The 121896-nt window shown below is 37.7% G+C and overlaps 5 protein-coding genes, 2 long non-coding RNA genes and 9 other non-coding genes across 16 annotated transcripts; 12 read left to right on the top strand and 4 right to left on the bottom strand.

Moving 5' to 3' along the window:
- Positions 1-9581: 9581 nt before the first annotated feature.
- LOC114540624 (ATP-dependent DNA helicase Q1-like) lies at positions 9582-17432 on the bottom strand. Its single transcript, XM_028560749.1, has 9 exons — positions 17129-17432; positions 16311-16622; positions 15671-15912; positions 15060-15141; positions 13868-14016; positions 12719-12907; positions 11875-12043; positions 10780-11132; positions 9582-10385 (listed from the first exon to the last, which is right to left on the bottom strand). The coding sequence occupies exons 1-9, from the start codon at positions 17418-17420 to the stop codon at positions 10167-10169; spliced, it is 2007 nt and encodes a 668-aa protein (XP_028416550.1). The 5' UTR covers positions 17421-17432; the 3' UTR covers positions 9582-10166.
- Positions 17433-22759: 5327 nt separating this feature from the next.
- On the bottom strand, positions 22760-35922 carry LOC114540613 (ATP-dependent DNA helicase Q1-like). The gene is made up of 9 exons (XM_028560739.1): positions 35622-35922; positions 32378-32689; positions 31424-31665; positions 30760-30841; positions 28618-28766; positions 26009-26197; positions 25662-25830; positions 23825-24177; positions 22760-23365 (listed from the first exon to the last, which is right to left on the bottom strand). Exons 1-9 carry the CDS (start codon positions 35911-35913, stop codon positions 23141-23143), a joined length of 2013 nt encoding a protein of 670 aa, XP_028416540.1. The 5' UTR covers positions 35914-35922; the 3' UTR covers positions 22760-23140.
- Positions 35923-37029: 1107 nt separating this feature from the next.
- On the bottom strand, positions 37030-39047 carry LOC114540635 (synaptic vesicle 2-related protein-like). The gene has a single exon (XM_028560759.1). The coding sequence runs from the start codon at positions 38989-38991 to the stop codon at positions 37483-37485; it is 1509 nt and encodes a 502-aa protein (XP_028416560.1). The 5' UTR covers positions 38992-39047; the 3' UTR covers positions 37030-37482.
- Positions 39048-50056: 11009 nt separating this feature from the next.
- LOC114542499 lies at positions 50057-55394 on the top strand. The gene is made up of 4 exons (XR_003689663.1): positions 50057-50522; positions 54189-54285; positions 54374-54475; positions 55128-55394. It is a non-coding gene; the product is annotated as an uncharacterized LOC114542499 (long non-coding RNA).
- Positions 55395-70994: 15600 nt separating this feature from the next.
- On the top strand, positions 70995-81639 carry LOC114540265. Its single transcript, XM_028560543.1, has 2 exons — positions 70995-71152; positions 78383-81639. Exon 2 carries the CDS (start codon positions 78391-78393, stop codon positions 81637-81639), a length of 3249 nt encoding a protein of 1082 aa, XP_028416344.1. The 5' UTR covers positions 70995-71152; positions 78383-78390.
- Positions 81640-82244: 605 nt separating this feature from the next.
- LOC114540277 (tigger transposable element-derived protein 4-like) lies at positions 82245-84045 on the bottom strand. The gene is made up of 2 exons (XM_028560550.1): positions 83343-84045; positions 82245-83245 (listed from the first exon to the last, which is right to left on the bottom strand). Exons 1-2 carry the CDS (start codon positions 84043-84045, stop codon positions 82245-82247), a joined length of 1704 nt encoding a protein of 567 aa, XP_028416351.1.
- A 10312-nt stretch (positions 84046-94357) lies between these two features.
- On the top strand, positions 94358-94439 carry Trnal-aag. Its single transcript has one exon. It is a non-coding gene; the product is annotated as a tRNA-Leu (tRNA).
- Positions 94440-94775: 336 nt separating this feature from the next.
- Trnal-uaa lies at positions 94776-94872 on the top strand. The gene is given in 2 exon segments: positions 94776-94813; positions 94827-94872. It is a non-coding gene; the product is annotated as a tRNA-Leu (tRNA).
- Positions 94873-95214: 342 nt separating this feature from the next.
- On the top strand, positions 95215-95296 carry Trnal-aag. Its single transcript has one exon. It is a non-coding gene; the product is annotated as a tRNA-Leu (tRNA).
- Positions 95297-95405: 109 nt separating this feature from the next.
- On the top strand, positions 95406-95501 carry Trnal-uaa. Its single transcript is given in 2 exon segments — positions 95406-95443; positions 95456-95501. It is a non-coding gene; the product is annotated as a tRNA-Leu (tRNA).
- Positions 95502-95842: 341 nt separating this feature from the next.
- Trnal-aag lies at positions 95843-95924 on the top strand. The gene has a single exon. It is a non-coding gene; the product is annotated as a tRNA-Leu (tRNA).
- A 109-nt stretch (positions 95925-96033) lies between these two features.
- Positions 96034-96131, top strand: Trnal-caa. The gene is given in 2 exon segments: positions 96034-96071; positions 96086-96131. It is a non-coding gene; the product is annotated as a tRNA-Leu (tRNA).
- A 123-nt stretch (positions 96132-96254) lies between these two features.
- On the top strand, positions 96255-96350 carry Trnal-uaa. Its single transcript is given in 2 exon segments — positions 96255-96292; positions 96305-96350. It is a non-coding gene; the product is annotated as a tRNA-Leu (tRNA).
- Positions 96351-96695: 345 nt separating this feature from the next.
- Trnal-aag lies at positions 96696-96777 on the top strand. The gene has a single exon. It is a non-coding gene; the product is annotated as a tRNA-Leu (tRNA).
- A 109-nt stretch (positions 96778-96886) lies between these two features.
- Positions 96887-96984, top strand: Trnal-caa. Its single transcript is given in 2 exon segments — positions 96887-96924; positions 96939-96984. It is a non-coding gene; the product is annotated as a tRNA-Leu (tRNA).
- Positions 96985-98590: 1606 nt separating this feature from the next.
- Positions 98591-99429, top strand: LOC114538673. Its single transcript, XR_003688824.1, has 3 exons — positions 98591-98630; positions 98781-98841; positions 99399-99429. It is a non-coding gene; the product is annotated as an uncharacterized LOC114538673 (long non-coding RNA).
- The last annotated feature ends 22467 nt before the right edge of the window (positions 99430-121896 follow it).

Raw genomic sequence — 121896 nt, forward strand, 5'->3', positions numbered from 1 at the left:
ATGCAACCAAATTCTGAAAAAAAATATTACCGTTAAATGAGAACTTCTTCAGCGATTGCTCCAGGTCATCCATATGGCCACAAGCCACCACAAACGCAAGAATGCACGAGCAAAACGCCGAAAAGCTCGATTTGTCAGAAATCATATTTCAGGAAAAAAATATTTGCATTTTCTGCCAGGCGCTCCATTTCTCCGTCGCGTCCTTCCGAAAATTCCTTGCGCGCTCGCTCTAACAGAGCCACTGGTCTATGTAGTAGCCTGTAGTGTTCCTATATTTATCTTATTAAAAGCGCCTGGGAACGACGCTGCACAAGCCTCTACAGCAGATTTAATAGGTATGTGGCATAGCACTGATATCATCTGTCTCTTCTTTCTAGTGTTATCCGTGAAAGAAAAGAGAAACTTGATAAAAGATGTAAAAAACATTTTGTTTTTCTTATAATTCGTACTCTCAATGATCTCCTCTCTCCTTGATAATCATTTAGTACTTCCCATGTCTTTACTGGAAGCAACCCCCCCCCCTGATAACACCTGCCAATACAAATATGCGAAGGTTCTAATCCAATCATGTTCCAGTAGAAATCTTGCCAGAAATAATTATCCTTTTAAAATATATCCAAAGAGCTTCACCAAAACTTACCAAATGACGTGCAGGAAGCATCGATCGTTTCATTCAAAACTTTTTCCAACGTGTCTAATTTTACTTCAAACACACGCTCTGGTGCTGGCCGTATAAAGCCTGAGAAGTTGAACTGTCCTGAAATTCTGCCTGTTAAACCAACAATTGCGACATTCTTCTTCACATTTATACATTCATTTAGGAGCCTTTCTTGATCTTTTAAAATATCGTGTGTTCCGTTGCTTAGCAATAGCAAGAAAATAACGTCGTCAACATCAGGACGGAAATTCTTAGGACTTGTGTCGTTTAACACCTTTAAAAAACATAGCAACAACTTAGAATTACGTATTATCGGACTCTGAAATCAAAAATTTCTACAGCCTATTTGATTTTCTCCCGCCTTTTCCTAATCGAAGACGCAAAATGTCCTATACCAACACTCCTATACCAATAACATGACCTAAAGACTTTGTGAACAAAAAGTTACTTAATCTGTTGCCAGCTAGTTATTAGGAAAGGTCTCTTAATCGCTTAATTGATCCGTGATTATTAAACTGGTTAGAAACCAATGGTGATTTTCACCTTTTTTAATTAATTAGGGCGTGCATGTGGGAGCCAACAACATTTTGTTACACTTACACTGTTCATAAGATCACAAACACTTTTTCTGGTCGCGTTGCTATAGCTATTTGAATCATTGTAAACATGAATAGTATCCAGCCACTTTAACAACTGTGTTTTATTTCTAATTTCTCCAACTTTCAATAATTCTCTTGCTCTGTTATTTGAGAAGCTGATGAAACCCAGATGGGTGCCTTCTTCCTCCACTCCCAGTTTTTCATTTTTAATAAACTTCCGCAGGATTTTAACGTGGGGATTGAGGCCAACGAAATTGGAATTGTCCCAGAGAAGGAGAATATCTTTTTTGCAACCTTAAAGTAAATACAATGTACTCGTTTTCCTTGACAAGTTTTCTTGACCAGTTCATTTGCTTGTGTGTATTACGAACAAGTTTTCCTTAACAAGTTTTCTTTGACAAGTTTTACGATAACAATTATATACGTTGAGTATATAGATTATACGAAAATGTGATAAAATGAGTATACGATCGAATCTCAAGACAAACAGAAATGATAAAACTTCGAAAAACCGCTCAATTGGCTCGAAGATATTGTTGCGCAATTTTCTCATGTCTAGCTTTTGAACAAGGCTTCTTGCCAAGGAAAATTTTTTTGCGTACACCTGAGCAAATAAAACTTGGCTTGCCTGTCTGCACTGGGCTTAAAACGCTTTTTTTTTTCAGAAACTATTATGGCCACAAATGCAGGGCATTAAGCGATGAGGTGGTGTGTGGGATCGTGTTGTTCAGGTTTCAGTTCATTATTCAGATCATTGCCGCTCAATTCGAAATTATATTGCGATTGTTTTTATTTTATCAACCAACTGTACAATCTATATACAGAACAACCCGATTATAAACAATCACGATTATATACAAATTAATACAGTGCATAGAAATATACAAAATGATCCACTTAGACAATATACTCTACTTAAGTACTAATGTAGTTGGTATACTGTTTGAAATTCACAAATTATTTAATCACACAACAGTGTTGTATGAAACGTCTAGAAGATTGAGTGATGCAATATCTTTCCTTTCCTAAAAAATATTGACAAAAGTGGTTGTAACTGAAACCCACCTCTTTTTCTGTTATATTCCTTGACAGCTGTTTTTTCCGTTTCTGTGTAAAAGTTGTAAAACATGTAAATAAAAAAAATAATAGAAATTCAAATCGAAAAATTCATAGTGAAAATGTGTTTCCATATTCCTCAGTTCGAAACAAACAATATGGTTGTACAGGAACATGTTTGCGAAAAGCCCAGAAAAGAAAGTGTGATAGACATGAATTAAGACTTGAAGGTAGTAGGAAAGAGTTCTTGAAAGCTCTTCATAAACATAATACTTGCCTTCGCCTTTGCCCTTACAGGAGCGAACATAAACAATAATAACACAGAATTTCTCCCGCCCTCCATACAGTTGAAATATATTCTTGATTTTATTAAAACCAACAGGAAAACTGTGCGGTGATCTTACGTCTGGTTCCACTTTTAGCCGACGGAGTTGAAACTTGCGTCGACATGAAATACTTGGCTTCGTCCAAGATACTGGATCTGACAAGTCACTGTAAGTGAAACGGTCTATTCCTTGCTCTTGAAAATGACATGTGCATTTTCCCTCTAACAAAAGAGAATGCCAAATTTATTTCGTTTTTTAAAGACTTAAATGGCTGTCACTTAAAAGAATCGCGTGGGGATATAACTTGCTTAAAAATGTGTGGAGTGTGCTCATAAATCATATATGTGTAAAGAGATTGCGGCGGCCTTCATATCAGCAGGCTCAAAGTGAACTATAGTTAGCGTTAACAACATTAGTTTAATCCTCAGATGTAAACTAGCTACATGGCTAAACTGCGTTGACCAAAACGAAGCCAGTCCGATGAAAACATGATTGTTTCAACGAACATGATTAGGCATTTAAAAGAGCTGAAATGTTTTTTCAGCTGGGTTCTAACTGTAAGAGAGCGCCCTGATTATTTTTGAAGTGCATTTGTAATTGCTTTACAACATTGACTTTAAAATAAAATTTTATTTACAAAACTATGCGATAAATTATTCGTCAAAAACGTTTTTACAAGGCATAGCCAGAAATACAAGACCACCTGGCAGATTGCGCAGTTACTTAATTTTTATCGAAATACAAATCATCTCCTAAAAATAATATAAACTAAAGCAAATTTTGTAAAGAAAAGCTACCGAGTACTCACGATCATTAAAACTTACCCACAATGGGACACAACTTTATGTAGTCATTAAATCTATCATCAAGATAGTGAAATGTCTCGTTACAACACTGTGATATTTTGATATCAATGTCATTTAAACATTCTCTTTCCCATTGCTTTCTGTCTTGAACAAATTCAGACCATCCTCTTTTACAAAATTCAGACTCTTCTTCTTCCCCGAAAACGAGGTTTGCAGCAAAATAAATCATTATAACCGTCTGTAAAACTTCTTTACAGTTGCCAAATATGATTGGTTTACGTTGGCTTCGTTTAGTCCTCATTCTGAAGTAAAGTTATGTCAAAAATGTGCAGTCAGTCTACAAAAATAATAAAGTCTAATATAGTTCCGATGGTATTTGCGAACGTTCCTTTCTCTATATATTTCTAAGCTTAAGTTCCAACCAATATATTGAAGCCTAAATTAATCTCATTGTTTTATACAAGCACGCTAATGCCACAACACGGTATTTGAGGTTATTTACTTAGTAGAACTTTATACTTTAATTATGCATAACTATGCATTTCATGCAGGTTTACTTAATTATCACTAGAATGCAAATCGAAGTTTTATATTTGGATTTCAAATCAAATTTCAATGGCCCACCATCCATGACAGGCAGAACTGTTGTGGCATTGTTCCGTAATAATCGGTCTGGGTGCCACTCCAGATCATCGGTGGAATCAGTCCCCGCGTACAACCTCCTGCATCGTTAAACGAAATATTTGAACATTCAATAAAAATGAAAAAAATTGATTAGAAATAAAATGATTTTTTATATTAATTTGTTACTTGAGAAAGCGTCCTTAATTCTAAATTTTCTAAACTTGAACCAATTCTCAAGATGCAAGGTATACATTTCAGTTCCTCTTTTTAGCTAACCCATTTCGACCATTGTAGTCTTGTTTGAGATAGCTCTTAGCCAATATTTGATAGGAAAGTTACTAAGAATCCAGAACAGGCTGCAAGGGTCATAACGGGCAAATCGTGTGAAATAAAATCAAGCGATATACTGAATGAATTAGACAGGCAACCAATAATTATTGGGGATGAAAACAAAAAAAGCAACCCTTATGTACAGAGTAAGAAATAACTGCATAAATAAAGCAATAGCTCATATGTTTGAAGTACGGGACAACCAGTTCCATAATGATTTGAGAAGTATAACAGCATTAATTTTCTAATTTCGAAGCCTAAAACTAATTTCATGAAAAACAGCACAAGTTATTCTGGAGCGATGCTGTGGAATAATTTGCCAAATGTTGCAAAAAATTGAAGCACTTACAATTGGTCAGTCAAATGTATTGATTATTCATCAGCGTTTTTATTTACGATCTGTGATTGTCTTTTTTTCCTAACTTAAATTAATGTAACTATGATGTATATACAGTTCATATAGGTAAACTTTACGTCAATTATTTTCATACTTGGCATGCAACGGCCCCTTGAAAAAAATTTTGATGAAGGACTACCGTTTTTAAATATCTTTAAATAATAATAATAATAATAATAAATAGTAATGATTTTATATCCATGCTCGCCTCAAAAATAACAGCTTTTAGATACAGTATGCCTAACACTGCGGTTGCGGTTAGGTTGCGATTCGGTCGCTGTTCGGTTGAGGTCGACTGATGGAAATCGCAGACGAGCGCAAGGGAAAAATACTTTCGCAGTGGCCGTTCGCCTCCGAACGAAATGTTATGAACAGCTAGCGCTGAGAAGGACAACACAGTAAACAAATCGAAAAAATCTTAAGAAATGTCTGCCAGACCGAGGTTTAACATCCGTCTCACGGCAGCTCGACCTCCGTCTGACCTCGTTTCCACCGCGATCAGACCGAGGTTTAACCTAGGTTAACAGCGGTTTCTGGTAGATTATTTCTGAACAGTATTGTAGTTATAATTTATTCATAGCTATATTAATTATATGTTGTCAGCTGCTCTGGAGATATTTTTATCTTCTTTATAAAATGTTCGAAATATAATTTCTTTTACATGACTGTCTTACATACATTATGGTGTCAGTGGCGTAGCCAGCCTGACGATTTTATCCCGCTGTGTAAATTTCGAGTTATTATATAATTATATATATATATATACTGAATAATTATGAATAATAGACCTGAATAATTATATATATATATATATATATATAATTATATATATATAATTATTCAGGTCTTTATAAATTTATTGTTTTCATGCACAGTAAAATTAATGAACACCAAAATATTAGCATAGCGGGAAAAATTGTGAGGCTGGCTACGCTACAGTATGCTGTGGAATAAAAAATATGTAACTGAGGATTAGAAAAAAAAATGCTCAGGTAGCGTTAACCAAACCATCGATAAGAACATTTCATTTTGCAAGGCGGGATGCCAGCGTAAACTTGCGAACAAGAACAGTTCCTGTGACATATTTTTTTTTTCAACAAAAATACTATATATATTTTACACTACATTTAAACCTTTCCTGCTCGGCTTTTAACTACAGAGATATATCAGAGATGTTTTGGTCTTGCGATCCGTAAAAATATAGTTAATCATGGCCCCTTCACGTTGGTTGCATATACACGAAGCGTATATATACGAAGCATTGCGTATATAATTTATACACATTTGAACAGAATCAGTTGGCCGAATGTTGAACTGTACCAATATTACGAAACGGCTGTTTTATTGATTCACAGGTCGGCACACAGAGGGCAAAATCCAGGACAATTTCAAGTCATGAACTTTTAAAACATGAATTAAAGCCGTTATGTTAAAAGTAAATTGCATATTAGCGTACATGCAACTCATCATGTCGCAACAAATTTTAGGTAACGTTAGAAATGAACAAAAAGCCGGCTTCTTCGGTAACATTAATTCGCCTCGTGAAACGTGAAATATCACTTTCTAGATCTGATAAGAGATATGAGAACAGTAATTTTTGTGGGCGAAAAAAGTTTTTAAGAACTGTCGCCAATGAGTATTCTCATGACAGATGGTTTTTTGCCAAGGGCTTAAATTTTCAGCTCTTTAAGATTGCTATTCAGATGTCGAAACATCGATGAATTCGTGATTAAAGATTACAGTTACTTTGGAATTTAATCCTTATTAGAGCATGATTGTGAAAAGTTTTCTTCCGTATTAAACATGGAAATTTATAATATAAAACTATATTAATTATCATAGTCCGCGCATGATAATGATTTTCCGCCTAACGGCTTTAAATTTTAAAGCATAAACAAAATAATCAATACAATAGTAGCTATACTTTGCTATAAAAATAGCCAATGACCCTTTATTAGACATTTGGACTCATTTTAATCACAAAGCACGAAATATAAAACATAGTTCTTTTTTAATTCATTGTTCATTGTTCATCGTTCGTTGTGAATAATGTTATGAGAATTATATTTTTAATAAAATTATAAAATTAATTATAAATGAAAACAAAATTTGTATAAAACCTTTTGGTTGAGTTATAGAAGCACTTGAGTTGTGTGATTGAAACACTGGGTGGAAAGCGTAATTTAAAAGTGGAAAGCGTAATTTAAAAATAAAAAATTGAGAATGAAAGCCCATGCAGCAAGAAGCTCAAACAAGATGTACTGTATGTAACATAGTTTACCTTTAGACAGGCGGATCTTTTAGGACTTGCTTTCTTGGATTCAACTGATACGACCTCCGCTTTGGACTGAATATCCCAGCTGATGTCTCGTTCTTTTTCTCTCAGTACTTTGAACCGAGTGATGATGGACATATGAAAATTACTTTTTCATAAACAACTGCGTGGTTCCATTTAAAACCAATTATTTTTACAGTAGCAAATTGAATATATGAATATGTGCCCCCTAATTATTTATGATAGCTGCGCCACTGGAAATTTTATTTCTAAGATGATTTTCACTATTCTTTATGGCATGAAAAATGTGGTAAAACTTATTGGGTGGACCTTATACCCTATGGAACTGTAAGGTTATCCCCACAAGTCTCAAAATTAAGTGATACTGTTGGTCTTAAAAATTTTTCCAATTTTTTTGAGTCAAATAAATTAAATTCTAGAACGAAATTTTGAGAGCTATGGACCCCTGGCTACCAAAATGTGCTGTCCGTGGGTATTTATCAAGACTGATATCGTAACATATTCAAACGTGGTTGCTTTTGAAAACTGTAAAATTAGTGAAAATCGTGATCGCATTTGCGGTTCGCGTGCATGATCCTTAAGTGTCTAACAATATTACTCTAAGTATTGGCCTTATTGTAAAGTACTAAAGTACTGGACAATGTGACTTGGGAGAGGTGCATATTCATATACTTCATCGGTGCACTATTCATACACTAGAGCTTTAAAGTTTTCATGATCCATGCACGCAAAATTTAAACAGCTGTTAACCAAGATTGCCAGAGAAAGAACTTGCTTACTTTAGAGAGTCAGTAAAGTCTGACTAGGCACTTCATAAAAGCCCGTTTACATGAACTTTCAATTTTCGCTGTAATTTTATTTGCGATTTCCTTCACTAATCTTAGACAAGATCGAGTTAAGCCCCGGGGCTTAACTCGAATAATAAAAGTCGTTTTTCGACTTTCGTACTTCGAGTTAAACCCCGGGGCTAAACTCGAATAATGAAATCGTGCTTCGTACATCGAGTTAAGCCCTTCGCAAAAAAAGGCGTGTCTTGGGCGTGGTCGGGGCTTAACTTGAAAAGGGCTTAACTCGGGGGGCTTAACTCGAAGGGCTTAACTCGAACTTTACCGACCTCGAGACAAATCACAAATGCCTATTCGATAAGATAAGGAACAATCCAGGTCACACCTTATACGAATTGCTTCCAGCCAAGAAGCAGCGAATATTACGAGAGCGAGAACATGAATTTATATTGCGAAATATAAGGACAGAACGGTTTAAACGGACGGCTCTAAATAGATGTCTTTTTTACTATTTTAACTAGTAAATCAATAATTCTGAACTTTTTTAACGTTTGTAGTCGTATTAAGATGTCGAATATTGTAAATAGTTAAAAAATAATTTACAACTTAATTTTGTAAAGTTACACGTCTGATGTAACTATTTTTATTATGACTTAATAATAATAATAATAATTTTGACCGCGCGCTGCATTACGTATGTCACTCGGGTCACGTATATAATATATGATTACCTAGGTAATTACCTAGGTAAAACTGACCTTCATTATTGTACCTCAGTTATTTCTCTTGCAACAATTGAGTTATATGTTTCTTCTGGGCTTAGAGTAAAATCTGAAAATGATGCTATACCGTCCGAAGTTTTTGCGCTGCGTGGCTCGTTAAATCTGTTCATGTGTATTCCGTATACATGTGTTCCTTTCAACTTTGGTTCCTTCAACGATGTCAGCACTGTCTAGTAAATCGTTCTCTTTTTTCATCCAAGATTTCAGCCCGAATTTCAGTTTTTCCTTTTGGGCTTCAAAAAACGAATATCGAACAATGTCCATGTTCCAAAGTTTCGAAACACGACTTACCGAAAAAAATTATCGAAGTGTTGTGATAATGTGGCCCGTTATCTGACCATACGACGAGTGATTTAACGTCACAATGCCCTTCAGAAAAATTCTTGAATGTGGCCTCAAAAGCGCTTGCTGAGAAATACCAATAATTGTGTGTGCTATCTCCGTTTAAAAATAAGTCGTGTATTTCTACCATTATGTCCCGCCCTGATTCTTTATAAGCACTTGAGAAAAATATGCTTCCGTGGACTCCTTTCTTACCATACCAATCTCTTTGCGGTTCCCTGAACTTTTAGGAGCTTTATCATGTAGTCGTAAACCACTATTGCATGCCCAGATATATTTCAATTTCTTTCATGACTGAGTTTTTTTACGTTTTTATACAACCGGCCCCAGTATTCTGGGGCTTACCTTTGTACCTCAATGCCTTTGAGTCAAACTACCGGTTGCAGTTGAAAATGTAGATAGCTGAACTTTTCCCTGACAAGTTTTCTTGACCAGTTCTGCTTTGCTGGTGTGTAGGACGAACAAGATTTCGTTGACAAGTTTCTTTGGCAAGTTATATTATCGTAAAACTTGTGAAGAAAAATTTGTCAAATTTTTCGCGTACACACCAGCAAGTGAACTGGCCAAGAAAACTTGTCAAGGAAAACTTTTTAGTCTGTGCAGGGCTTTAACGTTCTGTTAAAAAGCAAACACCTCTCGGACATTTTCCGAATTCTACTTTGGTCATTTATGTCAGTAACGTTTGAATTTTCAAGACGGCCATTGAAGTTACGCCCAGGAAACGTGTCACTGTTTGTCTAGAAATGTCATCGCGCAATTGTTAAAATTAACGCAAAAACTATTTACATGCATTTAACAGTCAAGCTGAATCCGCAGTGATGAGCTAAAGTCTTACTTAGGGGCTGTTCGTACGAGCCCGGTTACCGAGATTTAACGAAGCGTAAAATGGACTTTTACACAGTTTATCATATAGAATTTTAAAAGCCATTTTTCTAAGAAAGATGAAGTCCTTTCCCAGAAATGTAAAAAAAGGGAACAATGTTAGAGTTATGAGAACCATGCATTGGGTGATTCTCTGGTCACACACGTGGCAATGCTATTTTATTTTTTTACATCCAAAATCTGAAGACTGAAGAAATTATTTTGAGAACAGACTTCATACACGAAACACTCTGATCTCACACTGATCTGGAGACATTCAAAGAAACAAATACTCGTAATCCAGTTAATCAATATTAATCACAACAGGGTTATTAGATCTTGAAGAAGGCAAGTGAGTATTCAATTTCTTATTCGGTTGTGACGATGATGGCTTCAAGCTATCACTGTCAGTAATGTCCACTTCAACTTTAGCTTTCTTGGCTTCTATTTTAGTGCCACAGTTTATATCATCTTTGCCTGACTTGGCTCTGTCTCGTTTCTTCGACGCTTTTTTTTGAAGTTTCTTTGTGGAAAAAAATACATTTAACTATTTTACGCCTGTTATCCTACATTATAATTATAACGAGACCGCTTATGAAGGAAATATTCAAATATCTGAACGACTATTTTTCTAATCTTAAGGCCCTGTTACACGGTGCAATTTTTCTTGCAACTTGCAATGCAATTCAACTTTTGCGTTTATTACACTTCATGTAATTTTCTTCTGCAAGACTATTCACTAATTTACAAGTCTTAGAAGTAGAATTGCATTGCAAGTTGCAAGAGCGTGTAACAGGGCCTTTATGCTCGGAAACAAAGAAATTTTCAACCTCACCAAATGTGGAGCAGGAGACTGCTCCAGTAAGTTGACGGAACGCCGTTCACTTAATTACAAGAGAGCAAAGCTATAACGGTACCTGGATTGACGTTTGACTCGATAGCAACATTGATACTGATACATTTCCCGCCGAAAGTTCCCTCGCGCGCAGTCCAGGCACAAGATGCGGTATCTTTGAGAAGGGGGTAAAATGGAAATCTTCACGTAGAATACACTCAAGTATTAGGTGAATGAGGAACCGCAGACAATCCACAGCGGTTAGAGAAGGTATAGATACATCTTTCAATCGCAATTTCTTATTTCCTTTGCCATTCCAGGCTTGGAATAACTTATTCATCGTAACTCGTTCATCAATTTCTAGGCCGCGTTTTACGATCTTTAAAACATTTTGCGCCTCTTTCGTCAAATCCTTTCTTAAAGCGATACTGTTATCTACAAGAGAATATACGAAGAAAATAGGCTGGGGTAAAAGCATATGAACCGGACCAACCTCGGATGGACCTCAGACCTTAGAGAAATTCTGAAGCGGGTTAACTGAGATCGATCTCAAATTTTCATGACTTCAAACTTGTTGTACGTTACATCGATCTCAGATCGAACTAAACCATGCATCCGTGTGAAAATAGCCTATGATTGTCAGAGACACGTGGAAGTTGAAGTAGGTGACTACATATTGATAGTGAGGTTGGCAAGGGCCTGCTTTAATGTTGTAAACAAAACAAAACAGCCCCAAATGACGATTGTACACAAAACAATTATACCAGCCTCTTACTGCAACTTTGAAATTATTTTTTAAATTGCGTCGAATCCCACAAAGCCTGAACTGGAACGCAAATTTCAAATTCTCCTGAAATTTGTGAGATGCCCACACCCCAGCACCCTGAACCGATATCACAGCATCAACCGACCAAGCATGCAGGAAGATAAATAAAGGCGTATTTAGACTAGACTACATTGTATGTAATTATCATTCTGACGAATGAAAAAGAGGGCCTATGCCACAATAATCATTCAATTCTGTTTTGGGTTGAATTTAAACTGCCACGTTTGTAAGTGTATTCATACGTTCACATATGCCAGGGTACGAATCGCATACGACAAATCGTATGGTGTAAATGGGCCTTAATAGTGAGAGATTGAGTTTTCAAGTGTCAATGACTCTCACGAGACTCACCTTCCCCTTTTTCCCGTCTCTGGCAGTTATCACACATTCCTTTACACTCTTCATTTTTCCATTCCTCGCCAAAATGTTGACCAATCAACGAACGACGACATGATTGCAAGTCTTGACTATATGATAACATCTTGTAAAGATTCGGTAACCCCGTTTGCTCCGTAAAAACCTAGATATTGGGTAAAAACTCAATGTAATTGTATAGACAAATTAAAATATATAAAGTAATACATCGTCCTCAACCGCCCTAACATTCCCTAAGATCGTTCCTATGGCCAATTTCCGTGTTTAGGGGTGGCAGGAAATTTGCCCTGGGGACGAGGTTGAAATCCTTTCAGGTATAACTTAACACATATAAAGCCGGTAAATCAATTATGATTTTTGGTACTTTACTCGATGTATGTAAATTCTAGAGGTTGAAAGGGTCTTAAATTCGAGTGGAATTATACACACTTCAATTATACACACTCACTGTTCCTGGCTTAAAATTGAAGTTTGTATAATTCCACTCGAAATTAATACGTATAATGGCCCATGTTTCATCTTGTCAGGCGCTTATGAAGAACATATAAAAGATCTGGACGAGTTATTTGAGTAACAAAGTAATGTTCCACCCCCACTAAACACGCAACAGGAGACTGTGAGTTTTAACATAAAAACAAAGCCATGCGCTATAGATCAAAATTTCTCATTCTTTTGAATAAATTTGACCGTAGAAGATTTTCTTGACCAGTCATAATTGAAAATAATATAATATAATCAGGCGAGATGCTTCGTTGTTATTTACGCAAGCAATACGCTTCGGTTTCATAATATAGAACACAGAAAAAAAACATTTTCTTACCATGCAACTCAGCCGACTGGAATCAGTTGGATTATAATATAATATACACTGAGCTCTTTTCCCATCTCTGCCAGCGCGACCACTTTCTTGATAGTAATTCTCCAGAGATTGACTCATAGTATGATGGATGACGTAGCGTACATTCGCCTTATTTATCCCCATGCCAAATGCAGTAGTGGCCACGATCACCTTAAATACATTATATGGACAGCGGTGTCTTAGCGGTGAAAACTAAAACTAAAACTAAAATACTACACTGACGTTCGTGAAACTTGGATATTGCGAGTCGTCGTAGGTTTTTAGGGTGACTGATTTATTCATTAACCCTATAATTTATTTTACTTTTAAACATGTCTGGCCACTGGGATATGTTACGCCTTTCATGAATACAAGGTTTTTCTCATCTATGAAAACATGACGGGAAATTCACAATGAAATAAAAAAGAAGCTCATTATAGTAATTATCAGTATTATCAGTACCAAAAATTATCAGTACCAAAAATATTGTATATTTACGAGTTTTCTGGTTCTCCAGCCAGACGGCAGCCTTCAACGGGCGAATACAGTGTAAGTTATTGATTTAGAGTATTAAATATGGTTCTGGTAATGGCTTGAAATACACTGTGTAAATCACTTAATTTCACCCGTCTTAGGCTGCAGTCTGACAGCCGAAAGCTCTTAAATACAAAATATTTTTGGACAGAGAGCGTTTTATTGTTATCCATTTTGTTTAATCCTGGCCTTTCATTTTATTAGAAAAAAAAACAAAGAATACGCAAAGCATGTTGGGAGTGAGCCGAAGGGACAGGCTACACACACCCAGAACTTGAGTTAAGGTTGTCAGAGCAACGAAAATGAGGAAGCAACGAGGAAGAGGGGAGGAACAAAAAAGTGTTTTTTGTGATATTTTCTGTAATATATTAAATTTTCAATAGTTAAATTTGTTTAAATATATCGATTGTGTGTGTATAATATTCGACAGCACAGGAGAATGAAGTGGGAATTATATAAACAATTGGTCTTTTTTAGCCTCCTCCGCAGGCATCTCTTATGTATTTATTTTAGATATATTAGGCATGGGTTAGTTGTAGGTCTTTTTAACCGGAACGACTTTTAAAATCATTCAGAAAAAAATATTAAACAGAGCACCTTTAAATTTCCTTTTGTCCAGGAATTGTGCACTTTCGTGCGAGCTTCAGGTGTTAAATCTGCATGATAACATTTCGCGCTAACTTCGCGTTTGCGGAGTCCCAAAGCGACGTCAAAGGAATCTTTCCTTGAGAGACAATAAACTATCCCTATATGGTAATAAAAATTTAAACAAAAAAGTTTTTCCAAAAAAGAGTAAAAGCCGAACGGGTGAATGAGTCACAGATCTTAAAATAGGAGCTCTTATACATCAAAGTATCAGAGCGTTCGTACTAATTACTCGTTCACATCTATCAAAAGAAGAAAATCGCACCTAAATTTGCAAGTGTAAACTGGCCTTAAGACTACTAAAGGCATATTATCTTGAATAGCACGGTCAAACGAGAATGAAAACAGATGCTTTTGGCCAATGCAATGCAATTGTGGAAAAGATACGACTTTGACCACAACCTCTGGATCCCGGTGTGACACAAAAAAATTCACAGCAAATATTTAAAAAATTATTTTCCCTTTTACTTGCTGTGTTAAAACTTTTTCGTCGGAGTTGAAGAAAATCATCATGGTTTTTTTACTTTTACCAACTGAAGGTTTACTTGTTGATATGAGTTTTACTTGCTTATATGGATATAATTTTTACATTTATGTACTTACTTACACGGTTAATCAGCCTCTAGCGGAAGTTGCCAAGCATTGTTCATTTAGGTTGGTAAACATTCACAGGTATTCTATCAAATCTTACGCGCTTTTACAATTTTTACGGAATTATAATTTTGAAAGATGTTAATTTGAAAAGGCTGTTTAAAACGTTAGCGCATCGCACGAAATGTTGTATTTGACAACTTTAGATGCCTCAGGAGTAGAATCGCATTGCAAGTTGCAAGGTCTGTTCACACGATCCAATTTTCTCGGATCCGATTCACTTCTGATGGAGGTTTTGTAGTTTTTCGAGTTGCAATGTATATGGGCAGCAAACTGCAGTACTATTTTATCAATAACAAACTACATTTCATCCATCAGAAGTGAATTGAATACGACAAAGTTAGATCGTGTGAACCTTAACACCACCTTTAAGCTTCGGCGCTGTTTAATTTGATGTGCATGGCGTGCTTTGTAAATTACCATCATACCATGCCAATTGACGAACATTCAATACAAAGTCACTTTAATGAAAAGTACTACATGCACACTATACCTGACTCTCCCAAAAACTGTGCCTTAATCACTGACGCAATTTCGTTCAATATATTCACTGGCGACGACGGCTTCATTCTAACCTTAATATATTTCATAAATTCAAACTTATTTTACTAACTCTACTTTCAAAGGCGATGATCAGTCTGTTCGCAGCGCTTTGGGGTGAAACTCTGATTGGAAGAAACCGTACCTCATGGTTATTTAATTGGTAAAAACCCGCAGGACTAGAAAGCAACAATCAGTTTGCATGCAGTGGCTTCAGGCGAAATATAGAGGAAAATATAACACCAACGATTCAAAATCGGGCGCAAAATTTCGCTTAATTTGAAAATGATGACTTTTATCATTCAGCCATTCTACGAGGCGGAATTTTGCGTGCGGAGCGGAATCTTTCTTTGTTGAAAGGGCGGGGACAATAAAAAATTTCGCTCCGCAAAAAATTCCACCTAGTGGACCGCCTCCCCTATATGTGTAGACATTACAACATAATTATCTGATAGCCATGCAAATTGTAAACAAAATAATATTAAATCAAAGCATTTGTTTATACGCTACAGACAGCACAACAAAACCATGGTTAATTAAATGTGTACATATGCGTCTTCTTACCTCGTAATAAAGATTAGGGCGATTGAAAGAAGCTTTGAGTATAACACAGTCCGATGTTAAATTTAGATTATTCTTAACATCTTCAATGACACGTGATGTTGCCGTAGCAGTAAGTCCGAGTATTGCACAATTTGGAAATTGTCTTTTTAGAATTCCGAGAATTTTATAGTCGGGTCTAAAGTCATGTCCCCATTGGCTGATGCAGTGGACCTCGTCTATCACAATACGTGACAGGCAGCCAGCTGAAATAAGAAAGATATAATATTATACGGCCACCAACATGTTAAAGAATTTCGCTAACCTGAAGTTAGTATTTCTAAATGTAACAGAAGTAGATCCAGAAAGGTATTTCAGACGTGTGCTGCAGATCTGTGACGATCACAGATGATCTTGTGACGATCTTGGAGAACCTTGGCAAGTTCCTGCAAAACCTTTGCAAGATCCTGCATGTCAAAAAAATCCACTATGTTAATAGAGGCCCTGGGTTTAAAATGGTGGCAATAACATGCACCCCTGCAAAATCTTTGTTACATTGAATACAATAGTAAAACTTAAAGCAAGATTTAATTGAATGTTATGGACCTAGATCTCTTGCATCATTACGTTAGAGCTATAAATTCTCCAATATAAAATACTACACCTGTGTAACTTTTTTCAAGTTTTGCCATAAACCGTTTACTCTTCGCAATCTTCTCAGGTGTAACATACAATATCTTTAATCCTGAATCTTTTTTTATCATGTTACTGTGCACATAATTAATATGTTCTCTGGAACTACTAGCATTCAATAAGCTAGCTTCAATATTATATTCCCGTAGTGACATGAGTTGATCTTCCATCAGGGATACCAGAGGTGATATTACCAGTGTAAACCCAGGGGATAACAAAGCTGGGAGTTGGAATGTAAGGCTTTTACCTCCACCAGTTGGCATGATCAGAATACAGTCCAAACCTAAAATTAGGATGTAAACAGATTTAACAGTATCCACATGCAGTTACCAGGCAGTGTCTGGGCCTTCAAAATAGGCTGGAATTATATCAATTACATTGCCCATGAACATTAATGCAACTTATATAAAGTGCTAATTACAAAAGTTTTAAATTTTCTGGAGAAGAAGGACATGTTGAAGGTCATGGTGCTAATGGTCGTAAATATATCGTAAATGGTGTAATGTATAGTCGTAAATACAAATATCCATATTTGTATTAGACTAGTAAAGTGTAAATATTGTTAATAAAGATCATTTGTGCATACAAGAAAATTTGACTGTCATCATGTATAAAAATGCTTATGTTAAACATTTACACACTTGTGGGTCCCACTTGTGAGTGCTTAGGCATTCGATCAACTCTATTATATATTCACATTGTAATGGTGATTTCAAAATTCTATATGGCTTTGGTTTTTTGGGGGACAGCCTGTATACCAAACTTCAAATTTGAAATGTTGTATATTACCTGACATGGTAACATTCATACATTCAATCTGCAATGGCCGAAATTCGTCAATATGAAAAACTTTCTCCCTCAAATCCTCAAGTTGCTCAGACCATTCAAAATTCCTTAGCGACCAGTCCTTCCTTTTGGATTCCAAAAATACCTCGTTCTCATTTAGTTGCATCTCTAAGTGTTCCTTTCTGCTATTCAATTCTTCTTGTATTTTTAATAACACTTCAATTTGGAGCTCTATTTGTTCAAGTTCATTGTCAATTTTTGAGATTTCTGAACAAACTCCTGATGCTCCCTCCATATTTATAGTTTTGTTTGGGACGGTACTTCACGTAAGAAAAATATAGATTGAATACTAGGTTACCTGCAAGGTAGGGATTGCTGCGAGCATTTTAGGGTCCAAGTGAATTGTTATATGAAATGTTAGTAACTGAATCCGTTTTAACTAATAGCAATAGGAGGTTTAAAACACGTAAAGTGAACCTCTATATAGCGTCAACTCGGGCTGTACATGAATTAATACCTGTTAGGGAGAACACTTTCAATGACGTCAATATGTAGGTCAATATATGCTATATCAAGTTCTAACATTTATCTCGAAATTGTTTTGAAATAGGCTGGTTTATATTATGATTTCGGGAGTAAATTTGCTATTAAGAAAAAATATTTATAAATGTTCAATTGCCCAAAGGATTTGTAGATTGCACTCGACAAAATCGTCTGAAAATAGCCATTTTACAGTGTCATGAATACCAATTTCCCTGGTGTTGGATACACCCGGACCAGGGAGTGTTTTTCCCGCTGTCGAAGCCCGAAGGGTAAGGAGAGAACGCTGTCTTGCGAGTTGCAGCTCGTTGAAATCAAAGTCTTTAGAAGCAGCTAGTTTTAAAAAATTCTATTTTAACATACGAATCACAACAGGAGTATTAACAATAATAGTAATATTAGGCAGAATTTTACGCGCGTAGCAACATTTTTCCCGCAACAAAGTTGAAAGTATTGTACTTTTCAGTTTCCGCGCGGAAAATATTGTTTGAGCGCAAAATTCCGCCTAGCGAAAATACAGGCCCTGAGCAATAGCACATGTTTAACAAAATAGAACGCGAACGCGTTCTAAAATTTCAATTTAGCCAACTCAGTCTTAAACTCACGCATGCGCATAACTTACAAAAACGCCCAACGTCCATGACATAATGGCGGACAACTTTCATTTCGCATTTGCATTCCTGGGCGTAATCAAAATCTCCGGGCGGAATTAATACCCTCGCCCAGTGCTTCGAACCGGCTCGGCGACAAGAACAGTTTACAAGCATCAAAAAAGATTTGGGTGTTGCAAAACAAAAGATTAAGGAACTCAATCTTACATGCAATGAATTGACACAAGAGGAGGCATACATCTATGATCTACAGCAGGCTAGCAATACATTCAACTGGACTAACATCTGTCTAAACATCAATCCCACTTTTATCGCAGCCTCCCGAGAAGTCTGCGTTAAAACCGTGCGCGTTTACTGAGTCAAACGCTGCCAAATTCGATTTTTTCTCGTTAATATTTGCTTGATTTCGCCTAAATGCACAGCCATGTAGACATGTGAAATAACATTTTGATATGAATATTAATCCATATCAAAAGTATCAAATTACATTCTAATAAACCAGGAAATTTTATTTCACTCCTTTCTACTTTCGCCTATACAGAGTACGATTTTATCATTTTCTTCTAAAATTAGCATACGCAAGCTTGTATACGCCGTGCAGCTTGTTGTGTCGATTTATGGCGGGCATCTCTACCGCTTTTTTCTCGCCTTCCCCGACACAGCTAGCCCAAGGTATTTATGCATTTTTTAAATACACAAGAGATGCCTGCAGAAGAGGCTAAACAAAAGAAAACCTAAGCGAATTTTCAACTCCGTCGCTGACGCCGGAGTGATTATTCGTTTGCGTAACACCAAAACGCCTGGGGAGGAGTCAGATAGTGCATTGGCTTCAGTAGACTTGTTGCTCATATATCCAAGAAAATTGGATCGTCTAAACAGACCTTTAGATTATTTATTATTAACTAAAGACATTTTCCTGTTCAAAAATTCATCCGAGTTACTTTTAATTTTGTCATTAGACTTTGAATCAACCAGTTTGTTGAGTTACTAGCAATCTACAAGTAGTAAAGACGGTTATATTCAGTCTCGTTATATTTTTATTTTTATAGTTAGTTAATTTCTTTTTTGAAATTGTTGGTGTTGGAAATGTTAGTGTATAGTCGCAACACTATTCACGAATCACAAGTTTTGTATAAGGTTTAATAAAATATAACACATGGCCAGAAAATTCGGACATAGTTAACATTCTACTTCCGCCTAAATTTGCATATGGTGTCAAAATAAAGCTTCGTGAGTTTATAGTAAACTGTAATGTGCACAGTACTAAACGCTAAAAATACACCTTTAGGTAGGTCGATTATAATTTGCCTTAATTGCTCGTTGCAGAGCAAGTTAATCTTAATATTTTTATATAGTATTTCAAAATGTTTTATCAATATTCGTTCTGCATTTTCAAAACAAAGTTTTGGTCATTTATCACGTTGAATACCATATAAAACGAAAACCGTAATAGCGTAGAAATAAAATAAAAATGCAGAGCCGACATAAACCTTTGCCAGCAAAATATTACCTCAGGATCTTCAATATGACACGAGTTACAAGAAACAACCAGGGCAAATAGCAAAGATGCAATGATTTTCTTAAATTTTGCAAAATTTAAGAATGCGCAATATAATTTATAGTTCTGCAAACGAATAATATTTGAACAGATATGCAAATTTGCTACGGCAATCTGCATATTCCATGTCCGCAATTTCTGGCCATGAATTAATCACGATCACTGCAAAGTTCACTCTGTCTCTCACAATCACTGCTCACCAATTAAATTTACCTCTCAACTTACATCTTCATATATTACGGATTATATCTCTAGCATGCAAATAATGTCTCTATTCTAATTAATGTCGTCATCTAATACTCTATAATTATCTTGGTACGAAATATCTAACATTGGGACTGATTTTCGAAAACTGTCGAAAATCGTTTGCCGTGAAGTGAAAGCCAATCTTATAATACTATATAACGCGTAACCCTAGTCCATGAAATATTTCGCCTAAATGACAGGACTTTAACGAGCCGAGCAACAGTGCGTAACCTGCATGCAGACATTTCGGCTTCTTTCTGCACTCTGAAGATCTCAGCGCAAAAATCATGCATGAAACGCTTTAGTCGGTTGCAATTGCCAAGTATATTGCACAAACTTGAAAGTCCCCTTTTATTATGTGTTTCGAACGTAAACAAAGTTTAAAGGCTTTTGAGGCTAATATTGTACTTGGGAATGATATTGTGCGAAATTTATATAGTGGCAGTAATAATTATCATAATAGCAGTGACTATTGATATGCGACTGCCGATAATGATATCAAGACTGCGAGGACCTCCCGCTTCGATTTCCTTAAAAAAGAGATATATTAACACTCATGAACATGTTATTTCTGCACACACAATAGCTAATGAGTGTCACACACAAAGTTAAGGAAAAATAACATATTTTCATAATACACATTTGAATCTTTTGGGTGATTTTCATATTTACTAGCAATGTATCATAATAAAAATTGCAGTACTTTTTATGAAACAATTAATGACTTGAATGTTCCAAATAATTTTTATTCCAAGAATATATAGATCATAAGATATATAGTGTTTCTTAAAAGCAAACAATGAATTTTGCAACTTTATACCAAAATGAAAAGACATACCATTTGTAATAAAAGGCTAACAAAATGGCAGACCTCATGCAGGTCAAAATATTAAATGGATAAGTGGAAAGTCATATTTTTTCACATTTTTCACTGTTTCAACATTTTTGTAGAAATGAAGCTAGTCTCACCATAGGAAGCCCAACAATCAGGTTTTTGATGAAACAAGACACTCTTGCCAGTCTCAATATATTTTGACCGCGCGCTGCATTACGTATCTCACTCGGGGAACGTATATAGTATATAATTACCTAGGTAAAACCTTTATTATTGTACCTTTATCAGTTAATTCCCTTGCAACAATTGAGTTATAGGTTTCTTCTGGGCTTAGAGTAAAATCTGAATGATGTTATACCGTCCGAAGTTTTTGCGCTGCGTATACATGTGTTCCTTTCAACTTTGGTTCCTTCAACGATGTCAGCACTGTCTAGTAAATCGTTTCTTTTTTTCATCCAAGATTTCAGCGCGAATTTAAATGTTGCAAAATGCGATTCAAGTGAAGTTTTTCCTTTTTGGGCTTCAAAAAACGAATATCGAACAATATCCATGTTCCATGCAAAGTTTCGAAGCACGACTTACCCAAAAAATGATCGACCATACGACGAGTGATGTAACGTCACAATGCCTTTCAGAAAAATTCTTGAATGTGGTCTCAAAAGCCCTTGCTGAGAAATACCAATTCTGTATGCTATCACCGTTTGAAAATATACGTCGTGTATTTCTACCATTATGTCCTGCCCTGATTCTTTGGCACTGATTAGAAGAAAAACATGCTTCCGTGGACTGAAATGCCTTTCTTACCATACCAATCTCTTTGCGATTCCCTGAATTTCTCTAATAGGAGCTTCATCATGTAGTCGTAAACCACTATTGCATGCCCAGAAATATTTCGATTTATTTTATGAACTGAGTTCTTTGATGCATTTCGATTTCTTTCATGAACTGAGTTCTTTGATGCTTACCCCGAACAAGATAAGCGATGTATAGTTTCACGTTTCTTTGGACATTGATAATTTGTTAACAATTCTTGCTCACAGGATTGAGAGAACTTGCATTTATAGTATGAACCTCTGAATACACTCTTCGCAAATTTCGTGATGGTTTGTGCAACATGATTTTTCGGTAGAATGTTGCTAGAAAAATTGCACCGTGTAACAGGGCCTTAAAACACTGTCAATTTTTGTAAACACGAGTCCACGTCTTGTTCAAAATCAATAACAGCGGTGAATAATTTTGAGATACTTCATGCTTTTTCTCGGATTAACAACCCCAGGCAAATTAACTACGTTAGTTGATAATCCGACTAACAGCTACGTTTTGCGCAACGCAGTTAAGTCGTGTCAGTTAACTAATTATAGTTAAGGATTTAACTACAGTGATTAGCGCTAAACATAGTTAAAGTTAACAACGTTTTTATACAACCGGCCCCACTATTCTGGGGCTTACCTTTGTACCTCAATGCCTTCGAGTCAAACTGCCGGTTGCAGTTGAAAATGGAGATGGCAAAGTTTTCCCTAACAAGTTTTATTGACCAGTTCACTTGCTGCTTTGCTGGTGTGTAGGACGAGCAAGATTTTGTTGACAAGTTTCTTTGGCAAGTTGTATTATCGTAAAACTTGTCAAGAAAAATTTGTCAAATTTTTCGCGTACACACGAGCAAATAAAACTTGTCAATGAAGACTTGTTCGTCCTACACACCAGCAAGTGAACTGGTCAAGAAAAACTTTTTCGTCTGCATGTACGGGGCTTTAACGTTGTGTTAAAAAGTAAACACCTCCTTTCGAACTTTTTCGGCAATCTACTTTAGTCATTTATGTCAGTTACGTTTGAATTTTGTCTAGAAATGTAATCGCGCAACTGTTAAAATTAAACGCAAAAACTATTTACATGCATTTAACAGTCAAGCTGAATCCGCAGTGATGAGCTAAAAGTCTTACTTAGGGGCTGTCCATATGAGCCCAGTTACCGAGATTTAACGAAGCGTAAAATGGACTTTTACACAGTTTATCATAGAGAATTTTAAAGCCATTTTTCTAAGAAAGATGAAGTCCTTTCCCAGAAATGTAAAAAAGGAACAATGTTAGAGTTATGAGAACCATGCGTTGGGTGATTCTCTGGTCACACACGTGACAATGCTATTCTATTTTTTTACATCCAAAATCTGAAGAATGAAGAAATTATTTTGAGAACAGACTTCATACACGAAGCATTCTGATCTCCAGTTACTCAATATTAATCACAACAGGGTTATTGGATGTTGAAGAAGACAAGTGAGTATTCAATTTCTTATTCGGTTGTGACGATGATGGCTTCAAACTATCACTGTCACTGTCAGTAATGTCCACTTCAACTTTAGCTTTCTTGGCTTCTATTTTAGTGCCACAGTTTATATCATCTTTGCCTGACTTGCCTCTGTCTCGTTTCTTCGACGTTTCTTTTTGAAGTTTCTTTGTGGAAAAAAAATTACATTTAACTGTTTTACGTCTGTTATCCTACATTATATAGCGAGGCCGCTTATGAAGGAAATATTCAAATATCTGGACGAATATTTTTCTAAGCTTAAGGCCCTGTTACACGGTGCAATTTTTCTTGCAACTTGCAACGCAATTCTACTTTTGAGAGATGTATAGTTGGGAACGACGAAGCTTTTGTGTTTATTACACTTCATGTACTTTTCTTTTGAAAGACTCTTCACTAATTTACATTTCTTAGAAGTAGAATTCCATTGCAAGTTGCAAGAAAAATTGCACCGTGTAACAGGGCCTTTAGGCTCAGAAACAAAGAAATTTTCAACCTCACCAAATGTGGAACAGGAGACTGCTCCACTAAGTTAACGGAACGCCGTTCATTTAATAACGACTGGGTAGAATTCAACAATTTACACGAGAGCAAAGCTATAACGGTACCTGGATTGACGTTTGATTAGATAGCAACATTGACACTGATACATTTCCCGCCAAAACCTCCCTCGCGCGCAGTCCAGGCACAAGATACGATATTGTTGAGAAGGGGGTAAAATGGAAATCTTCCCTTAGAATACAATCAAGTATTAGGTGAATGAGTAACCGCAAACAATCCACTGCGGTAAGAGAAGGTATAGATACATCTTTCACTCGCAATTTCTTATTTCCTTTCCCATTCCAGGCTTCGAATAACTTATTCATCGTAACTCGTTCTGCAATTTCTTCAGCGTTTTTTAAGATCTTTAAAACATTTTGCGCCTCTTTCGTCAAATCCTTTCTTAAAGCGATACTGTTATCTACAGGAGAATAATTCAAACACAAACGATCAAGTTTCTTATATTTCATCTAGACTTATAATATACGAAGAAAATAGTTAACTGGGCTGCATGGATTCAACGCAGCTTTCTTAGAAAGTGGACGCAGCAGAGAGCTATCGGCTGGGGTAAAAGCATCAGTTCTAGTTCTAAGCCGTTAACGGATACAAGAAAGTATGTTTGTTTGAAAATTTCGAAATTGTGGTTACAGGATTGTTCGCACAAGGCCCTGTTGCACGGTGCAATTTCCATCAACTTGCAATGCAATACTACTTTTGAGACATGTATATTTGGGACAACGAAATTTTTGTGTTTATTACACTTCATCACTGCACTTCATGCACTTTTTTTCTGCAAGACTCTTCACTAATTTACATCTCTAAGAAGTAGAATTGCATTGCAAGTTGCAAGAAAAATTGCACCATGTACATATCCTTTAGTTCGCTATGAGATCAATGGATACCCGTGTCCATTTTATCCGTGCTCGGCATTTTTTTGAACCCCATTTACACTACAGTCTGAACAATAATAAAATTGGGTACGGGTACCAATTTTAGCCGTGCCGAGCTATTAAATCGAGTGTAGTGTAAAGGGGGCTTAAAATAGCTCATTTTGAGTGTGAACAGCCACTACATCCTGACATTAATTTTGTAATCCTAGTAGTCTAGAGTAACTACCTAGCAAATCCTATTCATCTAGGGAAACCTAAACCCATGTTGCGTTCACATGGTCCGGCTCATAGGACCAACCTCGGATGGACCTCAGACCTTATAGAGAAATTCTGAAGCGGGTTAACTGAGATTGATCTCACGAATTCAAACTTGTAATACGTTAGATCGATCTCAGATAGAACTCAACTATGCTTTTTTCGAAAATGGCCTATGATTGTCAGAGACACGTGGAAGTTGCAGTAGGTGACTACATGTTGATATTGAGGTTGACAAAGGCCTGTATCAGGCCTGTTTTGGGCGTAAACAAAACAAAACAGCCGTAAACAAAACAAAACAGCCCCACATGACGATTGTACACAAAACAATAATATCAACCTCTTACTGCAACTATGAAATGACTTTTAAATTGCGTCGAATCACACAAAGCCTGAACTGGAACGCAAATTTTAAATTATCTTGAAATTTGTGAGCTGCCCACACCCCAGCACCCTGAACCGATATCACAGCATCAACCGACCAACCAACGGCAGGAAATAAAAAAAGCGTATTTAGACTACACGACAAGTTGTACGCAATTATCATTCTGACAAATGCAAAAGAGGGCCTATGGCACAGTAATCAGTCAATTATGTTTTGGGTTGAATTTAAACTGCCACATTTGTAAGTGTGTTCATACGTTCACATACGCCAGGGTACGAATCGCATACGACAAATCGCACAGTGTAAATGGGCCTTAATAGTGAGAGCCTGAGTTTTTTCAAGTGTCAATGACTGAATGACTATCACGAGACTCACCTTCCCCTTTTTCCCTTCTCTGGCAGTTATCACACATCCCCTTACACTCTTCATTTTTCCATTCCACGCCAAAATGTTGACCAATTAACGAACGACGACATGATTGCAAGTCCTGACTATATGATAACATCTTGTAAAGATTCTGTAACCCCGTTTGTTCCGTAAAGACCTAGATATTAGGTAAAAACTCAATGTACTTCTAGACAAATTAAAACATAAAGTAATACATCCTCCCCAACTTCCCTAACATCGTTCCCATGGCCACTTTCCGTGTTTGGAGGTGGGAGGAAATTTGCCCTGGGGACGAGGTTGAAGCTATGGTTGTGCAGCGCTGTGTATTTTCTTACCATACAACTCTGCCGACTGGAATCAGTTGGATTATAATATAATATACACCGAGCTCTTTTCCCGTCTCTGCCAGCGCGACCACTTTCTTGATAGTAATTCTCCATAGATTTACTCATAGTATGATGTATGACAAAGCGTACATTAGCTTTATCTATGCCCATACCAAACGCTACTGTGGCCACGATCACCTAAAATACATTATATGGACAGCGATGTCTTAGCGGTGAAAACTAAAACTAAAACTAAAATACTGATGTCCCTGCAACTGGGATATTGCGAGTAGTCGTAGGTTTTTAGGGTGACTGCTTTATTCATTAACCCTATAATTTATTTTACTTAAAGTGCCTATATCACTTGTGGGATCTTTACAGATTTGAATAGAGCTTCAAAAATTAGTTTATAAGTTACACAACCCTTTTTGATATAATTAAGTAGTCGGAAATATTTACATCTAAACATGACGATTTGCCTAAATTTCCGTCGTGCTCGGGGGCCTGGGACTCAGGAACCAAGTTCTTGTCAAACATAATGTAATCAATTGTAATTTTACTTCGATCTTCCAATAACGTAAAATATTTTGAGAAAAACTCGCCCAGTTGCTATAGCCATACACAACGCACCGTTCCCGCATTTTTTTCTTGAAAAGCGCAAACTATATCGCCAGTGAAACTCTTCGTGTTACATTATAAAAGACGGCGTGTTTTCAAATCATTCCTGAGTCCCAGTCCCTCCAATCGACGTATTTTCGAAACTATTTAATTATATCAAAAAAGGTTGTAGAACTTATAAACTAATTTTTCAAGCTCTATTCAAATCCGTAAAGATCCCACAAGTGATATAGGCACTTTAAACATGTCTGACCATTGGGATATGTTACGCCATTCATGAATACAAGGTTTTTCTCATCTATGAAAACATGACGGGAAATTCACAATAAATTAAAAAAGAAGCTCATTATAGAAATTATCAGTATTATCAGAACCAAAAATATTGTATATTTACGAGTTTTCTGGTTCTCGAGCCAGACGGTAGCCTTCAACGGGTGAATACAGTGTAAGTTATTAATTTAGAGTATTAAATATGGTTCTGGTAATGGCTTGGAATACATTGTGCACAGGGTGTCCCAAAAAAACGCAACCACTTAAATATGCAAGAATATTAATATTGTTCGGGTTTGCACCATAGTTCAGCTAGAATGACTTTTAGCATTGTAAATGAAGGATTAAGAGCCATTTTCAATTCCCAGAGGTGCTTATCTATTGCGCTTTAGAGCTGTCAGTATTAATGTTCTGCATATTTAGGTGGTTGCTTTTTTTGGGGACACCCTGTATATCACTTAATTTCACCCGTCTTATGCCTGTTTTCCACTAGCGATATTTTCGCGGGAAGCGAATTTATTCCTTTGTATTTGAGCAATTCGTTCCAGATGGTTGCAGTTGAGAGCTCTGAAACAAAATTAAAAATTATGTCGTCTCGCGCGAAAATTATCGCTAGTGGAAAACCGGCTTTAGGCTGCAGTCTGACAGCCGAAAGCTCTAAAATACAAAATATTTTTGGTGAGAGAGCGTTTTATTGTTATATCCATTTTGTTTAATCCTGGCCTTTAATTACTCCGGCGTCAGCGACGGAGTTGAAAATTCACCTCGGTTTGTTTTTTTTTTCATTCTTATTATTTTGCAAGTCTGTAATGGCGCGAAATATACTGGTATTTGAAACGTGTATGTGATTGGATTTATCTATGTCCTAATTGGCTAATTTTCCGATGCACGATTCGTTTTTGCTCGCATGATACGGCAATTCCTCCAAGAGGAACAAATAAACCGTTTTTTTGACGCTGTTCGATTAAGTTTAGATTGAATTGGGGTAAGAATATATTTAATACATGTATAGATGTAGATTCTGGTCCTATTTTAATAATATCGCTGCTATTTCGCCGTTTAACAAGATGATGTGGCCGTGTATGGGCGCGTTGACACGTCGCAGTTTGCACAGGATTGAAAATTTAATATAACTATATAAGCACGAATTCCAAAGGCAAAGTGTAAGACAAAGTGAATGTATCATGCGGTTTATTTACATTTTTGAACAATTGAACTTCTATACTTTTTAAAGTACGATGTACATCATTCTGAATTTCGCGATCGAATAACATTTAGGTTCGCAAGACATCTAAATGAATATGAATTGTATTGTTTACATTCAGAAGCTTTATATTGAAGACTGGCACGTGCGCGCAACGCCGGAGTTAACGCCAGAACAGGCTCCTTGTTTCATTTAAACAAAACAACCAAAAAATACGGATAACATGTTAGGAGTGAGCCGAAGGGGCAGGCCCGCGACACAAACCCAGAACTTGAGTTCAGGTTGTCATGTAGGGCAACGAAAGCGAGGAAGCAACGAGGACGAGGGGAGGAACGAGACAGTGTTTTTGTGATGCTTTCTGTAACATATTATATTTTCAGTATCTAAACTTGTTTAAATATATCGTTTGTGTACATGTATAATATTAGACAGCATAGGGAAATGAAGTAGGAATTATATAAAAATTGGTGTTTTTAACCGGAATGACTTTTTTAAAATCATTCAGAAAAAAGATTAAACAGAGTACCTTTAACTTTCCTTTTGTCCAGGAATTGTGCACTTTCGTGCGAGCTTCAGGTGTTAAATCTGCATGATAGCAATTCGCGCTAACTCCGCGTTTGTGGAGTCCCGAAGCGACGTCAAAGGAATCTTTCTTTGAAAAACAATAAACTATCCCTAAAGGTAATAAAAATTTACACAATAACGGTTTTCCAAACAAGAGTAAAGGCCCGTTTACACTTGCAATTTTTGCTGCGATCTTATGTGCGATTTTTTTCTTTTCATAGATGTGAACAAGTGATTGAGTCACCGATCTTCAAATAGGAGGCAAAAGTTTGAGTCCAGTCGTTGTAGAAATCCAGTATTAAATTCTGGCAGCGTATTCGAGTTAAGACATGCGTGCTAGTGTTTCAGTACTGTAAACCATATTAATTGCACACTGTTTTGGTCCTAATGATCTAAATTTTGACAAAATAAAGTTTTTATTCCTTTACACTGCCCAAGATGGTTGGAAAAAAGGGCAAAGTGATGGTACACAAGGACAAATATTTGCATTAAGTATTGAAGGATTCCTTCCTCGTAAGATCGCAGAAAAATTAAGTGAGAATTTCCAAAGGTGGTATGCAACTAACCTTGGAGAGGAGCAAACTTTTAGCTGCTTCGGTCATGCTGGGTTTGGCAATATTGAAAGATATAATAGAATCACGATTAAAGAAAAGTATCATCCAATTCTTCAAGGAGATGAAATTTCATCTGGTACAAAGATGATCACGCGTCTAACTACATGATAATCACCCTAAACACATGAGCATCTTCCATGTGCCAGAAATCTTTTAGAAGCAAACTCGTTCTGGTGATCTCGTTCTCATTTCTTTCCACTTCACATTCAGATATAAAACTTATTGAGCACTTGTAGGACGGTTTTAACCGGAAAAGGGCGAGGCACAGACCCACCAGCCAGGATGACTTGAGGCAAGTGGTCAACGAATGCTGGCAAGGTATTGAACGTGCAACATTAAAAAACCTAATATGAAATCTATGCCCGCAAGAATAAAGGCCGTTGAAGAGGAAAAAAAGACGGACACTAAGCATTGACATGTAATGCACGTTTGCACATTAACATACCTTAAATGAATATCATAACATCTCATAGTTGTTGTACAGCATGTATTTTTCAGTTTACTTACTTTTTTCTAGTTCACTTATCGGGAAGGTTTTCTGTAGAAAATTAATATATGCTGCTAAAACAATGAAATACAGTCACTGGACTCAAACTTTTGCCTCCTACTGTACATCAGAGCATTCGCACTAATTACTCGCAAGAAGAAAATCGCACATAAAATTGCACCTAAATTTGCAAGTGTAAACTGGCCTTAAGACTGCTAAAGACATATTATCTTGAATAGCACGGTCAAACGAGAATGAAAACAGATGTTTTTGGCCAATGCAATGCAATTGTGGAAAAGATACGACTTTGACCACAACCTCTGGATCCCGGTGTGACACAAAACAATTCACAGCAAATATCTAAAAAATTATTTTCCCTTTTACTTGCTGTGTTAAAACTCTAATCTTCAAATTCAAATCTTAAGGCGCTTTTGCAATTTTTACGCAATTACAATTTTGAGAGATATTAATTTAAAAAGGCTGTTTGAAACGTTTGCGGATCACACGAAATGTTCGTATTTGACAACTTTAGATGCCTCAGGAGTAGAATTGCATTGCAAGTTGCAAGGAAAGTTGCATAGTGTAAAGGTCTGTTCACACGATCCAATTTTGTCGGATCTAATTCACTTCGGATGGATGTTTTGTATTTTTTTGAGTTGCAATGTATATGGGCAGCAAATCCACCGAAGCCAATGGCTATGCACTGCTTACAGCTGCAGTACTATTTTATCAATAACAAACCAGTGAACTCTATATATAGAAGTAGTTTGTTACAGTGAACTCTATATATAGAGTTCACTGTAACAAACTACATTTTTTATCCATCAGAAGTGAATTGAATACGACAAAGTTAGATCGTGTGAACCTTAACACCGCCCTTAAGCTTCGGCGCTGTTTAATTTGATGTGCATGACCTGCTTTGTAAATTGCCATCATATCATGCCAATTCATGAACATTCAATACAAGATCACTTTAATAAAAAGTACTACATGCACACTATACCTGACTCTCCCAAAAACTGTGCCTTAATGACTGATGCAATCTCGTCCAGTATATTCTCCGGCGACGACGGCTTCATTCTGACCTGAACATATTTCATAAATTCAAACTTATGTTACTAACTCTACTTTTAAAGGCGATAACAAATCTGTTTTCAGCGCATTGGGTTGAAACTCTGATTAGAAGAAACCGTAAATGCCCGCTCGACTAGAACGCAACAATCAGTTTCCAATCAGTTTGCTTCAGCCGAAATATAAAGGAAAATATAACACCAACAATTCAAAATCGAGCGCAAAATATCGCTTGATTCGAAAAGTGACGACAAATTTTTCGATCGAACGTTATTTCTATCATCCAGCCATTCTACGAGGCGGAATTTTGCGTGTGGAACGTAATCTTTCTTCTTTTTTTTTCACATTCTGCATGAATTAAAGGGCGCGGACAATAAAACATTTCGCTCCGCGCAAAATTCCACCTAGTGGGAACCCCCCCTACCTTAGATGTGTAGACATTACGTCATATTTATTTGATAGACATTACATCATATTCATCGGATAGCCACGCAAATTGCAAACAAAATATATTAAAACGAAACATTCGTTTATACGCTACAGACAGCTCATCAAAACCATGGTTAATTCAAATGCGTACAAGTGCGTCTACTTACCTCGTAATAAAGATTGGGGCGATTGAAAGAAGCTTTGAGTATAACACAATTCGATGTTAAATTGAGAATTTTCTTAACATCGTCGACGATACGTGATGTTGCCGTAGCAGTAAGTCCGAGAATTGCACAATTTGGAAATTGCCTTTTTAGAATTCCGAGAATTTTATAGTCGGGTCTAAAGTCATGTCCCCATTGGCTGGTGCAGTGGACCTCGTCTATCACAATACGTGACAGGCAGCCAGCTGAAATAAGAAAGATATAATATTATACTCCATCAACGTGTTAAAAATTCTCACTAACCTAGAGTTTGAACTGCTAAATGTAACACAAGTAGATCCAGAAAGGTATTCCAGACGTGTGCTGCAGGGTCTTTCAAGAAGTCGCAAATGGAGTGGGAAAATTACGGAATACGGGATTTTTGCTGGGGGGATAATTAACTGGGGGTATCAGCATGGAGGGTCGCAGGTTGTCTTCCACAATCTTGCCAAGGTCCCTGCAAGATCTTGGCAAGATCTTATCATATAAGTTCTTGTCAAGATCTTATCAAAATCATGCAAGAGCCTGCAAAGATTTCGTCTTGATCTTGCAGAATTCTGCAAAGTCAGTGCTATGATCTTGCCATGAACTTGCCGCAATCTTGCCATGACCTTGTGACGATCTTGGGAAACCTTGGCAAGTTCTTTTGACACCTTGGCAAGTTCCTGGAAAACCTTTGCAATATCCTGCATGTTAAAAGATCCTCTAATGTTAATAGAGGCCCTGGGTTTAAAACGGTGGCAATAACATACACCCCAGCAATATCTTTGTTACATTGAATACAATAGTAAAACTTAAAGGAAGAATTAATTGAATGTTATTGACGTTGATCTCTTGCATGATTACGTTACATGGGAGGACTGACCCCCATAACCCAGCTACAAATTTACTTTACAAATTTAATGTAAAATACTACACCTGTGTAACTTTTTTCCAGTTTTGCCATAAATCGTTTACTCTTAGCAATCTTCTCAGGTGTGACATACAATATCTTTAATCCTGAATCTTTTTTTATCATGTTACTGTGCACATTATTAACATGTTCTCTGGAACTACTAGCATTCAATAAGCTAGCTTCAATATTATATTCCCGTAGTGACATGAGTTGATCTTCCATCAGGGATACCAGAGGTGATATTACCAGTGTAAACCCAGGGGATAACAAAGCTGGGAGTTGGAATGTAAGGCTTTTACCTCCACCAGTTGGCATGATCAGAATACAGTCCAAACCTAAAATTAGGATGTAAACAGATTTAACAGTATCCACATGCGGTTACCATGCAGTGTAGCCAGTGTCTGGGCCTTCAAAATAGCCTGGAATTATGATGGTTACCAGACACTGTGTATCAGCTGCGATTTTTCTTTGACAGTAGACAAAGATTGTATAAACAGACAATTGTTTGAACTACCTATAATGAGCCCCATCATCAATAAATGGTCAGTCTTTTCCCTATCACCAGTTTTCTACAACCATGCAGGTACACTATTGAAATGCATACCATATGATTCGATAGTACCTGCGTCGAAAAAGTTGACTTTTCTATACTTTTCAAATGGGTACCTGGCATATAAGCGAGGCATTACTATCAATGAGACACGATATATAATGGGGTCACCAGTAGATTTGTAAGCTTATTTTAACGTATTGCTTGCAAGAAAATGGCTCTGAGAAGACTCTGAAATGCTCATTTCTTATAGGATATCTAAAGCGATCAATTTTCAAAAATTTTTCTGCTCTGCAATCTGCATCAACCAAGGTTGGTGGTACCTTGTGAGCCTTACGCCTGTATTCTAAAAGCTCACTCACACTCAAACTCATTGAGTGGGAGATCTTAATCTTCTCATAACGTTTCAATGGCGGTATTTCCAGCCGAACAGGGGCTTGATTTTCAGTAATTTACCTTTTATCTTTCCATCTATTCAGAAAAAACTTTCTCATTGATCAGCATTAACGAAATTTATATGTCACACTCGATGAGTATGAGTGTGAGTGAGCTTTTTGAATACAGGCGTTAGACTCTGAATGCTGAGCATGTTCTATTCCCCTGAAATTGTGAAATGTCTATCCCAGGGCTTAGGACACCTCCCATTTTCACTATGTGCACACCTGGCTGCACCTCACAAACATAAGTAGTTGTTATCATTGAGTTACAGCAACATGTTATTCCATTAACAAGGAAGAACATGGGTGTCTTAAACCAATTTACCTAAAGGTTGTTAATGAACATGGGTATGTTACAGCTACTGGTAATTTAGTTCTCACAAAATTGCCTGATGATTTGTTCTCAAGTGTGGATAGCATTGGGCAGCTCAACATTCGTCTTGTGCTTCAGATCCGATCCGATCCGATACGATATGCCTTTATGTACACACTTATGCCTTTATTTGTGTATTTAGTTAGTACTATTAGTTAGTTAATTATTGATAGAATAATTAATTTAACTTTGAACCTAATTTTCACAGTCTATATACACACAAAATCAGTTTTTCTAAATTGTGAAGTTGAGACAAACACAATATTGAGCTGAAAGTCTTTAAAATAGGCCTTTGTTCCTATGTCGGTCAATTGCAGGTTTTCCACTCCTTGCTCATTTTGGCTAACTATATTCCATAAAACTGCATGTACCTCAGTACTAAATGTTGGCGCCACTGATCAGTCCGATCCCCGTAAAGAATATTCATCGGGACGCTTCCTGACAAGACTAGTAGACAAAGGTTGGGGAAGTCTTTGTCGGTACGCCTTATAGAACATTTTTAATATTTCTAGTTTGTAACATCAGAAAATATTATAATTATTAAGCGATGTACACTGTTTGTAGTTAAAAATGCTTTTGTTGTACATAAGTAATGAAGAAAACAGGCTGGAGAATTCTAGCCTGAACCTGTTAGCTCAGTATAATTATAACAAATCGCAGCAACTTGATAAATAACATGTTAAAGTGTGCAGCCCAACCATACAGGGCTGTAGCTAGAAGCATAATAGGCTTTTCAGTAATTACGTCACAACATGATTGTTTTAAGTTTACAACCACCTTAAATGAGATGGATTCCAAATTTTTAATCTCACAAGCTATGTGCAAAGATGCAAAACATCCTTCTATAACCCATGCATGAAAAATATTTTGTTATTTTGACTAATAAGTATCGAAGTAAGCCTTAATGCAGGAACATTATTGTGTATTTTCACATTTATTGGTCAAAATAAAAAATATATTTTTCATGCATGTGTTGAAAAAGGATGTTTTGCATCTTTGCATGTGGCTCGTGAGAGTAAAACATGAAATCCATTCCATTTAAAGTGGATCTAAATTTAAAACATTGTGATGTTAAAATGTTGTGACGTAATTACCCGAAAGGTCTATTGGGGAGGAGGAGTGTATATTAATAAATTCATCTGATCTCTGACTGATTTCTTTTGTATGCTATTGTTCCTGCAGTACATAAACATGAATATATGAATAAGCAGTCTAGCTATGGCCCTGCAAGCCCAACATTCTTTAGTGACTTCAGTCCTGTTTTTATCATTTGCTACAAAGGTATGGTTTCCACAATTCAGGAATTTCAAATCTTCAAAATTTAAAAAATTTCTTTGTCTCTTTTGTCATTGCTAACCCTCTAGCGAGGACAGTCTTATGCAAATAAGTTGTGGAAACCCTGCACATAAGAAGCATAGCTGAATTTTCAGTCAATACGACAGTGGTCGGTGGAATTATTAAAACCTTCAAAGACAGCTATACTGGGTGTCCCTAAACCACCCAAACTATTAAAATCAGCTGTTGGTAATATTTGAATGCCTATAAATAAGTTTGTGCACATTAATGCAACTTATAAAGTGCTAATTACAAACAAAGTTTAAATTTTCTGGACATGTTGAAGGTCATGGTGCTTGAGTTGTAAATATACAAATATCCATATTTATATTAGTAAAGTGTAAATATTGTTAATAAAGATCATTTGTGCGTACAAGCAAATTTGACAGTTATTATGTGTAAAAATGCCTATGTCAAACATTTATACACTTGTGGGTGCCAACAGGGTGCTTAGGCATTCAACTCTATTATATATTCACATTGTAATGGTGATTTAAAACTCTAAGGTTTTTTGTTTTTGGGGGGACAGCCTGTATACCAAACTTCAAATTTGAGATGTTGTATATCATTACCTGACATGGTAACATTCATACATTCAATCTGCAATGGCCGAAATTCGTCAATATGAAAAACTTTCTCCCTCAAATCCTCAAGTTGCTCAGACCATTCAAAATTCCTTAGCGACCAGTCCTTCCTTTCGGATTCCAAAAATACCTCATTCTCATTTAGTTGCCTCTCTAAATGTTCCTTTCTGCTATTCAATTCTTCTTGTCTTTTTAATAACACTTCAATTTGGAGCTCTATTTGTTCAAGTTCATTGTCAATTTTTGAGATTTCTGAACAAACTCCTGATGCTCCCTCCATATTTACTATTTGGTTTTGGCATGATACTTCACGTAAGAAAAATATAGATTGAAGATAATGTTAAGATTCGACAGGGCGTCCCCAAGCACCCCCGCGCGCTCGCGTTTTTTCAGCTGAACTCTATATAAGACCTGAATGCAACGTTATATATTTTAAAGCGCCTGGGTACGAGGCTGGCCGATAGCGCAGGAAATCTAGACGTCTGTCGTTCGAGAAAATACGTACAGGTAATCTAATGCTGGATTCTCGTCTTGTCTTGTTTGATATACTCACTCTACATACACTAGCACACACTGATCGTGGTAAACCTACACTAAACGGGTTTACAGACAACGATCACATGAATCATGAAAGCCTTGTATGCCATGAAAGCCTTGACCTTGTATGCTATGAAAGCCTTGTATGCAATTCTATGCCATTTTTCAATCAAACCGCACCTTCCCTTCAAGGGTAAAAACGGCCAGAACGATCCTATTGAATTTCAGTACAAACAGATTCCTAGAGTACCTGATTCCAAACTCAGCCTTATTCACGTATATTGTTAGCTACATCTGCCTAGCACCAATAATGCAGTTTTACCCCTATATTCTGTACGAAGGGCTCTATTTACTAGAAACCCTAAGAAAGAAACATTTTCTAAAGGAATAAATATATTGACAGGAAATGCGGCACAGTTGCATGCAACGATTGACGCGACGCAGTTAACGCTAGAATAGGCGTCTTGTTATTTTTATATAGTTAGGTTCGGAATGTCTTTTTTCAAATTTTGGGACTGATTTTCGAAAACTGTCGAAAACTGTTTGTCGTGAAGTGAAAGCCAATCTTATAATACTATATAACACATAACTCTAGTCCATAAAATATATCGCCTAAATGATACGACTTTAATGAGCCGATCAACAGTGCGTAACCCCGGACGTTTCCGCTTCTTTCGGCACTCTGAAGATCTCCGCGCAAACACATCATGCATGATACGCTATATAGACGGTTGCAATTACCAAGTATGTCGCACAAACCTGAAAGACCTCCTTTTATTATGTGTTTCGAACGTAAACAAAGTTTATCGGCTTTTGAACCTAATATTGTACTTAAGAATGCATGTGATATTATGCGAAACTTATATAGTGGTAGTAGTAATTATCATAATGGCAGTGACTATTGACATGCGACTGCCGACTGACCCCACAATTCGACATTAAAAACGACGAAACACAGAATGCTACTAGGTTTGTATTTCTGTGGCTCACAATTTGCCTGTTATTGCAAAGTCTCTTGAGTAAAGACCATTCAGCTTTGAAACCCTATAAGTCGAAGGCTAAAGAGGTCTGTTCACACGATCCAGCTTTGTCGGATCCTATCCACGTCTCATGGACCGACAAAGTTAGATCGTATCATCAGGTCTTAAGATGGAGCCATGGAGGTCTACACGATAATTATATGGATATCATATTGTTGAAGCAACTATATGCAGTACGTAAAAGCTGCTCAGTAAATTATGCTGTTAGTAGCACTTTACTGAGTAAAAACTTTTTAATGCATGCATGTCACTCGCCAATTTTAAGCCGGTTTTCACCGAAGTGTTGAAGTGGCGGTTTGCTCCGGCAGTAAGACAATTGCGATGAATGATAGCGATACAATCGCAATATTAAACACAGTTCCATTAAAATACTCTTTGGTAAACCATGTCTCGAAGATGAACGGTCCTGCGATTGTCCCGAGACGGCCCACAGCTGCACAAGCGCCTGTTCCCATGCTACGAATTTCCGTGGGATAAACACGTGATGCAAAGACTAGCAGGAGAGATATAGCTGATGCAAGCAGGCTTCTTGATATCATTATGACTACGAGTAATAGAATCCTCTGGTTTACGACGAACAAAGCGACGATCTGTAAAACAAGTGTACACAACGTGACTGTTAACAGTACTCTTTTAACCGTAAAAACGTAACAAACCAAAGCGGTTGCGATGATGATAACAAACTCTGGTACGTTCATCCAGACCATGATGGCATACATATGACGGGTTACTGTTTCCATGTTTTGCAAATCTTTTGTCGCAGATGTATAATTTTGACTACCGGCGACGTCAGATGCGGTGTATATCAAATCATAGTGCGATTGGTAGATGTTGAAAAACGCGATACACGCGCATATTGTAATTTTCAAATAGCCTGTTCGAAATAACTGCGTAAAATCCGCCCTCTGTGTCTCGGGACCGTGACTCCGTAGTTTTTCATCGGTGAAATCCATTTCAGGCGCCAAATCTTGGAGAATATTTAGAGCTTTTTGCTCTTCCCCGGCTGCAAGGTAAAAATGTGGCGATTCAGGAAGAAATATAATACTACCAATGAGGAAAATTGCGCTTGGAAAACACACGGTAGCCAGAGCCCAATGATAACCAATCACCGAGAGCTCCATGGAAACGACGGCCGAAAGCAGAAATCCTAAAGTCCAGAAGACGATTAATAAAACAGAAAACATAGCGCGGCATCTGGTGGGAAATAATTCCACTACCATGACAAAACATTGAACTAAAATGCTCGTTCCAAATCCGATGAAGAAAAGGCCTATCCACAGCCAGTAATAGCTCGTTGAAAACACACTCACAAAAGCGGACACAAGTATGAACGCTGCAAATGCAATAAAAGAAGGCTTTCTGCCATATTTATCCGACACCCAACCGCAAAACGTCGCTCCTATTATCTTTCCGGCAGGTGATGACATTGTTAATACCCCAGCACTAATTGCAGGAATGTTCCAGTCCGATTTTAAACGTGGTAGTATAGCAGATAGCATAGCTGTTCCTAGGCCACATGTCATAACTAGGAGGGAAAGGAATGCGAATAATTCCCAATGAAAAAACCTCAATCCTATATCATCCAGAATCTCGTCGATTAGTCGAGATTTCAAAAGATGGGCGTTCGAATCCATGACCTCTTCGTCTGCGGCTGAGTAAATGCCTTTGTCCTTTACACCTCGTCCGGCTTTTAGCTCCTTGTGATCTGATGAACTTTGCGCTGTAGAAAGGAGCGGCGCAGTTGCTAAGAATCCTTTAAATTTCGTCCAAAGCTGCTCCATTTTCAACCGTGTTGACGAGTGTACTTCAATCTGTATTGTTGACGAGTGTACTTCAATCTGTATGGAAAAGAATGATACCGGGTTCAAGTGACAAGCAAAAGTTATGACTTCCGAAATATCGCATTTCCGCATGCGTTTTGCAATCATGAACAAACAGACGTGTCATTGTTACGATAAATATCTTAATAAGCGCCGCGGTTTATTTAGCCGCGCTGGGGAAGCCCTTTTTTTAAAGCAGGGCTCCTATGATGTAGAAAACCAGCAAACCAACAGCCGTTAACACGATTGAGAACTTTATCACAGTGCATATAATTAAAAAATAATTATATATCTTTGACAACCGGGCTCTATAGCAGTTTAAATTTCTCTTCCTTAATTAATTCATCCCCGTCTAACACTTGTGCACGCATTATAAACCATGTGTAAATTTGTATGCTTTAAACTGAACGGGAACCGCCAGCCCAACTTTGCGCTTACTTTTCCTAACCCTAACTCTACCCCGAAAATTGTTCCATATAGACGTGTCTGTTGTACGTTCTCCTTTTCTTTGCTATGAAATAGGCGCCGCTGTCAGATAGACTTGGGGGGGGGGGCAAGGGGTCAACAACGTCCGCCTCTCGTACCCATTCTTTGGCCTATAACGGCGGTAACGTGGTTGCGATATTGAGCTGGTCTAAGATGATTTACAGTCGTAATGAAAACAAACGCTTCGTTTACATTTTCAAATAAATGAAGTAAATCGCATCACGCCACATTCCCAAGCACGTTCATCGAAGAAACTCATCCTCTACACATGATTGCTCTATGCATTTCAAAAAATATGTTCTATATTATATTGTCTTGGACGACATGAATATTTATAAAATAATCAAAAGTCTTATAAGTTATATAAGCAGCCATCGGGCTGCTTCAAGTAAATTTTCTCCTGCATTTTCCCTTCGGCAAGAAGACAGTTTTGAGATCCATCGATCTGGTGAATTTTTTAACTTACTTAATCGTTTCAAACGTCGAACTTATGATGTGCCGTAATTAAAATTTTTATGTTCGGCACATGAAAAGTTCGAATTTTGAAAAGGAGTAATAATTATTAATTGTACGGTGGCGTAAAGCAATCGCTGGTGCATGACTTTCCGTCCATCAGCCATTCGTGGCTCCACTTTGCTCCACTAATATTGGCTGACTTGCCAATTCACGACTTGCGTCTACACAAAGCAATCTTCACTTACGTATTTGAATAAAGAATCCAAAAATTCATAATAACATAATAATAGAATTATCCCCGAGCCGGTGCGAAGCACCGTGCGAGGGTACTAATTCCGCCCGGAGATTAGGAATTACACCCGGAACCCGGGAGAACATAGCGGAATCCAAAGTCGCCCAAATGTCATGGACGTTCAATGGTCATGGTACTTGTGCGCACGCGCAAAATTTGAACGAGTGACGACTGGTAATTAGCAACTTGCTTATTGGCTAAGACGAAACGTTCGTGTTTCAGTGAAAAACGTTAGCAATTTAACTGTCATTTTGCAAACTTTTTTTTTGAAAAAATATTTCGAAAACACAATATGAAATGTGGAATCAAATAACAGATAAAACACTGGGAAGAGTTTAAAATATTATCAGAACTTGAAGAATTAGCGGTGAAAAGGAACAACTGGTTTATAATCCTTGAAATGGTAGGAGTCTATTTTGTTTATTTCGAGGTTTCTTTCGTGTTTGCTGTACGAATACATTTTATGAGCTTGGTACAGTGTGTCGTTTTGCTCGGTTTTGCGAAGACGTGACCGACTATTTAAGGCTTTACTTCATCGTTTTAACTCAAAAAGAGTTCTTAAAAGTGTATTTTGGAGTTTTAATATAGCAAATATCACTCTAAAGGTTTATAGAGTCGACTGCAATCACTGCATGAATTTAAAAATCGAAAAACAGCATTCGACGTTCACTGCTTGGTTATTTATATTATTTGTGCTGTTTTAATGTTTTGAAGGTTTAGATATGATGGAGTATTAACTCTCACTTAAACTGTGAAAGTCTATAACTTAATGCAACGGAAAGCAGCAGGTAAACGGGTGATTTCACTTCACCTTTACGACTGTATTTGTTTCCGAAAAATTTGAAACATCAGCTATCGGCTTTACATTTAGGACATTTCATAATATTGAAGGTTAGGTCTGGCTAGCTCAGGAAATATTTTGCTTCGTTTGAAATGGCGAGGGGTTGCTGCATGCATGTATTTCTAGTATAGGCTGCCTATACCATGTCCGTGGATAGTAATTTTTTTTCCTTATAATTATATCTTTGCGACGTTTAGTCCTTGTGCTACATGTTTGATATTTTGATGGTTTAGTCAAACACTTATCATCATATTTATAATTATATAAACTGTAAAAGTCTATAAACTGCCTTGTTATATAATGCAACAGGAAAATGGGTGATTTTTACTTTACCTTAACTTAACTTAACGACTGTGTTTGTTCCCAAAAATTTGAAACATGAGCTGTATAGCTATATCAGCGTATTTGAGTCATTGCATAAAATTAGCTTTAAGCTTAACCTTCTTGTATGAAAATATTAAAAGCATCTGTCTCATCAACACCAGCGTCATTAAGCAACGTTTTCAACGAGCATTTCCTATTGGTGATTTTCATACTCATGCAGGTATAATCTTTTCCTCAAAACGCATGCGTCATTTCGCTATTGAAACCGTAACATTGCTGCTTCGGTTGCGATCTCGCAATGTTCATGCAACCACAGTCATCATATGACGATGTCAATGGACAAACGGTGAAGACTTTAATTAGGGCTGCTTTCCACTTACGGGTTTTTCATATACATATACATGCAAAAGTCTATATCCTTATATCAAAGGTAGCCCGCTAAAAGGCGCGCACGCCTTAGTAAGTATTATATATGCATGTATATTGTTTTAATAAGGTTGGTGTACTTCTCACGGACCGAACTATAATTCAGTGCAGTTGTACTGAGTCGCACGAGATATATAGGTGGTGCACTGATATTTCGAACTTGATAGAATAGAATAAGCAAGCAATGCGTACACAGACAGTTAAAATTGATTATACGATGAAGGTATATGCTAAATTATTTTTATTTTAATCAGTTTGCAGTTTCAGTATAAATTGTACAGTGAATAGCTGCTTTCTGAGGAGTGCAATTTTGTCATTTTTAAACGATGAAAATTCAAGTGAAAATCGCAATGAAAAATTGAAATATCGGTATCGATTTTGATATCGGTATCGACTAAAATATATGCCGGGTATCGGGACTCGTATCGTATCGAACAGGAAAAGCTGGTATCGGCCATCACTAGTAATAATATAATCTATATCTGTAATTCTCGATATATTTCGATATTCGAACGTTATTTAAACTTCCCTGCATTTGTAATTCGGCTTCTAAGCACATGGAAGGAAACATACGGGACAAAAGTTTGCTTGGACAGTACGCTCCACTAATCCTTAAAAATCCCCCAAATTATATATACCAAAGGCGGAGCGTTGTTCTTACCTCTTCATGAACATTGGGCATATTTTTTTATGTGCATCGGTGTGCTCGGATGTGATCAGCCATTCCTCACCATTTCTAAACGTCTCTTCAGCTTCGTCTGTAAATTATCTCAAAGATCGCACATGCATGCAATGCTTTCTATAAACATATAAATTATATGACATTCGTATTGATTCACACTGGAAAAACACTGGAATGATAACTGTGGCCGCCGATTAAGTGAAGCCACGAAATGTCATTGCAACGTCATTGCATTCGTCATCAATTCCGACATAATCATTTAAACGAAGGGTCGAGAATATCTCTCTAAAAGGAATGTTTTGTTTTCGAATGTTTTGTTTTTTTTCGTTTAATTTATAAAGAAATACTATGCAGTGGTTGATAGGACTATATCCAACTTTCGTACAACCAGCCCAAACTACTGTACTACACGATCTTCCAAATCGCCTTTGCAAACTAGCCCTGTCTGTCGGACAGATTCAACAATCAAGGTAGCCTTCAAACAGATGTGAAATTGAATTTACTCACTAATTCAGACAAAAAGTGAAACAATGCATGATTTATTGTTATTATTATTATTATTAAGTCTTTACATATCGTTGTTATATTGTATACAATTTAATAACACAAATATATATATAGATACATCTAAAGTAATAATTCACTCAGCTGTAGAAATTATTCAGTACAAATTCATGTCAAAATGTCAAATATATTGTGAGTTGACGCACTCACCAAACACTTCAATGCTTTATTTAATGAATATTTTAACTTTATTTTGATGATTAGTATTATTAAAAGTCAGTATGACTGTAACAACATTGTTCGGCCATTTCTTTAACCATCCAACAAGAGACAACCTGTTGGGATTTGACTTTTTGCTTGTAGTGGATCTAGAGTTGATGTGCATGCATGCATGTAAAATATTGTCCACTTTTTGAATGTTTAGGGTCTTTTAAATTCTGTATAATCACATATAACATACAGATGGCACGTGTCAAGCTTTAGACAGTCGTAGGCCTAAAGGGGTTCCATTTTTCATACATTTTCCTTCTTTAAATCATTTCATAAAACCTTTTGAATCTAATTTGTTATGATATTGTTTTAACAATATTTAAGTACACTACTGAAAAGGTCCAAACTCCAAATAATATACCTATAATATATATAAGAATACCAATTTAAAGCTCAAGTGAACATTTGTCAAATCCTAGCTCAGTTTTCACATAGTTGCATGGTTACAGTAATGCATGCATAGTACTTATACATTCCACTTTTTTCAACTAATTTTAAATATTAATATTGTGCAATAGTACTTGAACATTAATCTTATCACAAAGTGTTGAAAGGGAAGATATGCCTTTGCATAATTATGATAATAATTTATGTAGTTAGATAGGCTTATATAATTATTATAAAAATTTTATTACTGGTTGTTATATGGTATTAATTTTGTTACGGTATAGTGTTTTCCATAGGTGGATAATTTTAAGGTAAAGTATGAATCTCCAACACATTTTAACGACCATAGTCGATGATCGTCTTTTTCCACTAAGGGTTCGTAGGGCAAGATCCTGAGTGTGAGATCTAAGAGAATGCCTTCGTAACACATTTAGTCATCTCGCGCAGTGTTGAAAGCACAGTTCCGCCATGTCACAGGGTATGCCACTACTCCCTGAACACTACCGTGAAAGAAATCATAAATCGAAGCCAAGTTAGACGAATGATGGAGGCTGACTTTTCGTAAGCCAGTCTCGACGAACAGCCATTATCACAAGATGGCAAAAGGGTCATGCTCAAGGTAGAAAACGGAAACCGACAGGGAAACGACGGTCACTACAAAATGCCGTTGGCGGTTCGGGAAGAGCAACCCAAATTGCCAAACAACAAATCCTTAAACCGATTGGAGAAGCTTAAGACGCGGCTGAACAATGACCAACACTATCGTCAGGACTACGTGGCATTTATGAACGATCTAGTAGCAAAGAATTACGCCGAGAAAGTTCCAGATGAAGAACTTTCTGTGGAAAATGGTCATACCTGGTACATCCCTCATCATGGAGTGTATCACCCTTAAAGGCCTAACAAGATGCGTGTGGTATTTTACTGTAGCGCGAAGTACAAGGGAGAGTCGCTGAACAGCCACTTACTACAAGGTCCCGACCTCACCAACAACATTCTTGGTGTGCTCTGCCACCGATTCAGACAAAACCCAATCGCCTTCATGTGCGACGTAGAGTCCATGTTTCACCAGTTCAAAGTCGCCGCCGTCCATTGAGATTTCCAGCGTTTCTTCTGGTGGGAGAATGGAGACACAAGCAAACCCCCAATTCAATTCAGAATGACCCTCCATTTGTTTGGCGGTGGAACCTCTCCCGGATGCGTAAACGGTCTTAAGCAGATATCAAACCACTTCGAAGGCGAATACGGGCACGACGTAGCGAGCAGGGGCGTAACTAGAACGATAATTGGGGGGGGGGGTGAATACTAATATATTCAGTTCTGCCCGACGGATTTCTATTGTAACCTATTGCAATTACAAAAGAAATCCGTAGGGCAGAACTGGATATATGAATATTCATCCCCCCCAATTATCGTTCTAGTTACGCCACTGGTAGCGAGTTTTGTCCGTTACGTTTTTTACGTACGTGGATGACGGAATAAAGTCGGTAAATACCGTGGCAGACGCCGTTTCACTTAATCATATGTTCATGTTATGCAAGATTAATATCTTTTCAAATCAATTGTCAAGTCTGTGGAAACGCTGGAACTTCATTTAATACAGATAATGCATCACATCACATAATGTGTTTTTGCGCATGCTCTACAATGATGAGATATAGCCTCGTGGTTTTTACGCTTTATGTTGATCATGTTATATTATGATTTTCACAACATTATTTCTATCAAAACAAGTCATCTACTCTTCATGCACCGTTGGCGTATATATGCCCCCCCCCCTCCCAATTATCGTCTCCCGTACGCCACAGGTGCTGGGTGTTGAATCGTGATCGAATCCGATTCCTTTCAACTCCGCGTCACTCCTCAAACAAACCTCTGAAGGCGATTCTCCATTACGTCCGCTCCGCCCGCACGGGTGAAGTGCGCTTTGTTTTTTAGACCCGTCACGGTCGCATGGACAGAATTCACAACAGTTTCCAACCCATCATTACCATGAACGAGTAAACCACAAAAGGCGCGGAATGACGCTCACTGAAGTCTGAGAGAACGGATTTTGGATAATCGTAGGAAGTTCTGCCATAGGCCGCACATTGCCAGCTGCGTCGCGTGTCGCAAACTTCGTCGGACGGTGGAAGAGTAGAAACTGGCCGAGCTCCTCCCAAATAGATTAGATCTAGCGCCTCCATTTACCATGTGTAACGGCGTAGATTGTTTCGGTCCATACCAGATTAAAGAAGGTAGAAACGAACTGAAACGCTATGGCGTTTTATTTACGTGTTTAGCATCTCATGCAATTCACCTCGAGGTTTCGTTAATCAATGCATTACGTTGCTTCCTGTCTAGACGCGGCCGTTCCGATTACTGAGATGCGACGAGGGAACGAATTTTGTCGGGGCTAAACGTGAGTTAAGCGACGCCTTAAACGAAAAGAACAACGACAAAGTAAGGGCATTCTTGTTGGAAAATGAGTGCGACTTGTTTGAATTTCGAATGAATGTTCCCTTACCCAGCCACACAGGGGTGCAACCTTGTTCCCAGGGCTTTTTGGGACTTTGACACAATATCATAATCTTTTGACAGAATGTTAATTATCTTCGAATTTATGACCATGTATTCATAATGATACGATTCAATTTAAAAAATTATAAACCTTATTATGCCTAACTACAATATGGTTTATTTCCTCGAGCGTCTTGTTTGGCAGTCTTTCTCGACGGTTGGTGAAAAGTAAAGTTTTGGGCAAGTACTAATTTACACAATAACGAGCTTTAACTTTTACACTACACTCAATGTATGGCACGGCATGTCTAAAATAGTTTAAGCTTTTACGTGCGTGTACCTACGTGCAAAAAACCCAATAGTGGAAGGCAGCCCTTAGCTCCAAACAAGTGGACTGATTTTCACTAGTAATTTCTTTTTACTCATGCAGTATACAAATTTCCTAGCTTTTGTCCCGGTGTACTGCCGGTATTGTTTTCGATAGTACAATCTTATGGTCATTAAAACACCATTCATTAGCATTTTATGAGTATTTGATATATCAGCTAAATGTCTCAGGGTTCATGATTACAATTCATTTACAACACTTCCAAAAAAATTTAACGAAAGAACGTTAACTTGAAATCAAATGAAAGCGAGCGCGACAAATCTATTTGGTCGCGACACGGCTTAATACTACAATCACTGTTTTCCGCCCGTTTCCGAGTGTTTACTGTTTAGCCCGCGAACGGCATTTTAGCAGATTGATGCACAGTCCTGGGGTTGGTTAAGTTAAGTTAACTTTACCTAACGCTAACAAAGCAGTAGCAATATATCCGCGTCCGCGCAGATACAATAATACGACCATATTTCAACTCCGTCACTCACACCGGTGCATATTCATATACGCGACGTGTATTGCACGTCATGGCTTCCCAGTTCTGCCTGACATATTAATATTTCATTTGTGCGCATTTACGTTTTTAGAAGAAATCTGTCGGGCTTAATGGAATATCTGAATATACTCGCAGACCCCTTCCCAGTTATCGTACTAGTTTAGGTCTCGATCGCATGCGTCAGTTCCCTGCTAAGCTAAAATTACAACAAATTACAGCAAAATACGTCATGTGAATTCGGGCGGATTTCTACTGTCGCATTTCTTGCACGAACGCACACGTACGTAAAAGCTAAAAACCTTTGCAACTTGCTGTATAATGAATTTGATGCCGTCAGAAAAAACACACCAAATCATCAGCAGAATTAACCCTACGCATCTTCTCAATCGTTGATCTCAATCCTGCGTATACGTACGTATGTGAAGGCCTTGATAGGGCTGTCTTCCACTTCAACCGTATCGTAGCGTAACGTAACGTATTTCTTTGTTTCCGACACATTCGACCAGAACTAATGTCTTTATAACAACGAAATTCGCTACTTTTGATACGATATGGTTAAAGTGGAAAACGGCCTTTACACTATGCATTTTTTTCTCCAACTTGCTATACCATTCTACATTTGGCAGATGTAAATTTTGCATCTACGAAACTTGTGCTCATTACAATCAAAGGATGTTTTCTCGTACATATGCTTAACTAAAACGCATCTCTCAAAACTGGAGTCGCATTGCGAGTTGCATGAAAAATTTGCATCGTAAAGGCCCTGTGACACGGTGCAATTTTTTTGGCAGCTTTCGAAGCAATTCTACTTTTGAAAGATGTATTTTTGGGGACAACGAAACTTTTTATTTATTACACTTCATGCACTTTTCTTCTGCAGGACTCTTCACTAATTTAAATCTCTTAGAAGTAGAATTGCATTGCAAGTTGCAAGAAAAGTTGCACTGTGTAACAGATGGCGAGGCTGGAGCAGCCCTTGCGATGAATTATGAAAACCGGCCCACGTGAACAAAAGGTCGCAAAACGACATCTCACACTGGATGAACTCGGTTACGCTAATATTCACAAACAACTGTGACAATTTACATCAACAGGTTGCTATCGTGAACGGCTGACTTTATGTACATTTTGCCGTACATTGATATTTATTTTAAGATTACAAGGCTAGAGTCTTATTTAATGCGTGGCAAAGCGTCATATCGTGTAGCATGCAGAAGCAATCTCTTTCTGCATTGGCGCACAAGAAACCACAAGAAAGAAACAAATAAAAATGTGACGAAAAACAATCGGAACTGTATTTTATGGGTTCTTGATTTCCTAAGCAATCGAGTTGAACTGAAAATAAGATTGTCAAAAATAATCAACGGCAATGTGGGAAAAGACGTTTCCAGCCATATAAATCTGAAACCTGTTAGAGAGAAATTCTTTTCAAAATAACAATGAACTGGTACGTCGCATGACTCGCATCAGTCGCATGGCTTAATTATAACAGAGCAAGACGACATAGATTATATACTAGGTACTGTCGTTTTATACTGTTATCAGAATTCTTCAAAAATCAGATCTTGTTAACGATCAAATATCTTCTAAAGACCTGTGCCCTATAGTTTTGAACTATATATTATATTGTGTTGAATTAAAACTTACCTTGTCTTTGCGTGCTTGTTATGATTGCGTGTTCCGGCTCTGGCTCTGGCAGACGCAGATGTGATGTGTATCAATGCATATGATCAGTGTATCGGGTTCTTTGTCGACGATCAGTGCAGACAACTTAGCATTACTGAAAAAAATGCCATATATATTAGGAACACTGGTCTAAAAGACACTGACATGCACACATCGTCTCATTTGCAATTATTATCAATCACAATAAAGAAATGTTGTTTTCGTAATTTACTTAACTGAATATAAAGTCGCAAACGTCTTTTGGTGCATGTCAAGAGGTATCTCTCTATGTATACATATAATTAAATAAGGATAAATCGATTATGATTTTTGGCACTTCACTCGATGTAGGTAAATTCTATAGAGGTTTTTCAAACACACTTCAAATTTAAGCCAGAAACAGTGAATGGAAAAATGAGCCAACCATAGGTACTCCGGCAGGAATCGAACCTCAACTTGGCGATGCCGGTGCAATGCTCTTGTCACTGAGCTACAGAGGTAGCTCATAAAAGCAAGCGTGGTTAGTGTGTATATCATGGTAATGCCGGGATTAGGTGAGGGTAAATCGATTATGATTTTTGGCACTTCACCCAATGTAGGTATATTCTAGATGTTTTTAAATGGTCTTAATTTCGAGCGGAAGATTTACGTTTGCCCTTGAGGCACACAAAACAATCCATATGATCAAAACGATGCGCTTTGTTTTCGGGGGAAAAAATGCAATGGAATACAACACGCACGCGCATAAGCATAATTAGCAGGCATTTCAAAACTAATGAGTATTTTTTTTAAATATGCTTCATAATAAATCGATGATTCGCCTCCATCGTATGTTTTAAATAGCATATTGCATGCCTGCGTTTTATGGACAGATACAAAGGAGCGCTTAATATAAGCCTCGTTTTTAAGTGTAAGCACGCTTAACCCATTTTAACCCAAGTTAGTTTGAACCCTGCTTTGAAGGTGGGTTTGCCCTGGGTCGAACCCGGGTTAACACTAATGTATACAAACCCAAACAAACTAATCGCTCGTTAGCATCTTCGAATTCCAATTACGAATGAAAGCGCACTGAGTTACAACAAAGTTACAGCAAAAATTGCAGCTTAAACAGGCATCGTCAGACAAAATCCATGTTCTTTTGACTGGCTTGCTTATTTGACGGCAAGTTTAAAATGATTTCATTTTTGAACCATTTTTAGCTATATTTAGTACTCGACATTTGTAGTTTTGTGCATCTCATTTTTCAATGGATGGACACATTGTATTAAATCAAAGTTATCTTTCCGCCAAGTCGTTATCCGCGTCATTAAGCAACGCTTTCAACGAGCATTTCCGATCAGTAATTTTTACGCAAGGAGAATTTTTTCCTCAAAACGCAAGCGTCGTTTCGCGATTGAAGTCGAATATTGCTGCTTCGGTTGCGATCTTGCAATGTTCAACCACAGCACTAGAGCCGGCGGTGCAGGTATAAAAGATTAAAGATATCATGCACATGCAGATATGATATGATGGTGACAATCACCGCGATGTATTGCAACACGATTTGATGGCGTCATCGAGTGTCTGCAGTGTGAGGTACTTCAAATATATACGTCATTATAATACGTCGGATCAGTCAATCAAAATAGCATCATATGGGGACCGATTCAGTGGAGCGTACGGTCCAAATCCATATAAGCCCCGTCCCGTGGAATGACAGTGTCACACTGTCAGACGCATTTGGAAACCACGCGTAGTTCTCGACTTTCAGAATAAAAGAAGAAAACGCATTCTAAAAAGATAAGTGTAAGTACAACAAGATAATTTTATTATAATTTATTATACCATGTGTATTAACTATGATTATATACGGTTACACGTCGTAAGTCTAGCAGTAGCAGTGACGAGAAAAGGAATTAAAGCGATATAACGCAGGATAATTTTAGTATCATAGAATATAGTGTAATCGGATTGTCAGTTACATGTTCGTAGACCGAAACATTTTCTGATTTAAATTTTTACCGAATGTCTATATGTGTTTGCCTTACGCATTTCTTTGCCAGATAGCGATGGCTCGGTAATCCGGCCTCCTTTCACATAACAGCAAATATCAGCCTTACAAAGTTTAATGCATGGGATTGCTCTGAATTCATTTTGTATTTGCTGTGAACTGTCAGTATAAATAGTCAAGTATTATTTTGATGCTCGAGCTGAGAGACCAGCAGCAGTTTTAAACCCGCTTTTTTTCCAACGTAGGTATTAGCTACTTATTTTTACGCAACTGCGTCTTCTTGCACATCTTCCTATATTTATTGTCATCACCAGGGCCGCCAAAAAAATTACGGAAGCCCGGGGAGAAAAGGTGATTTTTTGGGGAGAGAGCATTGTTAGGGGGAGGGGCGTTGCTGGCATCTTTGCAGAAGAAAATTTTGAAATTTTAGTGCGCAAAAATGCGATCGCTTGCGTTTTAGGGTGAAATTTTTCCAAGATCGAATATATATTGCATTGCCTGAACCATAAATAACCCAAACGTTTTCTGAAAGCTGACTATATATACTCCCAAAATAGTTTAATTTATTCTTGAAGAATTTTTGGGGCCCTTGCACCCGTGGGGCCCGGAGAAATTGCTAAGTGTACCCCACCATGCCATGGCCCTGGTCATCACTCTGCACGTCATTGAGGCATGAAAAGTCCGGGCAAATATATCCGCGATCTTATCTCTTGAAACGACTTGTGCAATTACCACACTGCCGTAACACTCACTGCCATTTTGAGACAAATGTTGATCGCAGGTATTAATTTTGCTCTCTCACACGTCCGAACACGTGTGGAAATAATCATTCACTCGTGCTCCAAGTTATTCGACCTGTTTAATATTCGGTGCAAGTGACTCGCGTGAACAAAAGCACCAAGCACTGTTTTCCAGCTCAACCGTATCGTAGCGTAACGTAGCGCATTCCTTTGTTTCCGAAGTATTCGACCAGAACTAATGATTATGACTTTAAACTAATGAAATACGCAATACGTTTCGATACGATACGGTTGAAGTGGAGAACGGCCTTAAAAACGCCTCCGCAGACTGAAGGAACTTGGCTCACGCAAATATGTTCACGAGTGACGTTCAGTGGCGTAGCCAGAACGATAATTGGGGAGGCCAATATTCATATATTCGTGTATACGCAGGATTAATTTCTTTTCAAATCAATTGTCTTTACAGTTTGTTAACATGAATATATGAATATGGGCCCCCCCAATTATCGATGCTGGTTACGCCACTGGTGACGTTTTGCTCACAGACTGGCTATCGTGGTGCGTTATTCGTTTATGATGGTAATATTATACACTTAATGTATGCTCCCAAGGGAAATAGTGAGTTTTGTTTTCCCAAGAGTCTGAACATTGAGACTCGAGGGAAAACAAAACTCACTATTTCCCGAGGTAGTGTACATTAAGTGTTTTGTTATTATAGGAACGAAAACATACATGTTACAAAACAATTTCATTACAAAACACTCTGTTATGACAATAATTTATGGCGGGAAACATTGCATTTATTTAAAGTCATTTGACTACGAATGAATCAATCACATTTAGATTACACATTCGAATGTTCTCTTTAGAGGCACACGCTTTACATTTCCGGCTAAAGAAATCCCCTTAGGGGCTGATTACATGAGCCCGGTTACCCGAGATTTAGCGAAGCGTGAGATGATTTTGAGGTGTTGAAACGAGCAGATAACATGATCCTGGCAGTCGTATAATCACCACAACAATAGCATGTGCTTGTTTGGTGTCATAAAGACTTATTTGAATACTTCAAAGTCCTCTCATGCTTCGTTAAATCTCGGGTAACCGGGCTCATGTAAACAGCCCCTTAGAAAAGGGCTCCACTATGCGGGGGAGAGGTCATTATTAATTGTATAATTTATACATTATAATATTTTCTTCTTTTTTTCTCTCATCCCTGTGCATCATGTAAGCCCTGAACAGTATATGTACAGGGTGTTCCAAAAAAGTCCCCTCTATTGAAAACAATTGCACAAGCCTTTGTTAGAATCTGATTGAACCAAATAACCAATAATATGATAAACCCAATTGAAAGCAAGACGCTTTATTTTGAAATCAAAACTAATTAGTATTCAATGCTATACTGAATCACTTTAAAGACTTCAATTATATCTGTCAAAACAAAGAATTTGCCTGATCGGTTTAGTAATCTAGTCACCATAATTATACATGCATATTGTGGCATGTTCACAGCACACACCGTTGCTTTACATAGTATACATACGGTGTTGACTTCCACACGTCTCGTGTGCAATGTAAGTGTGACCATATATATAAATATTTTATAAGGAAAGCTGCTCAAATATAGTTAGATTACCCCCTCCTTGAATAAACTTGGTAATAATTAATATCGCATCCGACCGAATCCAGTATGGACTAGCCAAGATGTGGTCACACTTTTCGTATGTTTTGATTAATGATGACATTTTTGTATAAAACAACCAAATCACAAATGACAGCAACGTTTTTATAAATCTTTCATCTTCGAATCCCCGCCACAGTGCATGTTTCTATTCCTCTGCATATTAACATGAAATTTTGAATTCCTGTACCAATATCAATGGAAACGCAAGATATTTACACAAATACAGCGAACTTAAATAAAATTCGAACGATAACTCCAGTGATTAGATGAAACCGATTTGAATATAATTTGTTAGTTGACAATGGGGGGAGCCGTGCACCCAAAACATACCTTCAAAAGAACTTGGAAGCGCATCAAGAAATGAGAAATTACGTAAAAATTGTATTTTTTGGCAAAATACCTTAGTGATGAAATTGAACGCGTGTCCAGAAACGAGCTCTTCGCAGTGGCGAAGCCAGCCTGACGATTTAGTCATGCTATGCAAATTTTATGTTATTATCATTATTCATTTCTTTACAAATTCATTGTTTTCACACTCAATGAACACCAAAATATTAGCATAGCATTACTAAATTGTCGGGCTGGCTATGCCACTGACTCTTCGAATTGTTTACAAGTTAAGTCTTACTCTCACTTGTAATCAGCACATAATTCAATCCTTGTAAATGCAATGTATGTCAATTATTAAAATTAATTATCGATCTATCTATGCACGCGTGTCACCCAAGTTTATTCAACCAGCTGTATTCCATCCATATTTCCCATTCATCCATATTAGGTACGATATTTTCGGACGACCTGTATTAGTTAACATTTGCATCTCTCTCTCTCTCTATGTATATATATATATATATATATATATATATATATATATATATATATATATATATATATATATATATATATATATATATATAAATTACTATAAAACAGATTATTAGAACGTCAAAAATGGTAAATACAAAGGATTCGAGGAAAGATATAAAAACAAATCGATCAAACTGCCCTGACAAACCCTAATGTACATCTTTACTTTTTAGACGTAGCCACACATCATGAAAAATACCCAAGTATTTTTACTGATCGCCGTAATATCTTTGATCGGGACCTCAGTTGAAGGTTTCTTGTTTCCTCAAGGTATTGGAAAGAGTCACATTATGTATACGTTGTTAAAGAATTTTTAATTTTGATAAATAAATGCAGTAATGTTCCTCCTCAATTTCAGCGAAACCTTGTGTTGATAAAGGTAAATTTTGCCTGCCAATATTTTGTCGTCGTGAGGGGTATGAAAAGGAGTGTTCTAAAACGTGTGGAGCATGTGTCGGGGGTAAGTGAATTATTATTTCTGTGTAAAGTAATTATTTTCGTTGATCGGGCCCAACCCATAGAACAAAGGGTGAGATGATGGTGGTTTCTTCATAGTTGATCGCTTTTCAAAGTCCCGATTTATACTAGAGACGGATAATTCTTCTGGACGAATGGTCCCGTTCAAGTCTTATAGTATATTACGTATTCTAATATTAATACTCTATTCTTATGCTAATCTCTAATAAGGGCAGTTATACGGGTTAGACAAAGTTCATGGGAATTGGGAAAATATTTATGTATAGTTCGTCCCGATTCCGTATTAATTTATATTAACAAACGGATGATGCTTCAAGAAGAACTAGAAGACGAACTAGAAGACGAACTTCCTTTCGCTTGCCCAAGTTCGGACGATCCGTCTCTAGTATCGGACCATTTGTGGGAATTGAACTGTAGCAGATTCCTTCACGGTTCACATTGAGAACAATCAAAACGATTACTTTGGAAAGCTGTTGTAAAATCTTACCGTAATACTATGTAAACGTGAATATATAAAGATTGTGCACGTGAACCCCCCACCCTCGGCCCCTAATTAAGCGGTTCAGCTACAGCCCTGATGTTAATTAGACCTAAAATTGGTAAGTTAAATTTCTTACTATTTTGTCAAATTATAGGCGACAACTGCAAGGCTTTGGTTACTAAATGCATCATTAGTCATGCCTTTAATGTTTGTGCTAATTCGGGATGTGTTCTTGGAGTGGCAACAAATCTGATTAGTTGCCCATTAACATCTCCCTATCGAAAAGAGAAACTTGGAAAGGTTGTTGCGGATTTGGGAAAAGCTTGTGCCATTGTCAAAGCATTGCAAGGATAAAAATATATTTTTCATTTGTTATTTTGTATTTTAAATAAAAAATTAAGTCAAAACCGTACTCTCGACTTCTAGTTTGTATAGTGGAAATGCGTAAGGACATGAGATTCTATAAGTTTTTAGAGAATAGCTACCTTCACTCGGCCAATCAGCTTCTAGTATTTCCATGCTCTATATCTTATACAGTCTGCAATTCATCAATTTCTATTGAATTATGAGTGATTTCATTAAATTCATTAGCAACTCTGTAATAATTATAGTGTCACTAATGAATTAAATCCTCGTGAAGGTAGCTATTTTCTAAAGGCCGGCGCACACTAGACTTAGCAAAAAGTCATTTGTAGCCATTGGCGTAAGGCAATTGCTCTCGTGTGCGGGCGACCTTTCCGGCGACTTTGGTCATTCGTGCCACTTACGGCAAATATGTAGCATGTTTGATGATTTCTGCATCGCACGCCAAAATCTTTCCGTGTGCGGCAAAAATAAAAGCTATCTGCTTATGTATTGTCTTAACAGCGCATGCGTAATATACGAAAGTTAAGGTCCAAGATGGCGGACAGATTGCAAAAACAAAATTATGGATGAAAGTGAAGAGGAAGAGGTGTTGTTATTTTTGTTGCTGTTGCGTCCGACTTGAATAGACTTCCGCTTTAACGATCAAAGTGCTATTAACGATATTACCTGTTTGAGAAAGTTTACTAGCTATTTCTGCAATAGCGCATTCCCGTTGCTCTCTGTTTCTAAAATCTGTAGAATTCACTTCGTATAAACACCAGTTTGTCTTCCAATATGGCTCAGCCACCAATTCGTTTTGCCTTGTTTGCACGGCTATCGTGCATCTTTACTTTCGTATATTACGCATGCGCTGTTAAGACAATCCATAAGCAGATAGCTTTAATTTTGCCGCACACGGAAAGATTTCGGCACGCGAGGCAGAAATTATCAAACATGCTAGATATTTGCCGTAAGTGGCACAAATGACCAAAGTCACCTAAAAAGTCGCCCGCACACGAGAGCAATTGCCTTACCCCAATGGCCACAAATGACTTTTTGCTAAGCATATAGCTCTAGTGTGCTCGGGCCTTAAGACAGTTAGAGCATGATCACGTGTTCTAGCATTAATTAGCTGTTAGCATCACGCAGCATCTATTTCCCAACGTTACGTATGTACGAAGAAAATGGTATTAATAAAGTTCCGTTGGTGAAACTCGACAAAGAAATTCGGGAATGTTGCCCCGCTGATGCGCATTTCTCCCCAACATGACGTGGTGATGCACTCCTTTCCAAATGGTACGTAAATGCGTCCACTGACGGTAATATGATAATGCAACAGAGTCAAGGAACGAGAGTTGATTACATGGCAATTATTAATTTTATGTCTATTTTTTTATGGTATTGTTATTAAAATTAGCATGCAATTGGCATATTCTAAAATATGCTCAAATATTTTCCGGTATAATTATACTTAAGCAAAAATGTATTTTGTCTACCATGGCCCATGGAGCTTCAGCAGTCTCTCTGATATTATTGTTTTGGATTCGTTGTTCACCCCTAGCACTGGCGTTATTCGTAAGCTGTGTAGTCCGTTATTCGTAAGCTGTGTAGTCCTTGAGTGGAAGCTAAATAATCGCCTGCAGTGCTGCAGTGGCGTAACCAGCATCGATAATTGGGGGGCCCATATTCATATATTCATGTTAACAAACTGTAAAGACAATTGATTTGAAAAGAAATTAATCCTGCGTATACACGAATATATGAATATTGGCCCCCCCAATTATCGTTCTGGCTACGCCACTGCAGTGCTGGTGTTATGCGATCGTATTTCCTTGCATTGCTTATAATCTTGCAAGCGAAATTTTGTGCGGTTCCAAGGTTTTTTATATTTGTTGCCGATGTGTATGACCACACCGTAGACTGGGCGTAGAGGAGTGATACAATTTGTTTATCACTAGGGCATTGACAATCATGCCCTAGTGTTGAGTGCCTATTAGCATTAGTTTTGTCTTTTCAGGGTTAATTAGCAGTTTATTTGTGAAACACTATTTGTGAAACACCATGTTAAGATCCTCTTTTACGTTATTTTTTGCATCAATTATGTTCGCGATTGGAAACGACATGAATATTTTCGAATCGTCTACAAATGATTCTAACTTAACTGTTTTTGGTGCTGTTGGAAGGTCATTTATTCAGATGCAGAATAACAGAGGCGACAATATTGCCCCTTGTGGGACGCCATGAGTGATTAAAAGAGTTTCGGATACTGAGGTGCAAATGCGAACGTACTGCTTTCTGTCAGAGAGGTAGCTTCGAAACCAATTTAGGGCCTGACGAGATACTCCAATTAGTCCAATATTGCTTAGATTTTGAAGTAGTATTATGTGGTCGATGCTATCGAAGGCTTTAGACAGATCTAGCAGAATGAGGGCAGATAGCTCTTTGGATAACATTAACCTCGGATTGAATTATTCAAAGCAGTACAAAATCTTCAATGACTGAACGTCAAATACTTTTTGAATATTTATGCTGGCGACTCCAAAAGCTTTGATTTTGAATGTCGCTTTTAAAAACAGTTTTGAAGTTAAAGCGATGGTGTTTAGCCGTTAATAGTTATGGCTTTGGAAAACGACTTAACAAGCTCATGTATCTTTAATTTATAACACGTGATAAACAACTATACATAGACAATCTATATATATATGGACAATCTTATTAATTCATAATCTTGTCTGTTGTATACAGTACTGCCAAGAAAAAACTTAACACTGCGTCTGCCCGCGTTCCGCCCGCGTCGGTCCTGCCAGCATTTTGCCTACGTCCACTGCATATACTGCCCGCATTCGGCACGCACAGCGCCCGCGTCCAGCACGTAAGGCACCTTCGTCTGGCACGCACAGCGCCCGCGTCAGCACGTAAGGCGCCCTCGTCTGGCACGCACAGCGCCCAGGTCTAGCACGTAAGGCACCTTCGTCTGGCACGCACAGCGCCCGCGTCAGCACGTAAGGCGCCCTCGTCTGGCACGCACAGCGCCCAGGTCTAGCACGTAAGGCGCCTGCGTCTGGCACGCACAGCGCCCGCGTCAGCACGTAAGGTGCCCTCGTCTGGCACGCACAGCGCCCGCGTCAGCACGTAAAGCGCCGGCGCCCGCGTCTTGCTATGGCACTGCCCGCGTCCCGCGAGTAGTAACTCATTTGGCCAATGTTTAAGTAAAACCAAAGATGGCGGTCTTTCTACGTGCACGGTCAAAGTGAATTCCTGTTTTTTATGGCTATTTTCTGATATTTTTAGATGGGAAATGTTAGAATTTTTAATTAAAATTAAATGCTGATGCTCTGTGTTAGCAAAGTTTTAAGTTTTACTTAAATTTGCTAAGAAAGCAGCAATAACTCAAGAGAAGTGAGTGTGGGCTGTTGACGTTCTCGCAAATAACAGAATACACTCAAAAAATACAAATAAAATGTTACCTTATCTCAGTTTCAAGAGAAAAGATATAATTATAGAAAGCTGTCTTGCACAAAAACAATAACTTGCAAAGAAATTATCCGAAGCATACTAGAACCAAAATACACCTGAAAATATGGCATTTTTATACAAACGCCTCACGCAGGAAGAAAATCTTTAAAAACTGCCCCATGCTAGGACGATGGGCAAAAATAAAAGACTATCAGTGTCAAGTAAATTACAAGGTAAAAGCGTACTTGAAGCGTCGTACTTGCACTCACAGCGAAAAATTCATATTTATACTCATACTGTAGTGGGGAAATACTTTTAGTCACACAAGGTAGATGCAGAGAAACAGATTTCTATAAAAAAATCAACTTCTTTTCTATTCTTATTCTTATTCTAAAACCACAAAAATCCAGGTTTACGTGCACTCCCGGTCGAAACAATGAAAAAATTCTTGACCGCGAAAATACTTCACTCGAACATCAGCCAAATGAGCTAAATTACTACTCCATATATACATATACAGAGAGAGCTCTTTTCTTTATATTTACGAGATACAAACAGTAATTACTCAGACAGATTCGTTGCTAAAATTTGGGAAGCTAGGTAAATTTAAATGTGAAATTTCTATAAAACTTTGACACCTGATTTATATAGGTTGCAGCCAGCTGATCAGAGAAACTAAGTTAACGAATCCGAAGTTAGAACAAAATTTAGAAGCTAAGACCAAATCAATGAATTTAAATGAATTTGCACTGCATGATGATGGTGCATGTTTCCGGTCCGAAAGTTCTGCGAAACTAAATTCACGCGGTGTTTCCAGAAACAAATTCGTTACTAAATCAAAATGAATATTTTACACTAACAAACTTTAAAATCTTTAAACAAGGGTTACACTGGCTTCTATTCAAAATGCTCAAAATTTGCATGTTCCCTTTTTTCAGTGAACGAACTCCAGCTCATATTCAATTTGAGTCGTATCCAACCAAAATATCGTTGAAGTATTTCAGTCTATAAAGCGTTTACATTACGGACTCAATCCCACCTGTCAATTCCTTCCTTATTCAGTTTGGAAGAACCTGAAAACCGATTCTAAATGTAGCGAGGCCGATGGAGGATAACCCCTTTCTACAAAGTTCCAATACAAGTGCGTGGAAAAACATTGACCGGTTGAGATGTTCGATGCAGAAATATCGCTGATTCTAATAATTTCTTGTACATCCGTCTGCTGCAAATGGACTTGGTCCATTATACTCTGCAGTTCGGAATTGCCAAATTTTTAGTGGAGATTGAACCGATTTTCAACTCTGTTGGCAATGGTTTTCGGATAAAAAGCTTCAGCATTCAAATTGACACAACTGAAAGATTATAATTTTATTGGTTAAGGAAGAGTGTATAAAGCCGAAAATTAAAACGAACAACAAGCTTCGTTTTACTACTACAATTGCTAAAAGGCTGTAACATATTGGGATATACATAATACTTAATTGCTAGAGCGTAATTTACATACGCATGTAAATTCCAGTTAATGAGGCAATGCTTTGAGGAATTGTTCTGTACATAAAACGGCAATAAAGTAATAGGGTACACAGCTTGTGGGTTCAAAGTTTACTCACGCTGCACTCGGGAGATCAAAGGTCGTAAGAGCATCATTTATCGCGCACGTGAAAGAGAATGAAAAGTTTGCGACAAAAAAACCAATCAGATCGCCGCGCTATCGCCTCGAACAAATCCAACCAATCACGGGCATTATTAGGGGTTAGGGTTTAGCTACTCGCGGTCGCCGTAACGCCTTGATCGCCCGTCTAGAATATCATGTCACAGCGTCAAGTCCCGTCTCCGAGACAAATACCGTATCTTCAGTTGCCACTACAAGTTTGTCCTTGACGTCTACGACTTCAAATTCACCAAACAATGATATCGTCCCTACAACTGTGGTCTCATCTACCTCGACAGAGGCCCCGCCACTCTGGAGTGAAGCCCAGTTAAAAGCGATCGAAGCCATAACAACACCGACAGTTGAGAAGTCAATGGCCGATATCGCATCAAAAGCAGCCCTCGCAGCGGTGAAAGCCATGTCGAGCTCGACACCTACCCAGCCTACCTCGCAAAACGGAGACAACAACGAAGCAAGAGACAAGATATAGAGCTCTTAACGAATACCCACACAGCTTCGAGCGAACAGCTTTTCTCGAATGCGTCAGGCCCCTGCCAATCTACAGCAGTTCCCGCGGGACCTGGCGTCCCCTACTGCAATGGTTTCCACGAGGTCCCCGCGTCATACGTTCGCCAGATCCAATCGGGTGAGTTTTTTTATTTATCTAAACTTTTGCCTAAAAACATGTCATTCTGTGACCAGTCAGACGAACCTATTGTATTAACGCTTGAAAATTCAGTGATCAAAGCCAAAAAAGCTTCCCAACCCGCTACTTCCAAAATCACGGACATTAATCAATGGACAACAGCTTTCACGATATATATGAGTGTGTTGTCCCATCAATTTCCAAGCCGGGCTCAGGAGCTTCTGGCCTACACGAGTTTGATACGCGATGCCGCCCAGACACATAAGGGATTGGGTTGGTGTATTTACGACCACAAATTCAGGTGCAAAGCTGCACTGAATCCCACCATCAACTGGTCTAACATAGACCAACAATTGTGATTAATGATTTTTACAACCTCCCCCGACATGCTGGCCCAACAATATCCTATTTTTTCAAATGGACCCTGAAACCAGTCTTCCTCAGGGGCCGCGCGAGGGGGCTACTGTAATGAGTACAACCGCCAAGGTCTTTGTGTCCGACAATTCTGTCAATACCGTCATGTTTGCAACAAATGTAGTGGCGCCCATGCAGGACGCCACTGCCCAAAACAACCGAAACCAGACGAAGAAGAGCGATCTGCAAAGCGTCTCCCAAAACCTTCTAAGTCAAGAAGGGACTAATCAGAAAGAACTAACAACTCCCATCTGTGTCCCAAAAGGGAAGCCTTGTCGGGTCACCCGGACAGCACATTTGTAACAACACTTATTAATTATTTTACTCATGGCGTGCCGACATAGGTTTTCAAGGGGTGCGTACCCCGCGAGTTTCAAAAAATCTGCCTACAGCTTCAGCACAACCGGAGATCGTTTCCTCCAATTTAGCAAGCGAGGTTTCGCTGGGCCGCATGGCTGGTCCTTTTGATAATCCACCTTTTCGCAATTTTCAAGTTTCTCCGATTGGTTTAGTCCCAAACTAGGGATCCAAGGATAGTGCAAGTTTTCATGCCCTGTAATACCTGAGCAACCAGACGTTTGTCCCAACATAGAAATTTTGACTTATGCCAGTAAAAATATAACGAACTAGGTTAAACATTAATCAAAAGGAAATTACTCAAAGTACTCAAATTACGTTAGCCGCGGATACTGTCACTATTAAATTATAGCTAATTTTAGTTGCCCATGTAAACCGGCCAAACCGGGCGCGATTTTCTCAGTGTAGTCTCTTTTCTTCGTCAAACAACTGTGACTACATTCACTACATTTATATGATGGCTACAATTTATCCGTCACTTCATAAGAATAGCCAAAATAGTTGCGTTGCAAATAATGTAAATAAACCGCGGTGCATATTATGTCTATGATGTGGATACTTCGACGCGTAAATCGATACAAAACAATATACTTATAATCAATACTGTATACCGCCAAAATGATTTGATTACTGCACAAAATGTCCGTTTTGTATAGTATCATTTATGTACTGTATGCAGAATATCAGGTATCGACTTGCTATCGACATAATATACATTCGTGTATTAAAGAGTCAATCAATACATAAACAACACAGCGTCGTTTCTTCCTGACCTCTTAGCTCTATTTATGGAATAAACCTTCCAAATTATATTTGTGTTGAATTGAATGCTCATAATTCATAACATAAGTTGATAAAGTGCGTATATTCTCAAAGAACTGCTCGATTTTTACGCCCGGAATGTTCTGAAGCAATGCTCGTCGCTCCTCGTTTCTTTACATCGTGAATAATGTTCACGTCTCGACGGCACATGCGCAGTTGCGACGTGTAAGAAAGAATCGGGTGTTCCGGGGGGTAATTCTACCCAAATCCCTTTAAAACAAAACCCAAACCGCGGAAAAGCAATGCTTCAAAATTTACAGTAACCGCCAAAATCCCTCAATATTTTGGTGAACTTTGCAAAAGGGGTATAGTGCATTAATAAATAAAGCAAGTTAAACGGATTTAAAAACTTTAAATTACTGATCATATACAAAAAGTTACTATACGCATAAATCAACCTACCCCCCGTAAAGTATGACTGACTGACTGACTGACTGTCTGACTGACTCGTTTGAATTTTCGCCACTCATCACAATACTGCAAAGTTTCTCAAACTTTGCACTAAAAAGAACTCAAACAAATTTCGCACAATTTTTCATTTATCATATCCAAAGTCGGATTCAACTAGCATTAATTGTGCATTCCAAAAGAGGATTTCAGTCTTCAGTATGCCACAATTGACGATGCTATCGAGGGCATAAAACGCTTCGGACAAGTTCGGGCTGTTTTTTCGCAAAAACTGACATCGAGTCGGCTTTTAGGTTAATACCAATTCATCCGGAAGACTACGAATTGTTAGGCATGCGCTGGCAGGGAAAGTATTATTACGACAAGGTCCTCCCATTTGGCTTACGCAGCGCTCCATACATTTTCAACCAACTTTCTGAGTCACTTGAGTGGATCCTTCTCAATAAATGCGGCATTTCCTTCGTTTGCCACATACTAGATGATTTCCTCCTGATTGAACCTCCGGCTAAGATATCCCCTTGTGACAGCATTTGCCAACGCAGCTTAGCTAACATGCTCTCTACATTTGAGAAGATAAAAATACCCATAACCCCCGGCAAAACGCAAGGCCCTTGACAAGTTATTGAGTTTATGGGAATTCTGCTAGACACAAATAGAATGCAAGCATGTCTCCCCTCAGACAAAATTGAAAGGCTACGCGGCATATTTGGGGACTTCCAACACCGACGGTCCTGTACTCGGAAAGAGTTACATGCAGTCCTTGATAGGCACGCTTAACTTCGCATGCAAGGTCATTCCCCCTGGTCGCCCTTTCTTGCAACGCATGATTGCCTTAACAAGGAATGTGAAGAAATCACATCACCACATCAAGTTGAACTCTGGGATTTTCCGTGATCTTGAAATGTGGAAAGCCTTTATTAGTGACTGCAATGGGAAAAAAATTTTGCTGTCATCAACGTGGCAGGATTCTAACACGTTAGACTTGCACACTGATGCTTCCGGCACATTAGGTTACGGTGGTATTTTTGGTAATCGGTGGTGTCAAGGGAAATGGGAACCAAACCAGAAGTTAGACAATCCGCGCATAAGTATTGCATGGCAAGAACTTTTTGCTATTGCCGTTGCTTGCCACGTTTGGGAAAACCTTTTGCAAAACCACAAGATTCAGTTTCACTGCGATAACGAAGCCGTTGTTAGCATGATAAATACCAAACGCTCTAAGATACCTAGGGTTATGGATCTGCTGCGCCACCTAACTCTGTTAACCCTGCAGCATAATATATTCATTCGCGCAGTACACATTCCCGGCAAACACAACGAGGTTGCTGATGCCATTTTTCGTTTCCAATTTCAGCGATTCCAACTGTTGGCGCCGGAAGCAGAGACAACTCCCTGTCCAATTCCTGCGATAGTACTGACTCTCTGAATCAGGACATCCAGCATTACATAAGCTTGTCACTTGCCCAGACAACACAACAGACATATAGCACGTGGCGAGAAACGTTTCATCACATTTATCGAGCTATATAAGTGAAAACAGGTTCCTGCGTGCATGCCTGCGAATGAAGTTCTACTTACCGAGTTTGTGGCTTTCCTTGCAAAGTCTATCAAATACCCTTCGATAAAGATATATCTAGCAGCCGTCCGTCATTACCACATTCGCCACGGTTTTCAACTGCATCTACACAAAATGCTACGCCTACAACTTGTCCTGCGAGGGATCAAACGTGCCCACGGAGACAAAAATAGAATTCGGCTACCAATCACAGTCCACAACTTAAAACTTTTCTACCTTTTGCTTGCCGTTCCACATACACAGAATTTTACCAGTATGATGATTTGGGCAGCAATGACACTAGCATTTTTCGGTTTCTTGCGGCTCGGCGAACTCACGTGCAATGCTAAATTTAATCCGAACGTGCACCTCACCCGCGATAGCATCGCATTTTCGCCACAAAATGGCACACAATGCGGGCAATTCATGACTGTCCTCATCAAGGAATCTAAAACCGATCCATTTCGTCTTGGCCACACAATCACAATCGGAGCCACCAACTCAGAAATTTGCCCCGTTAGTGCCTTGAAAAGGTACCTTGCCGTACGTCCTCCAAGGGATGGTCCACTATTTATCCATGATTCTGGAAAACCGCTTTCGAAGAATTTCCTAACAACCGAAACTCGAAAGCTCTTCACCCAAGCGGGTTTTAATGCTACAAAGTACGCCGGTCATAGTTTCAGAATCGGGGCAGCAACAACTGCAGCCGAGGCAAAATTACTCCCTTGGCTAATCAAAACCATGGGCAGGTGGTCTTCTGATTACTACGAACGCTACATACGGACACCAGCGTCCACGTTATCCGGAGTATCAGCCATGCTCGCCAATATCAACACCAAGGTGTAGGACGAACAAAATGTTAACTACGTGAACATAAAGAAAACTTTCCAAAGCTCTTTATATTTCGCGACAGGGGTCTTGTTTCGTCTATGGGGAATACACTGCGTGTATTTGTGGGGTTGAAGTGCTCCTTAGGGTCACCTTCTGGCCCATAGACTCAATCTATATTTCATGTAGAATATAGTTAATTAAATCATATCATCTGCCTATGGGGGATTATCACCCCTTATTTACTTCTTGGGGATTATCACCCCGCCTTCTAGGGGATTATCACCCCTTCTTCACTTCTTGGGGATTATCACCCCATTCTATAGGGGATTATCACCCCTTCTTCCAGGGGATTATCACCCCATAGCTCTAGGGGATTATCACCCATAGAGCGCCAGTTCTAGGGGATTATCACCCCTAGGACACTTTTTTTGAAATAGTTTTATTTTAAAAGTATAAAGAGGAAGATAAATATCAATACTATCAACGACTCAAAGTTTAACTGTTCAGCCTTTCAAAAAACATACAAGCATGGCCCCATTGACATGTGACCTCTCTTAACAGAAAACCGGAAGTCCATAATGTTTTTCTTAAATAAAGTTTACGAGTGCATATTTTCAACACTCCTCCTCACTCGTATAACTATATGTTCACATGTTATAGTCCATTTAACTAACTCCAAGCATCTTTCTAAGTTTGATAAACTGAATCGCACCGAGTCCTTTAGTAAAAATGTCAGCGACCATTTCTTCAGTGCTGCAGTATTCTAATTTAACTGCAGTATTGGCAACATGTTCACGAATGAAATGATACTTTATATCAATATGTTTTGCACGACCATGGTACTGTGCATTCTTTGCCATGCAGATTGCTGCTTGATTGTCTTCAAGTATCAACGTTGGACCAGTTGGTTTGCTCTTGAGATCACTTAGAAGTTGTCTAAGCCAAACTGCTTCTTGAGTTGCACTTGCCAATGCTATGTATTCTGCTTCGGCAGTCGAGAGAGCCACACACGACTGTTTCTTGCTTCGCCAACTGACAGCTGCGTTGCTAATTTGAAAGACATAACCGGACGTCGACTTTCTATCATCAAGATCTCCAGCCCAATCAGCGTCGGAATATCCAACACACGAAGTTGTCTTGCTTCCATCATAGAGTAGACCCAAATCTCGAGTTCCATTCAGGTAACGCATGATACGCTTAACTGCTGCCCAGTGCTCCTCCGTTGGATCTGCACTGAATCTCGCTACATCACTCACAGCATATGCGATATCAGGTCTTGTCTTCGTGGACAGATAAAGTAGATGCCCAACAGCACACTGGTAGTTGACTTGGTCGACTCGTGGACTGTCGTCTGCTGCCTTCTTCAGTTTTGTCCTAGGGTTAACAGGTGTGTTCACTGGTTTCGAACACTCCATGCTTCTAACACATTCTTTGTGTACGCTTCTTGACCAATCCAAACCTCTTTTAAATCTGGTTTCTGAACAACTTTGACACCCAGGAAATAGTGTAATTTTCCCATATCTTTCATTTGAAATAGTTTAGCGAGTGCTTGCTTCACTTCGTTGATTTTCTGATCATTCTTTCCGGCCAGAATCATATCATCAACGTACACAGCGATAATAAATATATCTCCGTCTTCTTCCTTTACGTAGATACATGGATCGCTGATGGTTTGCACAAAGCCCATACTCTTCAGTTTCCGGTCAAGAACGGAGTTCCAGCAACGTGGAGACTGTTTAAGACCGTAGATGCTTCGACGTAACCTGCAGACTAGGTGCTCTTTCCCTTTCTCAACGAAACCTTCAGGTTGTTTCATGTAGACTTCTTCTTTGAGATCTCCATTTAGAAACGCCGTTGTAACATCCATTTGATGAAGCTTTAAACTGTGCTGTGCAGCTAAAGCGATAACTGTTCGAACTGATTCAAACCTAGCTACAGGTGAAAATGTTTCATCATAGTCATCGCCAAAGGTTTGACTAAAACCTTGAGCTACGAGTCGAGCTTTGTGTGTTTCAACTATTCCATTCGCATCGGTTTTGACTCGAAATACCCACTTACTGCCAACCGCTTTACGATTCTCGGGTAGTTCAACTAAATCCCACACTTCGTTAGTTTTAAGTGATTCCATTTCTTTTTCCATTGCTTTTACCCACTTCGCCTTTTGTGGACTTGTCAAAGCCTCTTTCACAGTTCCTGGCTCGTTTTGATCATAATTTGCAGCTGTTGCCCACTCCCCATAGTAGGCAGGTGGCCTTCGATCTCTTTCTGATCTCCTTGAACTTTGAGGCTCAGGCATTTCGTTTACGACAGGCTCTTCATCAGCAATGGGTGCTTCAAACTCGGGAAAATCAAGTTCCACATACGTGTTTTGATTTGGCTCTTGTTTTTTCACAACTTCAGTTCCTTGTGACGATTCGTTGAACTTAACATCACGACTGTGAAAAACTCTAGCACGTTTTGGATCATAAAGACGATAACCCTTCGTTTCTGCGCCATAACCAAGGAGAATACACTTTCTAGTTTTCGATTCGAGTTTCTTTCTCTCGTCCTTTGGCACATGAGCATATGCTTCGCAGCCAAATACTCGTAGATGTTTCACATTGGGTTTCTGACCTGTCCAGGCTTCGAAAGGAGTCTTTCCTTTGACTGCAACAGTGGGACTTCTGTTTCTAAGATAAACAGCGGTTGAGAGCGTTTCAGCCCAGAACTTGTGCGGGAGTTTAGCATCAGCTAACATGGATCTTACAGATTCTACCAAAGTCCGGTTCATCCTCTCAGCCACTCCATTTTGTTCCGGGTTTTTCGGCACAGTCAATTTGTGCGTTATTCCTTCTTTCTTCAGATAATTTTCAAACTCTGTTGAGGTGTATTCTCCCCCGTTGTCAGTGCGAAATACTTTAACCTTTTTGTCAGAGGATTTTTCGACTGCGGCTTTCCACTCTAAAAACTTTGAAAAAACTTCATCTTTATGTTTCAAGACGTAAATCCATACATAGTGAGTGTGATCATCAATAAATGTCAGAAAGTACTCAGTTCCACTAAGCGATTTTGTACTCATTTTCCCACATACATCACTGTGTACTAAATTAAGGGGTTCTTTTGCACGTCCACCCTCGTTGACTGGGAATTTGCTTCGATGATGCTTTCCCTCGGTACAAGATTCACAGAAATCAATGTCCTTCGACTTGTCATAGTCATAACCATCAACAAGATTTTCTTTTGCCAACTTTTTGAGATTTTGTACACCAAGATGTCCAAATCTTTTGTGCCAGGTAACCTCTTTGCTTCTCACATTTGAATTTTCCACAGTAGGATTTGCATGATGACTGTTCACACAATTCAGGTAATAAAGGTTTCCTACTCTTTTTGCAACAGCAATCAGCTTTTGATTTTCATCAAGAATATGACAACCATCTTCATTAAACTTAACCGTCTTTCCAGATTTTGTAGCTCTAGACACACTCACTAGGTTGTACGATAAGCTTGGAACATACAGGACATCTTGTAGTACACAACTTTTTCCCTTTTCCCTGTTTGGAGACTCTATCTCTGTTTTCACAATGCCTCGTCCAGTTGCCTTCACAACATGTCCATCTCCCAGAGCAACTTCTTCGGGTTCATCTAAGTTTTCCAATTTAAACAAATAGACTGACATCATTGCACATATGACAAGTTGCTCCAGAATCAATTATCCATGCATTTGTTCGGCCATTTAATGAATTCAATGCATGATTCACCATCAATCCCACTTCATCACTATCTGAGCGGCTGTCGATTTGTCTAGATTCAGCTGCATTATTTGCCTTATGCTCGTTAAAATCTCCTTTGTGACCATCATGTTTTGGAGTGTTCAGTTCTTGACAGTTTCGTTTAATGTGTCCAAACTTTCCACAATGGTAACATTTTGGACCCTTGCCTTTTGGCTGTCTATTTGCAAGTATAGCTTTCATTCCATCACTTGCCTCAGACTCACTTCTCTCCTTTAGTTTTCGCTCTTCGTGTAACAAACGTTCAGTCACAGTTTCCATTTTGGGAACCTCAACATTTGCCTCCAAGGCCGTCACTAATATATCGTATGACTCAGGTAAACTCGCTAACAAATGAACAACTCGATCCTCTTCTGTTATTGGGTCATCGATGACTGCTAATCTATCAAATATCTCAGTCATTTCTTTGATGTGCTTCTGAACAGATTCACCGTCTTTCAACCGCAATGAGTAGAGTTTACGACGCAGTGCCAACTTATTTGCCCACGTTTTCTTTGGAATTGGTTTGCTAATTTTTCCCAAACCACAGCAGGGTCTTGTGGATCCCCAAGGAGGTATAACAGCGACGGATCGACAGACAAAACAATGGTTGCCAACGCACGATCTCTTCTCGCAATAAATTTTGCTAAATCTTCCGGTTTATCTGTACCTGGCGACACTTCAATCTTAGACACAATTCCCCACACACCGTCCCTCATAAGTGCCATTCGACATTGCACTTTCCAAGTGGGGTAATTCTTTCCATTCAATGGGATTATACTCGCCGTTTTAACATCCAAACCTGACGCCATTACAAAACCAATTTCGATTACAAAAGCTTTGTTTTACCTTCTTATTTTGCTTCGTTGTTCACCTCCTACATATACGTCCCTGGGCCCATAACCTTTTGAAATAGTTTTATTTTAAAAGTATAAAGAGGAAGATAAATATCAATACTATCAACGACTCAAAGTTTAACTGTTCAGCCTTTCAAAAAACATACAAGCATGGCCCCATTGACATGTGACCTCTCTTAACAGAAAACCGGAAGTCCATAATGTTTTTCTTAAATAAAGTTTACGAGTGCATATTTTCAACAACTTTTCGTCTATTAATCGAAAAATCAACTTGTAAATAATTCACCGGAGTACTTCACCCCTACACCCCATTCTCCCACAAATTTTGCCTGTGTGTCTTTATTCCATGCATTCCTAAGTCGAGAAGCAATTGAAACATTAACTTTCTAAATAAAGCTCGTGATTTTTATCAGTGATTATTATTAAAGATATCAAAGGCCACTGTCGATATATTTAGCCAAACATTAAACTAAAATAGTAAATACAACTTAGTAGTACTCGTTCTAGATAGCATCAAATTTTATACGGCAAACATGAAACACATGCATACGGCAAAGTTTAATTTACTGCTTTGTCAAACACACCATACGTTTTTTGTCCACAGTATTCTGGATTCTCGGCTACAAACAACAGATCTACAGTTGTCACGAGCAGGTCTCCATAAAAAAAAACATTCATCAGCTTAACAAAACGAAACCAACCGATTACCGATGGTAAAACGCCATAGATCTGATAAATGATCTAATTTTGAGCTTACGGGTTACAAAGAAAATGTTCAGGATAATTGCCTCAGCGACAAACCACCCCCGACCTCCAATTGGGAGGGACCCGTCAGTTAACTCACAGGAACCCGAACGCCTTTGCCGTACAATGACGTAATTTGGTATCAATGGGGCCGTCCCGGATCAAATAACCAAAGGGAAATCCCCAACTACTTTGAGTGTTCCCATTTTATAGTGCAAATTCGTCGATTTCTCTCAAATTTTCAGCAATCATTCGAAACGTTTTCGTCAAAAGTTTAAGAATCTTGGGTTATATAATTCTATGGACATCCTGGTTGTCTAAATTAAAGCTTTTTATTCAAAATCAAGGTTTGTATTTGTATATTGTTGTTATTTGTGCTCGTTTATTTTCGTTTCGTCTTAATCAGTTAATCGTGATCATTCACTTAATTCCAAACTATATGCAAATATCTTCTATCGTTGCCAACACTCAATATACATAAACACATCAGTAATTCAACTGATCAACTTTATTATTCATGAGTTCATGGTACATGAATAAGCAGTACGTTAACGTATACTTAATAGGGACTAGGGACCATGAATTAAGTCTGTTGACGTTATTAACAACTGTTAACCGCTAACAAACTCTTTGTGTTTAAATTTCGCACAATCTTAAACGTTCTAGATTAATTTATTAGTGATTTTTATCAAACAGAACGACCGGTAGGCGTTAATTTACTCGGGCTTAATAAATACACTGCGTTGAAACTGAACTATATTGATACACTGTAAATTTGCGACTGTCCGCACGGAAGACTAGAAACCGAGTCGGCTACACAGATAGCCCGAGTAATTAAAGGGCATTGCTGATGTATTTAGCCAAACAGTAAACTAAATACAATTACATTCTCATTCACTATGTTCAAACGAATGTATGTCATTTTGCCACTTAATGACAATAAAGAAAATAGCAGATAAAACGACATGGGAGTATCGGAAGCAACCAACATTTTATTGCGTTGATTAAAAATGATAGTTTTGTATACGTAACATTTCGGTTACAACAGACATTATAATCATAAATTCCTCGACACATGCACTTAAGGCCCTGTTACACGGTGCAATTTTTCTTGCAACTTGCAATACAATTCTAGTTTTGAGAGATGTAAATTTGGCGACTACGAAATTTTATGTTTATTACACTCCATGTACGTTTCTTACACTTACATTTTGAATACTTGAATTTTGAATGCATTAATTTACATCTTTAAAAGTAGGATTGCATTGCAAGGTGCAGGAAAAATTGCACTATGTAACATGGTCTTTAGTCTATCTTCTTCCGTCAGCTGTGTAGTCCGTAAATTGATGGATCATAATTACCAAATTGTTTCTTTAAATATTTCTCGGCACCTGGTGCACTGAAAGCTTTCCATTTTGTAAAGTAAGATACTGACTTTGTGTTCATGGGAATTCCCATGCAGTTGTCTGAACAACAGTGAACTCTTGAAAGGACTCACATGGCCAGCTGTAAGATACCTTTCTAAAATGGAAACTGAATAGTTTTTAAAACTGGTTCTTGCTATATAAACAAAGTTCCCTTCTCTGTAAATATCTGTCTCACTGCGTGGAATTAAGATCTTAAAACATTTGTCTGAGATGTTAATGTGATTACAATACGCTTCCCCAGACGCAACAGCCCTAAAATTCTATTTTTAGATTTTTGTAACTTTGGACTTTGTATTTTTAGGTTTTTGCATTTTCAGATTTTTGTATTTTCAGACTTTTGCATTTTTAATTTTTTATAACAAACATGCTTTGACTTCACTAAAAGCCATCTTCAGTGCGAATATATTATTTCTTAACTAAATAACACAATACCTGAATGACTTACCATGACGTTCATAAAGACGTTTTATAATGACATAATTTTGTTTCAAATTAAAACTAATATATCTAAGTTTGGAAATCCAATATCTTAGAAATTGCTGATCTATAAACACAGTAGAAGCAGAAACGAAATTACCTTAAGCTCAGACGCCATTATTGTCACGATAGTGTTACACGACCCCTATTCTTTGTATCTTTCAGCGGAATCGTCGGGGCCGTAAGGGGGAATAACCCATTAACGTATACTAGATTAGAACCACAACAACAACTTCTTCGTTTTATAGAAATGTATTAAAAGCTGTGCCTCCGGCTCGTGCTGTTGCCTCTCACACTAACTGCAACTAATATGACTAATCACTATTCACCGCTTCCTAGTGTCAAGTGTCTAACAATTAAGCATTGTTCATTGTTCCACAATGTTTCAGTGTTCCACAATGTTTTATTGTTTAGTTGTGCAACGCCCGTGCATATACAATATATCTCAGTCATATTGCTTATATAACAATAGTATACATCTCATTTTATTTTCCAACTTTTATTTTCAAACTTTTCTTTTCAAACTTTTGTTTTCAAACTTTTGTTTTCAAACTTTTATTTTCAAACTTTTGTTTTCAAATTTTTATTTTTAAAACTTTACGCAAAAACTAGGCTAATCAGATTTTCTCTGCTGAATTTAAGTCATTTGTTTATTTTCTCACTTTTTCGCTGAGCCTGTTGCAGGCTACACAAAAAAAGGTTTTTCCAGTCAAAATTTAGAAATATATAAATGATTTTGAAATTTTGAAAGCAGAAAACCTGACTAGCCTCGTTCTCGCGTAACTCGGTCTATGGGGTCCCAATAAACTCGCTATTTTAACAAATAATTCCTGCGTAATCGTCCACCTCGATGATACGACTAATGTAGTCAGCTTTTTCATTCTCATTTCTGGGGATCCATTGAATTTCTAGTTTAATGCAATTTGCCAAACATGGATGAAAGATTTTTAAAGCAAGGCGCTGCAAATTTAACTTCATAGTACACCAATTTCGACTACCTTTGCCGCAAGAGTAATTAATGGTTGAATAGTTTCTGTAATCTTATCAATACGACGCTCGCTTATTTCTATTTTGCCGTCTTCGCTGTACCAAACTAAGCCTATTATACACTGGCGGTGAAAAAGAACCGCTCAAAACAAGTTAAAGTGCTCTCAAATGAACGTAACAGTCCCTCTAACAAAATATACGAGTATATATAGACTAGATTATATGCTAAGCTATATTAAATATTAACTTTTTGGTGACCCTTCTTTGATAACGGCCTTACATTGGCGTGGCATACTTTCTGTTAAGGTGGTAATCTTCACGGTCAAAAGAAATTCATCCTATGGACAGTCTTTACAGCAACGAATAAATAATGGACGCTTTATGAATGAATTCCTTTCTTGCACTATCTCCTTGACATTGTCCCATAGATTTTCAATAGGGTTAAGCCGGTATTTTGACTGTACAGGCCAATCCATTTCTGTCACTCCCTCTTCCTGAAACCATTGTTTGACTATATCTTGGAAGTGTGGCAGGTTGCATTACATTATTGAAATATTGCTTGGAATAAGAGAATTATCCAAAATGCCTATGAAGCTCTCTCCTATATGTTCGCTTCTTTTTTATGAATTTGTATCTAAACAGTTCTTTTTGACCGTTAGTGTGCAATAAAAGATTGGTTGTCACGATTCCTGTTACATACGATAATAGCAACATTTGAGCAGTTCTTTTTGACCGCCAGTGTGTAACCAAGAAGATTTGCAACAAAACCTGCGTTATCGAGGTCTCTCTTCACTATATTAATATCTGATTTGCATTAATATTACTATCTGATTTGTTTAAATCAGTCCCCGATTCACCTAGCCGTCGTTTAAAAATAACGCAAGGCAAATGCCTTGGTATCTCCATTGTTTTTGGAGCGGTTTCAATGATTTAGTAATATATCTATATGGCGCCGTGAAAAGCCAAAATGTTAGTACAGTAAACTTATAGTACTTTGTTTTTTTTGTTGCCGAAATTCCACGCAAAACCTGAATACGTTTGGTGTTCCGGATCAATCTGTTTGTGATGGTATCAACTTTTAATTTAAGTCAAAAGTAAACATAATTATATGGGCCTGGTGAAAAGTGTATGACATTGCGACTTTCCAATCCTCAAACTTCAGCGTATTTCGTGCTTGATTATTTCGGCTCATTTTAGGTTTCATCACAATGCCCAGGAAAGACATACTAGATTCCGCTTATTTATAAAACAACGTATTAGATGCCTTGTGATTTATTAACAGAGCTAGCAAGGGTATTATTTCAAAACACACAACTTCGTACCCCCATATATTATCCCATTATGATAGCAATAGTTGATTTAACACAAATTAAACAATGTCCTGAAATAAAATAAACAGAAATATTTCCATTGCTTCGCGTAGGATGCATTAGGCGTACAAGAATTAACTTTACAAAACCATGCTAATCATAACAAACATAATATGCTATAATAGTCGCGAATATTATAATATGCATCGCAAACTTCAATATGAGTACGGTGACATCTGATGCGCTCGACACTAACTTCTTTACTGCCAATTAATAAAAACGAATTAGAGACGGATTTGAAGGGGTGTCTTTTACATATTTTCCAACCTCGTACCCAGGGTCTTTTCTCTGTTTTCACTCTGGGGGGAACACCCGCTGAAAAAAGACCTTGGTATTTTCTGGTCACGTGTATCTCATTAAATTTTGCTGCCTAGGGGAGGGGGTCGCCAAGGGGGGTTGGTTTCACATGTGCGTTGTCGCCATGTTGAAAAACTCGAAGTGCGGGCTTTTCCTTTGTGTTTTTGGAATTTGCAATACAAAAGAGCTTGTATAACAATATAATTTTAAAGCCAAAACAGGTGCTTTGTTTAGAAAAGATATTTCTGAAGTTAGATATTCTTGCTGTTTTACCAACTGGATATGGTAAATCATTGGTTTTTACTTGCTTCCTGCACTGTTGTTTGTGGCAAAGAACGGCGTCGCTAAATGCACCGAACATATTGACGCTAAAGTTCTCGTTGTATCGCCTTTAAACGCTTCTCAGCGGGTGTTCCCCTCAGAGTGAGCACAGAGAAAAGACCCTGGGTACGAGGTTGCATATTTTCTTGGACGCTCTTGTTTGACCTCTGTAAGAACGCGACCGGCCCCTCGGGGGATCTGACCAACCTTAATTTTGTTCCCAAATGAATTAAGATAGCGTAATTAAATCACAAAGTTGGTTATTAGCGTTTTAATTAGCGTTCGCCGTAAAAAGCAATATTAAGGTCTCCAATGGACGAGTTGCGCTTTAGACTAATTTCTTACATCGACATTAAAAAAGACGTTTTCTGAAAGAGCTTACTAAAATTAGTAAAACTGCCAAGTTTGGCTGTGAGTCGTTATGAATTACGGAAAATATAGCCATGCGAAGTTGACGAATTTTGTATACTTTTGCATTACGGCCGGAATTTTGTAATTAAATTACACATTTCCGCACGTAATACAAAAGTATACAAAATATGCCAACTTCGCATGGCTATATTTTCCGTATTTTACAAAATTTCGCAGCATTTGCACTAATTTAAGTAAGATCTTTCTAGCTGTGGTGATTTATTTCCTTCTAGTTACTTCCATCAAAATTTAGTCAGAGCGCAAGTCGTCCATGATAATTATTAAATATAATTTAATAATTCCTCCCCTTTCAGTTTTAACGTAGTGCGCAATCAGAATATGAAAAGAAAATCATAAACATTCTAAAGCAGGAAAGTTAAGAAATAAAAAATGTTAAAGACCGGCAGGTTCGAATAGAAAAAAATAATTTAAGTAAAAAGTAATAATTATTGCGATTATGCTACTATGAGTTACCCACCGGGCAAGCTGAATACGTTGCATATATTTTTGTGGCTAACGTACTGGTTATTATTTCAAGTTCAATGCATGAAAAAATTGCAGCTGTAAAAGAGCTCTTTCGTTAAAACAGTATTATTTTTGGTGAGTGACTATGGCCTCTACAAGTGGTATAGGTGGCGATAACTCGAACAAGCATCAACACTAGCTATCACTTTAAGACCTGCAGATATGGAAGAAACTAGAGTTAGTTCTAAATATCAGCTAACAGCTCCATTGGTAGAGCAGTGTACTATAACAAACTAAAGGTCGCGGGTTCAATTCCCACCGTAGTCAATCTAATTTTCAGGAGCACCATTATAAATTATATGAATTCATTCACCACCTGACGTCATATCTTGGAATAAACACAGCCTGTGATATAAACTGAAATTAAGGCGGCGTTACACTATGCAACTTTCCTTGCAACTTGCAATGCAATTCTACTCCTGAGGCATCTAAAGTTGTCAAATACGAACATTTCTTACGATCTGCTAGCGCTTTCTTAGCATTTCGAACACTTTTTACAAATTAACATCCCTCATAATTATAGCTAATTACATTGCATACTGTAACAGCGCCTGTACACTTAATAAGCACTTTCAAGAGATGAAAATCTTTTGAAATATATTTATAACAATTAGTTCAAATATTCTAGTTTTTTTTTCCAGCCTAAGCGCTCTGCTGCCATTCTTTATAAGTATATTAGAAATGCATGCACGAGGCATGCGCACTCCTCGCCATTTCCTACGAAGAAAATAATCCCCCAGCCAAGCCACACCTAAATTGCAGTACGTGCAATATTTCTATCACTTCATACAAAATATAGTCACGACTCATAACATTGATAACTCAAGTTAACGTCATCTGTTGGCACGCAGGTAACTGATAATATTTGATGCTTCAGGAAACCATCAAGACAGTACAAAATCTTCAATTACTGAACATCAACTCTTTTTGAATATTTATGCTGAAGACTCAATACCTTCATTTTGAATGTGGCTATCAAAAATGGTTTTTGATGTTTAATCTTGAAGTGCAAGTGAAGTGCAACCCTTTTTAGTTTCTTTTTAGTTTTGCTGAATGTTTTCTGATGACTTTCTTTGAATCTGTCATTATAATGCGGTCTCATTTTTTCGGTGTGATGTTTTTTAAGAGTTTTGCGGTTAAATTGTTAACACTACTGTTGAAAAATACAAATTTCTGTCTCGACCCATTAGTAGGTTAATTGCTCATTGCGAGTTTCCACTAGATTAAATTTTGGGCATGCGCATACCTAACGAAACTATCCAAATCCATGACATAGAATTTGGAGAACTTTGGGTTCCGCTATGTTCTCTCACAATACCCAGGTGTAATCAATCTCCTAGCGGAATTAGTACCCTCGTCAGTACCAATAAAAAGAACAAACACTGCGAATTTCAGCGTTTTACGTCAATCTTTCCTATAGAAATCACAAGCATAACAATCTTGTTAAAATTAATAATCTTGTCTGTTCTATAGGTGCCAAACTACCGGGAATTTAAATATCTTCTCGACGCAAAGCCTCTATAACTGCAATTCCTCATACCATTTTTCATTATTGTTAGAAAAAACAAGCTGGCTAAATATTTGTCTCTGTATTCTAGTTTTGAGTAGAACCAAATAATAATGAAGTACGCTGTTTTCCACGCAAATTCACCCGTCATTTTCAAGCTAGCGGGATGTGTTTTTTTTTTAGCATGCTATAGACCTAGGGTTTCCTGGTAGACGGCTTCTTGTTTCATTTCTAAATATTGCTATGAATTCGTAGGAAGAAGAATGTCGGGAATACCGTGGGAGAGCGAGGAAAGTCAAAACTACACTCGAGCAGATTATATTGTTACAAATGCTGTTAGAAAAGAGTTGAGGAATTTCTTTATCAAGAAATGGAACATACGTTACCAGGCTTCTCTTGGAGCATGGGATGAAACCAACGCGAGTGGCAGTCAATTGTTTAATCTGGAGAAAACACGAGCAAGGCCAAATAAGACGACGCTCCAGTCCAAATTTCAAAATGGAGATTCAAATGAGTGGGATTGCACTGTACTTTTTGATGCAATTCTTTATTCCAACTCAATTGGCGCTTGTCTTACTACAGCGGAAAAGACAGAAATCGATAATCTAAGAAAGCTACGAAATAAATTAACTCATGACTTCCCTGAAAAGAAGATCAATGAAACTGACTTTCAAGCAGTGACAACAGACGCTGAAAATGCGTTGACCGCATTAGGATTGTCAACAAATGAAGTTGTTCGAATAAAGGACCTTTTTGCGTCCTTTGAGGTTCTTCCTGCAAAGCCAACTCATGAAGTAGTTTCTCGTTCTGACCTGATATACAAATTGAAACATGACCTTGAAAGATTGCGCAGCGATAATGATGGTAAACTGACATATTTCTATATCTCTGGGAATCCTGGAAGTGGAAAATCTCAAATCTCCAGACAGGTTTGTGAAGTTATATTCGAAGAAGTAAATGCAATGTTTGTGATGACACTCAACGGAAAAGATTTAGATTCACTATTTTCTTCCTATGAAGAATTTTGTCGGAAGTTAAATTGTATCGAGAGTGCTTTACAAAGTGTTTCAAGTTCGTCTAAAACAATAGAAGAAAAAATCAAAGATTTAAGATCACAAATATGTTGCAGAATTAAGAATTGGAAGAAGTGGTGGATCATCGTAGACAATGTGGAAAACGCAGAGCTTATATCTCCTCTACTGCCTCAGAGAGGAGACAAAGGTTGGAATAACGGCCAAATTATTTTGACAACACAAAACACAGACGCTGTACCTGAAGACAGTTTGTCAACTAAGCATATTTCACTTAATCTCGGTATGAATGAGCCAGAATGTCGCCAGCTGCTTGTCCTGTTATCTGGTATTGAAGTAAATGATCCATTACTAGATGAGGTGGCAGAGAGGTTAGATCGTCAACCTCTGGCCATGGCTGCGGCAGCTGTGTATATGAGACAAGTAATCAAGAGCTGCCCAAATTTTTCGTGGCGAGAATATTTGGGAAAGCTTGAGAAAGGTAAAAGAGGATTAACGGAAGAACGTCTTCGGCAGATGAACTCAGCAGCATATTCCTCCACCATGTCTACAGCAGTGCTTTTAGCTGTTGCAAAATGTGCAGAAAATAACACATTTCTTAAACATGCATTCAACCTTTTCTCTTTGATATCGTTTGAACCTTTCCCACTTGATCTTGTTGTAAAATATATTCAGCAGCAAGAAAATGAGCTCGATGCTGAGGATATAATTTCTTCAATAAAACTCTGCTCATTGTTTGTACTTGTTGACAAACGCGATTATATCCGCCTACATCGTGTTGTTCATGAAGCCGTGAAAACATTTTTTTATTTGAAGAAAACTGAGAATGATGATAATTCAAGAAATTTAATATGTACCATTAAAACATTGAATTTTTTCGGCGAGAGGGAAGATAAAATCAAATTAATTTCGCATCTAAAAGCATTTCACAAAAGGATTAATGATACTACGCTTTTTCCTGATGAAACGCTATTCGCAATAATAAGCTTGAATTTTGAAAACATTTGTCGAATGTATACGTTTTTTGGGAATACCCTTTTTCGCTTCTCTGAGTTCGAACTGTCAATGCAATTTCATCAACTGACACTGAAAATTTGTTTAGAACGATTAGGGCCGAATCATACTGATGTTGCTACCTCATACAGCGCATTGGGTGATGTGTGTTATAAGAAAGGTGATCTGGAACATGCTAATGATTATTATCAACGGGCATTGAAAATTGATTTAGAACTATCAGGGGCGAACCATACTGACGTTGCTACTTCATACAGCAAATTGGGTGATGTGTGTTATAAGAAAGGTGATCTGGAACATGCTAATGATTATTATCAACGGGCATTGAAAATTGATTTAGAACTATCAGGGGCGAACCATACTCACGTTGCTACTTCATACAGCAAATTGGGTGATGTGTGTTACAAGAAAGGTGATCTGGAACATGCTAATGATTATTATCAACAGGCATTGAAAATCTATTTAGAACGACTAGGGCCGAACCATACGGACGTTGCTACTTCATACGGCAAATTGGGTGATGTTTGCTTTAAGAAAGGTGATTTGGAACATGCTCATGATTATTATCAACGGGCGCTGGTAATACGTTTAGAACGATTAGGACCAAACCATACTGACGTTGCTACTTCATACAGCAAATTGGGTGATGTTTGCTATAAGAAAGGTGATCTGGAACATGCTAATGAATATTATCAACGGGCATTGAAAATTGATTTAGAACGATTAGGGGTGAACCATACTGACGTTGCTACTTCATACAGCCAATTGGGTGATGTGTGTTACAAGAAAGATAATCTGGAACAAGCTAATGATTATTATCAACGGGCGCTGGTTATACGTTTAGAACGATTAGGACCGAACCATATTGACGTTGCTACTTCATACAGCAAATTGGGTGATGTGTGTTACAAGAAAGGTGATCTGGAACATGCTAATGATTATTATCAACAGGCGCTGGAAATTTATTTAGAACGATTAGGACCGAACCATACTGACGTTGCTATTTCATACAGCAAATTGGGTGATGTTTGCTATAAGAAAGGTGATCTGGAACATGCTAATGATTATTATCAACGAGCATTGAAAATTGATTTAGAACGTTTAGGGGCGAACCATACTGATGTTGCTAATTCATACAGCAAATTGGGTGATGTGTGTTATAAGAAGGGTCATCTTGGACATGCTAATGATTATTATCAACGGGCGCTGGAAATTAATTTAGAACGAATAGGTCCGAACCATATTGATGTTGCTACTTCATACGGCAAATTGGGCGATGTTTGCCGTAAGAAAGGTGATCTGGAACATGCTAATGATTATTATCAACAGGCGCTGGTAATACATTTAGAACGATTAGGGCCGAACCATACTGACGTTGCTACTTCATACAGCAAATTGGGTGATGTTTGCTATAAGAAAGGGGGTATGTGGAACATGCTAATGATCATTATCAAAGGGCGCTGGTAATACGTTTAGAACGACTAGGGCCGAACCATACGGACGTTGCTACTTCATACGGCAAATTGGGTGATATTTGCTGTAAGAAAGGTGATTTGGAACATGCTAATGATTATTATCAAAGGGCGCTGGTAATACGTTTAGAACGACTAGGGCCGAACCATACTGACGTTGCTACTTCATACGGCAAATTGGGTGATGTCTGTTTTAAGAAAGGTGATCTGGAACATGCTAATGATTATTATCAACGGGCATTGAAAATCTATTTAGAACGATTAGGGCCGAACCATACTGACGTTGCTACTTTATACGGCAAATTGGGTGATGTTTGCTGTAAGAAAATTCATTTACAGTCGAACCTGTGTTAAGCGGTCACCCTCGGGGATTTCGCAAGTGACCGCTGAATACAGGTTGACCGCTTAATACAGGTCTTGTAGAAAATCACTGCGCGGCTTAAATATAATATTCATTATAACTAAATTTGGAATCAACAGTAATACATTTCATTACACATACCAAGTAACCAATTAAAAAGTATATAAAACTTTTAATTGTTTCTGAGTTTAGTCTAGAAATTAGAGACTACGTGTACTGTACAATAAAAATGTCAAAGCTTAAACCGCTGAAAAATAGTCATGAATTTTTGTTTGTTGTTGCGGACTGCTCAGTTTAATTTGACTCAACAAGTTATTCACCCTTGACATAGCAAGCGAAAGCTCTTGGTGCCCGTTAAATTGAGCAAATTTTCGCAATTCATCACCGAATTCCATCGCTTCTCGCACTGTTTTAATTGATGACTGTGCACTTTCCATGTCATACTCTGCATCCTGTTCTCCCGTTGGTAGTTCTTTGTCTTCTAAGATTGACAATTCGTCCTCTATGTCGTGATGAAGCAGTTCGTCACGCAGATCATTCCTCCAGTTTGGATTGGAACTCTCAACTAAACCCGAGCAAACTTCAATGTCCTCTTCCGCTGCAATAAATTCACTTGCAGTTAGCTGTACGTCGAATCTGTCGATAAGATTTTGCAGATCATACAGCTCTTCACCTTCAAATGGATCGTCTTCTACAACTGAGTCTTGTGGATATATCCCTGTGCTCTGAAAGCACTTTTTGATGGTGCTGTTGGAAACCTCGCCCCATGCTTGTCTCCCCCATTCAATGGACATGAGAACATTAATCGACTTAACAATTTCTGATGCGTTAATCGATCCATCTGCACTGGAGCATACGTATCGGAGGAGTCGCTTTTTGTACTTTACCTTCCAGTTTGCAATTATCCCAGCGTCCAAAGGTTGCGTCTTGGATGTTGTATTTTTCGGCAAAAAATACAATTTTGAAGTTGGGAAACTTCCCTTCAAGACATGGAGGATGACATGGCGCGTTATCCATAAACAAATAATGTTTCTCTTCTCCCTGATCAAGCGTTTGTTCAACTTCGATAGAACAGAGTTCATCCAAGCTTTCTGGTTTGAGAAATAGTGGCACTTATACGGACGTTTGACATCTTTCAGTTTCTTGAAACACCTAGGCTTTGCAGACTTTCCAATCACGATAGGGTCTTTCTTTTCCCCAGCAGCATTCACAAAAAAGGCCCACGTATTCCGTTGTTTTGCTTTTTTCCCACCGCCAAAAGGCCTCAGTCTCGTCCATGTTCCAAATGTTTTCAGGTTTCCATCCTCTTGTAATTTCTCTTGCTCTTTCACACCAACTTTCAACAGTTTCCGTTCTAACGTCAGCTTCTTCTCCGGCCACTGACATATTGCAAATCCCGTGCTGTTTCTTGAATGACTCTAACCAGCCGTTCGACGCAGAAAACCCAATGATTCCTAATTTTTCAGCAATTAGGAGAGCTTCTTCTTGAAGCATCGGTCCCGAAATAGGTATGTTCGAGTTTCTGCACATCAAATACCAGTCCCATAACGCTTCGTTCACATTGGTGTATTTTCCGACACGGATTCTTTTTTGTTGAACTGGACTGATGTTGTTTTCATACGAGGCGATTATAACATCTTTATTTTGAATAATTTTTTGTGCTTGCGTTCTGCCTATTTCAAAGTGCTCGGCTATTTTTCTGTATCCACTGCCCGGATTGTCCTTCGAATAGCGAACCACTTCCATTCTTTGTTGAAGGGTTAAACACTTGCGCTTTTTCTGTGCCTGCGGTTTCGATGCTTGGGACTTATGTTTCATAGTTGTGTCGGGTTTCAAGTCTACATTTTCTTTTCGTTTGCTGCCGACAACTCCTCTACTTTCTTCACAAGGTATACATATGCCAACTGCTACACCAGCCTTCCATCCCGGTAATTCTTCGGATGCAGCAATCGAACAGTTAGTTGAGCGATTGCAGGTCGGTTTTTGACAAAGTAAGCATCGATATTTTGTTTCTTCCGAGCAACTTTGACAAAGCGCCATAGCAGTGCTTATGACATCGTCAGAAAAACATTTTATCGAGCCAGATTTTGTCTGGCCAAACATGAACTAAGGAAGTGCAGTGAAATTTGACACGCAATTTTGGCAATCTACCAGCTCGTTCATTTTTACCAAAACTATACTGACATTCTGGTTATAAACATGCATGCTGCAGAATCTGAGACTAAAGTAAATTACGCCACGAATTACACAAAACGGAATAGAGCAACACTTCGAGTTAGTTCATTTATCCGGGGAAATCATGCGTACATGGACGACTGGGAACCAAAACTCGATGAGGAATATCCACTTAAACGTGAACCAGACAACAAGAAAGATGAAAACGCTGTTGCAATCGTAAGAAAAAAAGGAGTTAATAATACCGCAGACCTAGAGGATACTATTTCTCAAGTTGACTATGGCTGACAAAGTTTTTAAAACGGCAGACAAACTCTGGCAAAGTAATCATCAAAGGAAAGCGTGTCAACAGAGGAGGTGGTTATGGCTTGGAAATGGACGACTTGCGCTTTAGACTAACTTTTGATGGAAGTAACTACAGGAAAATAAATCACCCCAGCCAGAAAGATCTTACTTAAATTAGTAAAACTGCCAAGTTTGGCTGCGAAATTTTGTAAAATACGGAAAATATAGCCATGCGAAGTTAGCAAATTTTGTATACTTTTGTATTACGGCCAGAAATGTGTAACTAATTTAGTTACAAACTTCCGGTCGTAATACAAAAGTATACAAAAATCGACAACTTTGCATGGCTATATTTCCCGTATTTTACAAAATTTGGCTGTCAAACTTGGCAGTATAACTAATTTTAGTAAGCTCTTTCAGAAAATTTTTTTATTGCCAAGGTAAGAAATTAGTCTAAAGCGCAAGTCGTCCATTCCGTGCGAGTATCACTTTCATGGAGATACATTTTCGTGTCAGTGGCTGAAAGGAAAGCTGACACAAGAAAAATTTAAATTGCTTGAATAATACGTTCACACGAACTGAAAATACTGTTGACACTTTCAGTGATTACGGAAGTTCGAGTAATGAGATAAACAAAACTTATCGACTTTGACATATTGCCGAATAAAGATTTAATTACATATTGTATTATGTTTACTGTAGTTACATCCCACTGACCGTTTAATACAGTTTGAAAACAATAAAAAATTAAGTTTGGGACCGTGGAAAAGGTGACCGCGTCCGCTTAATAGAGGTGACCGTTCAATAAAGGTCACTTAAATAGTATTTATATTATGAAATTTTCGGGACTTTGTCACATGACCGCTTAACAAAGGGTGACCGCTTAATGCGGTGCCGCTTAATACAGGTTCGACTGTAGAACGACTAGGACCGAATCATACTGATGTTGCTACCTCGTACAGCAACGTAGGTGCTGTGTGTTACACAAAGGGTGATCTGGAACATGCTAATGATTATTATCAACGGGCGCTGGTAATTCGTTTAGAACGGTTAGGACCTAACCATACTGATATTGCTACTTTATACAACAAATTGGGTGATGCTTGCCGTAAGAAAGGTGATCTGGAGCACGGTAATGATTATTATCAAGGAGCGCTGGAAATTCGTTTGGAACGAATACCACCAAACCATACTGATGTTGCTACATTACACAGCAAATTGGGTGCCCTGTGTTATAAGAAAGGTGATTTGGAACATGCTAATGATCGTTATCAACGGGCGCTGGTAATTCGTTTAGAACGATTAGGACCGAACCATGACGTTGAACCAAACCACGACGATGTTGCTACTTCATACAACAACCTAGGTAATGTTTGCCGTAAAAAAGGTGATCTGTAACATGCTAATGATTATTATCAAAGGGCGCTGGTAATACGTTTAGAACGACTTACGATTAAGACGGAGCCACACTGACGTTGCTAGAAAACATTAGTAATGCCTTTAGCCTTGTTTACACTACACTCAATTTATTAGCACGGCACGGCTAAAATTGGTACCCGTGCCGATTTTATCAGTGCTCGATTTCATCAGTGGTCGGCCTTTGTTTTGGTAGCCTGAACACTAATAAAATTTGGTACTGGTACGAATTTTAGCCGTGTCGTGGCAATTAATCGAGTGTAGTGAAATGGGGCTTTAGAGACCATTATTATTCAGTTCCGACTTTGGATAATCAGGTAAAGCACGAAGTTATGACAATGTCGTAGACATGGCTTAACTCTACGGTAGCTAATGCTGATATTAACCTTGAAGGTTACAAAATATTAAGACTCGACAGGCTTGGAAACGTGGTGGCGGTGTCTCTGCATACTACCGAAATAATTTGAACGTTTGCAATTTAAAAGAATGGTCTGGCATTTCTAGTTCAGGATTTCATCAATTAAAGAAAGGGGTGAAGATTCAAAAAAGCAGCTTAGATCACAGTTAATAGAATATACATGGTTTGCAGACCACATAAGACTACAATAGAGCTCATTAACTATGTTGAGGTAGATTTATGCAAAAAATTGTTCCTTTCTCATCACGTGCCTATTGTATTTTACACAGAATAACCAATAGCAATCTTATAATTGAAGTGCATGTGACATGATTACCATTTTTTCACCAAAAATTTGAAAAAATCAGGCGATTTGAGTGATATATGTACATATCATTCCCCGGTCGGATAAATACCTCTAAGATATTTTGGATCAAACATGCCAAAATTGGGTTTTTTCAATAGTTGGCCGGGAAAAAGAGTCTGAAAACTAATTAGGGTTTGACGTCTTACCGGGCAGGCAAGAAACTCAACTTTACAAAATTTGTATACTTGTTGTGTCGTATACGGTTCTTCCAAAACACCATATGCAAAATCAAATGTATAATGGAGATTTGTGCCTAGAGGTGGTAAGGAGACGAAAGAAATGGATAGACATTATTGAATTCAAGCGCGCTGGATGGGAGCCACCACGTAGAAGCCATGTTTGCTCCAAGCATTTTAAGTCTGATGACGTTTTGGGAATTTGTGTGGTTTAGAACAACGCACATACCCTGGACTGAAGAGAGACGAAATTAGGGTTACCCCTTGTCCCACGATACAAATTGCGGTTGAAAAACAGATGAACTTCTCTGCGAGATCTGCAAGGGTGATTCGATGCAAAGTGGGAATGTAACAGTTTGTCATGCTTTAGACTTATTTATTGAGAAATTATGTCGGTAATTCATTAGAGTTGGACATTCTAAATGCCCTTTTAGATTATGAGAGAAAGCACATCCCATAGTGAGGAATCAGAACCATCTGTTACACCAGATTGGGACACTGCTGCAATCAGCAAATTGTTTATAAGACATAGTGATATTGTTTACAATGCTATATAGCCTTGGGTTGTTTCCATGAACAGTGGTTCTCATATCAGAGGAATACGTAGAAGTTGTTCAAAAATGAGGCCACTGGGAGTCTGGGACAATGTGTTACCAGACTTGTGTAGGGCAAATTGGGAAAATTAAGAATACATTACCATTTTGTGTCCATAGTTTTGATGTCTTACATAAATAAACGTTACATGTTGGTGTTTTATTAATATTTATTTATAATGTTACATGTTTATTGATATATAATAATTATATAATGTTATAATAATGTTACATGTTGGGGATTCTTATATATATTTGAATATCTATTTCAACAAAGAGTAATAGACCTTACTGCTTTAACACTTTTTGTTCCAGTGCCTCATTTTTGGACAACTTCTATGTATTCATATGAGAACCAGTGTTATGAAAACAACCCCAATTAAGGCTATAAAGCAATGTAAACTATGTCTTACAAACAATGTTTACTTAAAAAAAATGTTAAAAAGAATGAGCAGTAAGATCAGGTGTTTTTACATCTCAAATTAAAATAAGAAAAATTAACCTATAAATTTTCGCAGTTATTTTGTTCCGTGGGCAATTTGCAACAAACATATGCCCTTTCATAGGTTGTTAATTTATTTGAAATCCCTTGCAACGTGGTTTTGCTCTTTGCCCCAGTGTCTTAATCTATCACAACAGATGGTTCTGATTCCTCACCATGGGATGCGCTTTCTCTCATAATCTAAAAGGGCATTTAGAATGTCCAACTCTAATGAATTACCGACATAATTTCTCGATAAATAAGTCTAAAGCATGAGAAACTGCAACATCCCCACTTTGCATCGAGTCGTTCTTTCAGATCTCGCATATAAGTCCATCTGTTTTTCGACCGCAATTTGTATCGTTGTATAAAGGTTAACCCCAATTTCGTCTCTCTTCAGTAGAGGGAATGTTCCATGCAAATTCCCAAAAAGTCATTAGACTTAAAATGCTTGGAGCAAACATGTCTTTCACGTGGTGGCTCCCATTCAGCGCGCTTGAATTTAGCGTCTATCCTGTCGCATACTACTTATATTTATTGTAATGTGACACTAATCGATTTTCTTATCTGCCCGATATAACGTCAAAATTCTAAAAGACTCGTTTTTACAGGCCAACTATTGAAAAAACCCATCCAAAATATCTTTATATATAGCAGTATTTATCCGACCGGGGAATGATACATATCATTCGAATTGCCTGATTTTTGCAAATTTTTGGTAAAAAAATGGATAATCATGTCATATGCATTTTAACATATTTTTCAAGTCAAGGTTGAGGAGCTTAGCAAGACGAATGCCATTGGTACGTTTGGCTAAAATGCAATAGACACGTGACGAGAAAGGAACCATTTTTTGCATAAACCTGGACAATAACATAGTTAATAGCTGTATTGCACTTTTGTTTAGTCTCCAAACCATGTACAGTACTGTGCAAAAGTTTTAGGCCCCCAGTCAAATTGTCACTTGTTAGTAAAATTCATGGTATTGCAAGACATGCTAGGTAGAAAGACTTATAGTGGTCTTGCACTTGGTACAGCCACCATGAGAGACCATTATTGCGGCATAATGCCCAGTCATTGACCTAACAAGCTTGTTTGATCAACAGCCTCACGTGATACGAAAATGGTCTCTTTGATTCTTCCAAATGTCGAGATGGTCTTCTATCTGACCTTTTCTTCACTTATTCCCAGAGATATTCGAACAGGTTTAGGTCAGAATTCTTTCGTTGCCCTGAACTGATTGATATTTCTTTCTGTAGGGCTTTTTTCTCTGTCACATGGTGCCCTATCTTGTTCAAAGATAAAGTCTCAACCGCAAAGCTCTCTCCACCTTTTAGAAAGTCCCAAGATCGTAAATTTTCGACTAGATGCGGAAAATAGTATGTTTGGCTTGTATCCAGAATTTTCCTAATAGATGAGATGGCTTTGTGGTGGAGATTATATCTTCCAGTAAAATGGGGCACCATGTCATTCAGAAGAGAGCCTGAAAGAAAGAGATATTGACCAGCCCAGGGCTATAAGAGATTGCTGACGTAAACCTCATTGAACATTTTTGGGAATAAGCGAGGAAGAGGTCAGATAGAAACCCATCTCGATATCTGGAAGAACGAAAGAGACCATTTTCGCATCACGTGAGGCTGTTGATCTAGATGTAACAAACAAACTTGTTAGGTCAATGAGTGGGCATTGTGCCGCAAAATGGTCTCTCATGGTAGCTGTGCCAAGTGCCAAACCACTACAAGTCTTTCTACCTAGCATGTCTTGCAATACCATGAATTTTACAAACAAGTGACAATTTGACTGGGGGCCTAAAACTTTTGCAAAGTACTGTATATTTAATTAACTGTGCTTGGATCAATAGTTTTAGATATGTATCGTTTATCGACCTCCTGATTGTCCAATAACATTTCCGACAGACGACTTCACTGGAAATTATCTAATAGCCCTAACATGTGGTAAGGACCTATTCGTACTGGGCGATCTAAACTTCAAAATGTCGGAAGTCACACCAGAAACTAAAGCTTTTAAGGATCTTTGCTCATATTTAACTTTTACGCAACTCATTACTTCACCTACAATGGTTACTCCTCACTCATCATCATTAATTGACGTTGTCATGACTTGAAATTCTCCATTGGTCATTTAAAGTGGAATACTACTGCTACTACTAATAATAAATTTACATTATAGTGCGCATGTTCCATTTGGTATATGTTCATGCACATGCGCATAACATTCAGTACAAATTATACATAAATATTGTACTTAGAAGGCAACTTAACAGTTATAAGTTGGGTTAAATAATCTGGAGCAAGCCCATGAAATGCCTTAAAAACTTGTAATAAAAGTTTAAAGTCTATTGTAGACTTTACTGGCAGCCAGTGTAAATCAACTATAATGTTGGGGTTATATGATCAAACCGCGAGGTATTCGGACACGTTGCAACTTCTTAAGATGAATTGCTGGTAGCCCGTATAGAAGGCTATTACAATAATCCAATCGGCTTATGACCAATGGGTTAACCAAAATTTTCACAGTTTCACGAGTAAGGAACTTCCCTATCAGTCTATTGTTAAAAATGTTAAAAAACGCAACACTTGAACACCTGTTGATGTTATTCATCAATTTCATCTGCGATCCAAACCAGAAACCCAGATTCTTTGCCTTGTCAATCCAGTTAATAGAATGGTCCCCAATTATCAAATAATTAAAATTAACCTTCGCTAGTTGCTGCCGAGTTCCAATAATTAAAAATTCTGTTTTACCATCATTAACTTTTAGTTTCTCGGAAAGCATTCAGTCTTTTATCGCATCAATACAGTGTTCCAAGGGAATAATTGCACCCAATTGATCACAGGCCGAATCTGACTTGAACGATACATAGAGTTGTAAATCGTCCGCAAAAGCATGAGCATCAGGTGGATATTTCTCTACAATCCTGAACAGTCTACTAACATATAATACAAACAATGGAGGGCCCAAACATGATCACGGACCACGTGGTGTAAACGCGGCTTAAGTACATCATTTTTGTTATGACTTTAATTTCTAAATCCTCCCATCACCCTACAATTTTCTTGGGAGAAGCTTTATCTGGTTGCAGGAGTGCCTTATTCGGCCTCCCCTTTTGATGTCTAAGGCCTCGCGTTATTTATTTTGTTCCGATAGCTTAATATAAACTTTAAAGGCATTTTTAATTTTGGGGCCTCGCTCTTTAGAGTGACGTTATTTTATTTCGTGGCTATGCGGCTTTGTAGCCTTTTTTCCGTCCACCCACGCGAGTAAGGCGCGGGTCCCCCAAAGTGTGGGGCCCGTGGGCGGACGCCCCTTCTGCCATATGGTTAATCCGGCGTGTGCTTAAGCAGGAATAAAAATTATGGACTCCTTTTGATAAAAACGGTCAGAACTGTATCTAAAATTAATGAAGCATAATATTTTCCCCACTTCTCAATACCATATTTCTGAACTAAGATCGACCTCAGATAGAAATATGGAGTAGGTATTTCTAAAATTATTACTCTTAATATTTTTGTCTTTTTAATACTTTTGCTATTTTTTGGACAAATATAGTCATGATTTGAAAACTTGAACTAAATTTAGGCTAAGAAAATACAGTCACCAGTTTTCCAAATCAAAGATTTTGCTGGATGGTAAGGTAGGGTAGAATCCTCGATTACTTATATAAAGTGGAAAGAATAAACAGCGTGCAAAGCGCTTTCATTAAATGTTTTTTAAAGACTCTAAACTGAGTGGGTTTGAGCTTAATTTAAATAATTTATGACGTAGCAACACACGAATGCCTAACCAAAACTAATTAGTACTCAATACTATACTGAATCACTGAATGATGATTAATTATTATGATTATTAATCTACCAAAAAAGCCCCCAATCCGTTCATTAAATCTAGTCACCACTCACTTGATATGCGCTGTTCGAAGCTTATTAGCTAGATGTAAACCTTCCGATTCCTGCAACTGATGCAATTTCTCGATAAATTGCCACTGAATGGTGTCGTCATCTTCATCTTTCAGGACTTTCCAGTCCAACATGACGTTCCGTACTAACTTTATCATGTGACAAGCATCTAAAAACACATATATCTTGGCTTCGGGGTCACACGGATGCTTGAAATACACTTGCAGGTCATCAGTTGACAGCTTGGCTCCGAGCTCCTTCAAAATTGCCTGGTGGGTAGAAGGACCATCGCATGTGAATGCAGTGGCGTAGCCAGCCTGACGATTTTGTCCCGCTATGTAAATTTCGAGTTATTACAATTATTCATGTTTTTAGAAATCTATTGTTTTCACAGTCAGTGAACACGAAAATATTAGGATAGCGGGACAAATCGACAGGCTGGCTATGCTACTGTGTGAATGAAATCACCTTCACTCCAACCTCGTGCAATTTTTCAATGCATTCTTTCGTCAGGTTTGCCTTCTGTTCACCAGTCAGTCCATTCACCAGAAAATGTCCACAGGGTATTTTCCATCTCGAATTTTCGCAAACGGCCATGTACACCAGCGCATCGGTTCCTTCAGGTAGCGAGTCATTTTCAATACCGGATCCTCTTCTGGAACTCTTTTTCCAGATTACCTAATGTTTTAAGTTTTGAAAATTCCAAATCCATATGCTGGAAGATTAAGATAATTTTAATATAAAACAGTCAACCTCAATCAGCCAGGGCCTAATTAAATAGATTAATCCTGATAAATAGTTTGCCTATTTAGGAATCATGACACCCGAATTGTGTTGGATATTAAATTTTTTAAAACAGGATAAAGTGAAATATGGCAAAAGTAGATTATTTACAATTGAGCTGACTGCCATCCTTCTGTTCACCAGTCAGTCCATTCACCAGAAAATGTCCACAGGGTATTTTCCATCTCGAATTTTCGCAAACGGCCATGTACACCAGCGCATCGGTTGCTTCAGGCAGCGAGTCATTTTCAATACCGGTTCCGAGGTCGACATAGCCACGCATTCTCTTACCATCCCACTCGACATGCTTACGTATGGACATCTCATCCAAGTTCAGAGCGCAAACCACTTCTTTGCTACCATCTCTTTTTGCAGCTAAAACTTTCGCTTTTAAAGCTGTCAACGCGTCCTTCGTGAAACCAGGTTCGCCGTCCATCGAGTTGTACTATGATCGAATCACCGATACGTGTGGCAACCCTAGATCAAAGCTTTTCCTGACATAATTATATGCCTTTGTCGAACAAAACCCCAAGGTCAGTGCGAATGACCTGAGCTCAGGCGGATACGCGCCAGGATTTTTCTTTTGCGATGTTATCCTTTTCATGAGTTCTTTTGGAACTCCGGAAAGGGTACTCTCTAATATAGTAGCACAATCACTATTAATAAGATTTTTCTCTTTCATTTCACTTACCACATCAGTCAATGTGCTAACCTTTCTTTCTAGGCGTCTGGCTTTCTTTTGGAAGTTGTTAATCTTCTCTTTATGCTTGTCATTTCATCCACCATATCATCCATTTGTCGTTTCAAACTACTGGGAGATTTACTGACACAATATGTGTGATCATTAATGACAGCATTCTGACCTGTTTCATTCAAATTGCTTACCTCACTCATGCTAATTTCCACATCAGAATGCTTTCTCTTTTTTTCAGTCATACTTACATTGTCAGCCATACTCTCTGATTGTGTATTGAGAATGTTCTCTTCGGATACATCATCAATCATCTCGAGCATACTTTCCTTATCAGCAACATCACTCACTGTTTCATCCATGATGTCTATTTCCATGGACTCATTATCATCACAACCTGCATCTATAACCTCATTTCCAATGCAATGATCATCTACTGCAACAGGATCTTCATTCACCATAACCTGACAGTATAAAATGTCAATAAATTAGGTAGGGCTGATATGATTATCATCATTATGACCTAAGAAGTATATCTGCTCTACCTAGTGTACATAGTATATTGAGCACTCAATCTCTAGCATTTTGTAAACCAAATGAAATTTAAAGTTGTTTGCATGGTTACATGAACTCTTTTTCCAGATTACCTAATGTTTTAAGTTTTGAAAATTCCAAATCCATTTGCTAGAAGATTAAGATAATTTTAATATAAAACGGTCAACCTCAATCAGCCAGGCCCTAATTAAATAGATTAATCCTGATGAATATTTTGCTTATTTAAAAATCATGACACCCCAATTGTGTTGGATATTAATTTTTTTAAAAAAGGATAAAGAGAAATATGGCAAAAGTAGATTATCTACAGTTGAGCTGACTGCCATCCTTAGAGCACAGTGCAATTGAGAATACTTTATTGTACTGCAGCTAGCTATGACATTTTCTATACATGCAGCTTAATGAATAATGGTCTACACTATTTACACGTTTATTTTATACTTGGGGAATAATGGAATAAACTTTGTTCAGTTATGTAGAATAATCATTCGCCAAAGAGTAAAACCCACAGGCTTAGGTAGCGTGGCCAAGTGGTCTAAGGCGCTGGTTTAAGGCACCAGTCATTTCGATGGCGTGGGCTCGAATCCCACCGCTGCCACTGTCGGGTCGTATGTATGTCATGAGGAAACAATTTTTTTTAGATATTGACATCAAGGAACAATTTTCATTTTTTTAAACCAGTAGGTTTTGTTCTTGTGGTAACTAGTCGTAAGGTTGGCCGAGCGGTCGAAAGCGCATGACTCAAGAACGTCGTGGGGAATTCTGGTCCAAAAAAGTGGGCGTGCAGGTTTTAACCCCACACCGGCCTTTTTTTTCCGTAATACTAAATTAGTACTCCTATATTGTTTTAAAGAAAACTTCTCTGGAATTACTTCTGCCCTTTCCCATCGATAAGGTGTAACAAAGCGATATTGGTTCGAAAAGATTTTGAACAGTCAGGTTGGCCGAGCGGTCGAAGGCGCCAGACTTAAGGATGGTGTACGAGTTCTGGTCCACAGTTGTGGGCGTGGGTTCGATTCCCACACCTGACAAATTTGGACATGTTGAAATAAAATTTTTGGGCTGGTCAAAAACTTTCTCACAACTCCTAACCTGAAAAAGAGATTGAAACATTAAAAAAGATTCGCATACTTTTATACCATAAAGACAGATACTTAACCATATAACCGCAATACGTTTTGCACAGGCAATAGTATTTGTTATGGGAAATAAGTCTTTGCAATATCTAAGATTTGGCGGCAATACTTTGTAGATAGCGTGGCTGCATGGTCTACACTATTTACACGTTTATTTTATACTTGGGGAATAATGGAATAAACTTTGTTCAGTTATGTAGAATAATCATTCGCCAAATAGTAAAACCCACAGGCTTAGGTAGCGTGGCCGAGTGGTCTAAGGCGCTGGTTTAAGGCACCAGTCATTTCGATGGCGTAGGTTCGAATCCCACCGCTGCCACTGTCGGGTCGTATGTATTTCATGGGGAAACAATTTTTTTAGATATTGACATCAAGGGACAATTTTCATTTTTTTAAACCAGTAGGTTTTGTTCTTGTGGTAACTAGTCGTCAGGTTGGCCGAGCGGTCTAAGGCGCCAGACTTAAGATGGTGTACGAGTTCTGGTCCACAGTTGTGGGCGTGGGTTCGAATCCCACACCTGACAAATTTGGACATGTTGAAATAACATTTTTGGGCTGGTCAAAAACTTCTCACAACTCCTAACCTGAAAAAGAGATTGAAACATTAAAAAAGATTCGCTTACTTTTATACCATAAAGACAGATACTTAACCATATAACCGCAATACGTTTTGCACAGGCAATAGTATTTGTTATGGGAAATAAGTCTTTGCAATATCTAAGATTTGGCGGCAATACTTTGTAGATAGCGTGGCTGCATGGTCTACACTATTTACACGTTTATTTTATACTTGGGGAATAATGGAATAAACTTTGTTCAGTTGTGTAGAATAATCATTCGCCAAATAGTAAAACCCACAGGCTTAGGTAGCGTGGCTGAGTGGTCTAAGGCGCTGGTTTAAGGCACCAGTCATTTCGATGGCGTGGGTTCGAATCCCACCGCTGCCACTGTCGGGTCGTATGTATTTCATGGGGAAACAATTTTTTTAGATATTGACATCAAGGGACAATTTTCATTTTTTTAAACCAGTAGGTTTTGTTCTTATGGTAACTAGTCGTCAGGTTGGCCGAGCGTTTTAAGGCGCCAGACTCAAGAACGTCGGGAGGAATTCTGGTCCATAATGGTGGACGTGGGTTCGAATCCCACACCTGACATTTTTTTCTGTATTACTAAATTAGTACTCCTATATTGTTTTAAAATACTTTTGTGGAATTACTTCTGTCTTTTCCCGTCGATAACGTGCAAAAAAGCCATATTGTTCGAAAAGTTTTTGAACAGTCAGGTTGGCCTAGCGGTTGAAGGCGCCAGACTTAAGATGGTGTATGAGTTCTGGTCCACAGTCGTGGGCGTGGGTTCGAATCCCATACCTGACAAATTTGGACATATTGAAAAAAAATTTTTGGGCTGGTCAAATATTTCTCACAACTCCTAACCTGAAAAAGAGAGTGAAACATTAAAAAAGTCATTAGCAAAAAAAATAAATAAACTAGACGCAATATTTTACAGTGGATATCATGTTCCAATCCGGATTCATAAAGGCAGATACTTAACCATATAACTGCAATACATTTTGCATAGGCAATAGTACTTGTTATGCGAAATAAGCCTTTGGAATATCTAAAGTTTTGGCGGCAATTCTTTGTAGATAGCGTGGCTGCGTGGTCTCTATTCAGTTATATAGAACAATCATTCGCCAAATAGTAACACTTAACGGCTTAGGTAGCGTGGCCGAGTGGTCTAAGGCGCTGGTTTAAGGCACCAGTCATTTTGATGGCGTGGGTTCGAATCCCACCGCTGCCACTGTCGGGTCGTATGTATGTAATGAGGAAACAATTTTTTTAGATATTGACATCAAGGGACAATTTTCGTTTTTTTAAACCAGTAGGTTTTGTTCTTGTGGTAACTAGTCGTCAGGTTGGCCGAGCGGTCTAAGGCGCCAGACCCAAGAACGTCGGGAGGAATTCTGGTCCACAATGGTGGGCGTGGGTTCGAATCCCACACCTGACTTTTTTTCTGTATTAATATTATATCAAATGAAACAGAATCGCGCGTTGGGAATGGGAATTGGAAAATTATTTATCACGGAAGATGCGTCAAGACAAACAGCTAATTCAAATACGACTAAATGAAATAGAAGTGAAATGTGCAGATAATTTGTCTTGGTGGCTGATCCTTCTCTTTGTCCGTTTTTTACAGAAGAACTAGAAGACGAACTACCTTTCGCTTGCTCAAGTTCGTCATTCGACGGATCCTCCGTTTTGACGATTCGTCAAAACGGAGGATCCGTCGGTATAAATTGGACCAATTGTGAAAACTCAACCGCAGCGGATTCCTTCACCGGTCACAATAGAAAATAATTAAGCGATTTCTTTGGAAAGCTATTAGAGACCTTAAGATCGACTACGGGATTTGATGACGGCGACGGTATTCGGAGCCCGAGGCCCGGGTCGAGACTACCGTTCTCACACTAAATTTGAAGCCTTAAGAATTTTTAAAAACAAAGACGGGAAAAGTCGAATGGCATCTTTTAAACACACTCGAGAAATTCTGCTGGAAAGTTTCGATGATGGTACTATCGATGAAGAGGAATTTCTACTTCTTAATGAACTGCACTTCTCGAAAAACCCAGAGTTTCCATATAAACATATCGGCGAGTTTGATTTTCATGAGATGGATGATTTTGAATGTATGGCTGAGTTTCGATGCAGGTAAAGTGAAATAGAAATGCTTGCCGAATTATTAAATCTACCTCAAAAATTTGTCTGCCCACAGGGATCAGTATGCAGTGGAATTGGGGGCTTGTGTATCTGCCTAAAACGACTGACATATCCATGTCGCTATTCTGATCTTATACACCGATTTGGAAAACCTACTCCTGTATTGAGCATGATTCATAACGAAGTGGTTGATTTTATCTACAAAGAGCATGGGCATTTGGTTACAAGATGGAACCATTCCCTTCTCAGTTCCAGAAACTTCCAAATATATGCCCAAGCAATCCATCATAAAGGGGCAGCTTTAGAAAATTGCTTTGTGTTCGTAGATGCAGCCGTGAGACCCATCTGCCGCCCCAAAAAGCTCCATAGATCAGCTTTTAATGGGCACAAACGAACTCACGCCATTAAGTTTCAATCAGTTTCTTTGCCAAATGGGTTAATTGCTCATTTGTATGGACCTGTAGGTAGGTAATAGGTTTAAATTTTGGTTACTTCTGTTTTGAACATTTTCTCTCGACTGTTATAGTAAGCTACATGTATTAATTAGTGGAAGTTTTTGCACACGTTTTACTGGAGGTGCACCCCAAAACATTGAAAGGTAAGCAGTTTACCCCCCCCCCCCAACACACACACTTTCTCTAAAATTCAGGACTGGATCAACCAAATACATTATGCATGTATATACTCTTAATGCTTTTCTTTTCAAAATGATTTTAGAGGGAAAGAAACATGATGCCTCCATGCTTGCTCAGTCAGGGCTTCTTGCAGACCTTGAAAGATTTGCTTTAACAATAGAGACCTTAAGATCGACGACGGGAACAGAGAATGCGGGAAACCGGAAGTGTTTTTTAATAATTGCTTTTGTACGCATGCGTTACCTCCCGTGCTGTGTCGTAGAATACGTCTGGGTAGCTGGTTTGCCGTCTTCTAGAAAACGTGAGTTTTTTATGATATTTTCTACTTTATTCTGTTAGACATTCAAATATAACCTTTTTGAATGGATAAAATAATGTTTATTTAATGATGGCATAAAATATATACTCGTTTATACAAAGGAAATTGACCGACTTTTCATTTTTAAAATAGGTCTTTCTAAAATGGCTATGCAATCAGTTGAGAAGGATAAACCTTCACGCAGGAAGACTCAGTAAGTGATTAAAATTTCTTTAATTTTTAAGATAAGGAAAACAAATTATTTTTAAATACACAAGGAAATGTTTACCTTATTTACTATTGATTGCATTTGTCAAAATCACAGATTTTGTAAAAGTGCAGGCTTATTCAATGCAGATTGAGATGTAAACAAATAAGGTTATTTAGTGAATAGTCAGATATGTACCATTTAAAAGAGGAGTTTTAGCCTTTCTGATTATCTTGTTGTTTACCTTAAACTTCTAAGCTATAGTTTCACATATTTATAGTGGTCACTTATTTATAGCAAATGAATGATTTGTTCCACATTGTGTTTCACTGATCAATGTAAAGTGATTATAACATCAACAGATTATTGCATAGAGCTTTTCAAAAAAATTGCTTACAAGCAAAATTAGTGCAGCCAAGGGTTCTTTGGAGACTGTGTTAGAAGAAGTAATGTGTACAAAATCTAATTTTTTTTCTCATTAATTTAGTGCTATGGTCTGGACTGATTACAATGACATTTTATTGTGCAGAGAAATTTTGGTAAAAAATTCTTTTCAATTTAAGAAGAGTTCAACTCAGCGTGGTCAAGTGTGGTTGGAGATAGCGACAAACCTTTTGCATATCAAAGTACCAAAGTTTAAAAATGACTTGGATCAACGTGCAGTTCGAGAGAGATACAACCTTCTATCAAGTAAGCTTCGAAGAAAGTTAAGCAGCGAGGAAGAGCATCTGGAATAGACACCAATATGTCTGAAGTTGAGGGCATGGTTGAAGAGCTGATTCAGATTGAAGATGACTCTGCAGAAAGAAAAAGATTGGATGATGAGGAAAAAAAACGGAAGGCAGATGAAGATAAAGGGAGTGCTAATATGATATACGTGTGAAGGCTATGGAAAAACTGGGAGAAACTAAAAGACGAAAAGAAAATGAAGGTGACGTTCAGAAAAACAGTAAAAAAAAGAGGTCTAGTGGCAGTGAGACCATACAGTATTTAAGGGGGAAAATGAGCTTAGGGTTAAGTTTAGAATGGAGGACAAGGAATTGGAAGAACGAAGACAAAACGAGGAAAGAAAAAAGCATGATGAGTTCATGAAAATGATGTTGCAACAGCAGCAACAATTCCAAGCTATGATTATGCAACAACAGCAGTAGCAAAATCAAATTGTGATGGCTGTTATTTCAAAACTTGGATCAAAATGACTTTCTAAATAACACGTTGATGTTTATTAAGAATATATTGATTTGTCGTTTTAATGATGAACACTCATAATTTTGTTTTAATATTTCTTGGCTTTGCTGCACACTATTTACACTTCAGATATTGCTTGTAAACACAAGTTATATTAAAGATGTTAATTTGTTCATGCAATTTTCTTTAATTAATGATTTTGGGGATGTAAGTATTCTTGTAGATTTGGAGGTTCAAGACCAAAGAATGTTGATGTTGTGTTACCATACATGCATGATAATGCATTACTAAGAATTGCACAGTATTCCCATATGGTGTTTGTGACATCAAGAACAAACCAAGCTTGGTAAAGAATGTCAATCTTACTGATTACCATTTACGCCAATCAGGTATTTAACTATTTATTAAGGAGTTGCCTTAAACCTGAAGATGACTACATCAACCACAGGTCCCAAGTTCCCATATTTCTAAAAGTTCCTATAAAGTCAGTGTTTAGTCAGAGCTATAACATTATGCTGGCACTAATTGATTAATGATTATTTTCAACGGGCGTTTGAAATTCGTTTAAAACGATTAGGACCGAATCATGCTGACGTTGCCAATTCATACCACAGATTGGGCGGTGTTTGCCGTAAGAAAGGTGATTTGGAGTATGCTAATGTTTATTATCAAAGGGCGCTGGTAATACGTTTAGAACGATTAGGACCGAAGCATGCTGAAGTTGCTAGCTACTTCATACAGCAAATTGGGTGATGTTTGCCAAAAGAATGGTGATCTGGAACATGCTAATGGTTATTATCAAAGGGCGCTGGTAATATGTTTAGAACGATTAGGGCCGAACCATACTGACGTTGCTACTTCATACAGCAAATTGGGTGATGTTTGCCGTACGAAAGGTCATCTGGAACATGCTAATGATTATTATCAAAGGGCGCTGGCAATACGCTTAGGACGATGTGGACCGAACCATACTGACGTTGCTACCTCGTACAGCATCGTGGGTGCTGTGTGTGACACAAAGGGTGATCTGGAACATGCTAATGATTATCTTCAACGGGCGCTTGAAATGGCGAAACCACACTGGGGTTGCTAGAAAACCATAGTGATGGTTTACATTATACTCGATTTAGTCGCACGGCGCGGCTAAAATGGGTACCCGTGCCCATTTCATCTGGGATCTTTGCTCATGTTTGTTATGTTTGTCCATTTGTACGTGTAACATTTATTATAATATAACATACTAGCATGAGTACAGCACTTTTATATAGCTAAATCTATGCATAAATTAACATATTAAACAATAATACAACATCCCTCTTCTTAAATGAATAAAAGTATACTATACTAAACTATAAAGGTATAATTTTTTTTTCTATTGTTCTAAAGTAATTTAATTGATTTAAAGTTTAATTAATTGTCAATTAACTATTATCCAATGTTCATAACCAATAGTCCTTAAACCTATTTGGTTTCCTAATTCCACTTCTAGTCTTTAGTGGAGATGTACTAAGTAGTTTATCAAGTGTTACCGGTAATTGTTCCTCTGGTGTTTCTTCTAGAGATACTGCATTATCACCATCACTTGCTGGTTCTGTACCAACTGCATCCTTTTCATTGCTTTGACTAGTGTGATCATTGCTTTGACTAGTGTCATCACAATCTTCGATTCCAAATGACTGTGAGCTTCCTTCTTTCGTCTTGAGAATGTGTTTCCTATTTCTCCTATAAGTGCTTCCATCTGGACTTTGCACGATATATGACCTTGGTGTATGTGCTTTACTAATTACCACAGCTGGATTCCATACTTTTCCTTGTCTCATGCGCACTTGCTCGCCTTGTGATACTGTAGGAAGTTCTTTAGAGCCTTGGTCGTGATACAGTTTCTGAAGGGTTTTCTTAGTAGTTATCAACTCTTAGTTATCAACTTCGAACTCGCTAGATCTTCTTCAATGACCTTGGGTTGTAGCAAAGACTTTGTTGTGGGGACGACAGATCTTAATCTTCAGCTCATCAGTAATTGCGCTGGTGAACCAATCTGATCAATGGGTGTATTTCGATATTCTAAAATACTAACGTAAGGATCTTTTCCATCTCTGTTTGCTTTGTTTAATAAGTTTTTTACAGTCTGCACCGATCTTTCAGCCAGACCATTAGCTTGTGGATGTTATGGACTGGTTGTCGTATGTTGAAATTCCACTCTTTCGAAAACTTTCCAAATTCTTGTGATATGTACTGCGGACCATTATCACTCTTTACTTCTCTTGGAATCCCGTGTCTAGCGAATATAGATTTCATGTAAGTAACTACTGTGCTGCTCTTAATATCTGGTAACTTCGCAATCTCAAAATAACGTGAGAAGTAGTCCACGACTAATAGATAGTTAGAATTGTTCCAGTAAAACAAATCAGTGGCGACAGTATCCCATGGAATCGTGGGAGTTGGTTGAACAATCATGGGCTCTTTCTGGTTTGATGGTCGATATTCGAGACAAGTCGAACATTTCAAAACCATTTCTTCTATCTGCGAATTCATCCCTGGCCAATACAGAACATCCCGTGCCCGCTTCTTGCATTTTTCGGTGCCCATGTGTCCAGCATGAATCTTTTCCAACATTTCTGGTCGCAGGGAATTTGGGATGATGATCTTTTCATTCTTCAAAAGGATCCCATCAATTTCTGAGATCTCCTCTCTACAATGCCAATACTCCCTAATTTTGACTGGTGTTTCTCGTTTCGAATCTGGCCATCCGTTCAAAACAGTCTTCTTCAACCGCTGTAACGATTCATCTTCTTCTGTGGTAATCCTGAGTGTCGCCATCATGTCATCTGTTGCCGGAAGATTTGACATCACCATGTGAACATAGCACGATATTTCTTTCTCTAACTCTGAATCTGTAGTGGGAAGTGGTGCCCGTGATAGAGTGTCCGCTACCACCAGATCCTTGCCCGGTCTATGCTTGTAGGTGAAGTTATATTTCTGTAATCTTAACAACATCCTTTGCAATCTCAGAGGCGCATCATCCCCGAGCCGGGGCGGAGCACCGTGCGAGGGTACTAATTCCGCTCGGTTATTTACACCCACGATGTGCAAATGCGAAATCAAAGTTGTCCGCCATTATGCAATAGACCTCACGCCATGGACGGTCTTCTACGTTATGCGCATAGGCCAGTGTGAACTACTAAGCTCTTGATTGGTCAAGACAAAAATTTGTATTTTAAACGTCAATGAATAACTGTCATTTCGCAAAATTTTGATGAAATTGATAAATTTATATTTTCATAAATATGGAATATATGTATTTTTAGTTAAATTAGAGGGAGACTCGAATATGGTCAGGACTTTTCACGGTTTAACAAATAACAAGACCAAATTTTCGACCGAATTCACCGTGTATAATGACTTTGTAATAAATCGGATTTTACACTTGGTAATATGTCATCCGGCACAGTTTTAAAAAGTCAATTCTTTTGCGGTAAACACAACTTTAATATCCTCAAATGTATTTCACGGTAAATCTGAATGTGTTATGTGATATACGACATTATAATTTCATTTATAAACTCCATTTTCATAATGACAAAAAGAAAAGAAAATCAAAATATTCGCGTGCAAAAACCAGTCGAGGCGTAACATAAAACTTTGGAAGTTGTATGAGACGTCTGATGTTATATTTCATGGTAATTAATAATTAAAATAATTTACCATAACACTGACTATAGATGAGTAACTTAACTCCCAGAAAAAGGTAAGAATTTTGTCGTATTTTTGCCATTTTTTTCGCAAAAATAAAACTTTGATTCTTTATACGGCCGTTGCGAGTTGCTATGACTGCTTCCACGTGCAGAAAAATATTTCCGTACTTTTCTCAATTTCTTTTTTTCACATACCACGTACCTTCCAAAACCCCCAACCCACATAAATTTTCTATTTCCTAACAATTATGTTACCATCCCTATGCTCAACTAATTTCGTTTAACCGAGGCGAGGGGTTGCTGCATGCATGTATTTCTAGTGTAAGGATTTCTTTAAAATGATCTCAAGTGGTTTATAGTCATTTTCAACAAGGACTTTCACGCCATAGGTGTACGCATTGAATCTTTCAAGAGCAAATAGAACAGAGAGAAGTTCTTTCTCGATCTGCGCGTATCTTATTTCTGCTTCAGTCATGGAACGAGACGCATAGGCAATTGGTTGTTCTTCCTGGATCAGAACTGCACCAAGTCCATTCCGCGAGGCATCACAACGCACTATAACCGGTTTAGTTGGATCAAAAAACTTGAGAACTGGTTTCCGAGTAAGAATTTCTTTACTCTGATCAAAAGCTTTCGTCTGCTTGTGGGACCAACAGAACTCGATATCTGTCTTCAGCAGTTCTCTGATTGGAGCTGTGATCGTTGCGAGGTTAGGTACAAATTTTGCTAAATAATTAACAGTTCCAAGTAATCTTTCAATCTCCTTCTTCGACGAAGGTGTCGGCATCTCTTGAATTGCTTTAATCTTCGATTCGTCAGGTTTCACTCCGTCTTTCGTGAAGATGTGACCACAATACGATACTTCGTTCATCTTGAACTTGCACTTGTCTACATTTAAAGTAAGATTTATTTTTTCACAACGTTGTAGGGTGGCTTCTAATCGTGCGTCATGCTCCTGTTCATCCGATCCCCAAATGAGTATATCATCAATGTCAGTGGCTACGCCTTCGAGATCATCAAAATGTTGCGAAATTCTCTTCTGGAAAACCTCTTGTGCGGATTTAATGCCAAAAGGCATTCTCATGAAGCAATATCTGCCAAACGGTGTACTGAACGTCGTTAGGAGTTGGCTTGGCTCATCCAATGGTATGTGCCAATACCCATGTCTTGCATCAAATTTGGAGAACACTTTTGCACCAGATACCCGAGACGCTATTTCTTCTACCGTTGGTAATTGGAAATGTTCCCGTCTGATCGCTTCATTTAGATGCTTTGGGTCCGGGCATATTCGTAATCTCCCCGTTCCTGGTTTCTCCACTATTGCTATTGAATTGACCCAGTCAGTCGGTCTGTCCACTTTACGAATAACTCCTTGCTTCTCCATTTCTTCTAACTCAAGCTTCAAACGACCTTTTATTGCTACAGGAACTTTTCTCGCTGGATTTACTACAGGTGACACCTCCGAATCCAATTCAATCTGATATGGCTCCCTCAGGCACCCCAAGCCTTTGAATACCTTTGAATATTTCTCCTCAAAATCTCCCTCTTTATTAGTACCCATCACTACCTTGATTATGTCGAGTTCTTGTGACGCTTGAAAACCAAGTATAGGATACTGATCTGTTTCGCTCACGAAAAAGTTCAGCTGTTTGTTCATACATTTCAACATGCATTTGCCAACAACATTAAGTTTATCACCAGTGTAACTTGTCAATGAGGTCTTTGACGTTTGAATCGGTCCTTTAGGCTCTTTCAATTCTGGATAAATCGACATGGAAATTATGTTCGCTTGCGATCCTGTGTCAACTTTAAACTTAATCGGTGTCTTGTGAACCTCTAGAGTTATAAAACACTCGTCTTTCGTCAATTCTGTTTTAGTCAACTGTTCGGGTTTCTTGTGAACCGTTCCAACAAATAAATTATCCGGATCTATATCGCGTTGATCAATTCCATGTACTTTCCTTGAGCGGCAACACTTCGCAAAATGATTTAATTTTCGGCATTCATGACAGACTTTGCCATATGCTGGACATTTCTTGCTCGGATGGTCTTGCCCGCATTTGCCACATTTTATTACTTCACCCGAGCCGCCCGATGGTATTTTCTGTCTTTCTCGCTTAAACTTCGCTGGTCTGCCTTCATTATTCACTTTTCTTGAACTATTCTTTACTGAATTTACCTCAAAACTATCGTTTTTCGTCAGGTCTTTAAGTTGTTTACGCGATTCTTCGTCTGCTTTGCATATGCTAATGGCTTTGTCTAGAGTTAAGTCGTCTTCTCGAAGCAATCGAGCTTGCAGTCTGTCCGATTTTATGCCACAAATGATTCTATCCCGAATTAACTCTTTTTGTAGTTCTCCAAAACGACAGTTCTTCGCCAAAAGCCGTAGTTCAGTAACATATTGGTCAACTGATTCGGTTTCACTTTGCACGCGTTTATTAAACTTGTATCGCTGCTTGTCGTATTCTGCTTTAGTATGCAATAATCTTCAAACTTTTGTATTAACGGTTTTATCTTGTCGACTTCGCTCGTCTCAAAATCAAATTTGTTGTGGATATCTCTCCCATCTTGACCAATAATATATAGGAAAGCACTGCATTTCTCTTTCTCAGAGGCTTCTTTCATGCAGACATCCATGTATAAATTGACTGTTTGTATCCATCTTTTCCACCGCTCAGACAAATCACCATCGCTCGAAACGAATTGCAACTCAGGAGGTTGTCTTAATTTATCCATTTTTCGAAATAAACTTCTCCAAACTCTACGATTTCTATTCAAGTTGAAGATCCCACACCTGACACCATGTTATGTTTGTCCATTTGTACGTGTAACATTTATTATAATATAACATACTAACATGAGTACAGCACTTTTATTTTATATAGCTAAATCTATGCATAAATTAACATATTAAACAATAATACAACAATGTTTAAAATTTATCACAACTCATCACTTCACCTACAAGGGTTACTCCTCACTCATCATCATTAATTGACGTTGTCATGACTTAAAATTCTCTATATTGGTCATTGAAATTGGAATGCTGGAGTTCTCCGTCCTTAACCTGAAAATACCGAAGCCACCACCTGCTTATATCACAGCACGTAATTTTAAGAATTTTGAACGAAACTTTTTGGAAGACCTTGGACAAATTAATTGGGTAGAGAACATCATTATAGATTATTCCAATGGAAATGTGGACGAATTTGATTTTTTCTTTCGAGGTGTATTGAATAAATATTCCTCTCTGAAGTCTAAAGTTTGATATCGACAATGTCCATTTATCACCCAAGAACTAAAACAACGCATACTGTCGAGGAATAAATTACTGAAGACGGCTCGCTGTACTGGCGTACACGAGGATTGGCAGTCTTACCGGGTGTCTCTGAACGATGAAATTAAATTGCGAAGGGCTGAGACAGAATATCTCCAGAAACGGATATATAATAAAAAAATAACAATTCAATTTGGAAATAAATTAGCAACTGTATACCACGCAAAGAAACAAGTCACCCTGCCTATGCAGGAGATGTAGAGGTACTGGCAAATGAATAACGAAATTTTTATGTCTGTGGGAGAAGGTATACAAGTAAATTATTATTGTCTAGTCGTAAAGTCTTTAGCAGCCAAAAATGGCATCTCCCTAATTCCACCAACAAATTTGGACACCTCGTTTCGGACGGTCTCCACATTCAAGATTCATAAAACAGTTTTTTTCATTTCCTTCAAATAAGGCTCCGGGAGCCGACAAGGTATCCATGAAGTTTTTCAAAGATGCATTGCAATCGTTCGATATCAATGTAACCTGCAATTTCTAAGATATGTGAACATGTTTTCCTAAACCAGCTAACAGATAGGCGTTTCTCAATACATCAAATTGGAAAAAATAGATATCATTCCACAGAAACGCTGAATGTATACACTGCGTCCAATATTTATATGCAAAATCGTTTTTTCGCTACATTTCATTTGGTTTTTAGAAGAGTTTTATGAAATGTAGTGTATATTATGAAAACATTATTAAAATGTGCAAAGCTGTAATTTTGGGTTTATCTGTGCAATAGAAAACAAACATTTGCCATTTTGTCATAAAGTAAAGATATTTGGCGCCCATTTTTATATGCAGATTACACTGCTATTTACCGAATTGATACAATGGAAAAATTTATAAAATGAGACAATATCGTTTTCTATGTAATTTTAATGAATATAAAATTATTCCCACACACATTTGATAAATAATAATTATATATAATTATATACAAAAAATAGAAGATTAATATTATTCATTAATGTTTAATGTATCGTCCATGATTTGATACGATTAAAGTAGCCTTTGATCCATCGATGCGGTGAGTTTCCTGATTGCATCAAGTGAAATACCTCTATAGCAGTAGTTTTAATTGCATTCCACAGATCTTCTTTTTACCAGTACTGTTTTCCACCTGCATATACCTCTCTTTTGAGAATGCTCCACAAGTCTTCAATTGGGTTGCGATCCGGAGAGCATGCTGGCCATTGCATTATTTCGCCTTTTTTAACAAGAACTTTAGTAAAAAAGCCTGTTGTCAAGTGTGCAGCATCGGAAGGAGCATTGTCCTCCATAAAAACCATATTCCTCCGAAGAGACAAATTTTTCTTCTTGTACCATGGCAGAAAATGCTCGTTTAGGCAAGCTATGTATTTCGGGGCGGTCATTTTAACGCCTATCGTTTTATCTTCGACTCTAAATGGGCTGACAAGTTAATCATTGATGATCGCAGCGATGAACATGACTCTACCTTCGCCTTGTTGACGCCTGAAGCAATGTGGTGGTAATCCTTTCATATCACACCATCCTCATCTCCAGCCATCGGGTCTATCGGCACTCGTCAGTAAATAACACCAACTCAAAGTTCTGCTTCATATAATTTTTCACCCACTCGAGTATCTTTTCTCGATGAACTTGCTTTAAAGGAGGTGGCACCAAGGGATTCTTACATTTTGCTATACGCTTTAGAATGGAACATCGTGTGCTTTTAGGAACGTTACACATACCAACTGCTTCGAATACCTGCTTGGAGGTCTGTAGAGGATTACGGTGGACTTCGCGTTCAGGTGAACTGAGTACCCGACGAGACACACCTAACTTTTCTCAAATCTTCCCCTTTTCTGTTCTTCCATTGCAGGATTGTGGATTTGTAGCATACTTTTTGATTGTATGATAGTCGCGTTGAAGCATTTTATCGATTTGAAGGGTGGGTAGCTTCTGCTGTAGTGCTTGTATAATTTTGGTCTTTTCAACCTGCGTCAATGCCCCTCTGCGGCCCACCTTGCATATAAAAATAAACGCCCAAAATTTAAAGCATAAATGGCCGCTGTTTGTTTACCACTGCTCAGATCAGCCAAAAGCTTCAGTTTTGCGCATGTACATGTTACAGTGTTTTCATAATATAATTTTATACGAAATTTCATAATTTACAGAAATTGGTTCTATACAAAAGATTATAATAAATGTTGCAGATTTCGTTGTATTAAATATCTATACTATATCTATTAAAAATCTCAAAAATATATATGCATATAATATATATATATATATATATATATTATATATATATATATATATATATATATATATATATAATATATATATATATATATATATATATTTATATATATATATATATATATATATATATATATATATATATATATATATATATATATATATATATATATATACAATCGACTCTTTAAACCAGCTTAAAAGCTGAAAAAGAATCGCTTTAAAAGGACGCTATATTAAATCTACTCTTTTAATCTGTTTATTGCCATCGCGGATGATAAGACATATGTATTTAAAAATCTGTTCGTATTCATATTGGGAATTAATTATAAACTCACGATGAAATGCCAAAGAGTGAGACTGGACCATTCGCATTAGAAGTAGGTTATTAAGTTTATGATCCGTATTGTTTTCGATGCTTTTAAACGGCTTCAGACATACTTCCTCTCGTCTAGCATGAAGAGTTTGTAGGTTGCTATACTTTAATTGTTCCGTATAGCCACAACCTGGATAGATGATAGAAATTACTCTTTGTTGTACACGTTCAATAAAATCTTGAAGATATTTGGGCAATGCATAGTGGAAGACCTCAGAACTATATTCATTGGTCTTATACTAGTGCAGTAGAAGAGCAGTATCTCTGGTATTGGGATTTTTGCTCGTTTAAGCCGGATGATAAAATATATCCTCTTGTTGGCTTTTTTGACGATATTACAGACATGCTGGTTCCACTTTTAATTGTTGCTAATTGTTAGGCCCAGGATTTTAGCACAAGAAGTTATTTCTAAGTTGCAACTGTTAATACAGATGTTTGGGAAGTCTATAGCTCTTCCTTTCCAAAATGAATTCTCAATTCTTTACATTTGGTGGAGTTGAGTTGCAAACGGTTCTCAATTGACCATTGTTGTATATACTCCACTTTTCCTTAAATAGCGGAAAGGGTGTGTCTCTTAACTACTTTAGAGATCGTTGTGTCGTCAATATATTTCCAGTAGTCGGTAGAGCATGGCTTAAGGTCATTAATCATTAAGATAAACAACCAAGGTCCGAGTTTAGTTCCTTGGGGAACTCCAGACGGTACCCCGCCCCACTCCGAGAAACAGTCACGTGACAATTTTACCCTTTGTTCTCTTCTCAGAAAGTCAATAATCCATTTCTTTACTGAGAGTGGAATATAAAGTTGAAACACTTTTTGTGCAAGAATTCGGTGGTCAATAAGATCAAATGCTTTTCAGTAATCAAGCAAAACTACTCGAACTGCATCCCCTGTACCGTCCCTAGCCTTATTCCATTCATGAACCATGTTGATAAGTGCTAGAGTGGCTGAGGACCGAGGGATCCCTCCGAATTGCTGTGGATCAACAATGCTCAAGATAGCTGGCGCAATATAATTTTTGACAACGAAGTCTTTGGCAATTTTGCATAGGGTAGAAGTTAATGATATTGGCCTAATGTTCAAACTGAAAAGAACTAACTTTAATTTATTTGTTTTAATTGTTGATGTTTCCCGCGAAAGGGAATTATTTAGCATAATTTATGCATTTTTTTGTTTTGCGAACACGAGAAAACGGACAGTGAATTCGGACAGTGATGTGATATTGTGAAAAGATAGATGTTGGAAATGACTCGGAAAGAATGTTTAGTACTGGGTATTTGTAATAGTTTGTAAATTCGTTAAATGTCTTGTCTTACGTTTTAGATCGAATAAAATCAACTTAGTTGAATATGAGATTGTCGAGTCATTTTCTCGGACGAATCGGAAGCTAGTAAACTCATGCGACCACCTAAGATGTTTGGTTATGTCAGTAACTGGCTTCTCATTAGGAATGGGGGTGATATTTGCTCGCTTCCAGACTACTGGCAGTTTTTGCTCGTTATATGAAGCATTTGATAAATTGGAAATGAGCGAAGACAAAATCTCTGATAAGGTTTAGTCCAGTAGATATTACTTCAGGGAATACTTTTTTTTCACATCTATCATGTACGTCTAGAATACTCCAGTCAATTTTGCTCAAATATCTACCAAATTCCATCTTTCGAGAGTTTTTCATATCTCTTTTATAAATAAAACGATCCTTTTGGGTGTGTGAACTTTCATGTGGATAAATAACAATAGTATTATGGTCAGACAATCCAAAAGGAGGATAACTGTCAATAGAGCTTGAGCAGTAGAATTTGTGCAGATTAGTTATTACAAGATCGAGGATGGCAGTACCCCGGGTTGGTACATTCACCAGCTGCTTAAATCTAAATTGGCGACAAAAGTACTTTATATTCAGATTGTTAAGGTCACTTGCATTGACAATTCCACACCCTGGAAACCTTCCTTCCACTTCGCTAATTGATCTTGTTAGATACTGTAACATGTTTTTATCATTCGAACTTGGGGGTGGTAGATAGGTGCTATAACTAAACAATGAAAACCGCGGGGGAGGCGCCTATGCCTTGTATGAATTCACAGAACTTCAAAGTTATCATCCTCTAAGTCGGTTAAACGGTTGAATTTGATATTATTGACCATATAGAGACAAACACCTCCGTGCGGGCTCTTAGTGCGATCTCGTCTTAGTACATTATAATTAGGAATTGTAATTTGATTATCCTCAATTGTGTTCCTCATCCACGTTTCAGTTAAAAAAATTAAATCTGGGCTTATTTGTGATGTGAGAAGTCGAATTTTGTCAATTTTGAGTACAAGGGATCTCACATTAGCAAGAATCATTCTTCGGACATTTTCATACAGTAGGGGCAAAAGTTTGAGTCCAGTCGTTGTAGTATTCCAGTATTAAATCCTGGCAGCGTATTCGAGTTAAGACATATGCGTGCTAGTGTTTCAGTACTGTAAACTATTTAATTGCAAACTGTTTTGGTCCTAATGATCTAAATTAAAACAAAATAAAGTTCTCATTCTTTTACACTGCCCAAGATGGGTGGGGAAAAGGGCAAAATGATGGTGCGCAATGACAAATAGTTGCATTAAGTATTGAAGGATTCTTTCCTCGTAAGATCGCAGAAAAATTGAGAATTTAAAAGGGTGGTATGCAACTAAAATGGAGAGGTTCGAAGAAACGAAATCCTACTCAGGCAAACTTTTAGCTGCTTCGGTCATGCTCGGTTTGGCAATATTGAAAGATATAATAGGATCCTAATTAAAGAAAAGTATCATCCCATTCTTCAAGGACATGGAATTTCATCTGGTACAAAGATGATCGCGCGTCTAACTACATGATAATCACCCTAAGCACATGCACATCTTCTATGTGCCAGAAATCTTTAGAAGCAAACTCATTTTGGTGATCTCGTTCTCATGGCTTTCCACCTCAAATTCAGATCAAAAACTAATGGAGCACTTTTAGGACCGTTTTAACCGGAAAAGGGCGAGGCACAGACCCACCAGCCAGGATGACTTGAGGCAAGTGGTCGACGAATGCTGGCAATTAAGGTATTGAACGTGCGACATTAAAAAACCTATGGAATCTATGCGAGCAAGAATAAAGGTCATTTCAAGAGCAAAAAAGAGGGATACTAAGCATTGACATGTAAATGCATGTATGCACATTAACATAAACGTAAAAATGAATATCATTACATCTCATAGTTGTTGCATGTACAGCATGTATTTTTCTGTTTACTTATTTACTTTTTTCTAGTTCACTTATTTGGTAAGGTTTTCTGTAGAATATTAATATATGCTGCTAAAACAATGAAAATTAATACAGTCACTGGACTCAAACTTTTGCCTCCTACTGTACTTTTTCATCTTTGGCGATTTAGGTAGTATCTACAGTGAGGTGGGTATGTTGGAATTTCTATGAAAGGACTCAGTCGTGGGTAAACTGGCCACGGTGTCGCAAGGGGAACTCGCATGTGGTAACTATGGCGAAATTATAATTGTTTTATTTGAATTCTTTTGATTGACAGATGAGGGAAAGAAGGTTGACATAAGGTTTCCATTGAAAGTAAAATTATTAGTAAAATTATTACGGTTTAAAACCACCCCTGGTCAATGAGGGGGAGGAAAGCGATATTCTTTGATCGGCCGGGTTGTAATTCGAACGAGAATTGGCCGACTCGAGAATGATTCACTGGTTTCGTTATTCGATGGACCGGTTCCAAGTGATTCAACCACTCCTGTGTTGGACGTTTGAGATTTGACGGAGGTCTGCATCGAAACTGATTTTTCGGAAAAGAGTTTTTCCGAAAAGAGTCATGATATTGTAGATATATAGGGCTTATCCGATTATTAGGTGTTACTGAAGTGAAACGACCTCGAGAATGAGCAACTGCATTAGCTCTCCGTTTGTGGCGAGGTTGAATAAATCTTACTGTTTGTCTATCATTAACACCGCTTCTACGGCGATTCGGAGTCGAGTACTCACTAAAGATTGACAAGGATTGTTTTTGGCAAATACATCTATATCAATTAGTGGTGATCGAGCAAGAGGCAGTGGTTGAATATTAGTCGCAGATGTAGTTGAACTTTGGGATTCGCCAATTCGCATTGGTGATTAAAGTTTTGTTCCCATTAGACAAATATCATCCTTAAATACTAAGCTATTGCTTAACGTTTGAGATAAATCTCCCCTAAAAACATCATTTCCACCTGGTTCATGAATATCGCCCACGTTTTGGGCAGTTGTATTAGAGCCTTTAGAAGTGTTGTCAAGGGAAACAATACGTCTCGCTAAATTAGTTGATTCACATGATGCAAGATTTTCATTGGTAATTGTACTGTTAGCCAATTTGGTATTCAGATTTCGATTTCCTAATTGAAAGAGTTTATCCGCGAGGGACTGTAGTTTGCGTCCTATTTCCCGTCTTTTCTCCCTTTCTTCAGAAGGCTCCTCATTAAGGCGTGTAATTTCGAATAACAAAACATCTTCAGAATTGGAAATATTTTGCGTATTAGCCAACGACTGCAAAGCATCGACCCGTGATTGCAACATTTCCAAACTCAATTTAACATCTTGCAGGCCGGCCAAATCCCCTTCACACGAGCTCGAACAAACACAATCTCCAACCCCACTCTGAGACAGGCTACTATTTACCAATTTCTCTTGCGAACATCCCGGGAGATCAGCACTTACACAATCATTAACCAGCATACTTGAGCGATTGTTCTGAGCATCGTCAACCAAACACACTTTGTCGTTTATCAAAAAAGCCCTTTGGTAAACTTGAATAAGAATATTTCTCCAAACACTCCCGGTTTTGTCTTGAAATAATAAAGATTTTGGTTTACCTTAATACCAAGTAAAGCTTAAGTTAGAATTATAAATGACTTAAGCTTTACTTGGTACTACGGTAACCGCATGATAAACCGCATGATAGTATGATACGTTCACTTTGTCTTACAGTTTAAATTCGTGCTTATATTAAATCTTCAATCCTATTGAAATTAACTGCGATGTGTCAACGCGCCCGTAAACCACCACATATTGTTAAACGGCGAAATAGCAGCGTTATTATTAAAATAGGACCAGAATTTACATGCATGTATTAGATATATTCTTACCCAAATTAAATCTAAACTTAATCGAAATTCGAACACATCAAAAGAACGGTTTATTTGTTCCTCTTGGAGGAATTGCCATATATTGCGAGCGAAATCAAATCGAGCATCGGAAAATTTAGCCAAAGGTGTGCACCACAACTCTTAGGAGACAAAACTGTGACGTAGTTAATAATGGTCACATAAAATTTTCAAATACAAGTATGTAGCTATATTTCGCGCCAAAACACACTTGCGACGACGAAAAATACTAAAAAGAAAACAAAAAAACAAAAAAAGAAGAAAAAACAAAAAATAAATAAAAAAAAGACCTAGGCGAATTCTCAACTCCGTCGCTCTTGTCGGAGTAATTAATTAAGTTCAAACCAAAACACTCAGTAATGCTTGATTACCACAATATACGTGTGATGATATAATTAAAAGCGCGTATTCCACACCCTTGTGTAGTTCAATCAATCAATCAATCAATCAAAAACGTTATCACTCTGTCGAATAAATTTTATATATAGTTTACAAGAAACTAATTGAGGACATCTAAGATACCTATAGTTACTACAATAAGACTAAACCAGAGATGTGCTGAACTCACCTAACGCTCGCCTGCACTGTTTGTCTAGAATAAGGCTAAACTCTGTATGAAAGGTATCTGTATGAAGCACAAATTACCGATCTTTTCATTACAAATTACAAGGCTAAAATCCGCGTTGGAAGGTAATATTAAGCACAAACTTCAGATATTAGTTGTGACCTTAGAATTACTGGCCAAAACTGGCCTCGGAATTACATTAGTTTTATTTGTGACCAATATTTCTTCCGTTTCTCGCAATCCGCGCACGTGATATCAACAGGTAAGTTAACGGACCAGGCAAAAGTCCCTGCTTTAAGCCGGGCGCACACACAACGATTTTACGGTAGTTGGTCCATTCAGGTTTAGACATTATTATTATTATTATTAAAAATTTTATTTACAGACACTAGCCCCGTCAGTTACCACTGATTTCCACGGAGGGCGTCTACTTAATTACATTATGAGCGTCTACTTAATTACACTATACAAATATAAACTATATATATATATAATATGCAGAATTAACTACTTGAATTTATGAGCCTCTTGAAACAATGAATCGATTGAGCAGACTTAGCTTCACGCGAAAGACTATTCCATAATACAGCTCCTCTATATTTAAAACTTCTTTTGAGAAACTCTTTCTTAGGTCTCGGGATTGATAGATCAGTATCGTAATGTCTCAGGTTATAACCATTTTCAATTACACTACGCTCAGAAAAGGATTCGCGAAGGCACGGAGCAGTACCGTTATTTAGGATATTATAAACGAGAACTGCTTTGTTAGTTTTATATTTAGTTTCGAGATTTTTCCATCTAAGCTGCTCCAGGAGTTCAGAGGAGCTTGTATTGTAGTCTGCCCCCGTTAACACCCGAGCAGCCCTATTTTGAAATTTTTGCAACTTTTCTTTCAATAATAGACCGCAATTGTCCCAAAGAGGGGAACAATAGTCAAAGTATGGTTGAATTAAAGCTTTGTAAATGGTGTGCATGGTTTCTTCAGGAACAAAGGGTTTAACTCGTCTCATTACACCTATTCCCGCGCCTACCTTTCTGCTTATTGCATTTATATGGGCTTCCCAATTAAGTTGTTCATCAATCTCGACGCCCAAACATTTAAAAGATCTATAACGGGTTACTGGTACATTTCCAAAGATCACTGACTTATTTCCTAGTTTATTTTGAATGTTATACGAAGAGCCTACAAACAAAAGTTTAGTTTTGGTAGTATGATGTTGCAATTTATTATCACTAAGCCATTTACTGATATTTTTTAAATCAGAATTCAACATATCTACTAATTCATCAAAGTTATCCGACGACGCAAAGATTTGAGTGTCGTCTGCATATATTCCAGGAGTAGTAGATTTTAGGTACTCTGGTAAGTCATTGCCCTTGCCCAGACATGTTTTCCTTCTCGCGGCGCTCGCGCCTCGCGCGTGTATAGATCGCCAGTCGCCACATTTTGATGAAAACATCCATCTAGACAAGCTAGACAGGAATCGGCAGACTATTAAAAATCTTCGTGTGTGCGCCTAGCTTTATGAAATAAACAAGATTGGATTTTTATATCTACACAAAAAAGGATTATGCATCAAACAACGAAAAAGTATGTACATAAATCTTATAGGTAGTTCAAAGGGTCCTGTCTACAATTTAACTGGCTTTAATAATATATTTGCTTGACGCATGTGTATCTACATAAATAATATGCAAATATATGTCACATGCGTTGCCATTTGCCTTTGCATTCCGAGCCTATCGGCTTTCTACTTATAAATACTTATGTGCTAAAGCTTGTAATTGCGAATTATCTGACAATATTCTTTAAACTTTAACGTTGGACTATGTTTTATATATATTCACTCCCTGAATGATTTCAATATTTAATAAGCGATTGAATTTTGATACGGCATGTCACAACACAATCTCATAATTTATAATTGTACATGTACAATGCAAACAAATGGTAGCATACAGGTGAAAATATTTGAAAGTTTCTCATTTGGCTTAGGGTTGTACAAATACTTTCGTTAAATATGATTCAGCTACAACTTTGAACTAAAAAAAAAACAGGGCTACACAATAGCCCTGAAAATCGTAATGAGCGTGATAACTCTGGATAACTCTAACATTGACCTTATCATGATGCTAATAAGCTTAACATTTGCCTTATCATTTGATAATTTTGAGCAAAGCTCTCTTTATTATTGTATAAATGTGTACCAAATGGCACTGAATAGTCACAATGCATATCAATGACTTATATTTATGATGATTCCTCTGATGTAAAGCCATAATATTTAAAAAATATAGCATCTTAACATTGACCTTATCATTATGCTAATTAGCTTAACATTCACCTTATCATTTGATAATTTTGAACAAAATTCCCATTATTTTTGTGTAAATATGTGCTAATTGTCACCATATAGTCACAAGACATATCGATGAGCTATATTTATGATGAATCTTTTGATGCAAAGCCATAATATTTAAAAAATATAACATCTTAACATTGACCTTATCATTATGCTAATTAGCTTAACATTCACCTTATCATTTGATAATTTTGAGCAAAACTCTCTTTATTATTGTATAAATGTGTACCAAATGGCACTAAATAGTCACAATGCATATTGATGACTTATATTGATAATGATTCCTCTGATGTAAAGCCAAAGTATAAAAAAAGTATAGCATTTTAACATTGACCTTATCATTATATTTTGTTGTATAATTTTCACTCCCCCCTGGTAAATGGTTCTTTTGCAACAAATAGACTCCTTAAGTAGATAAGTTGAAAATAATGGGAAAATAAAAGTGGCATCTTAACATTCTACTTATCATGTAGTGTGGATGCAGACGGGGACGGGGACGGGGACGCGGACGCCAAGACTATAGCAATAGCTCTCTTGCACTAAAGTGCAGGCGAGCTAAAAAACTATTTAACTTAATGACATTATTATAACAAATTAATTATTACACAAGTAGCAATTAGTACAATTATTTAAAGTTAAAGCTGCAATATCTGATAGTCGTATGTGTCTTTTAAAACTATCAAGAGATGCAGCTGTGTTTATAGACTTATGTAATTTTGACCAAATGAATGGCCCCATATACCTCAAGCTATGCATGTTTTCCATACGTGACCGTGTTAAATCTGGGTATGCAGAAATTACTTATGTTCCTAAGATTGTACTTGTTTGAATTGTGTTTAAAAAGATTGCATGCAATTCATCAGGCGGCACTAGATTGTTGTTTGCTTTATACATCAATATAGCTATGTCCTGAAGTCTACGATTGAACAATGTTGGAAGTTTGCCTTTTCTTAAAAGATCTTCGTACGAGCTACTTTTATCACAATATATGGCCCTAAGTGCTCGCTCTTGTAATTGCTCTATTTTTCTACTATCAGATGACAAACAATGGTGCCACACTATATGGCAGTAGGTTATTTGAGGTAGTATGAAAGTTTTATAAAGTCTTAATTTAGCTTCAGTCAGTATTAACTTCCTCAACATCATAAGTACCCCCACCTTTTTTGCCACCTTACTACAGATATCTCTGATATGTTTCCCAAATTTTAACTCATCATCTATACCCACCCACAGTTGATTTATAATTGGAATTGAACGTAAATTAGCATTTGTCATTGTAATATTTATTTCTTTCTTCTTATTTTTCGGCCCAAGGCACATGACTTGGAATTGATGCCATCCGGTTATATATGTCGCCTCGCTGTTCAAAATTATTTCCACATCCCCCATCCTTTCACCAGAAGCATATGCTTGGTGATCATCTGCATACATCGCTAAATTACTGTTATGTATTGTGTAAACAAGATCATTTTGGAAAATATTCCAAAGTAATGGGCCTAGACTTGAGCCCTGTGGGCATGCAGCCTCTTTTGCTATCCTTCCACTGGCTTTTTCAACCTGATCGCATTCGCACCCTGTTAATTTGATCAGTAAAATAACTCCTCAACATAACTAGAGCTTCTTTCGACAAGCCATAAGCTTTCAATTTCGCTAATACTAAAGGCGGATGAACTGATCGAATCAAAAGCCTTAGACAAATCGGTTGTTAGTACCCCAATAACGTTTTTATTATCCAATGACATTTTCCAATTCTCAACTAATTTTATTAAGGACGTCTCGCAACTGTTTTTCTTTCGATAAGCAGTTATAGATTGTTTCCAATTTTGGCTCCATATAAGATGTTAACTGCCTACATATTAATTGTTCAAATACCTTCCCAACAGCACTCAGAACTGTTATCGGTCTATCGGACCAAGGATTTTCTTTCTTATAGATGGGTACCCACTCTCTCTCTTGAAGAACTCCATCATACACAAACAAAACCCTTTTACAAAAATTTTGTTTCAAACACACCACATGGTTGACAGTTGTCCAACAAATTCCAAACTACCCCATCTGGTTATTTTTATTTATTTCTACGCGCCTCAATTCGCAATTAACTATTCAACAAATTACTCATCATGTTTCCCTTTAGCCCACATACACATAACGTTTTTTTCTCTAGTTTGTTTAATTCAGACAATTGTTACAAATTAACTTATAACTATATAAGAACTACAATATGGTTCCAATTACCTATGTCAAAATATAAAATAACCATTGTACAGGCCAGTAGTAATCTTTAATACATAAATTGAACATCTGGGTTAAAGATGGTGCCAGCGACTCACTCATTAACTTTAATAACCTGTTAGGCAGACCATCATATCCACAACTTTTATTTGCTTTTAGGTTATCCATGGCATATACTTCATTTTGATGGACTTTAATAAATCCGAATTTAGCATTGTTGTCTCTTTCATTACGGTTCTTTATACTTTTGACGCTCTTATGGTCATATAATTGTTCCTCGTTTAATTCCAACAACTCAGAGTCGCCAATCTCACATGCAATGTTTGTAAAGGGCTCCACAAAGCGCTCAGCTACCTCAGTTTGGTCTATATCTATACCGTCTTTCTCCAGGAGTATAACACTGTCGTCTACTCCGTTGGCTTTGGAATTTAAAAATGGCTTGAAAACCTTGAAGAACTGTCTAGGATCACGATTCATTTCTTCCGTTTTTTTCTTCCTATAGTCATTTAAAGATTGTCTCCTAAGCTTTGAAGCTATATTTCTCCATCTTTTTTTCAGTTTCAGGTTTCATCTGTTGGATTCTTAGTAAACTTTTTGGAAATATTTCTCTTCATTTTAATCGCAACTTTCTACTCTTCCGTCATATATGGAACATCTTTAGCTCGCACACGCATTTTTTTTAGAGGGGCATGTACGTTCAAAACTTCAGTTAACAGTGAATTCCAAAAATAAAGTTGATCTTCAATAGAATGGAATATTTCTCCAACATGCCATGGGGCTGAGTTTATATCCTCATGTAACATGCGTTCATCGATATTTTTATAGCTCCTGAAAGCAATTACTTTACTCGGATATTGTATGGAATTTTCTTCCATAATTGCGTAAACCATCTCGTGATCACTAATTCCTGGGTTATATACTCCTGCCATTCTGAACAGTTTAGGTTTGTTAGTTATGATGACGACTAACAATGTTCGATTTGTTTTAGTTACTCTTGTGGGTTCTTTAATCAGGCAATCCAAATCGTGTATATCTTGAATGTCGAAAAGGATTTTACCTTCCCTATCTTCTGGTTTTAGCATTTCCATGTTCAGATCGCCGGTAATACCGATAAATTGTTTCTGTAATGATGCCCAAATGATAATATCATTCAATTCGTTCTCAAGTTTGAGATAGTAGTTCTTACAACTTGCCTTGGGAGGACGATATAATCCCAGAACAATAACTTCGTGTCAACCAAATTTCGACCGTACAGCCAAAGCTTCGAAGGGGGTTAATTTCCGAGGCAATTTCAACTTTTTTGAAGGGATATTTGAAGAGAAATATGCCATCACTCCACCTCCTTCTTTCACGCGAACTTTGCGATATATAGTATATCCGCTTAACTTGAACTGTTCGCTAGGGTACGAGGAATCAATCTTAGTTTCTGATAAGAAAGTCACCTGCGCTTTAAAATCCCCAATTAGGATTTTTAATTCTTCTAATTTATTTTGTAAACTGTTTATATTAAAATGCAATCTAGAGCAAGCTTATAGAGTAAGATTACCAAGCGTCAAATATTAGGTGGAAAAACTAGATAAATAAGTTGAAAATGCGATTGGGAAGATATCAACCAAGACATGCCGACATTGCAACTACAAAGAAAGTGACCGTTAGAAAGAAAGCTGATCCAGAACATGCTGATGAATGTTGTCAACCGGCATTTAAAATACAGTTAGAACAATAGGGTCAAACCATATTGACGTTTCTGATGTTAGGGTAATGTGTACTGTAAAGAAGATGATCTGTAGCACGCAATAAAAATATTATTACTCACCATATTACATATATATATACAGTCTTCGTTTTGATTGGTTAGCCAGCTACAAAATAATATCTGCATGCTATTCTATATAAGTGCATGTGAAGTCATATCTACAAATAATGTTAGAAGGGAA

This window comes from Dendronephthya gigantea, unplaced genomic scaffold, assembly GCF_004324835.1.
Source record: "Dendronephthya gigantea isolate DGI-Jeju-01 unplaced genomic scaffold, DenGig_1.0 000003F, whole genome shotgun sequence".
In the NCBI taxonomy this organism is placed as follows: Eukaryota; Metazoa; Cnidaria; class Anthozoa; order Malacalcyonacea; family Nephtheidae; genus Dendronephthya; species Dendronephthya gigantea.

Excerpts from the sequence above, each read along its gene's own strand:
- LOC114540624 (XM_028560749.1), bottom strand. The coding sequence starts at position 17,420 with ATGGAGGGAGCATCAGGAGTTTGTTCAGAAATCTCAAAAATTGACAAT. Across the intron at positions 16,623-17,128 it reads TATGAATGTTACCATGTCAG|GTTTGGACTGTATTCTGATC; the intron begins GTAATATACAAC and ends TCCTAATTTTAG. Across the intron at positions 12,044-12,718 it reads CCAGTCGGCTGAGTTGCATG|GTTTTTACGGAGCAAACGGG; the intron begins GTAAGAAAATGT and ends CCCAATATCTAG.
- LOC114540613 (XM_028560739.1), bottom strand. The coding sequence starts at position 35,913 with ATGGAGGGAGCATCAGGAGTTTGTTCAGAAATCTCAAAAATTGACAAT. Across the intron at positions 26,198-28,617 it reads GGACAAAAGGAAAGTTAAAG|GTGATCGTGGCCACAGTAGC; the intron begins GTACTCTGTTTA and ends AATGTATTTTAG. Across the intron at positions 24,178-25,661 it reads GAGAAGGGAAAAAGGGGAAG|ATAACAGTATCGCTTTAAGA; the intron begins GTGAGTCTCGTG and ends ATTCTCCTGTAG.
- LOC114540635 (XM_028560759.1), bottom strand. The coding sequence starts at position 38,991 with ATGGAGCAGCTTTGGACGAAATTTAAAGGATTCTTAGCAACTGCGCCG.
- LOC114540265 (XM_028560543.1), top strand. The coding sequence starts at position 78,391 with ATGTCGGGAATACCGTGGGAGAGCGAGGAAAGTCAAAACTACACTCGA.
- LOC114540277 (XM_028560550.1), bottom strand. The coding sequence starts at position 84,045 with ATGGCGCTTTGTCAAAGTTGCTCGGAAGAAACAAAATATCGATGCTTA. Across the intron at positions 83,246-83,342 it reads TAGAACGGAAACTGTTGAAA|CAAAACAACGGAATACGTGG; the intron begins GTTGGTGTGAAA and ends GTGGGAAAAAAG.